This window comes from Pipistrellus kuhlii, unplaced genomic scaffold (assembly GCF_014108245.1).
Source record: "Pipistrellus kuhlii isolate mPipKuh1 unplaced genomic scaffold, mPipKuh1.p scaffold_m20_p_16, whole genome shotgun sequence".
NCBI lineage: Eukaryota > Metazoa > Chordata > Mammalia > Chiroptera > Vespertilionidae > Pipistrellus > Pipistrellus kuhlii.
The window spans coordinates 3,805,617-3,949,795 of NW_023425471.1; the positions used below are offsets into that span (position 1 = coordinate 3,805,617).

General features: G+C 42.2%; 3 protein-coding genes, 1 long non-coding RNA gene and 1 pseudogene across 14 annotated transcripts; 3 read left to right on the plus strand and 2 right to left on the minus strand.

Moving 5' to 3' along the window:
• Positions 1-1,500: 1,500 nt before the first annotated feature.
• On the plus strand, positions 1,501-28,061 carry SYAP1 (synapse associated protein 1). The gene is made up of 9 exons (XM_036439672.2): positions 1,501-1,801; positions 10,430-10,548; positions 11,628-11,694; positions 15,664-15,737; positions 17,113-17,252; positions 22,013-22,158; positions 24,773-24,831; positions 25,268-25,415; positions 27,793-28,061. The coding sequence occupies exons 1-9, from the start codon at positions 1,624-1,626 to the stop codon at positions 27,918-27,920; spliced, it is 1,059 nt and encodes a 352-aa protein (XP_036295565.1). The 5' UTR covers positions 1,501-1,623; the 3' UTR covers positions 27,921-28,061.
• Positions 28,062-30,489: 2,428 nt separating this feature from the next.
• LOC123652429 lies at positions 30,490-32,509 on the plus strand. Its single transcript, XR_006741777.1, has 2 exons — positions 30,490-31,530; positions 31,719-32,509. It is a non-coding gene; the product is annotated as an uncharacterized LOC123652429 (long non-coding RNA).
• A 7,197-nt stretch (positions 32,510-39,706) lies between these two features.
• On the plus strand, positions 39,707-89,094 carry TXLNG (taxilin gamma). Of its 10 annotated transcripts, none has more exons than XM_036439570.1 (11): positions 39,729-39,859; positions 41,097-41,251; positions 61,962-62,259; positions 64,198-64,289; positions 67,620-67,790; positions 69,819-70,013; positions 72,888-73,007; positions 74,486-74,560; positions 82,739-82,831; positions 84,827-84,946; positions 86,256-89,094. In XM_036439570.1, the coding sequence occupies exons 2-11, from the start codon at positions 41,192-41,194 to the stop codon at positions 86,586-86,588; spliced, it is 1,557 nt and encodes a 518-aa protein (XP_036295463.1). In that variant the 5' UTR covers positions 39,729-39,859; positions 41,097-41,191; the 3' UTR covers positions 86,589-89,094. The 10 variants fall into 10 exon arrangements, with proteins under 10 accessions (XP_036295460.1, XP_036295461.1, XP_036295466.1 ...); XM_036439569.2 differs by having other exon boundaries at positions 39,742-39,859; positions 40,953-41,251; XM_036439571.2 differs by having other exon boundaries at positions 39,744-39,859; positions 41,130-41,251.
• Positions 89,095-90,055: 961 nt separating this feature from the next.
• On the minus strand, positions 90,056-108,455 carry RBBP7 (RB binding protein 7, chromatin remodeling factor). Of its 2 annotated transcripts, none has more exons than XM_036439579.2 (12): positions 108,142-108,455; positions 107,151-107,295; positions 103,616-103,761; positions 100,116-100,262; positions 99,008-99,123; positions 95,205-95,365; positions 94,469-94,595; positions 94,283-94,360; positions 93,597-93,673; positions 92,027-92,084; positions 91,340-91,450; positions 90,056-90,368 (listed from the first exon to the last, which is right to left on the minus strand). In XM_036439579.2, exons 1-12 carry the CDS (start codon positions 108,155-108,157, stop codon positions 90,300-90,302), a joined length of 1,251 nt encoding a protein of 416 aa, XP_036295472.1. In that variant the 5' UTR covers positions 108,158-108,455; the 3' UTR covers positions 90,056-90,299. The 2 variants fall into 2 exon arrangements, with proteins under 2 accessions (XP_036295472.1, XP_036295471.1); XM_036439578.2 differs by having other exon boundaries at positions 100,116-100,289.
• Positions 108,456-142,394: 33,939 nt separating this feature from the next.
• LOC118720068 overlaps positions 142,395-144,179 on the minus strand; it is a 2,480-nt pseudogene continuing 695 nt past the window's right edge.

Consider the following 144,179-nt stretch of genomic DNA (forward strand, 5'->3'; position numbering starts at 1 on the left):
AGGTAGCCTTTCATAAGGCAGAATTTTAAAGAAATTCTGACATATTCTACAAAATGAATGAACCCGAGGACATTTGCTTAGTGAAATAAGCCAGTCACAGAAAGACAAATATGGTGTGATTCTATTATATGAGGTTCCTGAAGTAATCAAACTCAGAAAGAGTTTGGTTGCCAAGGGCTGGGGGGAGGGGAGAACGGAGAGTTAATGGACACAGAATTTGTTTTGCAATACGAAGAGTTCTGGAGATCAGTTGCACAACACCGTGAATGCACTTAACACTTCTGAACTGTACACTTCAAAGTTAAGATGGTCAAGTTTGTGTATTCTACCACAAAGACAAGTTTTTAAATTTCACAGTCCCATCATTCTATGGTCTATATCCAATGACCACATTTCCAGTTCTTATGAAGTCAAACTTTTCCAGCCCAATGGGGTTATTTGAATTAGGACCCAAATAAAAACCACAAGTTGCAATGCATTGTCTCTTAAATCGCTTTTATTTTTTTAAAATATATTTTATTGATTTTCACAGACACGAAGAGAGGAGGATAGAAAGTTAGGAACATTAATCAGCTGCCGCCTGCACACCCCCTACTGGGCATGTGCCCGCAACCAAGGTACATGCCCTTGACGGGAATGGAACCGAGACCCTTCAGTCCGCAGGCGGACGCTCTATCCACTGAGCCAAACCAGCTAGAGCTTAAATCGCTTTTAATCTATAATTCCCCCTTCTCCCCTTCATTGCAATTTATGCGAATAAACAACGTCTTTGGTCCTGTGGTTTCTCCCAGCCTAGATTCTATGTTGCCTGCATCCCGTGGTATCCTTTAACACTCCCCTCCAGCCTCTGTATTCCCAGTAAATTGGTATTTGGACCTAGAGGCTCTGGGCTAGGTTTTTTTTTGTGTGTGTGTGTGTATGTGTGTGTGTGTTTTTTTTGTGTTTTTTTTTTTGGGGGGGGGGGGGTGAAAAGGCTAGTTTTGATTCAATCTCAGAAGGAAGCTAAATATATCCAAGTCGCTGAAACCGGTTTTGCTCAGTGGATAAAGCGTAAGCTTGTGGACTGAGGGGTCCTGGGTTCGATTCCGGCCAAGGGCATGTACCTTCGTTGTGGGCACATCCCCAAGGGGGGTGGGGGTGTGCAGGAGGCAACTGATGGATGTTTCTAACTCTCTATCCCTCTCCCTTCCTCTCTGTAAAAAATCAATAACATATTATTTAAAAAAAAGAGAGAGAGAGAATCCAACTCCACGGTCCGGTCCAGCAGGACCTGAAAAGGCAAAGCTAAGCCACCCCAGGCGCTCAGAGCGCCGAAGCCACCGGTGGCACGGCCGGGTCGGCCCTGCCAGGCGGAGACGCGGGCCAGGGGGCGCGGCCAGCGCCGTGGGAAAAGCCCTTTGTCCGCCTTCTACGCGCGCGCCAGCTCACGACACGCAGAGCCGGGGGCGGGGCCTCGGCCGGAAGTGACACGCGCGCGCCGGCGTCCGAGCTGTCATAGAGGCGGAGGGGCGGCTAGACGGGCCGCGGGGTCCCACTTCCGGCCGTGTCCCCGGGAGACGGCTTTGTGCGCTCGGGGCTGGGCGCAGCCCTGGTGTCCGGCGGCCGGCCCGGGCCCGCGGCGGGATGTTCCGCGGCCTGAGCAGCTGGCTGGGCCTGCAGCAGCCGGTGGCGGACGGCCGCCCGGTCGAAGGGGACGGGCCGCCGGCGGGAGGAGCCCCCCCGGAGCCGCACTCCGAGGCTGCGGCGGAGCCGGCGGAGCCGGCGGAGAGCGAGCTGCTCCACCAGGCCAAGGACCTCGGCGGTGAGTCGCCCGCGTCGGGGTGGAAGGTGTCGGGGTGGGAGGAAGGGGTGTCTGTCGATCGATCCCCTTGGGAGAGCTTGGTGGGGACCCGGGCAGAGCCGGGGCTCCATCCGGCAGTCAGATCCCGAACCCCAAGTTCCTCGTGACATCGTGACACATGTCCCCGTACAAAGTGGAAGACATCGGGGGCAGAGCCGCAGAAAGGGCTTTCGGGGGGACAAGGGATCTTTTTTGTCCAGCTCCCCAACTTCCACAGCCCCCCCCCCTCCCCTCTTGTGGGGTGTGCAGGAGGCAGCTGATCGCTGTTTCTCTCCCATCGATGTTTCTCTCTATCCCTCTCCCTTCCTCTCTGTAAAATATCAATAAGATATAGTTAAGAAAAAAAAAAAAGATATCCAACTCCACGGGCCGGACTTGAAAAGGCGAAGCTAAGCCACCACCCAAGGCGCTTGGGTGGGTTGGAAAGAGTGACTTTGTGTCCTCAGGGCAGAACGTGTTTTCGGAAGTTAATTGAGGAAGAGGTACTGGCCTCCGTGAGGCTGGTCTCCTTTTTAGGTGCCATGGGACCTTTTCCCTTAAGGCAGGAGAGGAGCTGCCAAGTTTTGTCCGTGGCGTTCCAGTTTCAGTACTGGATGTTTTATGAACCTTATCTTTTTTCATCTGTTAAAAAGCCCCGTGACCTGGGAGACAAGCCTAGAGTTCTCACCCTCAGTTATTGTCATAGTAAGTGGAGTTTGGACCTAGATCTAATTTCAAAGCCCGTGCTCTCTGCGAGTTTACTGTCTAGTAGGGAGGAGGGTAAAAGTAGGCTTGAAAGATAAACACATGCTCCAGTAGTTCTGATTTTAGAGAGACTTTAGCGGACTTAATCAAAGAAAACGTCTTTGAGAAGGAAGACCCTAAAGCAGACAGCACTAGGGGAGAACTGCAGCAAAGGTAGCTATTAAATTTATTTTAAAATAGTTTATTGATTTTCCACAGAGAGGAAGGGAGAGGGAAAGAGAAGAAACATCGATGGGAGAGAAACATGGATCAGTTGCCTCCTGCACACTCCTACTGGGGATGTGCCCGCAACCAAGGTACATGCCCTTGACTGGAATCCAACCTGGGACCCTTGAGTCTGCAGGCTGACGCTCCGTCCACTGAGCCAAACGGGCAGGTAGGTATTAAATTTAGCAAGCATTTAAAAAGAATCTGCCTTTCTGGTGTGGCTCAGTGGATGGAGCGTCAGCCTGCGGACTGAAGGGTCCTGGGTTCGATTCCTATCAAGGGCATGTACCTCGGTTGTGGGCACATCCCCAGTGCGGGGGGGGGGGGGGGGGTGGTGGTGGTGGTGGTGCAGGAGGCAGCTGGTCGATGGTCCTCTCTCATCAATGTTTCTAGCTCTCTATCTCTCTCCCTTCCTCTCTGTAGAAAATCAATAAAATGTATTTTAAAAAATAATAAAATAAAATAAATAAAAAGAATCTAAATGACAAGAGCGCTAGGGGAGGCAGGAGCCTGAGAGTGGAGAAACACATATTTGAATAGGAAAGGCTCTATACATTCAAAAATGTTACTTCAAAGGGGAGGGCCGGGGAAAACAGACAACCTGAAATCATGGCGGTACATAATCTGTCTCAGGGCCCAAACAGTGCATAGAGTTATAAAACTAAGTCCTGTGTATAGAATCACTAAGAGGGAGTGAATTTTTCCTGTGTAGAAAACTAGGAAGAGCTTAGAGTATTGGAGAGGTGTGAGAAGATGAATTTGACCAGAGCAGAAAGGTTATGTTAGGCAGTTGGCACAGATAAAAGTTAGCAAAAGTAGGGTATGGGGATTTACCTGCTTTCCTATAGCACAGAGAACCATTTTCATTTTTATTATTTATTATTTTATTTATTTTTTTAATATATTTTATTGATTTTGTACAGAGAGGAAGGGAGAGAGATAGAGAGCTAGAAACATCGATGAGAGAGAGTCATCGATCAGCTGCCTCTTGCACACCCCCCACCGGGGATATGCCTGCAACCAAGGTACATGCCCTTGACGGGAATTGAACCCAGGTCCCTTCAGTCCCCAAGCCGACGCTCTATCCATTGAGCCAAACCGGTTTCGGCCCATTTTCATTTTTTAAAAATGTTTTTTTTTTTTTTTTTTCAGAGATGAAGGAAGAGAGAGAGAGAGAAACATCAATGATGAGAGAGAATCATTGTGACCTCCTGGTTCATAGGTCAACACTTAACCAGTGAACCACACTGGCTGGGCCATTTTCATTTATCTTAAAGGAAGGTATCAAAAGTGGCTTCTGCTGCTAGTTGGTTTGGTTCAGAGGATAGAGCATCAGCCTTCAGTCTAAAGGGTCCCAGGTTTGAAACCAGTCAAGGACACATGCTCAGGTTGCATATTGGATCCCCAGTGCTGGAGCAAACAGGAAGCAGCTGATCAATGATACTCTCATTGATATTTCTATTTCTCCCTCTCCCTTCCTCTCTGAAATCAATAAAAAATATATATATTTTAAAAAGTGGCTTCTGAAAACTTTGTGAGGGCTTTTAATTTTTTACATAGCGAGGGAGAGGGATAGAGAGTTAGAAATATCGATGAGAGAGAAATATCCATCAGCTGCCTCCTGCACACTCCCCACTGAGTATATGCCCCAAACCAAGGTACATGCCCTTGGACCAGAATCAACCCTGGGACTCTTGAGTCTGCAGGCCAACGCTTTACCCACTGAGCCAAACCGGTTAGGGCGATGTGAGGGCTTTATTAAAAACTTGATGTTTGTATTTAGTACTAAAGACCTCTGAATACTTTTTTTTCTTTTCCTTTTGAATACTTTTTAAATAAATGTGTGTTCAATATGGATGTCTACTTTGAAGTATAATGCTGTGATCTCTTTTCTCACCAGACTCTCCTGATCTTTGGGGAAGCTAAGGTTAGATAGTAATATTCCCCCCCTTTCCATGTCCCCACGCATTGTGAATTTAAAGTTTCCATATAAATGCAAGTTCCTTTAGCTCTAATATTTATGTAACTGTTAAAAAGATGTACAGGTTCTATTTTATACTCAAACCTTCAGAAAGCCAAGAGAGTTTACCAGATGTTTGTTATTTCTATATATTGATCATAAGAGGTATATTATCTTTATTTTTGTTTTGTTGTTTTGTTTTTAATCCTCACCCGAGGATATTTTTTTTCCTTGTTTTTTCTTTTAGAGAGAGTAGAAGGGAGGAAGGGAAGGGGAGAGAGAGAAACAATGATGTGAGAGAGACATATTGATAGGTTGCCTCCCACGGGCACCCCAACAAGGGTCGGGATCAAACCTGCAACCCAGGTACATGCCCTTGACCAGGCATCGAATCCGTGGCCCTTGGGTGCCTGGGCTGGCACTCTAACCACTAGGAAACACTGGCCAGGGCAAGGTATATTATCTTTAAAAAGACCTATCTATGTTTTTTGTATTGTGTTATTTTTTAAATATGTCTATTGATTTCAGGGAAGAAGGGAGAGGGTGCGAGAGAGAGAAACATTGGTGAGAGAGATTCATTGATCCATTGCCTCTTGTACACACCACTACCAGAGATTGAGTCTGTAGTCCAGCATGTGCCCTGACCAGGAATCGAACCGTGACCTCCTGGTTCAAGGGTCGATGCTCAATCACTGAGCTACACCAGCCGGGCCCATCCTTGTTTTGAAAACTGAAATTAAATATCTCACTTGGCTGACGTGGCTCAGTGGTTAAGCGTTGACCTAAGGACCAGGAGGTCATCATGGTTTGATTCCCAGTCAGTGCGCATGCCCAGGTTGGGGCTCGATCCCTGGTGGGGGAGCATGCAGGACGCAGCCCATCGATGATTCTCATCATTGATGTTTCCATCTCTCTCTCCCTCTCCCTTCCTCTCTGAAATCAGTACAAATATTTAAAAAAAAAAAAAAAAAAAAAAAAAAAAAAAAAAAGAAAGAAAGAAAGAAAAAAATTGGACTCTAAATATTTCTAGTTCATGATGACCTATTTATAAATTTAGGCACCTCACGGGTTAACAGTGGATACCCAGGCCTACATTCCATTTTCTTGCCCAAAAACAGATCTTCCCATCCTGTCCCTCCCTCCAGATAAACTTAGGACCGCCTATGGCACCTATTCCAGAGGAGGACACTTTATAAGGAAACTAACTGAAGAACTTCTCTCTGCCTTCCTGAAGGCCCATGCCCCAAAGTAACTTACAAAGTGGTTGTGTGGTTTTGTTAAAGTCAACCAAATTAGAGCTTTATCTGTACTCTTTCTTTAATTGAAAAGAAAATTGGTACCTAGCCAGTGTGCTTAGAGCTTCGGCCCACACACTGAACGGTCTTGGGTTCATTTCTGTTCAAGGGCAAGTACCTCGGTTACAGGCTCGATCCCAGGCCCTGGGTTGGGACATGTGCGGGAGGCAACCAATCTGTGTCTCTCTCATATCGATGTTTCTCTCTCTGTCTCTTTCCCTCCCACTCTCTCAAAAAAAAAAAAAAAAAAAAAAATCAATGGGAAAAATTATCCTCAAGAGGATTAACAAGAAAAAAGAAAAATGGTACCTCTGAGAGTATCGAATATCTGAGTTATTCACACAGTTTAAATAAGTGGGAGGTGGCCAAAGATGAGCGTCGGCTTTTTCAAAACCTTCCCTAAGACCAGTCAATGCCCATGAAGGAAAAGCCAGTTCTTGTACCTTCCCATTGGAAAAGTAGTATTAGGTCTAGTAATAATTAATGTCGTTTTCTAATACTTTTTTAAATCGAATTTATTTAAACAATACAACAAAATTTAATCAACAATATAGTTGCCCTTGTTTTCTACTACTTGTGCCCAATGCTCAGGAAGCATTTTAATCCTTCTGTTGTAAAATTCTTGTGATTTTGATGCAAAAAGTTCGGTCAATGCATTTTTGAGGCATTCTTCATTATTAAATTTTTTTCCAAGAAGAAAGTTTTGCAAAGAACGAAACAAATGGTAATCGGAAGGGGCAATATCAGGAGAATATGCAGGTTGAGGGAGAACTTCCCATTCCAACTGGCGCAGTTTTTCAGCAGTGATTCTTGCAGTATGCGGTCGTGCGTTATCGTGGTGAAGAATTACGCCCTTCCGATTAATCAGCGCGGGTTCTTTTTCTCTTAAAGCTTGGGCTAACCTTTCCAATTGGGCAGTATACACTGCACTTGTAATGGTTTGGTTAGATGGTAAAAGTTCATAATGAAGAATTCCTTTAAAATTCCACCAAACACACAACATCACTTTTTTCGCATGCAAGTCAGGTTTTGGCGTGGGCTGCGGAGCCTCATTTTTGTCCAACCATTGAGGCCGCCTTTTCAAATTAACATACAGCACCCATTCTTCATCTCTGGTAACAATTTGCTCTAAAAACGGCAAACGGTTTTGACGAGAGAGGAGCGAACTGCAAATTGTGACTCTTTGATTACGGTTGTTGTCGGTCAACTCATGAGGAACCCATTTTCCAAACTTTTGGACTTTGCCAAGTGCACGCAATTGATTGGAAATTGTTTTTTGTGAACAATTTAAAGTTGTCGCAAGCTCTTGTTGGGTAATTTGAGGATTTTGCACCAAAAGAGCTTTAAGAGCTTCTTGATCAAAATTGGACACACGGCCTCGACCACTCTTGTCATCTAACCAAAAATTTCCCTCGCGAAATTTCTCAAACCAACGCTGGCATTTTCTGGCGCTAACTGCATCTTGACCAAAAGCACTACAGATGTTTTTTGCAGCCTCACTTGCTTTTCTTCCTAATTGGAACTCGTAAAGCATGCAGTGCCGAATATGCTCTTCATCCGCCATCTTCTTAGCCCTAGTTTTGCAACAAAAACCAAACCAAACACAAACTTTTTCAAGCAAAACTTGTTAATTGCACTTCACACGTTCTGTAGATACCACGTGTTTGAAGGTTATGTCAATACAAGTCAACGCCAAGCAAGATTTTAAACGAATGTTAAAAATGACATTAATTATTACTAGACCCGATATTTGTAGTGGAACTGTGTTAATTAGGCCACCCTCCTTTTTTCCTGAATGGAAAGTGCAGCTAAGAAGACTCCAAAAGTTAGTGTGTACATAGGAAAATACATGTCTACTTTGAAAAGAAGTAAAATCCCTAATTCAGTTCTAATGACAAAGATTTACTACAAGGAGGGCAGTACAAATGGTCAAAAGCTTGGATCCCATCCTATACTATATAATAAAAGGCTAGTATGCAAATTGACCGAACAGCGGGATGACTAGTCACTATGACACACACTGACCACCAGGGGCAGATGCTCAATGCAGGAGCTGCCCCCTGGTGGTCAGTGAGCTACCATAAGGGGAGCATGGCTCAGCCAGAAGCCCTGAGCAGGACTCATGGCTGGTGAGTGCAGTGGTGGTGACAGGAGCCTCTCCCTCCTCCGTGGCATCACTAAGGATGTCCACCTGCTGGCCGTCAGACATCCTCTCGCAGTCCAGGGCTCTCGAAGTCTGGGACCCTTCACTCTTTACCACCCGCCTGCAGCAGTGGTGGGCGCCACCACCGCTGTGATCACCAGCTGTGAGCCCGGCTTCTGGCTGAGTGGCACTCCCCCTGTGGGAGCGCAGTGACCACCAGGGGGCAGCTCCTGCATTGAGCGTCTGCCCCTTGGTGGTCAGTGCACCTCATAGCGACCAGCTGTTCTGCCATTTGGTCAATTTGCATATTAGGCTTTTAGTATATAGGATCGTTTGCAAATTGCAGAAAATCCAGCTCCAAATGATAGAAAGTCCCACAAACAGGCTTAATGAGAAGACCTTGATTGCTTGTGTCCAGGGTCCCCAAAACCACCCCCAGGTTTTAAGAGCACTCATCAAATTGGGGTTTCTTTGGCAAGGTGGAAGGTGATAGGCTATTGGCTAGGCAGTCAGTGGGTAGATCTGCCTCTGTCACAATGGACAAATCATTTCTCCTTTGTGAGCCTTGGCTTCCCTATCTGTAAACTGGACAGATTATATCTACTGTCCAGGATGGTTGTGAGACTAAAAATGACAATGAAAATGAAGATAAAATGACTACGATCAATGTTCCCGTTCTTCTCACATCTTCCATAAGGTTTTGGAGGCGTGCTCACTCACAGATGTTTTACTTCCTTTTCTTCCTTGGCTCAGACCCTCTCTTGTGCCTAAGTTCCCGAAGTGGACACTGTACTCCTGTTACTTCTTGTTAACTTTATATATATACTAGAGGCCTGTTGCACGAAGATTCATGCAATAGGCCTTTCTTCACCTGGCTGCCGGCATTGGTTTTCCTCTGGCACCTGGGACCCAGGCCATCGCTCTGGCCACTGCCTTCTGCCTTGGCTCCAGTAGGAGTCTGCAAGCTTCTTGTTGACTCTGGCTAGAGTCTTCGCTCCGCACTGGCTCCCTCCACCCCCTACCCTCCCCCTCGTAGCAGGTGTCCTGCCCCATCCTGCTCCACTCAGCCGCTCCATGGCTGGGGGGGGTTAGGGGTCAGGGCTGCTGCCATCTTTGTCCTACTAGTTTGCATATTCCCTCTTGATTGGCTGGTGGGTGTCAGTGCAGCATGGTCAATTTACTTGTTTTTACTTTATCAGTGTAGGTGTGTGTGTGTGTGTGTGTGTGTGTGTGTGTTTTATTTCAGAGAGGAGGGAGGGGGAGAGAGAAACATTAATGATGATGATGATGATGATGAGAGAATCATTCATCTGCTGTCTCCTGCACTCCTCACAGTGTGGGGATCAAGCCTGCAATCTGGGCATATGCACTGACTGGGAACCAAACAGTGACCTACTGGTTCATAGATCAACACTCAACCACTGAGCCACTAGCTGAGCACATCCTGTTAACTCCTTACTTTAGTCTCAATTTTTTACTAACTAGTTAATAAAAACTGTCTTTAACGTGGTGTCAGATTATCTCTTTGCAAATTAATAAGCCACTTCTTGTCTTTATGAGCTTCTTACCTGAAAATCTCTTGCCATACTCTCCCACTTCCTTCTCCCTCTGACTTCAGAATCCAGTCCAATCTCTACTTCCTCCCTTCTCTGAGTGCCTCTGTTTAATGGATGCTAGTAATTGTGCTCCTGTGGTTGTCTATAAGTTTTTTGTTCGTTTAGAAATGGCCATTCCTTGGGGGCAATAACTGCTTTCTCTGTGTTTAGTGTATATCATGTACAATACTTCACCCATGGAGCTATTAAAATCTGAGAATTAAGATTATTATGCTAAAATAAATGTTTTTAAAAATATTTTTTTTATTGATTTCATCAAGGAAGGGAGAGGGAGAATTAGAAACATCACCGTTGCAAGAGAATCATTAATCAGCTGCCTCCTGCACGCCCCCTACTGGGGATCAAACCTGCAACCTGAGCATGTGCCCTGACAGTAATTGAACCCTTAGTTCCTGGTTCATAGGTCGATGCTCAACTGCTGAGCCACACCAGGTGGGTAACAAGACAATTTGAAACAGTTGCTGGGGGAGAACCTTTGCTAAGAGTCTTTGAAAGAGATTCTAATTAACAAGGAACATGCCCTATGGCTTAAGATTCTTGAAAGAACTCTTTAAGGGAGAAATTATAAATACAGTAACCATTGTACTAGAATGGAGCATAAACTCTTCTTTTTATTCTTTATAGGCTATTTATTTAACTTCGCAACTGCTGCTACAAAAAAGATAACTGAATCAGTTGCTGAGACAGCACACTCAATAAAGAAATCAGTAGAAGAAGGAAAAATAGATGACATCATCGATAAGGTACATTTAAATATCTTTGATAGTAGAAATTTATGAAATTCATTAGCTAATATCCTTTTTTTTCTTATGAATTTTATTAATTCAAATAGGAAAGCATATTCTTTTAAAAAATATGTATGTTTTTGTTGATTTTAGAGTTAGAGAACATCGATGGGAGAGAAATACCTGCAAGCTGCCTTCTGCATGCCCCCTATTGGGGATCCAGCCAATAACTTGGGTAGCAAACTAGTGATCTCTCAGTGCATGGGTCAGTACTCAACCACTGAGCCACACCGTCCAGGCTAGGATATCTTATTCTGATAAAAATATTAATAGTTGAGATTCTTGGAATTTTTCTCTTTTTGTGTAAAAATAGCTTTGATATGAATGATCTGATTTAAGTAACCTTGGTTTTTATGTAGTCTAGGTATGTTGATACTTTTTGAGTAATATTAAACTTTTCATATTGTGAGTTTAATTTTCAACTGTTACACTTCAGAATATATTTATGCTTTTTATCATTTGGTTAATTAATTATTTATTTATTTTTAATATTTTATTTTATTTTAATAAATTTTTTATTAAATTATTATCTGTGTACATATTTTAACATTGCCCCCCCCCCCCCGTTAATTTTTTAAAGTCTTAGCCCATTAGTAACAATCCTTTTAAAACTCTAATGGGTTGACTTTGTTCATTTTTTTACAGTGGTGAATTTTATGTATGTTGGTAATTATTTGAATTAAGGAGGTCATCAGTTAAACTTTAGCTTGTCATTTAGATACTTTTCTTGTATGTACTATTTGTTAGAATGAGATTTAACCTATTTTATTTTTTTGAATAACACAAAAGTTCAGTTTTTAACTCATTTTACTTTTGCATTTGAAAAGATAATTTATCATAAAAGGAGATTGTATTCTTGAAATTAAAAAATGTTGACAATGCCCTCTTCTAGATAGGGTGAACTATCACCTTTTTAGCATTTTTATTTGAAGAAAATCAATAAAATATCTCAAATAGACTTCACAAATCTTGAATGTAGTTCTTTCCTAATAATAACATTTTCAAGGTAATTTGACACTTTATGTATTTTTTAACAGACCATTATAGGAGATTTTCAGAAGGAACAGAAAAAATTTGTTGAGGAGCAACATACCAAGAAATCAGGTATAGTATAGGTTTGCTGTACACGACTTACTTACCTGCCGAATTTTATTGAGCACTTATTACCAGACACCATGATAAGGCCCTGAGAATGCAGAAATGTGTAAGTAATGGCTTCCATTCTTTGGGTAGCACAAACCCATAAACCTTTAGGATTTAAAGGAAGAAAGGCATCATTCCCCACGGCTGGGATGGTGGGGAAGGTCAGCCAGTGATGGCGCCTCTGAGGAGCAGTACATTTATTTACTGACAAATGCTTATTAAATGTTGGCAGTTAACAAAAATCTCAAAATATCTACTTTTGCCGAAACCAGTTTGGCTCAGTGGTAGAGCGTCGGTCTGCAGACTGAAAGGTCCCAGGTTCGATTCCGGTCAAGGGCATGTACCTTGGGCTGCAGGCACATCCCCGGTAGGGGGTGTGCAAGAGGCAGCTGGTCAATGTTTCTCTCTCATCGACGTTTCTAGGTCTCTATCTCTCCCTTCCTCTCTGTAAAAAATTAATAAAATATATTTTTAAAAAATATCTACTTTTGCCTTTTGATGGTGTTCAAACACAAAACTGGCCTCATGTCATTGAATTTGGCAAAAGTAGGGTCAAATAATTCATTCCATTTGGGCAGTGCTACAGATTCAAAACAGAACCAGTTAGTCCCGTGGCCAATGCCCTTTAGGCATTGTTATGCTTTAGTAAACTCAAAAGTATGAAGCAGCTCTTTGGGACAAATAAACTATGCAAATTAGCTCAACAGCGATTCACGGGAGGGATTAAATTGACCTAGGTACGAAATCAGGGAAGGGAATGCAGGGAGCATCTCAGGGAATTTCATTCCTTGGTCACAGTACCCACATGGGACTAGTGGCTTCCATATTGGACAATGCAGATCTAGAACATCTCCATCATTGCAGAAAGTTCTGTTATATTAACTGAACAGGATCCAATAACAGTTTGTTTGAAGCGTGAAGGATTCCATCTACAGATACAGGTTATTAGTCAGGTTGTGGAAAAACCATAAGAATAGGTGACCTTCTCAATGAAAAGTGTGTCAGAACATGAAGAGAGGTGATCAGAAGTCTGCACTGTTTAAGGGGGATGAGGAACACAAGGGATTGACAGTTTTGTTTTTGTTAATATATTTATTGATTTTTTTACAGAGAGGAAGGGAGAGGGATAGAGAGTTAGAAACATCGATGGGAGAGAAACATCGATCAGCTGCCTCTTGCACACCCCCCACTGGGGATGTGCCCGCAACCAATGTACATGCCCTTGACTAGAATCAAACCTGGGACCCCTCAGTCCACAGGTTGACACTCTATCCACTGAGCCAAACAAGCCAGGGTAACAGTTTTTGGGTTTGTTTTTAAAATATATTTCTTTATTGATTTCGGAGAGGAAGGGAGAGGGAGAGAGAGACAGAAACATCAATGATGAGAGAGAATCATTGATCGGCTGCCTCCTGCACGCCCCCTACTGGGGATCTAACCTACAACCCAGGCATGTGCCCTTTGCCAGGAATGAAACCTGGGACCCTTCAGTCCACAGGCTGACGGTCTATCCACTGAGCCATACTGGCTGGGACGGGATTGACATTTTCTAAGTGGCTGCTAGTCTAAGATGGGCTCCTAAGTCACCCCAGAAACTCTGTGGGACTCACCTCTCCAGGTGGTTGCCATTTGTCATCTGGTATTAAAAGTGTGCTAAGTTGTAATCATTTTCTTGTGAGCCCCAGAGACACAGGCAGGGTGGAAGGCATCGTTGTATTCCAGCACTTCGCTTCTAACGGCTCAGAGGATTTGATCCCAGCCCCATTGTCCATTGCCTCTGATTTTGCCCATTTCTTTCATTTGCTTTCACTCCTGTCAACCCTTTTCTCCATTTTTTTTTCCAAATAGTTTATTTTATTTTTAATATAGTTTAATGATTTTTTTACAGAGAGGAAAGGAGAGAGATAGAGAGCTAGAAACATAGATGAGAAAGAAACATCGATCAGCTGCCTCCTGCACACCTGATACTGGGGATGTGCCTGCAACCAATGTACATGCCCTTGACCGGAATCGAACTTGGGACCTTTCAGTCCACAGGCTGACGCTCTATCCACTGAGCCAAACCAGTTTCAGCTCAGTTTTTTTTTTTTTTTTTTTTTTTTAAATATATTTCATTGAGTTTATACAGAGAGGAAGAGACAGGGATAGTTAGAAACACTGATGAGAGAGAGACATCGATCAGCTGCCTCTTGCATACCCCCCACTGGGGACGTGCCCGCAACCAAGGCACATGCTCCTGACTGGAATCGAACCTAGGACCCTTCAGTCCGCAGACCAACGCTCTATCCACTGAGCCAAACCGGTTTTCGGCTCGTCTCGGTTCTTAACTTCTTATCTTGCAGCCTCCTTATCAAACTTTTTTTCATGAGACAAGTACATTAACTTTTTATAAAAACTATTATTTTTTGGGCCCAGACGACACTGCTCAGTGGTTGAGTATTGACCTATGAACCAGGAGGTCACGGTTCGATTCCTGGTCAGGATACATGCCCATGTTCCTGGTTCCATCCCCAGTGGGGGGCATGTAGGTGGCAGCCGATCCATGATTCTCATCATTGATGTTTCTCTCTCTCTCTCTCTCTCTCTCTCTCTCTCTCTCTCTCTCTCTCTCTCTCTCTCTTTCCCCCCCCCCTTTCCCTTCCTCTTTGAAATCAATAAACATATATTTTTAAATCTCTTTAAAAAGAAACACTTTTATTTGGAAATGATCTCAATATATAAAAAAGTTGCAACAATAAAACTAATACAGAAAATACCCGTATACCTTCTACCCAGATTGTTAGTTTTCCAGCTTTAGGAAATTTAACATTTATATAATACTCACATTCAAATTTTGTCATTGACCCAATAAAATCCTTTATATATTTCCCCCCTGAACATAGCATCCAGTCCAGGGTACAAGATTGCATTTCTTGTCACATATCTTAGTCTCCTTTAATCTGGAGCATTTCCACAGCCTTTCTTTGTCTTTTATGACATTAGTGGTTTTGAAGAATACCCCTCCTTTTTTATTATTTAATAGACCATTTCTCATTTGAGTTTTGTATGATACTTCCTTGTGATTAGATTATAATTAGATGCAGATTATGCATTTTTGGCCAGAATACTGCTTAGATAATGTGTCTTTCTCAAGGTATCACATTTGGAGGCCCACAATGGCCATGTCTCTCTCTATGGTGATATTGATTTTGGTCAAGGTGTTGCACAATTTCTTCACTGTATAATTCAAGTGATTTTTTATTTTATTTTTTTTTTACCAAATGCATACATGCTTAAGACTTATGCATTAAGTCTGGGAATAATCCCCTAGGCAGTTTTCTTTTTTTTTTTTTAATATATTTTATTGATTTTGTACAGAGAGGAAGGGTGAGAGATAGTTAGAAACATCGATGAGAGAGAGTCATCGATCAGCTGCCTCTTACACACCCCCTATTGGGGATATGCCCGCAACCAAGGTACATGCCCTTGACCGGAATCGAACCCGGGTCCCTTCAGTCCCCAAGCCGACGCTCTATCCATTGAGCCAAACCGGTTTCGGCCCTAGCCGGTTTCCTCAGTGGTTAGAGCATCGGCCTTCGGACTGGAAGGGTCCCAGGTTTGATTCCAGTCAAGAGCACATACCTCACTTCAGCTTCCCCAGCCCTCGTCGGGGTACGTGCAGGAGGCAACCAATAGATGTGTTTCTCTCACATCTCTCTGTCTCTCCCACTCCCTTTCACTCTCTCTGAAAATCAATGGAAACATATCCTCAGATGAGGATTAACAACAAATAAAAGTCTGGAAATTATGATGAATGGTCATTTGGAACTCATTAGTAATTTGCTAAAATGGTTGTATGGAAACTTGCTCATTTTTTCAAACCCCAATTGCAGAGTAACCCTTGTAACTTGTTTGTTTGTTTGTTTTCTTTTTGACTGTTAAACCTTTCAGAAGCAGCAGTGCCCCCGTGGGTTGACAGTAACGATGAAGAAACAATTCAACAACAGATTTTGGCCTTATCAGCTGTAAGTATCTTGTGGTATTCTGTGTTTTATTCGTATCACAATTTTATTTTTAGCAGATGTTTTTCTTCTGTACAACTTTTCAAATCTTTTAAGTTGTTAGGAATATATGTATCAACTTCCACTATTTTTTTCACTAACTTTTTTTTATTATATAACTTTTTTTATAACTTTTTTTTTTTAATAAATCTTTATTGTTCATATTATTACAAATGTTCCTCATTTCCGCCCCCCCTCCACCAGGTTTTTTTTATAACTTTTATAGATTTATTTTAGCGAGGAAGGGAAAGGGGGTAGAAAGAGAGAGATTTGTTGTCTCATTTATGCATTCATTGGTTGGTTCTTATATGTGTGCCCTGACCAGGGATCGAACCTACAGATTTGGAGTTTCAGATGATTCTCTAACCAACTGAGCTACCCTGCCTGGCTTTTTTCACTAACTTTTCATTTGTTTCTCCATGAGTTATTTTTTCTTCATGGAATAGAAAACCCTATGCAAAAACATTTTTTTTCATCCTTAAAAGAATGCTTTTGTTATTAAGATGAATAATCTTTTAATATATGCTATCATACAGAGTTTCTAGACAGCATTCTAATTCTTCTGAATGAAGAGATTAATTATATTTTAAGTTTCTTCTTAACTGCTGTATGTATTTGAAACTGAAATTCAAAGAAATAAAATTCTATATGCTAGCCCACAAAATTGGGACTTTAGAATCAAACCGTAACCTCCTGGTTCATAGGTCGACACTCAACCACTGAGCCACGCCGGCCAGGCTTGCTTTTCTGATATGACCACCGTGGTTAGCTGACTTCAGTTTTGAGTTAGAACGTGTCTAACATCATCTACACTAGTTTTCACATACCTATCAGTGCCCATTAAAACAAACGTGTTCGTATGACTTCGAACTGTATCATTTCAACTAATCGCAGGATTGAATTTCCTTAAGGCTCTCCAGTTGAGACTTAAAAATATGTGAAAAGATCGGCCTTTCTCTGCTCTCTCTTGTAAATTTTTTTTAAAAATATATTTTATTGATTTTACATAGAGAGGAATTGAGAGGGACAGAGAGTTAGAAATGCCGATGAGAGAGAAACACCGACCAGCCGCCTCTTGCACACCCCCCACCGGGGATGTGCCAGCAACCAAGGTACATGCCCTTGACCGGAGTCGAACCCGGGACCCTTCAGTCCGCAGGCCAACGCTCTATCCACTGAGTCAAACCGGTCCCGGCTCTCTGCTCTCTCTTAAGTGGACAGGTTAACAAGCTCATTGGACTCTGCAGTGAAGTCTTTAGGAGAATTCAATATTCATCAAATCAGTGATGCATCGGTACATATTAATTGTGTTCTGTGGTTTTTCCCCTTTGCATCAAAGGACAAGAGGAACTTCCTCCGTGACCCTCCCATCGGCGTGCAGTTTCATTTCGACTTTGATCAGATGTATCCCGTGGCCCTGGTCATGCTCCAGGAGGATGAACTGCTGAGCAGGATGCGATTCGCCCTTGTTCCTAAACTGTAAGCACTGGATTCGCGAGCCTGAGGGGCGCTGCTCATGAAACGTGTATTCGCATTTTCTTGCTTTTTAAAAACTATTTTTATTGGTTTTAAAGAGGAAGGGGGGGGGGGAGAGAGAGAGAGAGAGAGAGAGAGAGAGAGAGAGAGAGAGAGAGAGATTGAAACATGAATGATGAGAGAGAATCCTTGGTCGGCTACCTCCTATATGTCCCCTACTGGGGATTGAGCCCACTGCCCTGACCAGGAATCAAACCGTGACCTCCTGGTTCATAGGTCGATGCTCAGCCACTGAGCCATACTGACTGGGCTGTATGTGGATTTTCTAATGGTCTTGGTAGTGTGCACAGTATGAGGGGAGAATTATGGAACAGGAGCCAGGAAAGTCTCAGACTCTCTTCATAAAAATGGGCTCTGTGGCCCTTCAGGACCATTCTCTCCCTCTCTCTCTCTCTCTCTCTCTCTCTCTCTTTCTCTCTCTCTCTCTCTCTCTGTGGCCCTTCAGCATCATTCTCTTTCTCTCTCTCTCTCTCTCTCTCACACACACACACACACACACTCACACACACACGGTGCCATAGAGTCAGAATGAAGAGTGGACTTTTGGGAAATGTGGGCTGAAGCTGAGATGTGAGATGTGCTCTTTCATCTCTGTTTAGAATAGGGGTGTCGAACTCAATCAGAGAAGGGGCCAAAATCTAAAATCCAGCCTAAATCGCGGGCCGAATGGTTTACTGAACAGTCATAAACTGTCATTGTGATAGAAACGCAGCGGAGTGCAGTGATGACAACACGGTGCGGGCCACATTGCAAGGCCTGGCGGGACGGATTTGGCCCGTGGGCCTTGTGTTTGACACATGTGGTTTAGAAGGTAGAGAGCATTTAAGTTAACGTGAGGCCCGTCAGGACCGGCTGCTGCCTTCCCTGCTCTGCTCTGCTCCCCAGCAGCACTGTCCTTGTCCTCTTTCCCACCTGAGGCTTCTCCTCTGCCCAGAGGCACTGTCCCCTCCCCAGGTCCCTGCCTGCCCCTAAAGTTCCAGCACAAGCATAACGTCTGCTGTGCTGGCCGTCAGCCCTCTTCTCCTCCCCTCTGCCACCACAGGCTCTTCCTCCCTTTTCTAATTCCAGTCCCAGGTTTTGAGGGTCACATTTCCAGAGTCAGCAATATGAGTGTTCCATTTTCTAGCGCTATGTTCTTACTGTATGGGTGCAGTGTATTGCTGTTCTCTGAGGACATGAAGAGCAGTTCTTTTTTTTTAAAAAAAAATATGGTGGTTTTTAAAAAAATATATATTTTTATTGAAGGGAGAGGGGAGAGAGAGATAGAAACATCTATGATGGAAGGGAATCATTGATTGGCTGCCTTCTGCACGCCTCCTATTAGGGATCGAGCTGGCAACCCCAGGCATGCTGGAATCGAACCTGGGACCCTGCAGTCCACAGGCGACACTCTATCCACTAAGCCAAACCAGCTCGGGCATGGTGGGTTTTTAACTGATTTCAGAGAGAGGGAGGGAGAAGGTGAGAGAGACAAACATCGGTGAGAGAGAAACATCAATTGACTGTCTCCTGCACACCCCCTACTGGGGATCAAGCCCGAAAACCTGGGCACGTGCCCTTACCGGGAATCTAATCTCTTGGTGCGTGGTATGACACTCAGTCCACTGAAGTGTAGTTTTTTGTGTGTTTTTTTTTAATATATTTTATTGATTTTTTACAGAGAGGAAGAGAGAGGGATAGAGAGTTAGAAACATCCATGAGAGAGAATCATCAATCAGCTGCCTCTTGCACACCCCCCACTGGGGACGTGCCCGCAACCAAGGTACATGCCCTTGACCGGCATCGAACCTGGCACCTTTTAGTGCCCAGGCCAACGCTCTATCCACTGAGCCAAACCCTTCTCGGCAATGGCTTTTCCCTGTTTTTTAAAATATATTTTATTGATTTTATACAGAGAGGAAGAGAGGGACAGAGAGTTAGAAACATCAATGAGAGAGAATCATTGATCAGCTGCCTTCTTCACATCCCCCACTGGGAACATGCCCGAAACCAAGGTACATGCCCTTGACAGGAATCAAACCTGGGACCTTTCAGTCCGCAGGCCAACGCTCTATCCACTGAGCCAAACTGGTTTTGGCTACACTGTTTATTTTGGACATTTCCTAGAGTTCAGAAGTAAAAGCGACCTTGAGCACTAGCCGGGTGGTTCAGTGGTAGAGCGTCGGCCTGCTGACTGAAAGGTCCCAGGTTTGATTCCTGTCAAGGGCATGTACCTTGGTTGCGGGCACATCCCCGGTAGGGGGTGTGCAAGAGGCAGCTGGTCGATGTTTCTCTCTCATCGACGTTTCTAGCTCTCTATCTCTCTTCCTTTCTCTCTGTTAAAAAAATCAATAAAATATATTTAAAAAGAAAGAGGAAATATTCAGGCTGCTCACTACCTCATGGGAAAGTTAACCTCACTTTTGTATGACTGTGGTATTATGGTGTAAGGCCCCTGAATTTACCCCGGTAACTGCCCTAGGTCCTGCATTTGTTCCCCGGGTGTCTAAGTCTGTGTACCCCTCATCTTCCCGTGATTACCTTGTGAAAGGAAGTTTTCCGAAGTGGGTATGGAGTGTGGTCTGATTGCAGAAGAGAGCACTGTAGGGAATCTGTGTGCAGCCTAAGACTTCCTTAGCTCTTCCAGCAGCGGTAGCATACTGATATTTCTACGCTAAACTTGTAGTCGGCTAGAAGTCCTTACTAACTGCTATTACACCAAGTCTCCCTCCTGCCAGACTACTTCCCACAGGTGCTATAAGAAAAAGAGACTTCGCTGAAACCGGTTTGGCTCAGTGGATAGAGCGTCAGCCTGCGGACTGAAGGGTCCCAGGTTCGATTCCGGTCAAGGGCACATGCCTGCGTTGTGGGCTTGGTCCCCAGTCGGGGGGCGTGCAGGAGGCAGCCAATCAATGGTTCTCTTTCATCGTTGATGTTTCTATCTCTCCCTCTCCTTTCCTCTCTGAAATCAATAAAAATAAAATAAAAAATGAAAGCCCCCCCCAAAAGGAGGGGTCTATTAAAAAAAAGAGAGAGAGAGAGACTTCTAAGGCCACATGAGTTTGGGAAATGCTTCTTGGCACGTGGTCAGAACTGAGCAAGTAAGAGGTCCTTATAGCCGTGAGCATCTGTGTTGACAACTTGTCTTATCCATCCCTAACCCGCCCCCCAGCACCTAGCATGGGGCCTGGTGCAGGTGCGCTCCGTAAATGTTGGCGGGATTAGCTGAAACCGGTGTGGCTCAGTGGATAGAGTGTCGGCATGCAGACTGAAAGGTCCTAGGTTCAATTCCGGTCAAGAGCATGTACCTTGGTTGCAGGCACATCCCCAGTAGGGGGTGTGCAGGAGGCAGCTGGTCGATGTTTCTAGCTCTCTATCCCTCTCCCTTCCTCTCTGTAAAAAATCAATACAATATATATATTTTTTAAAATGTTGGCGGGATTAATGAAAGAGAAGATGGCTGTATCTAGCATCATGTCAGCTTGTTACCTGGCCTGGTTTGGGGAAATAATCTTGCATTTTGCCTGTGGCACTTCAAAAGCTAGCTTCCTGGCCCAGTTTAGCTATTTACCGATGTGACCACCCTGCGTTCTGATATCCTGTCCTCATTCACAAGCCCGGTCCTCAGTGTTTTCTTAGTTCTCACTGGTTTTCTTCTACTCCTTCCAAGTTTTCCTGTCAGACTTTCTTCCTTGATATTCCCCCATTCTCAGAACCTTCTAATAAAGCAGGAGGTAAAGAGACATTCTCGTATACTCTTGTCATTTTTACTAGCAAAGCATTTTTAGAATTAAAACAACTCCTCCAGGCAAAACAAACAAACAAACAAACAAACAAGAACAAAAAACACCACACACATCCCACAAGTCTCCAAAGCTGTTCCTTGGCTGACCTTGGTTTGGGGGATGATTCTATAAATCAGCAAATTTATAGAAAGGTGAGAAGCACAGTCTAAAGAACTTTTTTCTGAGTCATTCTGACGCTCCATCATTCATGATTACTTTAGTGTGCATTTTCTACAAACAGGATTTTTCTGCATAACTTCTATGTAACCACCCAAATCAGGAAATGTCACTTTTGGCTTTTTACTCTCTTAATTCTCAGACGCTATTCTGGTTTTACCACATGTCCCAGTAATGCCTTTTTTAGCGAAAGGATCCAGTTCAGACTCACATGTTGCAACATCAACCATCTCCCACCTCGGTGCTAACTCCTACAGATTGCTAATTATTTGCAAGCTACCAGACACTACCTCTCATAAGGAACAACACCCACAATCCTTTCTTTTCACTGCTTGCACGCTCTTAATTCTTCAGCGAACAGCAAATAATGGGTGGGTCCTGGCGCTGTTTCCAGTTTCCCAGATGGTCGTGCTCAATGGTTGAGCATCAACCTATGAACCAGGAGGTCATGGTTCGATTCCTGGTTGTGGCAAATGCCCAGGTTTCGGGTTCAGTCCCCAGTAGGGGGCAGGTAGGAGGCAGCCAATCAATAATTCTCATCATTCATGTTTCTCTCTCCCTCCCTCTCCCTTCCTCTCTGAAATCAATAAAAATATATTAGCAAACAAAAACAGTAAGCAAATAAGAACTTTTTGGAGCCCCCCCCCCTTAGATTTGCTAATGCCCCTAAAAATCATCTGTTCCAATCTCCATTCAAGAAATAAGCCCTGCATGCATCTGTGTGCCTGCATGCTCAAACGTGTTGTTGTTTGTCTTTAAAAGCGTGAAGGAAGAAGTATTTTGGAGGAACTACTTTTACCGCGTGTCCCTGATTAAGCAGTCAGCCCAGCTCACCGCCCTGGCCGCCCAGCAGCAGGCTGCCGGAAAAGAAAAGAGCCTTGGCAGAGACGATGTGTTGCCACTGACAGGTATCTTCAGAGAACTTGCTGTGAAAAGCAGAGTTACTTTTAAAATATTCTTAATGTAGACACCCTCATGAGCTTGTCATCTTGTATGTGCCAGAAATGTCATCATCATCTAAAGGAAAACTCTTCTCTCCAGAAGATAACGCTCTCTCTGACCTAACTGACAAGTCTTCACCAAACTTTACTTTGCTATCTTTTTCTTATTCCTCAGGTTTTGTTTTGAAATATGTTTGTATTTCAAAGAGAGGAAGGAAGAGGGAGAGAGAGATGGAAACATCAATGATGAGAGATAATCATTGATTGGCTGCCTCCTGCACACCCTGTACTGGGGTCAAGAACCAAACCCAGGCATGTGCCCTGACCTGGAATCAAACTATAATCTCCTTGTTTATGGTTCCACACTCAACCACGGAGTATTCCATTCAACCCAGTGTTTCCCAGTGCTGTACTCTGTAGAGCAGAACTAAGCTCCATTCCACTCCAAGTTACAAATACCCAGCTCAAAGCCAGGCGCCATTAAATTACACATTTGACTCTTATTGTGACAGTTTACCTCTGGTTGTTCGGGAATGATTTAATATCAGCAATGACGTCTTAATGTCTGTAAGAATAATTAAAGTAAGTACATCTTTTTAATATGTTTTTATTTATTTTTTAAAGAGAGAGGGATAGATAGAAACATTGATGAGAACCATTGGTTGGCTGCTTTCTGCATGCTCCTTACTGGGGATGGAGCCTGAAACCCAGGCATGGGCCCTGACCAGGAATTGAACCAGTGATTTCTTGGTTCATGGGTCAATGCTCAACCACTGACCCACACCAGCTAGGCAACTTTGTTTTATTTTTAACATTTTATGACTATCTGCTTTGTATAGGTACTATTTACAACTGGAGACACTTCCATTCATGGAATTTTATTTTATTTTTTTATAATCTTTATTGTTCAGATTATTATAGGTGTTCCTTCCCCCCCCCCCTCTCCCCCATAGCTCTCCTCCACCTGATTCCCAACTTCACCCCATGCCCTTACCTGTCTTCATCCATAGGTGTAAGAAATTCATGGAATTTAAAATAATTATGCATAGTGGTGTGTCCTAAGGATTGGGTAGTTCAGACCACTTATGTAATGAAATTGCTCTGCACAGCTGAAACCGGTTTGGCTCAGTGGATAGAGCATTGGCTTGCGGATTCAAGGGTCCCGGGTTCGATTCCGGTCAAGGGCATGTACCTTGGTTATGGGCACATCCCCAGTAGGGGGTGTGCAAGAGGCAGCTGATCAATGATTCTCTCTCATCGATGTTTCTATTATAACTCTCCCTCTCTCTTCCTCTCTGTAAGAAACCAATAAAATATATTTAAAAAAAAAAGTTAAGAAATTGCTCTGCACAGTGAAAGTTGGCATTTTACATATAGATGTTTATATGAATCCAAGTGTCTGTCATTCTTTTGTATTTCCTTTTATTAATTTTATTGGAAAATACAATTTTACCAAATACTGCCTATGTAACAAAAGGGGCATAAGACAGGGCTCATTAAAGACTGTATATCTAGTAAGTTTTATAAGTTGGCAAAAAGTAACCATGAGAAAAGGAGAAGCTGTGATTGAGCATTGCACTTTACTTTGAACTTTCCAGCATTTGTGACAAGAGGAAAACTTGGTAAATTACTTAATTCTCATTATCCTAAAAGAAAGAGCAGAACTACCCTTCAAATGGATTTTGCTAACACTGAAGTAAAAAACAAAAAATTATTTCCTGCTGTCAAGCTTGTATAATGGGCATCGAATATGATGACATGTTTAAAATATCCCCAAAAGAAAGAGGTTGGGATGGTTTCACCAGGCTGTTGTATCTAATAAAAGGGTAATAAGCAAATTAACCATCACTCCATCACAAAGATAGCAGTGCCCATAGCCACAAGATGGCGGCGCCCAGTCCTCTCACTCCTGTTGAAGTCCCTCAGTCCCAGAGGGCCAGCCACTGAGAGTGGGCAGTGTGAGCAGCCTGGCAGAATGTTTGCTTTGTCACCGCGGTGACAAAGGCAAGCATTCCACCCTGGTCCCAGAGGGCCTCTGGGCAGCAGGCGTGGGGCGGGGGAGGGGGAGTTATGCTTGCGTTGTCACCCTGACAACAAGGCAAGCGTTCTGCACCTGGCCATGGGTGGGCCTCTGGGCAGAGGGCACCAAGTGGCCAGGCCCCGCAGAGAGCTACTGGCGCACTAATTCGGTTTTATTTTATTTTATTTTTTAATATATTTTATTGACTTTTTACAGAGAGGAAGAGAGAGGGATAGAGAGTTAGAAACGTCGATGAGAGAGAAACATCGACCAGCTGCCTCTTGCATACCTCCCACCGGGGATGTGCCCGCCACCAACATACATGCCCCTGACCGGACTCGAACCCGGGACCTTTCAGTCCGCAGACCGACGGTCTACCACTGAGCCAAACCGGTTTTGGCTAGTTTCTTATAATAATGTAAAAAGTGAAAACATAACATCAAAAGTTCATTCCTGTAAGTTATCTAGTATCATTAAACTTGTTGACTTTTTAGTTGTTACTATTTTGTGTATTCAGAATTGAATCAAGCAATTATTGTCTCTCTTATTCTTACTTCTTAGAGGCAGTACGGCCCAAAACGCCACCTGTCGTAATCAAATCTCAGCTTAAAACTCAAGAGGTAATACAGTTTTACATTGTACCTAGTAGTTGATGTCTGGAAATAAGTCATTGTGTTAACTGTCTGAGATGCTATTTCAAATAAATACAGGTCTTCTCCGAAGAAGAGGGGTCGGGTACTTGTATAGTTAAGAACCTACAGCTTAGACTTGAGGCAATTCCCTGGCACAAATCATTCTAGGTGTGCTCACTGGGGATTGGACAGAATGATTGGAGTGATCCTTACTGTGATTGAACCCAGTAGATTCAGGCTGTAACTTGTTTCGTCACCAATCAACTGTGCAGGTGAGAAGGTTGGAGAGCAGTGATTATTGGGTCAGCAGAGGGAGGAAACGAAAATTATGCTGTATTAAGCTGAGGGGTGACCATGAACAAGAGGTCTAGGCTATAAATGTCTCTTAGAAAGCTGTTGCCAGAGCTGCTTTGTTGCATTTCAGGATGAAGAGGAGATTTCTACCAGCCCCGGCGTTTCTGAGTTTGTCAGTGATGCCTTTGATGCCTGTAACATAGACCAGGAGGATCTGAGGAAGGAAATGGAGCAGCTTGTACTTGACAAAAAGCAGGAGGAGACACCCGTACTAGAAGGTACAAAACAAAATAGCTGCTCTGTTCCCCATTCTCATGTTTATTGTCGGTCGTTATTATGACACAGGTGTACAAAAATATGCTGTAAGCCGAAACCGGTTTGGCTCAGTGGATAGAGCGTCGGCCTGCGGACTGAAAGGTCCCGGGTTCAATTCCGGTCAAGGGCATGTACCTTGGTAGCGGGCACATCCCAAGTAGGGGGTGTGCAAGAGGCAGCTGATCAATGATTCTCTCTCTCATCGATGTTTCTAACTCTCTATCCCTCTCTCTTCGTCTCTGTAAAAAGCCAATAAAATATATATATTTTAAAAATGCTATAACTTTTGCATTGGAATTGTTTCTCTGTTCACTAGAGGAAGGATTCTAGCACACACGACCAGATCTCACACCCCTCTCCCCTAATCACGCACAGAAGCTCAGAGAGGAGAAACAGGCCCGGTGATGCATCCCAGGCCTCTCAGCCCGAGGATTGGAGGAGAAACAAGTACACCTGTCACATGGAGATGTTGCCCTCTGGCGCTCTGCTTTAAAAGCAGGCATCCTCCTTAGGTTTATGCTTCTCTCTAGAAGCTTCTTTTACTAGCTGCAGTGTGCCACAAAAGCATCGCTTCTGGGAAGAAGCAGGCTGCCTCTAAAATACTAAAGTAGTTTTTAAAAAAAAAGGTGTGGGTCAGTGGTTGAGTGTCGACCCATGCACCAAGGGGTTGCCAGTTCGATTCCCGGTCAGGGCACATGCCTGGGTGGTGAGCGAGATCCCCAGTATGGGGTGTACAGGAGGCAGCCGATCGATGTCTTCCTTCTCATCGATGTTTACCTATCTCTCCCTCTCCTTTCCTCTCTCTGTAAAAATCAACTAAAAATATTTCATTAAAAAAAAAAAAAAAAAAAAAGGCAAAGGCCTGGGCCCATCATTAGATGAAAACTGTTCCTTGAAGCCTTCTGAGACTTAAAATTCAGGGAATCGGCTGTTCCTATAGGCTGTGCAGAGAGCACCGGCCAAAAAATTGGCCCGTCTCTCAAAGGCTGGCTCCTGGCTGTTCCAGAGAGCTGTTCTTTCTCTGAATCCCTGCCCTACTTGTAATTTGGGCCACTTAATATTCCTCTCTACAGTAGTCTTGGCTCCCAGCACAATTGTAAGTTCCTCAAGGACAGTTACACCCTGTTTTATAACACTGCACTGCAGATGCTTTGTTCTTTGCATACATATGCACATAGGTACACGCATACACACAAGTATATTGAATGTTCAAGTGGAAAGTTGCAGCTCTACATCTCAACATGGAAAACAATTGTGAGAGCTCAGATGGAGCCTACACAAGGGGCCAGGCTTCAGCAAGAGATCGCCTGGCTTCCTGTCACTCTCAGGCCATTTGGATATTTATAACATCATTCACTTAAAATAATTCACTAAATTTATGTTGCTATGAGAAAAGCTCCTAGATTTATTGAATTTCCAGTCCTACCTGCGGTTGCCTTGGCAGGGCCAGATCAAATGATTTTGCGGGCCTTATTATACGGCCCGCGGGCCAGACGTCCCCCACCCCTGCTGCAGGGAGACTGCTGCTAAAGTGGTGAAGCACATGCTGTGGAACCCGCACATCTGGTACCATACGTGCATCTTGCTGTCAAGCTGTGTGATCTTGGGCAAATCCCTTCACCTCTCATCTCCATTTCCCCATCTGTAAAATGTACCTAACAGTGCTATCTAATCCATGGATTATTCTAAGGAAGAAAAAAAGAGTGATATGTAGAGAATGGTTAGTGCAGTGCCTAACTTAGCAAGTGCTCAGGAAATGTTCGCTGTCTTTGCTATCATTATCATTGTTAATGGTAGAAATTAATTAGCAACCAAATATTATCAATTATCCAGTTAAATTGAAGGAAAAGCAGAGGTCTAGGTAAAGTGAAATAATACCCCCAATCTACTGAGAACATCCGATACCTTTGGTTCTACAGTTAACAAATTTTTTTTTTAAATATATATTTTATTGATTTTTTTTTTTTTTTTTTTTTTTTTTTACGGAGAGCAAGAGAGAGAGATAGAGAGTTAGAAACATCGATGAGAGAGAATCATCGATCAGCTGCCTTTGCACACCCCCTACTGGAGATGTGCCTGTAACCAAGGTACATGCCCTTGACCGGAATCGAACCTTGGACCTTTCAGTTCGCAGACTGACGCTCTACCCACTGAGCCAAACCGGTCTCGGCAATAAGATTATCTTTTGATAATTTCTCTTTACTATGAAGGAAGCCTGAGATAACCAAAATGATCATGGCTAGAACTTCCACAGGTAATGTAATTATAGCTGACTGAATTGTTAAAGCCAACATGATAAATTCAGAGAGAATCTTCTTCCTTCTCATCTGTTTCTTTTAGAGGATTCTACAGATTGGGAAAAAGAACTACAGCAGGAACTTCAAGAATATGAAGTGGTGGCAGAATCAGAGAAACGAGATGAAAACTGGGATAAAGAAATAGAGAAATTGCTGCAGGAAGATAATTAACTGTTTACTTAAGTAAGAATCCTTAACATTCTGTAACTGACATTAAATTCTAGCTGGTAACCCTCGCTGAATCAAAAGGCACAAAAGAGTATAACTATCAAGCTCAAAATTATTCTTTTTTCACATTGAAACTTGCCTCTTCTTTAAGAGATATATAGAACAATTATCCTAAGTATTAAAAAGGGATGTTTTATGTAATATTTCTTTAATATAAATTTAGAGATGATGTTCTTAGGGTCAATATTGATATCTTAGCTACAGAAACACAAGTAAAATTTTAGAATTCTGTTTCCTTGAGATCAAAATCTTCAATTGTGATTTTCTAAACATTTGTACTTCTTGTTGCACTTTTGTTGATAACTCTTATGTTAAAGTATTTAATGGATTGATAACTCAAAATTATCAAATAGTACCAAAGAACTTAAGAGGAAGCACTTTTGGAACTGTTTTCTTGTTAAGTATTTTCTACAATCCCATCTGGAGGCTAAAAGATAAAATATTCATGTTGATTTTAAAGGCATAAACATCAAGAAATTTGCCCTGGATAGTGTGGTTCAGCTGGTTGCCCATCGTCCAGTTAAACCGAAAGGTTGTCACTTAGATTCCTGGTCAGGGCACATGCCTGGATTTCTCAGGCTCCATCCCCAATAGGGGGCGTGCAAGAAGCAGCTGATCAATGTTTCTCTTTCACATTTGTGTTTCTCTCTCTCTCTCTCTCTCTCTCTCTCTCTCTCTCTCTCTCTCTCTCTCTCTCTCTCTCCCCCCCCCCCATCCCCTACCTCCTCTCTCTCTTCCTCTTCCGTTTCCTTCCTCTGTCTCTAAAAGTCAATAAAAATTTTTTTTTTTAAATCACACAATTTGACAAGAAGCACTGTGCAAAATATTTTTTTCTCTGGGGCCTTTTCCTTCTCATTTTTTTGTAACTATACCACATGTAATAATACTGCTTTCCTAAATTTTACATCATGGCTTTTATAAAAAGCAGGGCCTCTCATCCTTTTTGTATTAATGACCATCAAAAGCCTGATCTCCTGCCGAAACCGGTTTGGCTCAGTGGTAGAGCATCAGCCTGTGGACTGAAAGGTCCCAGGTTCGATTCCGGTTAAGGGCATGTACCTTGGTTGTGGGCACATCCCCCATGGGGGGTGTGCAGGAGGCAGCTAATCGATGTTTTTTTCTCTCTCTTTCTCCCTTCCTTTCTGTAAAAAAATCAATAAAATATATATTTAAAAAAAAAAAAAAGTAAATGAAAAAAAATCTAAAAAAAAAAAAAAAAAGCCTTATCTCCTTAAAGTCTCTCGTTCTTATTTAAATTGTCCCCACATAGAAATAGCTTTGTTTGTTTTAATTAAACTGTCAGTCCTTATAAAATACTTCATTGATCAGTCCTACTTGCATTCTGCTAAACTAGAAGATGGTCACTTTAAAAGAACATGGCGGCTGAACCCCCAAGGCATTTGCTTCCCGAACCCTTCATATTTTTCAAGGAGCCTTTATTTCATAAAGGGGAATAGAATTAAGACAATTCTTTTTTTTTTTTTTTTAATATTTTATTGATTTTGTACAGAGAGGAAGGGAGAGAGATAGAGAGTTAGAAACATCGATGAGAGAGTCATCGATCAGCTGCCTCTTGCACACACCCTACTGGGGATATGCCTGCAACCAAGGTACATGCCCTTGACCGGAATCGAACCCGGGACCCTTCAGTCCCCAAGCCGACGCTCTATCCATTGAGCCAAACCAGTCTCGGCAAGACAATTCTTTATAAGAAAAAGATGCATATTTTTATTCTTGGCCCCATAAAAATTAGTCTGTTGTCTTCTGACAAATGTATAGTCAATGAGAGCACTGAGTGTGGGTCCAAGTGCTCATTACCCTTATGTTTGTAGTTTGGGATACACATGTGTGAACGAGCCAGACTGTCCTCAGCTAGGATGACTTCAGTTGTAGCAATAAACTCACATACTCACTCTAGCCGGTTTGGCTCAGTGGATAGAGTGTTGGCCCTTGTTACGCCCAGACTTCGTGATCCCCAAGGACCACCAGGGAGCCGAGTCCGATGCAATAAACAAGAGCCTTTTCCATGCTAGCATGGGCTCTGTCCCACCCACGCCGGCAGCATGGCGGAAGAGCGCGAATTTCGCCCAGTCCAGGGGTTTTACTCAGGTCGGTGGTGATGTCACTGCCTCGGCTAACCCTGATTGGTTGGGTGAGGGATAGGGATAACTCTGCCCTGCCCTCTCACCCTCAGACCGAGGGGTCCTGGGTTCGATTCCAGTCAAGGGCATGTACCTCAGTTGCAGGCTGGATCCCCTACCTGGGAGGCAACCAAGACACATCGATGCTTCTCTCTGTCTCTCCCTCCTTTCTACTCTAAAAATCAATGGAAAAATGTCTCCTCAGGTGAGGATTGAAAAATAAACTCACAGACTCATTATCAAGAGATTTCCACTGGTGCCACAGTCGGTGATTATGAGTTTGGGTTCACAGATGATAATTGGCAATTTCTGAAATAATCCTATTAAAGGAAACGGTTTATTTGTTTAAACAGAGTTTACTGGAGGGAAAGACACTTGCTAAATGTTTTTAAATTGCTTAAAATCCTAGATGTCAGCAGATCAGGATATGGTAGTGCTTGGCTCTTAGTATATGCTCTGAAATTCTTATTGATGAATGTTGAATAAATAGCGAAAAAGGTTTCAGAGAAACTTAAAAACCTAAAATGATAATAGAATGTTACTGTTGTTACTGTCAATTTTATGTGATACTCATTTCATTTAAAAACAACCTGATTGTACATTGCCCTGTGAAAAATAAAAGGATAAATTAAGACTTTATACACAGCATAAAAATAAGCTATATTTTTATGGATTCCTCAAAGAGTAAAATGTTCTTTTGTAAATTATACAGGTAACTGAGGTGTTACTCTTTTAAAGGACAAAATAATTTGTAACCATGTTCAGTGGAAAATTTTCTGAGTATTACATGCCTAGGGCTTAGCCAACAAAGTACACTGAGCGTAATAAACACAGAAACTTCACAGAATGTTCAAATGTGCACATACTTCATCACACTAAGGGGATTGTACTACTCAGTACTGGCTCAGCATGAGCTGCCTGTCCTGAGAGCTGGTTAGAAATGCAGGGTCTTAGGCCCCACACCTGCTGGAGGTTACCGTGGTCTGTAGGGGTGAACAGCGCTGGACTCATGCGCTGATGCAGCTGAGGATTCTGGTGCTTCTTACTTTTGCCCAGCCTCTGTCATGCTTGGCTGACAGTATCTTTCTAGTTACAAGTGCCTCCTCTGCTGACCAGTCGGTACTCACTGCCCACCTCCCTTTCCACACTGCCGAAGGAAGAGGAACACAGAGAATCCTGTGACATCAGAGGCTTCTCATCTGCACATTTCTAAGGAAAACGGTGACACTACGAAGCACAGAAACGAGGCTCTCAGAAACAATGTACGTGTTTGAGACGTTTCTCTGAGCTGCTGGGTGGCATCCCAGGGCTGCCCACTCTGAGGGCTCTAAAGGATACATGGCCTGTGTGGCATGTTTATACACATGAAATCAAATCAGAGATGGTTGAAAGGTAGTAGAACTTCAAACTGAGTCTTTAAAGCAGGGGTCCTCAAACTTTTTAAAGTGGGGGCCAGATCACGGTCCCTCAGAGAGCTGGAGGGCCGGACTATATGAACTACTAATTCCTACTGTAACACCTCGGCTGCGCTCACTGCCCAAAAACCCTGGCAGGCCGGATCAGACTCCTCTGCGGGCCGCATGTGGCCCGCGGGCCGTAGTTTGAAGACACCTGCTTTAAAGCCTGTGTTAGGTGCATGGAGCAATATGATACAAGAAATAACATCCATTTTGTTGCGGTTCTGGCAGTTAGTGGCAAGCGTGTCAAATCCTCAGCTGAGTTGGCCAGTCTTAGCAGGAGGTTGTGCCCAGCTATGGCAGACTCGGGTACAATCTCACAATTTCCGTATATACTCAAAAGGGGGAAATCTCAATTTGTAATTTGTGAAATGTTAGGCTAGAGAAGCTTTTAGGAAATAAAGCAGTAGTTATACTTGTGCTCACAGTGCTTTCAGATGCGCTATACCCAAGATGGTTTTCCACGATCAGAATAGTGTTACAAAGAGGATTTTAGAACATGTTCAAGGTTTACCAATAGAAAACGAATGATTACATTCTCCTTGCAATATTATATTTGCTTCCTTGACTGCCTTGCTGTAAAAGCTAGGATTCTGAATGTGCTTTCTATAATGTAAATAATTTGATAGGGTTGCTCTTTCTGGTACTAGATTTTTTTCTCTCCTTTTTTAAGTAAACATTTTTCAACTATAAAATAGTTGAGTTTAATTTTAGCAAGTTTTGTTTTCGGCTTTTAAAATTATAAGTGGTAGAAATTTTTATATAATCAAAAGTTTATATAATCAGTTTTATTTAGAAGAAAACAGGCCATTTTAATAAGTGGTTCTATACATCGATAAGAAAAAATTTAAGAATGCATGTTACAATACCCAAAAATTATGACAAATATACAGGGTGTCCATACACACACACACATACACACACACTTTTAAAAGGCGAAAGATTTATGCGATCTGAAGAGAAACCAGAGTATAACACACACACTTTTAACAGCTGATAGCTCAATTGGTGTTTCTTTTCAGATTTAACTCATTGGAATGAATAATTATTCAAAGTGTGTATATATTTTTTGGATAACCTTTATATTAATCAAGCTTTGATCACATGCAGTTATATATTTCTTACAAATCATCAAATTATCTGGTCTTCACACTATGGGATTTGTTTAGATAAAGGCATTTATGATTTCAGTTGTTAAACTTGTTTTTTTTACAGCACTTATTTAGTGTATCCTGATTTATTTCCAATATGGAAAACTATGTTATATTTATTCTGAAGAAATAAACCTTACTTTTAGTGGTAAGATATGTTATAATGATTTTTCCTGAATAACTAAAAATTCTATTCTGGTAAAGAGGGCCTGCAAATATTTCAGTTTCTGGTATGTAGGCTCCTATTGTTAGAATTAAAACTGCCTTGAAATAATGTTAAATCTTAACACATTTTACTTTCATTGTAGACTTCTACTCAAATGCAGTAGGTTGTCCATAATAAAGATCATTCTAATCCACAATTAGTAGGACTGTTCTGACTCAGATTTATCATGGGATTGTTCCCTCCTCCAGTAGTGTTGATATACAGGGGTGGGCAAAAATAGGTTTGCAGTTATAATACAAACAAGAGGCCTGGTGCACTAAATTCATGCAGCGGGGGAGGGGGATGTCCCTCAGCCCAGTCTGCACCCTCTCCAATCTGGGACCCCTTGAGGGATGTCCGACTGCCAGTTTAGGGAATAATACAATAATATGAATAACTAGAGGCCCAGTGCATGAATTTGTGTACAGGTGGAGCCCCTCGGCCTGGCTGGCAATCGTCTTACCTAGTCCCAATTGGGTCCAGCTGGCCAGAGGGCGGGACCATGGGAGGTTGCTGTGGAAGCGCACTGACCATCAGGGGCAGCTCCTGGTGGTCAATGTGCGCCATAAGTACTATCTGGTTGTAATTGTTGCTTAGGCTTTTATATATATATATAGACTAGAGGCCTGGTGCTTGACATTCGTGCACTGGGGCAGGGGGGTCGGTCCTTCAGCCCAGCCTGCGCCCTCACAGTCTGGGACCCCTAGGCGGACATCCCTCTCGCAGTCTGAGGCTCTTGCAGTTCAGGACCCCTCACTCCTTACTGCCCGCCTGCAGCAGAGGCAGGAGAGGCTCCCGCCACTGCCACTGCACTCACCAGCCATGAGCCTGGCTTCTGGCTGAGCAGCACTCCCCCTGTGGGAGTGCACTGACCACCAAGGGGTAGCTCCTGTGTTGAGCCTCTGCCCCCTGGTGGTCAGCGTGCATCATAACGACCGGTCATACTGCCATTCGGTCGATTTGCATATTAGTGTTTTATTATATAGGATAATACAAGAATAAGCTGTTTCATGTACTCACAACTGTAAACCTACTTTTGACCACCTGATTTATTGATCTACCTTGTTCTTTCCTAATAACAATGATGAGCACTTTCTGCTGGCTAGAGCTAACACTCAACAAGGTTAACCAGGTCCTGTAAGAATTAAGCCTGTTCTCAATAAAGCTGCAAAATTAAACCTGTGAACTAATAAGTAGAGATGGTAGTTCAATTCATAATGGAGAATTTTGGTTACTGCTAAAGTATCCACATTATAATCATAATAGCCATTAAGTGCCCAGTATTCTCTGCTATCGCTGCACTTATCAATAGACACTAATCCAGATAGAACAAAATGGCTATATCACGTGACAATTTTAACTCTTTAATGGAGATTGCAGGGCATAAATGTGATCTGAGAACTGAGCGAGATTGTATGCCCCTATCAAATGAGTGTGGCACATAAATACAATAGTGTAAAGTGTTCTTTGTTAATTGACTTAACAGTGCATGCTTGTGAAATTAAGGCATGAAAATAGGTAACACTCAATCTCACAAATACGTCGAGCAAGAAAGGCAAGACCCAAAAGAACAGGATGACTTACCTATATAAGCTTCAAAAAGAAAAATGAGCCGAGGCTGGTTTGGCTTAGTGGATAGAGTGTTGGTCTGCGGACTGAGGGGTCCTGGGTTCGATTCCTGTCAAGGGCATGTACATTGGTGTGGGCACATCCCCAGGAGGAGGTGTGCAGGAGGCAGCTGATCGATGTCTCTCTCTCATCGATGTTTCTAACTCTCCCTCTCCCTTCCTCTCTTTAAGAAAACAATAAAATATATATATATTTTTTTAAAAAAAGAAGTAAAATGAAACTATGAAAAGAAATGAAAAGACATAGCTACCACTTAAGTCATATAATACAGAGCTAGAATCAGAGAACTTGGCTTTCCTTCAGGGGAACAGAACAATAGATGCCAGAAAAAGAAGTAGCATGTTATTACATGCAAATACTAACCTTGCAGCAACAGAACTGAAAATATCTAGTCAAAACACCAGTGTGCTCTTCACAGGAGTATCTAATAAAAAGCAAAAGACTGTTTTAAGAAGGAATGAAGACAATACGGATGCTGGAGAGACAATTGCTAAGGAAACGCCACTCCTGGTGCACCACTGGAGAAGATGAGGCGAGGCTAGCTTAGGAGCTTGAGGCAGTTCTTTTCATCAACTGGGTAAAGGAAAGTCTCATTCTTTGAAATAATAGGCCTAAAAGAAACCTCCGGCTTTTCAGTTAAAAATGTATTGTGTGCAGTGCCACTCTGGCTATGCAAATGAGAGCTGAGTCATTGCTGTGGGGATTGATGCTGCAGCTGAAGCCCACTAGGCTGGGAAAGGCCAGGTCTCCCGGGATCCAGACTCATTCTTCTTGTTCACTGAGGCTCTGATGTGATTTCTTTGGGCGAAAGGATTTTGTTAAGAAAGTGATGTGGGCCCTAACCACCGGGTTGGCTCAGTGGATAGAGCGTAGGCCTGCGGACTGAAAGGTTCCAGGTTTGATTCCGGTCAAGGGCATGTACCTTGGTTGAGGGCACATCCCCGGTAGGGGGTGTGCAAGAGGCAGCTGGTCGATGTTTCTCTCTCGTCGGCGTTTCTAGCTCTCTATCCTTCTCTCCTCCTCTCTGTAAAAAATCAATAAAATATATATATTTTAAAAACCAATTAAAAATATATATATAGTACATTACTTCTTTGATTTATCAATGAATACCTGTGATCATATTATAGAGTATGACAAGGTCTGGTCAGCAGTTAGTGTAGTAGCGTGTGTGTGTGTGTGTGTGTGTGTGTGTGTGTGTGTGTTAAGGGCTGGCAATGACCCTGCTCAGGACTTCACAGGCCAGGGGTGATCAGCTATAATCAGAGTCCATATTCCAACTATTATAGATGCTTCTGTTAGCCATAGCTCAATCAACACCAGACACTTAGTAAAGCAGCAAAATGAAGTTTAGAAATGAGTTTTCAGTGGTGAAATGAGGAGCTTGTTAGAAATGGGCTCATATTGGTGAAGTCGGTGATATTTAAAATCTGTGAGACTCTCCTCACTCTTGTCCTGACAGGGTATAAGAACCTAAAAACCAAACCAAACCAGAACAAAACAGAAGACCCTAGCGGGTCTGAAGACTTCCTTGAGGAATAACATTATAGGCTAAACTTCTAAATGGTCCCGTTTCCAGCTATGAACTCTGAGGTTCCAAGTTTCCTGATAAGAGCTACAAGGCCAACAGAATCTTGCTTCTGTAATAGTGGCCAGTCCACCTGCCAAAATGATCAAATTGGGGACATCACTGAGTTTACTGCTCAGAACTGTTTTGTGCCTCAGGCTCATGGCTGCTTAATAAACATCTGCATACACGGGCCCGTATTCAGGTTCTATTCCTAGCCCTCCAGGAGCCTGGGGAGAATATTTCTTACCGCAAGTGGAGCTGCTTTCTCCAGACCTTCACTTTCTTTCAGGCACAGCTGTTAACGGAGCCAGTAATTCCTGGAGCAAAAGTGAGAATAATTAATGCAAAGAGAATGTGTCTTCTTAAAAGACTTGAAAGCCCTTGAAAACCTCAAATATTACCCTGACAATGAATTCCAGCAGAGATAAGCAAAGTGCTTTAGGTGTGGGTTGGAGGGGGGAGGGGGGGGAGGGAAGGGCGGAGGAGATAATGGGCAAAGCCTTGACAGTAACCTCTTTGAGGTCCTTAAAATCTAAACAAAGAATGGGTTTATCAAAAATCAGGTTAGTCTGACCCAAGGAAGAAGAGAGTAACCCGAGACCCAGAGGGCCAGGCAGAATCTATTCTTTCTCTTAACAGTGTTGGAAGCTACTCAGCGCTTGTGCTATGTGTTCCTCAGCAGCCAATCGCTAAGCCCGGCCCACCCACATTCAAGACGGGAGGAGTCAGGCTCCAGCTTTTGGAGGGAGGTGCATTGAAGAACTTGCAGGCAGAGTTTAAAAGCACCATCCTCTGTGTTGAAGATTTTATAAGAAACAAATCTCTAAAATTCGTATTTCTCGCAGGAGCAGTAACAGCTATGTTTCTCTTGTGCAACCAGACCAGTTTTTTATTTTATTTTATTTTTTAAATATTTTTATTGATTTTTTACAGAGAGGAAGAGAGAGGGATAGAGAGCTAGAAACATTGATAAGAGAGAAACATCGACCAGCTGCCTCTTGCGCACCCCCTACTGGGGATGTGCCCACAACCAAGGTACATGCCCTTGACCGGAATCGAATCTGGGACCCTTGAGTCCGCAGGCGGGACGCTCTATCCTAGGGGTGTCAAACTCAATCAGAGAAGGGGCCAAAATCTAAAATCCAGCCTAAATCGCGGGCCGAATGGTTTACTGAACAGTCATAAACTGTCACTGTGATGGAAACGCAGCAGAGTGCAGTGATGACAGCGTGGTGCGGGCCACATTGCAAGGCCTGGCTGGACGGATTTGGCCCGCGGGCCTTGTGTTTGACACATGTGCTCTATCCACTGAGCCAAACCGGTTTTGGCCAGTTTGTTTTTATTTTGTGATGTTGTGAATCATCTGGAAAATAGTGTTTTCCTCTTTTCTCAGCTGTCGAGAAGCTCAAAATAAAAATTGGGTTTACCTCCAGCTGTGTACAAGACCTCAAGGCATGTGCTTTATACATTCGATTCACCCATGACTTCATCTTATTTTCCCTATCCTACTTTCACTTCCACTTTCTTTTCTCTCTCTCTCCCCCCCCAGCCCCCACTGAATGAATGACATGCTCTTATATATCTATATATGTACACACCACACACATAAGTAATGGCATGTTGTGTATATATTTAAAAGCCACTCAAACCCCTTTTGAAATAGAAATGTGTATAAATATAATTAAATATTTTTCATTTATCATAAGACTTGAGGTCACTTGCAGAGTTCTTTTGTTTTCTTAATAAAGATAACTATTTTTTTGTTGTTCCATACATAGTTATACTCAAACAATAGAGAAAATCATGAAGTAAAAATACTCCCAAATTTCACCACCCAGGGGGAAACACTGTTAACATTTTGGTCAATATACTTCTAAAACATCTCTTTATACCCACACAGGCAACTCCATATAAATGGGATTTTTAAAAGCTCATTATGCTATACATATTTTCTAGGTCAATTTAAAATGTATTTATCATTTTTAGGAACTGTATAGTGTTCTATTGTAGCACAATTTAACTACAGTGCATTTTGACACTCAATTCCCTGGACACGTTAGAAGCTAGAAGCTGCATTGCTGATACTAGATTCTGCATCTTGCTGGGACTTTGCCTTTAAGATGAAGCATGGTATCTGAGGCCATCAGCTTTATATAGAGCCTGGGTATGGGTTCATTATCTATTGCTTTAGTCTTCTTCTTCTTTAAAAAAAAATTCTATTGATTTTTTACAGAGAGGAAGAGAGAGGGATAGATAGAAACATCGACTAGAGATAAACATTTATCAGCTGCCTCCTGCACACCACCTACTGGGGATGTGCCTACAACCAAGGTACATGCCCTTGACTGGAATCAAACCTGGGACCTTTCAGTCCGCAGGCTGACGCTCTATCCACTGCGCCAAACCGGTTTCGGCTATTGCTTTAGGCTTGACATCCAAACTGGATTGAGGTATTCTGCCCTTTAAATAAAATAATGCTACTCCCTCAGATTAACAGAAATAATTAAAATTAATAGCTGGAGTTTCCCCAATATTGAAATTAATTCTAATGCATGTCATTAAATTTTTGGCGTCTGCTACCACTGTTTTGCATTCTACTCTAATAACAAATGGCATGGTATTTACACAAATTTTAATGAATTCTTTGAGACTGCCAGGATTTTATGACGGTCTGTGACTTTCAGAAGCTCCGTTATTGGAGATCTGGTTCCATCAGATGGAAATACGTAGTATTCCTGAAGAAACTCCACTCCGCCCCAATCATATATATAAATCATATATATAAATATATGTATAAATAGATTCAGCAATCCGAGTTTATTTTAAAAATCCAGTAACAGAAGAAGAATACATTCAACATGTACTCAATGCCAACTAAGTGCAGAGAACAAAACTGAAAGCCAGGGCTGGTTAGCCAAGGTGACTAGGACGCAGTCCCCACCCGGCAGCAGCTCAGGACAGGTACTCGGTTCTGAGAGCTCTGGTGGAGCAGCCAGGCTCGGGCAGGTGTCCTAGCCACAACCTCAAATTCTGAAAGCCATTATGTCTCTCCTGCCTTGAAAGTCACGAAGTATTTCCCCTTAACCTAACATCAGTCAGGCTTACTTCCGAAGAAGAGCAACAAAAACAAAAACACAACATTGTGTCCCCGCTCCCGCTCCCTCCCAAACCCAAGGATATTTCTAAACTTTTCCTGCAGGATAATAAAGAGAACTTTCCGGTACCGGTACATCGCCCCCCAGAAAACTACAATTCCCAGCAGGCTGCACGCGCAGCACGGTGGCTACTTCCTCGTTTTGGGACGCTGCATGACGACCCAATCCCGATCGGAGCTTGCGAGCAGTAGCCGCGTAGCCTGCTGGGTCTTGTAGTCCGCATCAGAGTCCTATTCTCCATCCGCGCAGACTCACTAGGCCTGCGTTCGCCCTTCGGCCCTGCAGAAGCCCAGCCCCTGCCTCCACGCTCCCCACCCCCATTCCGCTCCGTCCCCTCGGGGGCCAACCCCCTCCGGTCACGTGGGGCACACGGCGCACGGCGATTGGCCTGGAGGTCCAGGGGCGGAGCGCGAGGCCCTACGAGGTTCCGTGTCCCTTGTCGAGCCGCTAGTTTCGCTGCTGCCGTCACCTCATGGCGACGCGGGTAGAAGAGGCAGCGCGGGGAAGAGGCGGCGGCGCTGAGGAGGCGACTGAGGCCGGTCGGGGCGGACGGCGACGCAGCCCGAGGCAGAAGGTCAGTCCGGGGTCAGCCGCGTTGTTCTGAGCCGGGGGCAGTGCTCGGGCTCGCTTTTTCGGGGTCCACCTCTTCACGCTCCCCCGGTTACGGTTAGCCCCGGGACGGACATCCGGCTCTCTCCTCCCGGGGGTGACGACTGTGGGAGCAGGTGTCGGGGTGGGGGAAGAGGATGTTACCGAGACGGGTGGGACGGGAGGGGGCGGAGGTTGAGATTGGGGGCGCACGGCGGAGGTGACGGGGGAGGGCCGGGGTGCAGCCGGTGGAAGGGGCCGGGCCGGAGGCGGGGGCGCCAGGTGTGACAGCCACGTGCGGCCGGCGCCTCGGGGCCGCGGCGCCAGGTGCGCTCCCCCGCGGGCCCTCCGCGGGTCCCCCTCGCTCCCCGCGCGGGGTGCCGCCCTCGGGGGGGGCGCTGCCCGGGGCCACAGCTCGCCCCCCTCTGGCGGGGCAAGTGCGGGGCGCGTCCGGGAGGCGCGGACGAGGCTGTTGCGCAGCAGGATAACCGCGCGGGAGCCGGGTCCACGGGCGCCCCCGTTCCCCGCCCCCCTGCGCCCCCCAACCCTCCGCGGGCGGCGGCAGTGGTCTTGGGACTCGGGCTCCGGGGTCGCCCCTGGGCCCCGCGGGCATGGGCACACGTGGGCCCGGCGATCGGGAGGCGATGCCGGGGGCACCCGGGTCCCGCAGACTTGGGAGCAGCGTTGCGTGATAACTGGTCTTCCTGATCTCCCCCCCCCCCCCTTTGCTATATTTTTTTCTTTCGCCTTCTTTCCTTTATTTCTAAAGTGTATTTCCTTTTTGGGGAACGTGAACTTGAGTGCCTTCTGGCACCCGTCCGTGGGTCTCTGGATCTGGGGAACAGGCCGGCCCGTTCTTCTCGCCTGCCTTAACTCACGTCAAGGAGTTTTCAATGTCTCCCTGGCTACGGGAGAACGGAGACCTTCGGAGTGGGAGAATTCCACTTGTTCTCGAGTCAGTGGGTGGAGTTCCAAAAACGATTGCACAACGGGTGGCAAACAGCGTTCAGGGCGCAGGAAGGGAGAACTGCAGGGAGAGGGGCTGGCAAGGTGGAAACCCCCTCTGTCTTTTCTTGCAGTTAGAAACATCTCGAAAAACATTGGAAGTCCGGCTTGGTCACTCAGGACTATCTAATGCCACAGTCGAACCTTAAGCATTGTGGGGGTGGGGCTAGGGGCACCTTCCCCCGCGTAACGTGTGACCCCAACACTTAACCGCACAGCTGTCCCTCGGTATCGAGGGGGCTTGATTCCAGGACTCCGCAGATCCCCAAACCCTGCGGATGCTCACGTCCCCTAGATAAAATGGCGAAGATCCATGCATACAGTCGGCCCTCTGCATCCATGGACTCCCAACCCGGCATGGAAAGCAGTGCAGGTATTTATTGAAAAAGAAAAGAAAAAAATCCTCGTATAAGTGGACCTGCACAGTTCAAAGCCGTGTGGTTGGAGAGTTAGCCGTGCTTAATGATACATTTGAGTGTTCTTCAAAACCCCTCCTGTGTGAAATTGTGAAACAATGTTTTTCAAGTGTGATTCATGAACTTGAGGGAGAAAGAAGGTGTGGTGTGGCAAGAAGGAGCTTTCGGAGACCTTTTTCTCAAGTCGGGTGTTTTCACATCTCTGGATGGGGGTTTTACTACTTCTCAATTACCTCTCTTTGTCTCCCTCTCTTTGTACTCTCAAAGAAAGATCCAGTACTTGCAGGACTGAACAAGAAGCTGCGAACCGAGTGTACTCCAGGGATTGAACGCTGTCACTTTGGACACTTCACTTTCTCCCTGAGGGTGGAGAGCCAATCTCAGTGTTTGATTTCATAGGTGTCCCAGGGGAGGACACTGATAAAAAGCCACTGCAATTGAGGACATAAGTTCCCTTTTGTGCCACTGGGGTAAGGACAGAAAGTCTGGCTTAGGAACTGAGGCTTAATCAGCTAGCATTTTAAGCCACCAGGTTAAACCTGGGACAGCCCTCAGGTTCACAGCTGGATATGAGTAGTCATTTGTGTCTGCACTGCCTCATTTTCGTTTATTTCATGTACCTTTCTTCTTTGATCATGCTTTTTTTCTTTTTTTCTTTTTTAAACATATACTTTTTTGATTTCAGAGAGGAAGAGAGAAAATCACTGATCAGCTGCCTCCTGTAAGCCTCCTAACTGGGGATCGAGCCTGCAACCCAGGCCTGTGCCCTTGATCGGAATTGAACCTGGGACCCTTCAGTCCGCAGGTAATCCACTGAGCCAAAGCAGCTAGGGCTACTCATGCTTTTCTGGGCATCTTTTTTCCTTTTTATTTCTTATTTGACTATGAAATGAAATTGAAATACATGGTTAAATATTAGTTTTTGAATTTTATTTTATTTTACAGTTTTTGAATTTTAATTAAAAAAATTAGTAACTATCATGTCTTCAAAAGTCACTCTTTTTTAAAAAAATATATTTTATTAATTTTTTACAGAGAGGAAGAGAGAGGGATAGAAAGTTAGAAACGGCGATGAGAGAGAAACATCGACCAGCTGCCTCCTGCACACCTCCTATTGGGGATGTGCCCACAACCAAGGTACATGCCCTTGACCGGAATTGAACCTGGGACTTTCTGATCCGCAGGCCGACGCTCTATCCACTGAGCCAAACCGGTTTCGGCCAAAAGTCACTCTTAAGTTAATTCCTTATGACCCTTTATTTTCTCAGGTTACTGACTTAAAAAATATTTGTAATTCTAACTTGACCTCTGCCCTGTTTTTCAAGAAACAGAAGTGACATTTAACTAATTGGGTTATTTTGAAAATATTGAAGGAATTAAAAGAAAAGTGACCCATATATACCATTTTAATTTTTTTGGCCATTATCCTATATCCCTTCTCTTATTGCTGCCAAAACCACATAGGCTAGGGGCCAGGGCTGGATGGAAGCTATCTCCCCCTACTCATACCCCTCCTGTGTATGGTTGGGGGGAAAAATTTTTTTTTCTGAATAAAAAAATATATTTTATTAACCAAAAAAGAAAGGTGACCTGCTTTGGTTACATTATGGGACTTAAAGTGAGAAAGAATTGGAGATGGGCTTTATTGGTTCCTGGTGTTGTAACCATCTATGTAGTAACTCTTGATCTGCTAGGACAGTGGTCGGCAAACTGCGGCTCTCGAGCCGAGGTTTGCCGCTCTGTTGACGAGTTTGCCGACCACTGTGCAAGGATAATTGTGGCGTTTCAAAACTACATCCATTTGATGAATGGTCTCTTGCAGTAACTATTTTCTTCTAAAGTTAATATTAATAGTACATTTCCAGTTCTTTTGGACAACATTGGTCTGAAAAGATGGGATGTACATTGTCAAGTATTACAGGCATGTTTTAGAACACCAGGCTCATTCATATTACTTCCTAAATCCTTAGGTAGAATTTTTTGGTATGTTTTTATTAATTTCAGAGAGGAAGGGGGAGAAGGAGAGAGATAGAAACATTAATGATGAGAGGGAATCATCAGCTGCTTCCAGCACACCACCCACTGGAGATCGTGCCCACAACTTGGGCATGTGCCCTTGACCGGAATAAAACCTGTGACCCCCTAGTCCGAAGGCTAAAGCTCTGTCCACTGAACCAAACCGGTTTTGGCTAGACTCAATTTTTTTTTTTTTAGCAGTTTTAGGTTTACAGAAAAATTGAGCACTAGCTGGTGGTGTACATTCTGAGTTTTGACACATTATTCCACCATTACAGTATCATACAGAGTAGTTTCATTGTCCTCTGTGTGTCCCCTCCCTTCTCCCGTAACTGGCAACCACTAATATTTCTACTGTCTCTATAGTTTGGCCTTTCCAGAATATCTAAGGTTGATTTTTTTTTTTTTACTAGATTTTTGCTTGGTATGTTAAAAATGATTTAACTATTGTTAAACTTACTTTTCAGTCAGTAAACCACTTGGAAGGATAAAGATAATATGGAACCGAGGCTCAAATTAACAAAATCTTTTACATAGTGCCCTATAGTTTTTACGGCATATTTGCACACTCATTAACTCTTTCAGCATCGCTTTGATGCCTTAGAGAAAGCTGGGCATCTGTCTTTGTTCTCATTTGCAGATGACAAACTGCTCAGCAAGGTTAAGTGATTTGCCTGAGGGGTGAAGCTGAGTCTGGAACCCAATAAATACCCTTTCATCTATACTACAGTAATAAGTAGTGTAGTGGTGGGTAAATAGTATGGATTTTGGAATCAGGACTCTTGGCTCTCTGCCACTTACTAGCTGTGTAACCTTGGACAAGTTTCTCAATCTTTCCAAGCCTTAGTTGCATCATCTGTGAAGGGGGTGGGGGTGGGGGCGGTGGTGACGCCAATACCTACCACATAGGATCGTTGGTAGAATAAGAGTTGATGTGGTGCATTCAGCACAGAGCCAGACAGGTAGAGTTTTACTTGGTTTGAAAGGGAGAACATATGAAAGATTCATTTCTCTTGCTGCTATTCATTTCTCATCTTCCAACCTTTGTATTCTTCCTTCCCAGTCTGATAGATTCGAGGAGAAATCAGTTCGGGGTGGGGCAAGAGTATGGGTGGGGTGGGAAGCAACCATTTTATTATCATGTTTTTCTTCCCAATTGTGGCCTTGATGAATTTCCACTCTTTTGGCAGGAGAGGAAATAATAAGATTCAAAGTGTTCTTTTATTTACAACATTGCGGTCTAATTCTGTCATCCAGCTGTGGTAAATCTCATTTTCCCGTGAATCTAATAGGTAACGCAGTAATGAGAACAGACCAGCTACAGCGCACTCCTGTATTACCATGGTTTTAGACAAGAATATGCCACATTTACTTATCATGTGACTTGAAGGTGTTTTATATGTTATTCTGGGTGTCATTTATATTGATTTTGTCTGGGGAAATCTCATTTAGGGATGCATAAATCAAACCCAGATGCCATAACACAGGGTGCGTGTGATTGTTCAAGGAAGGATCTATTATAATACATTTCTTTTCAATAGATATGCTGTTCAGATTTTACACTTTCAGAGATTTGTGTTTCAAAGGGAAGAAATTCGAGACCTCACTGTTTTCCTGCACCTTGCTAAGCATTTTAAAAGTGTGAAAGTGTGTGTAGCTGGGACCGGTGTGGCTCAGTGGATAGAGCGTCGGCCTGCGGACTGAAAGGTCCCGGGTTTGATTCTGGTCAAGGGCATGTACTTTGGTTGCGGGCACATCCCCAGTGGGGGGTGTGCAAGAGGCAGCTGGTCGATGTTTCTCATCGATGTTTCTAACTCTCTGTCCCTCTCAATTCCTCTCTGTGTAAAATCAATAAAATATATATATTTTTTAAAAAAGTGTGTGTATTCTAATATCTCCTCACTTCTGCAGAGTAGGTGTTTTCCCCCAGGTATTGAGATAAGCTCGGAGGTGGGGGACCCACAAAAATTTTGCTTAAATAACATAGCTCAGAGTTGGTGATACTGGCCTAGAGGTGGTATGTGTGATGTCATTGATAGTGTGACTGATGCATTGTACTGCATGGACAGTTGCTGCTTTCCTAGTAAGTTTTCTTTCTTTTGTTTTTTCAAAATCTTTTTATTGATTTCAGAGAGGGAGAGAGAGGGAAACATCATTGATGAGAGAGAATCATGGATCAGCTGCCTCCTACATGTCCCCTAGTGGGGTCTGAACCTGCGACCCAGGCATGTACCCTTGACCGGAATCAAACCCGGGACCCTTCAGTCTGCAGGCCGACTATCCACTGAGCCAAACTGGCCAGGGCTTTCCTAGTAAGTTTTAACCTCATATTCCAAAGAAATCCTTTTGTCTCTTCCTGCTCCACCTCCCCCCCTCCCCTAATTTCTTCTTATTTGTTTCTAATCTGATTATTAGTAACTTCGTAGCATATGACAGTACTTAAAATGTGTAAAGTAGTATATGAATTTAATATAGTATTCATCAGCATTGAGAATTAGCGATGTTTACTTTTTCCCCCAAGCATTTTCAGAGAAACATAAAAATAGGTCAGGTGATCCTTTAAGGGTTTGAACCCTGAGAGAGAGAGAATTTTTTGTTTAAATCTCTATTGTTGAAAGTATTACGTACGTTCCCCCCCTCCCCCATTGACCTCTTTTAGTCTCCTGCACGCCCTACACTGCCCCAGGCCTTCACTCTATTGAGAGTATATTTTTATGATTGAGTTTATTTCTTAGTTGAAATTCTCTTGGTACTATAACTGCTTACATTTATTACTTGAGTGAAAAAGATATATAAAATGATGAGTGTCCTCCTCCTGTGTTATCATTAGCATTTATTGCTTGGGGTGTTGATTTGCATTCTATGTTACATTTGTAAAGTCCCCAGAATGACCCCATTATCTCCCACTTTCCACTGTGTAGTCTGCCATGAGTAATCATCATCATATATAATAATCATATATAATAAAAAGCTAATATGTAAATTGACTGAACGGTGGAATGACCAGTCACTATGACGCTCACTGACCACTGGGGAGCAGATGATCAGTGCAGGAGCTGCCCCCTGGTGATCACTCCCACAGGGGGAGTGCCGCCTGCAGCTGGTGAGCTCAGCTGGGTTGGTGGGAGCCTTTCCCACCTTCGTGGCAGCGATAAGAATGTCTGACTGCCATGTGGAGTGGGCCTAAACCATCAGTTGGACATTGCCCAATGGTCCTGGACTGGGAGAGGGCACAGACTGGATTGAGGGGACCTCCCCCCCCCCCCCCCAGTGCAGGAATTTTGTACATCGTGCCTAGTATATATACACTTAAGTGGCCAGATGATGATGATCTCTGAACGCATTATAATCTGGCCACTCAGTGTATATCCTCCTATATAATAAAAGGCTAATATGCAAATTGTCCCCTTGACCAGGAGTTCGACCTGCGGCAGGCCAGCCAACCACCCATGTCCCCTCCCGCTGGCCGGACCCCACCCATATATGAATTCATGTACGGGGCCTAATATATTACATACACACACACACACACACACACACACACACTGAGCAGCCAAATTATTATGTGTTCAGAGATCATAATAATCTGGCCACTTAGTGTATATATACACACATATATTTTTTTTTATTGATTTCCGAGAGGAAGGGAGAGGGAGAGAGAGAAACATCAATGATGAGAGAAGCATTGATCTGTTGACTTCTGCACGCCCCCTACTAGGGATGGAGTTCACAACCCAGGCATGTGCCCTTGACTGGAATTGACCGGTACACTTCAGTCCAAAGGCTGATGATCTGTCCACTGAACCAAACCAGCTAGGGCCATGAGTAATATATATATATTTTTAATATATTTTATTGATTTTGTACAGAGAGGAACGGAGATAGAGAGTTAGAAACATCGATGAGAGAGAGTCATCGATCAGCTGCCTCTTGCACACTCCCTACTGGGGATGTGCCCGCAACCAAGGTACATGCCTTTGACCGGAATCGAACCCAGGACCCTTCAGTCCCCAAGCCGATGCTCTATCCATTGAGCCAAACCGGTTTCGGCCATGAGTAATATTTTTAAAACACCACCTTTTTTCTTTTTCTTTTCTTAAATATATTTTTATTAATTTCATAGAGGAAGGGAGAGGAACAGAGAGATAGAAACACTAATGAAGAGAATCATTGATGGGCTACTTCCTAACTGGGGAACGAGCCTCCAACCCAGGCATGTGCCCTTGACCGGAATCGAACTTGGGACCCTTCAGCCCGCAGGCTCAAGCTCTATCTGCTGAGCCAAACCAGCTAGGGCTATTTTTTTTTCTTCTTTTCCTACTCTCAGAAAGGTCAAAGTAGAATGGTTTGGCAAGAAGATGTGTCTATCTTAGAAGCACTTTTTTGAAGAATTTTTTGGATTGACATATTCGCCATAATAAAAGCGAGAAGGTAGGCATTTTGCATAGTACCATCTTATTCAGATGTTACTGTAATAGTTCTGCTGCACTCTAGCAATTTATATTAATTATACCTAATCTTACAACTCTAGAAAGTAGATACTGTATACCCCTAGTTTAGAGATAAGGAAATTGAGAGGTTGATCTCTCTGTGGCCACACAGGAGGTAGTGAGTGATATATTCAGTGGCAGCTTTTACCGATATTGCATGTGGCCTGTGCTCTCGTAACACATTTCTTTTTTAAAAAACAGATTCCTGCCCTGGCCGGCTTGGCTCAGTGGTTAGAACGTTGGCCTGTGGATTGAGGGTCCCAGGTTCGATTCCGGCCAGGGCACATACCAAGTTGAGGGCTTGATCCCCAGTAAGGGGTATGCATGATTCTGTCTCATTGATGTTTCTATCTCTGCTTTTCCCTTTCTCTCTGAAGTTAATAAAGAAATATATAAAAACAAAATAAAAACAGATTCCTATATATGATTATGATTTTTTATTTTTTTTAGAGTGAGTGGAAAGGAGAGGGAGAGAGAAACAGTAATGAGAACCATTCATCAGCTGCCTCCTGCACTCCCCCTACTGGGGATGAAGGCCGCAACCTGGCTATGTGTCCTGGGTATGGACTCCGCAACCTCTCTGCACTGGACGATGCCCAGCCAACAGCCACCCCAGCCAGGTTTAACACATTTTGAGGAGAGCAAATAAAAATGTGTTTCTGAGGAGTGGGAGCAAAAATTGATGGCAGGTAAAAGGAGTACTAATTTTTGCTAAATGAAAACAAATTATTGATGTATACCAATTCTCCCTCACTACCCAAGGTGAGTTATACTGGTTGGTACACTAATCAGTTAACTAAAAGGGGGAAAGATGCCAAATTGTTAGGTATAGTTGAGCAAGGAGGAAATGGCACTCAAAAAATTTAAAAAAATATATATTTCTGCCGAAACTGATTTGGCTCAGTGGATTTTTTTGTAAAAAATCAATAAAATATATTTTAAAAAAATATATATTTCTATTGATTTCAGAGAGGGGAAGGGAGAGAGAGATAGAAACATCAAGTGATGAGATCGAGCCTGCAACTTAGGTATGTGCCCTTGGCTGGAGTCAAATCTGGGACCCTCTGTCAGCAGGCTGACACTATCCACCGAGCCAAACAGGTTAGGGCAAATTCTTCTTTAAAAGCCAGTTATGCCCTGGATGATTTGGCTCAGTGGATAGAGCGTCAGCCTGTGGACTGAAAGGTCCCAGGTTCGATTCTGGTCAGGGGCATGTACCTTGGTTGCGGGCACATCCCCAGTAAGGAGTGTGCAGGAGGCAGCTGATCGACGTTTCACTCTCATCGATGTTTTTAAATCTCTATCTCTCTCCCTTCCTTTCCGTAAAAAAATCAATAAAGTATATTAGAAAATAAAATAAAGCCAGTTACTAGGTCCAGCCCACAGGCAAGGGAGGGGATTATGCAAGGCTGTGAACCCCAGGAGGATCAGTATCCTTTAGGGCTAGATCAGAGCTGCCTTCCACATATTAGCATAAGAGATGGCTTTTTAAGATGGAAGGTAACTGATTCTCTGAAATGAAAGTTGGTGAGAAGAGTGGCATTGTTTTAAGTTTTTACAGATTTCTTTAATGAATGATTTAATAGGAGACAGCTGAATTATCAGATCTACTTCTGCATTCAATTTATGGCAATATGTCATTCTAGTTGAAGCACATGAAGACAGTCTGGTCACACACATATGTAGTTTGAATAGGGAAGAATATTTTTAATAGTCTTTTTAGGTAATTGTGGAAATTCTTTGATAGTACCCTGTAACTCAGCAAGTAGTAGTTTTTTCTATTCTTTTTCGAAGTAGTCGTTCTTGAAGGTTAGTTGCTAATGTTGGATCTGAAACCATATGGAACTTTTTGTACTGTTATATTGAAATCTATTGGTCTGTTTTGCATTTTGATTGGGTGTTTTTTCTCATGCATCATTTTGTAACATCATCCTGTAGTCATTTGGGAAATAGTGGTTTATGGAATTGTGTTGATCTTCCAAATGTTGGCACACTTTGTGCTACACAACAAATCACATTAGTTATTATCACCACTGATCTCATCAGAAAAGTGTTTTGAAGTATTGGGAAGGGTGTTGGCAGATAGTTTCTTTTTAAATATATTTTTATTGTTTTCAGAGATGAAGGAAGAGGGAGAAAGAGAAACGTCAGTGATGAGAGCGAACCATGGATCAGCTGCCTCCTGCACGCCCCCCCCCCCCCCCCCCCCCCACTGGGGATGGAATCTGAAACCTGGGCATTTGCCCTTGGCTGGAATCAAACCGGGGATCCTTTAGTCCACAGGCTGATGCTCTATCCACTGAGCCAAACCAGCTAGGGCATGGCAGATAGTTTTTAAACATTTTAAATTTTGTTTGAAAACTCAATTTTTATTATTAATTTTTTGAAAACTCTATTTTTACATTGACAATATCAGTCAGTTGCCTTGAACTAATAGGCTCACTTCATATAGTTGGGAGGAAATTAGGGCCAAATGGGAAAGTATGAATAAACAACCACAGTTTGTCAAAAAAGAAGAAAAAAAAAAAAGACAAAAAAGACACAGAAAGTAATCTGTGCAAAAAGCTGCCAGTTGGGCTCATCATTCAGAAGCTGCATTAGTGCTTTTCCTTGAGATTGCCTCATTCTTTTTTTTTATATATATTATATATATTTTATTGATTTTTTTTACAGAGAGGAAGAGAGAGGGATAGAGAGTGAGAAACATCAATGAGAGAGAATCATCAATCAGCTGCCTCTTGCACACCCCCCACTGGGGCTGTGCCCGCAACCAAGGTATATGCCCTTGACCGAATCGAACTCAGGACCCTTCAGTCCACAGGCTGACGCTCTATCCACTGAGCCAAACCGGTTTCGGCAAGATTGCCTCATTCTTTGTTGTGTGGTACAAGTGCCTTATGTGCACTTTCTGTATCTTGACACATAATTAGAAAGATGGGTACGCAAGGGCTGAGATTTAACACAAACTAATCATTATTGTTGCTTCCTCAATGGCATTTTAGATTAAAACTTGCTTTTTCCACATGACTTTTAGTATAGATTGGTGCCACTGCTTTGATTTGTGCCAAGGAGCCAACCATGTTACTTCTGGTTTTGCATCACCAGCGCAGTTATCAACACCAAAAAGAGAGATAACATCTCAGTACTGTTATGCACATAATTTTTGAGCTTGCAGACCACCTGAAAGGGTCCACGGACCATAGCTTGAGAATTGGTGCCTCCAGGTTTTATCAGAAGCGGGGTTTGCTTTTCCTTGTTTCATCTTTCCCAAGACCATGCTGTCAGAAGAGAATAGCTTATTTTTTCCTGTTCCTAAGACTTGTTCTTAGCAATGTGGCATCCCAATTATTATTGACTCAACTGCTTTATCTTGCTCATGGAATAATTCAGTAATCCTAGCAAACAGAATATTTTCGTTGCTCAGGGTCTGCTGGTCAGCCCTGGCAGATGACCAGAATAAAGGTAGGCTTTATTTGCTAAAGGGATGAAGAACATTCTAAACCAAAATATATTCATCATTATTCTTTTATTATGTGGCAAAATACACATACCATAAAATTTATAATTTTTTCTCTACTCTAGGTATTTCACTACTCTAGGTATTTCATGGAACTGGAATCATACAATGTTGGTCCTTTTTTTGTATCTGGCTTTTTTCACTTAACATCATGGTTTCCAGGTTAATATATGTTGTAGCATGTGACAGTATTTTTTCTGTTTAAGGCTGAATAATCTAATGTATGTATATGCCACATTTTGTTTATCCATACATCCGTTCATAGATATTTTGGCATTGATCATGATTCTTTTTAACTTTTTTTTTTAAATACATTTTTATTATTGATTTCAGAGAGGAAGGGAGAGGGAAAGAGATAGAAACATAAATGATGAGTGAGAGTCATTGATTGGCTGCCTCCTGCACGCCCCCCCACTGGAGATTGAGCCCACAACCTGGACATGTGCCCTGATTAGGAATCGAACCAATGACTTCTTGGTGCACGGGGCAGTGCTCAACCAACTGAGCCACACCAGCTAGGGCATGAATGAATTTAAAAAAACTCATAGTGGTTTGGCAGATGTTCTAGCCATAATTATAAATTGAGGCCAGTTTAAATAAGATATTTCAGTTTTCAGAATTTTTCTAAGGAAATAAATGAGAAGTGCTACAGAACTTCACTGTGAGTAGGTCCCACTTCAGTAATCCAGTAGAATGTAAAGATTTGGGGGGTGCCCTAGCCGGTTTGGCTCAGTGGACTAAAAGGTCCCAGGTTAGATTCTGGCCCAGAGGCACATGCCTGGGTTGCGGGCTTGTTTCCCCCTTCCCCCAGTAGGGGGCGCACAGGAGGCAGCCAGTTGATAATTCTCTCTTATCATTGATGTTTCTATCCCTCTTCCTTCCTCTCTGAAATCAGTTATAAAAAAAAAAAAAGAAAAGATTTTGGGTGGGAGAAGACTCAGAGGTCTGTAGAGCAGGGTGAACGGAAAAGATGACATGAAATGAGACAAACTCCTGCAGTCTTCTGATTGAACTTGGGGTAGTGGTGGGGAAAGGAACAAGTTAACACTGTGATATCAACCCTAAATTAACTTCATTAAAATTTAACCAACATGTAAAAGTTTTTTTTTTTTTTAAATATATTTTATTGATTTTGTACAGAGAGGAAGGGAGAGAGATAGAGAGTTAGAAACATCGATGAGAGAGAGTCATCTATCAGTTGCCTCTTGCACACCCCCTACTGGGGATATGCCCGCAACCAAGGTACATGCCCTTGACCGGAATCGAACCCGGGTCCCTTCAGTCCCCAAGCCGACGCTCTATCCACTGAGCTAAACCGGTCCCGGCAAAAGTTTTTTTTTAATAAATGAAAATCATACATTCACATGACCAAAAAGTAAAAAATGAAAAAAATAAGTCTTCATTTCTTCAGATGTAATCATGGTGAGCAGTTTTGGGGATATCCTTATAGAAAAGTTTTATCCATGTATTGGCTTACATATGAATACATTTATTTTTTAAAATATATATTTTTTTATTTCAGAGGGGAAGGGGGAGAGAGAAACATTAATGATGAGAGAAAATTATTGATCGGCTACCTCCTGAACTCACCACACTGGGGGTCGAGCGTGCAACCCAGGCATGTGACCTCCTGATTCATGAGCTGACACCCAACCATTGGGCCGCACTGGCTGGACGACACCATTTTAAATATTGTAAATTCCCATATATGGCTCTGTGTGGTCTTTTTTGTTTTTTGTTTTTTAAAAAATATATTTTATTGATTTTTTTACAGAGAGGAAGAGAGAGGGATAGAGAGAAACATCAATGAGAGAGAAACATCGATCAGCTGCCTCCTGCACACCCCCTGCTGGGGATGTGCCCGCAACCAGGATACATGCCCTTGATCGGAATCAAACCCGGGACCCTTCAGTCCGCAGGCTGACGCTCTATCCACTGAGCCAAACTGGTTTCGATTGTGTGGTCTGTTTTTGAAGGTAGTTCTATAAAATTAGGAAGTTTCAAAAAATATTTCATGTCTAAAATAAAAATAAGATCTCACCTTTGGGGCTTTATGTTTTGAGATGTTAAGAATTTAATGTCTTAAAAAGCACAGGCATATTGTAGAGACATGTACACCAGAATATAATTACATGCTAGTACACAGTAATATATCATTTTATGTGTTAAAAATAAAAACCCTTTAATTCCTTTGTTCTAACACAGTAAAACAGGCTACTATTGCCCTAGCAGGTTTGTCTCAGTGGATAGAGCATGGGCCTGTGGACTGAAGGGTCCTGCATTTGATCCCGGTCAAGGGTACATGCCTGGGTTGCAGGCTTGAACACTAGGGGGCATGCAGGAGGCAGCTTATCAATGATTCTCATCATTGATGTTTCTATCTCCTCCCTCTCCCTCTCTAAAATCAATAAAGATAGATTTGAAAACAACAACAAAAAGCCAGGCTACTATTTAAAGAGGCATTGAGTTATATATTATAATACATATTTTAACGACTTTGGTCCAAAATGGCTAAAACAGAATTTTGAAATGAATGATTGATAAAGTGTTAGCTGTGTGGAAAACTTTGCTATCCAGACTAATTCTTTAGCATATAATCTCTTTTAGATGACTCATAAAACTAAAGTCACTTTTCTAATTTAAAAAGCACACGAACCCAACTCCATCCACCTATTTAAAAAATAAAAAAGCCCATGGAAATGTAATTTTTATAACAGGTTTGTTTGTAAAATTTATATTTGGAAATGTAAAAGCCCCTTAAAATACTGGAAATGTTTAAGAGGGAGGTTCATATTTATAAAACTAAGGCCAATAGCTGGTGTGCTAAAGAGATTTTGTGTATCTTTGGTATCATCAGTATTTCCCTGTGCCTTCTGCCCACATTGGGCCAGCAAGCATGCATGCACTCTTATCCTCACATTCCTTTTTGGCAGTTGACAACACATAGGGTAAATTATTAGAAACATAGGTTTGAAGAGATTTTTAGAGATGTTTTTTTCTTTTTAAAAAAACACACACACCACCTCAGTTCCTTAAATGATCAGTTAAATTTATTTAAGGTATCTGTATCCCTGAATCAATTCTGCCCCACCTAACTTCTAAATCTCCGAGCTAATCACTGCTAAAAATTATAGAGCTTTTTCCCATTGTTTTCCTAAGTTCGTACTGGTATATCTAGCATGCAATGTATTTTTAGATGTTCTGTAACTGCATGAGAGAGCTTTTTGACTTTGACCTTTCATTTTCCAAGGCTGTTGTATGAAGTGAGGAGAGCGATGCAATGGAGAGAACATAGGCTCCTGATTTTGACAGCCCTGGCTTTGAATTTTATTGGCTCCTTTTACTGACTTTAATATGATCTTGGGCAAGTTACTTCACCTTACTCAGTCTCATTTTCCTTATCTGGAAACAATAAGATCTCCCTCTCAGCAGGCTGGGAAAGGTTAAGTGGGGTAACAGGGCCCTAGCCAGTTTGGCTCTGTAGATAGAGCATCGGCCTACAGACGGAAGGGTTTCAGGTTCAATTCCGATCAAGGGCACAGGCTGGATCCCTGGGTCTGGTCTGGGCATGTGCAGAGGCAACCAATTGATGTCTCTCTCACACTGATGTTTCTCTCACACTGATGTTTCTCTCACTCTGTCTCTCCCCCTCCCACTCTCTAAAAATCAATGAAAAAATATCTTCAGGTGAGGATTAATAACAACAACAAAAAAATGGGGTAAGAGGGCTTGCAAGTTCTGAAGGTTCTGGGAAGCTTAGCTACTTGATAGGTTTCTTTGGGAACCCAAGGCAAACTAAGGATCTCTCGCCAGGAAAATGCATAAATGTACACAAGCTTCCCACCAGCTCCCTCCGAAGATCCATCCCAGCCCTGGGCAGCAAGGACTGAGTGATTTCTGCTGTCACTGTGCCTGGCACTGGTTGAAGGCATTCTACCTCATTTAAGCAGATGGTAGTTGAAATAATTAGGAAGTGAATGTGGGTGTTAGCTTTTGTTTTTTATTTACACAAGTCTTAGAAAAGAACAATCATTACTAATATTTAAGCTCTTTAAGCAAAATTAGCCAAAGAAATATGAATCTTTAGCTTTAACACTTATTTGAAAGAGCATAACTGAAAGTTGTTTTAAAAAAATATATTTTATTGATTTTTTACAGAGAGGAAGAGAGAGGGATAGAGAGAAATATCTATGAGAGAACATCTATCAGCTACCTCCTGCATACCCCCTACTGGGGTTATGTCTGAAACCATGGTAAATGCTTTTGATCGGAATCGAACCTGGGACCCTTCAGTCCACAGGCCAATGCTCTATCCAATGAGCCAAACCTGGTAGGACATAACTAAAAGTAATTTTAAACTTTAGAATTATTCATCTTTCTCTTTATTCACAGAGTAGAGAGGAAAGAAACTTAAATTTTTTTTGTTTAAGCTTTTAAATCCCATGCAGGCTCAGTTTCAAACATGTTGATCCAAAAAGCTATTACAGGTAGTAGATGAATACAGAATATTCATGTTCATTTGTGTGTTCTTTTGTGTTTTTTTTTATTTTTTATTTTATTGATTTTTTACAGAGAGGAAGAGAGAGGGATAGAGAGTTAGAAACATCGATAAGAGAGAAACATCGATCAGCTGCCTCTTGCACACTCCTTACTGGGGATGTGCCCACAACCAAGGTACATGCCCTTGGACCGGAATCGAACCTGGGACCTTTCAGTCTGCAGGATGACGCTCTATCCACTGAGCCAAACCGGTTTCGGCTTCATGTTCATTTGTTAAAAATTCTGTAATACTTATTCTTTGCTTCTACAGTTAATTGTAGATAAACTGGTACTGTCCATTTTGAAAGAATCTCTTCAGTTAAGGAGACATCTTAGGCCCAGCCTGTGTGGCTCAGTTGTTGAGCATCGACCTATGAACCAGGATGCCACAGTTCGATTCTCGGTCAGGGCATATGCCCAGGTTGTGGGCTGGATCCCCAGTAGGGAGTATGTAGGGGGCAGCTGATCGATGATTCTCTCCCATCATTGATGTTTCTATCTCTTCCTCTCCATTCCTCTCTGAAATTAAAAAAAAAAAAAATAATAATAATAATTAAAAAAAAAAAAAATATATATATATATATATATATATATATATATATATATATATTTTTTTTTTTTTTTTTAAGACATCTTAGCTCCAAGTATTGTGTCAGTGGAAGGAAAATGGAGAAATTCATCCTTTGACAGGTGGGTAGTGTCTGGGGTGGGGAGTTTGTTGGGATTTAGGGTTCTAGTAAACTTGGTTGGGGTTGAATGGTGTGCTTTCTACTATTTTTCAAGCTATAAGAGCTAAATACATTGCTTATTACTGGACTGATCAACAGTGAAAATGTTTTATACTTTTGTTTTATGATTTATGAAAAGGTTCACATAGAAATTTAATCTTGAAAGTACTTATTGTTGGTTTCATTTTTATTTTAGATTGGGAATTAAATAAAAAATTTCTCCTTGTTTTTCCTGATAATAGGTACTATATTAGAGAACTCTGTTCATCTTGGTATGGTATTTAAAAAACAAGAACAAAATGTTATGAAGGTAACTAATGGTCCCTAACTTGAAAGGTAAAAGCAGACATGCCGTGAAGCCCAGTGGCCTTCTTCTCTGGCTCCACTCACCCAGTTCCTCTACATTAATATATTTCTTTTTTAAAAAAATACATTTTTATTGATTTTTTTACAGAGAGGAAGGGAGAGAGATAGAGAGTTAGAAACATTGATGAGAGAGAAACACCGATCATTGCCTCCTCCATGCCCCCTACTGGGGACCATGCCTACAACCAAGGTACATGCCTTTGACTGGAATTGAACCTGAGACCCTCTAGTCCATGGACTGATGCTCTAGCCACTGAGCAAAACCCACTAGGGCAGGATAAGGGTTTTATAGCAGAAGTACTGAGTTTCTTTTTCTGGTGACAAAGGTGATTTAAAATCGATTGTGGTGATGGTTCACAGCTCTCAACACTAAAAGCCAGTAAATTGTTCACTTTCAATAGGGTGTACAATTATATCTCAGTAAAAGTGTTATGAAAAATCATTAAGAGAACTGAAAAACTACAAATTGCCCTAGCTGGTTTGGCCTGTGGACTGAGGGGCCCCAGCTTCGATTCCAGACAAGGGCACATGCTTGGGTTGTGGGCTCGATCCCCAGAAGGGGGTGTGCAAGAGGCAGCCGATCAGTGAGTCTTTTTCATCATTGATGTTGAGAGAATTCTGTCTCTCCTGCTTCCTTCCTCTCTCAAATCAATAAAACAAAAACTATAAATTTAACAAGTTTCATTCCTCAGGTAGTTTTCTTATTAAAATTGATCTTAGGATGGGCCTCGGGTTTCCCTTGGTGGAAATTGTTTATGCTCCTCATTTTCCACATTGCTTTCTCATTATATTTGGAAATGGCTTTACACCATGGTTTCTGGTATTATGTTGGGTTTATTATGATTATGCTTCTGAGAAAGAGTGTTAGAGTTAAAAGAATCTTCATTTTAATTATCTTTGAATAGACTTTCATCAATATTTAAAGCCAACATTGTTGTTTTGTAGCCCTATTCTTAATATTAATTGTTTTCAAGGAATAGGTTTGAAAATTATTTTTTTTAAATTGAGGAAGATGATATTAATAGTTTTCATTTTTTTCACCCTCTGTATTTTGTGTAAAGGGTCTGTGTTAATATTACGTGCCCAGCTAGTATATGACAGTTTATTATCTCATATAAAGTAGAGGTAAGAACTAGTAGTTAAATGTATAATGTAGTGTTAAAATGATCACTTAGCATTTGGTTTGAGAGTACTACTTCTGAAGTATGTTATTGGGGCATATTTTTTTTAATATACTTTTATTGATTTTTTACAGATAAGAAGAGAGAGGGATAGAGAGTTAGAAGCATCGATGAGAGAGTAACATCCATCAACTGCCTCTTGCACACCCCCTACTTGGGATGTACCCACAACCAAGGTACATGCCCTTGACCAGAATCGAACCCAGGACCTTTCAGTCCACAGGCTGACGCTCTATCAACTGAGCCAAACCGGTTTTGGCTATTGGGGCATATTAATGGTTTTAAGAAGTTTCTGCAGTAATGAAATTTAACAAAGGACATTTCTTAAAACTTGCATCATTAATTTTTAAATAAACCTTGGTTGCGGGCACATCCCCAGTGGGGGGTGTGCAAGAGGCAGCTGATCGATGTTTTTAACTCTCTATCCCTCTCTCTTCCTCTCTGTAAAAACTCAATAAAATATATATATTTAAAAATGAACATATTACATGTATAGCATTTTTAAAGAATCATGAAAAGCAACACACCTTTCATCTCTCTTCCTAGAGGAAAATATTTCTGTTTTGGTTCTTCATCAATTTTGAATAATACTAGTATATAAATCACAAATTTTAAAATAAACCTTATTGAACTAACACATACATTCAGAAAAGTATACAAAGCACAACTGCTAAGGCAATGGATTTTCACAAAGTGAGCACCCATGTTGCCCCATTTAGATCAAGACAGAATATTACCAAGCCCTGCAGAAGGCCCTGCCCTCAACAGTAATCTTTCCTGATTTCCAGCACTATCGATTAGCTTGGCCAGTTTTTGAACTTTATTAAATGGTTTCCTAGAGCAGCAGTTGCCAGCAGGTGGTTCATGAGGTCCGAAAGGTTGGCAACTGCTGTCCTAGAGTATATATTCTTTTTCTTTTTTCTTTTTTCCCCCCCTAGAGTATATATTCTTGTGACACCTTCCTTGCAACAGTCTGTCTTTGAGACTAATCTGTGTTCCTGTATCTTATAGTAGTTCATTGTTATTGCTGGATGGTCTGAACATGTTAGAATGATCCATTCTTTGGTTGGTAGAAATTTGAATTGATTTCATGTTGGGGTAATTTCAAATAGTGTTGCTCTAGACATTTCTTGGCCTTTGGCTGCACATATATACTCACTTGGGTAAAATCCTAGGACTAGATTTAACTATGTTGGCAGTTATCCATATTGCTAAAGAATTTTTCAAAGTAGCTGTACCAACTTGTTCTTTCAAAAGCACAGTATTTGATTTGGCAACATCTGTATATATATAAGGGTAATATGCTAAGTGTTTGGCCATCTGACTGGTCGCTGTGACATGCACTGACCACCAGGGGGCAGACACTCGATGCGGGAGCTGCTGAGATGCAATGACTTGGTAGTGGTGGTTCTTGGGTGACGCACTCTGAAACCAGAGAGGAGGGAGCCTGATTCCTCATGGGCTGTGCAATTCCACCTTTGGCGGTGGGTTATGTTGGTGCTGGGGCATTGTCGGTCCCGAATCTGGCATTCCACACCCTGTAGGACAGTAACTTTGCAGAGTGCCCTCTGGCACTGCGGGACCCCTCAGGGGATGTTGGAGTGCCAGTTTTAGCCGGATCCCCATAGGCCAGGCTGAGGCACCCCATTTACCGGAGGGACCCTGCTTATTCTGCAGATACCCTTTGAGCCACGGTGCCACCCCAGGTGTGGTCGGTCAGGGAGGGACCATGGGAGGTTGGCTCCAGGGTGTGTCTGGCCCAATTCACCCAGTCCTGCCCCATCAGCCACTTTCTAATTAATTTTCTTTCAATGTGCATGAGTCTGTGCACCAGGTCACTAGTCCTATATAATAAAGAGGTAATTGACCCTCATGCCCTTGCACAAAATTGCCGTACCCATGTGGTCAAAGATGGCTGCAGGGGAGGGCAGTTGTGGGTGATCAGGCCATCAGGAGAGGGCAGTTGGGGGCGACGAGGCCTGCAGGGGAGGGCATTTAGGGTCAAACAGGCTGGCAGGGGAGTGGTTAGGGGGCGATCAGGCAGAGGCAGGCGAGCGGTTGAGAGCCAGCAGACCTGGATTGTGAGAGGGATGTCCGACTGCTGGTTTAGGCCTGCAGGGATCAAGCCTAAAGAGGCAGTTGGACATCCCCGAAGAATCCCAGGTTGGAGAGGGTGCAGGCTGGCCTGAGGGGACCCCCCCGTGCACCAATGTCATGCCCCAGGCCTCTAGTTAGTCTATTTTCTCTCTTTATGAACAGGGAATATGCTAATTAGCCAGCGTCATGACAGCTCAGGAGGACCTGTGTTCACAAATGGGTGGGAGGAGGCTGGGGGCAGGCTAGAGCTGAGACTCAACATACAGGACCGCCTGCCCCCACCCCAGGGGACACGACCCGAGGTTGGTGCTTTGTGGGTCAGGCTCGGGTCCCAGCCCCCCGACTCTAGTAAAGGATAAGGATTTAGTTCCTTTAAGCTCTTTATTCCCTGCTTTGATACTTTAAATTATTTTTAGTTCTCTAGTTGGGTATTATTATAACTTGACATAATCTGTTCTAGTAACTTTGGAAAGTATTTTGTTCATTTGTGGTAAAAGAAAGATATTAGACATCCCCTGATTGTATTATTTTAAAAAACAAAAAAGCTCTCTTTCACACAGAGAGGAAATTGTACAGAATTTAAGTTTGTGCCACATCATATGAACAAGCAATGTTAATGGGAAACCCATGAATAAATGGTAAAATTACTGATTTGAGGATAAAATACTAGAATAAAGCCATCTCTCCATTGCCTGCCATCTATATTGGGGTAGGCATACCTGCTTAAAACATTCTACTCAAAATTTTGTGGTTTAACCTGGGAGAACTTTATTTTCTTGCTCCTGTAATAGTGCTTTTGGTGTGGATAATTCGTGTTTTTTTTGTCTGGCTTTTACACAGTGTAATTATTTCAAGCTTCATCCATGCAAACTGTGCTTTAATAACCGTGGTGTGGGTGTTCTTTGTAAGAAGGCTGACTTTCCTTATATGTACATGGGATTCAGGGGCCTGGGCTGGTTTCCTCCTGTGGCTCTGCCATCTCATAGGATCGTGGTGACTCTGCATCCAGGCGCAATGGGGAAGAGGTAATGGAGAAAGAACATGTGCTTCTAAGAATAAGAATATTGTCACAGAGGCACAGTCATCACTTGGGCTTGCATTCCATTGGTGGGAACTTCACATGGGAGTCCCACCCAGACGTCAGGGGCTGGGAGACGTAGTGTTTAGCTGAGCACTGGTCAGGCAGTGCCAGCTCCGCAGGGGACTGGAGGAGCATGGGACACCTCGTGAGCCATCTCTTATGTACCGTTTCCTTAAGGATAAGACCAGAATAATTTTTTTGAGGTGAAATTGGAACATAACGTAAGTTTCAGGTGTGCAACATTGAAATTTGTCATCTGTGTACACTGCAGAACAAAGTGATCCCCACCAAAAATCTACCATCAAGACCAAAATAACTTGTGTTCATTAACTTGGTATAATTTCACATTTGTTAAGGTGCTAATTAAGTAGTGGAGGCTTTATAGGAAAATAAGTTTAGGCTTACAACTAAATGGCATGTCTTGCTTTCTTTGGTACCTCTTAGGTGTGTGATTTGTTTTAACTTTATTTCCTTACACTTTACAGTTAGGTCACCTCTCAGTGAAACTTACAAACTACCTACGATATTTACATCAGTTTTACAAGCCACTAAGAAAGAAAAAAAGCTGTCGACTATGGTGTGCTATTGGTAGTAAACATTGGCTACATTTGATTTAACCCCCTTTTCATCTTTTTTCCTCCCTTCTCTCTAGTTTGTGATTGGTGCAATGGAAGAAGCTGGAATGTGCGGGTTAGGGGTGAAAGCGGATGTGTTGCGTACTTCTCAATCAAACGATATTCTTCAACATCAAGACTCACATTGTGGTGGAACAAGTAACAAGCACTCACTGGAAGAGGCTGAAGGCTTCATAACAAAACACAGGAGTTTGGTGAACCCGGCCTACTGCACACAGGAGCCAAGAGAGGAAATTCCTGGGCAGGAAGCTAGAACAGATCCCCCCGATGGTCAGCAAGATTCAGATTGCAACAGGAACAAAGAAAAAACCCTAGGTAATAATCTCTGCTTAGTGGTTGGATGTTGTCACACGCAGCTCGTTTATTTTACATTTCCTGCTACACAGGTGATTATGAACATGGCCGGTAGTGGCCAGTATTGAGGTGGCTGTTTAGCGTCTGTTGTCTTCAGTGTGGTCCGTCTGCCCGTCTGCTGCAGTTCTGTTCAGGAGGCAAAGATAGCAGAGTGGGGAATTCTCTCTAAATAATCAATAATTGGCTTTTGTGAAAAAATTTGGGGCCAACTTGAAGGAATTCATATTCGACTTGCCTTGTTTGTGTCTTTAATGTGGTCTGACCAAAATTCACCTTGAAAACTATATCTTTATTTGATCACTTTATTTAAAAACTAGTCACAACAATTTAGAGATGACATAATGTTATCTGCAGTTCTGAAAGTGGGTTAAGACTGGCTTTCAAGAGTATGTTTTCTTTCTTTTTTTTTTTTTTAATATATTTTATTGATTTTCCACAGAGAGGAAGAGAGAGGGATAGAGTTAGAAACATCGATGAGAGAGAATCATCGATCAGCTGCCTCTTGCACACCCCCTTCTGGGGATGTGCCCGCAACCAAGGTACATGCTCTTGACCGGAATCAAACCTGGGACCTTTCAGTCCGCAGGCCGACGCTCTATCCACTGAGCCAAACCGGTTTCAGCAAGAGTATGTTTTCTTTCTCCTGCTCTGTTTGAGATTTAGGACTAAGATGTGATACATTGAATCTTGTTATGATATTTGAAATCCCCTTTTATTTTAGCCTTACGGGTTGCCCCAAGTTTTTTAAACTTATTATACCTAAAATTAACAGTGTTTAATTTGAGTGGTTTTCTATATGCTAAATTAGAATTATCTTTATTAAATCCATTTTCTGGTAAATTGGAAACCTTAAAAATTTATAGAAATATAATAAAAAATAATTTTTATTCTTTGCAAACAATACAGATTTCTTCAAAAAGTCAGCAGCCCCAATTACATGTGTAACAGCAGATGTAGTCTTGAAAGTTACACCTAACATTACCATGTGATTATTCATAATAGCCCAAAAGAAACACTTGTTACCCATCAGCTCATACAATGAAATATTATTCAGCAATAAAAAGGAATGGCCCAGCTGGCATGGCTCAGTAGTTGAGCATCTATCTATGAACCAGGAGGTCAGCGTTCAATTCCTGGTCAGGGCACATGCCTGGATTGTGGGCTTGATCCCCAGTATGGGGCGTGCAAGAGGCAGCTGATCAGTGATGCTCTCATCATTGATGTTTCTATCTCTCTGAAATCAATAAAAAATATATTTAAAACAAAACAAAACATTATCACTTATTTGTTAATTCCACTTGTCCCCTTGTATCTAAGCCACCTGCTTCACCCTGCCAAAGTCTTTAAATAGTATGGAGCTCTTTTTCCCAAGGGAAAAGCTATCTTGACATCTTTTTATCTACGTTGAACTTGGTTAACCCACAAAATATGCTTCCTAAATCATTCAGAAATTATTTAAATTGTGCATAGGAAAAGATGTGTCACAAATGTGTACCTTAGGCAGAGAGTTCCAACTGAAATTCCCTTTGAACTTGCTTCTATATTTGTATTTGGTAAGGAGAAAGTTTTAAAAATATTCTGCCCTTTGTAACTTGCTCTTTGTCTTAAGTTGGACATCAGTGGGTAAGCAGGGGAATTCTTAAACCTTCAGCAAGAGTTCTTACAAATAGCTGTGTTAAAGAGTGAAGAAATTAGGGGTAGGGGAGTGGAAGAAATGCCTGTCAATCTCGAATTTAAAATAGCTTTCTTAATTTGGTTGGTAAATCTCTTATTTCTAGTTATAGGCATAAATTATTTTATTCTGGGTGTCAGAACATAGGAAGTACTGTGTAGAATTTGCAGGTTAGATTAGATCTCATTCTTCTTCCAGGACTTATTTCTTATCTTGTTAATCATCAGGTAAAGAAGTTTTATTATTGATGCAAGCCCTAAACACCCTTTCAACTCCAGAAGAGAAGCTGGCAGCTCTCTGTAAGAAATATGCTGATCTTGTGAGTATTAAATGAAAGGGTTGAGGGCCATATAAAATATAGCAAAATGGATATGTGTTGATAAGTTTTTAAAAAATATATTTTTACTGATTTCAGAGAGGAAGGGAGAGGGAGATAGAGATAGAAACATCAATGATGAGAGAGAATCATTGATCAGCTTGCCTCCTGCACGCTCCACAGTGGGATCTAGCCTGTAACCCCAGCAAATGCCCTGACCAGGAATTGAACCGTCACCTTCTGGTTCATTGGTCAACCACTGAGCCATGCCGGCTGGGCTGATAAGTTTTTTTAAATGTGGTTTTGGTGTAGCTTTAAATGTTAAATTATGTTTTATTCTAAAATTGAAGAGGAGAATCTGATTTCTTGGTTTATTTGTTTTTTGTTGTTGCTTGTATGACAGTTTTATAATGTGATACATATAGTACATTAGTATGCTAAGATATGGTATACATTTTGTAAAACTCAGTTTGGAGTATGTCTAAGTATTTTCATTTCTGTGTCATGCTTTTAGTCATTTGGGGTATATGGTTCTATATTTAATATAATCGTTCCTACATTTAACTTTTTCCAAGGGAAATTTAGAGTTAAAGGTTTTAGCCTTTGTGATGGAGATTGTGAGTTGGATGAAGTAGTCTACTAAAATAATACTGTAGGACACTCCAGTAATAATACTGTAGGACAAAAGTCTTACACCTATGGATGAAGACAGTAGTGGAGGGTTAGGGAATGGGGTGGGGAATCGGGTGGTGGAGGGGAGCTATGGGGTGGGGGGAGAGGAACATCTGTAATAATCTGAACAATAAAGATTTATTTAAAAAAATAAAAAAATAAAACAATACTGTATCTCGGGAATTTTGTATTTACATATACTGTGTTCCAGGCATTCCTTTTTCCCAGTTTCCTCCAAAGAAATTGACCTTATTTATTCTGGGCCTTTGTTATTTCAAGTAGCATTAATTCTCTTTTTAAAATTAAGAAAGCAGTCTCAATATGGAAATACTGCCATTCTTTTTGAACTAAAGCATGTAAAAGTCATGGAACCCTTTGAAGTAAGGATTTTGGAAGGCTTTTAGAATTCTAATATAAATGTTAAAATTAGCGCCTTTAGTGAAATACTTAACATGACTCGTCATTGACAATTTATATGTATTGTCATCTGTTGGTTTTTAAAACAATAAGTTTTTATATTGATTTTTAGAGAAAGAGGAAAGTAGAAGGTTAGAGAGAGAGAAACATCAATGAGAGAGGAACATCATTCATTGGCTGCCTCCTATACACAACCTCGGCAAATGCCCTGACCGGGAATTGAACTGCCGACCTCTTGGTTCCTAGATCAACGCTCTACTGCTGAGCCACGCGGTGGGGCTTCATCTATTGTTAAAGCAGTTATTCTATATCATAAATACTACTTTTTGTCAATGACCAGATCATACTAAGTTTTGGAGAGGATGTGCATCTACTTGATCTCCTATAAATTATTGATGGGCAAAGAAATTTGCTAGCCACTCTGGCAAACAGTTTGGCATAGTAATGTGAAATAGAACATTAGAAATCTGTCTAGCAACCCCACTTCTAGGTTTGCACCCAAGAGAAATTGTTGCATGTGTGTATGAGGAAGCACGTCAGAATGTTCACATCATTGTGAGTAATAAAACCTGGAAGCAACCCAAATGCTCGGTGATAAATGAATGGGTCAATACAATGTGTTGTGTGTTTTGTATTTTTTAAAAAGTGTAATATTACTCAACCTGTTGGCTAAATCTGGTGAGGCCTGTTTTTGTACTAAAGCTGAGAATGGTTTTTAGTACATTTTTAAAGTGCTGTTTAGAAAAAGCGGATGACACAACAGATATCCCGTGTGACCTGCAAAGCCTAAAATATTTACCTTCTGGATAAAGTTTGCTGTTCCCTGATCTATAGCTACATGTGAATAATCTGGATGACTCCTAGCAATATAATCTATGGTTGTGCTGTCCAAAACAACCAGTAGTCACATGTGGTTATTTAAGCTTATATTAATTTAAATGAAAGAGAATAAAAAATGTTGTTCCTCAGTTGCAGGAGCCACAATAAAGTCAAAACAACTAAAACCAAAATGATTTCTTTTAGGACCACACACAGATGACATAAAAGAGAGAGAAGAGCAAAGAAGTAGTGAACCCAAGATTAAGAATTATGGTTACCTTGAGGCTAGGAAGGCTGGGGGACTTCCAGTCCTCCCTGGAGTTACGCATGGTGTCTGCAGAAATTGCAGCCCCTTGGAACTGTGCCACAGAGAGATTACTTTACAAAAGTATTACTTTTCCAGCAGGAATTTCCATAAAGGTCTTTTTAATAGCTGTAGGCGCACATTGCCAGTAAGGGTGCTTGCTATGTTTTGATAGGCCACAAGATGTCACTCTTGTTTCTAAAATCATGACAGCATCATCTGCTTTAGTAAAAGGTGGTAAGGCTGCCATCTTATCCATTAGTGCTGATTTAACCTTGAAATAGAATTGTTTGCTCCAAATTGCAAATTGCAATGATCCCCCCTAACTCACCAAGAAGCCTGAGCACAGCTTATTAAGTTCTAATTCAGAGAGCCGTTTCATTAAAGTAGCCTGCGTGTGCTTTCAGAAAAGTAAAATTCAATGGTACTGATTCTTCTTCTTCTTTTTTTTTTCATAATCAACATTTATTTTTTATTTTTTTATTTTTTAAATAAATATTTTTTGTTCATATTATTACAAATGTTCCTCTTTCCCCCCCCCTCCATTGTTCCCCTCCACCAGGTTCCCACCCACCCTCTGCCCTTTCCCCACCCCCCATTGTCCTCATCCATACATGCACAGTTTATGTTCAGTCTCTTCCCGCACCCTCCACTCCCCTTTTCCCCGAGAATCATCAGTTCACTCCCCTTCCATACCTCTGATTCTATATTATATTCAACAGTTAATATTGTTCATCTGATTTTTTTAATTCCCTTGGTTTTTAGATTCACTTGTTGATAGTTACGTATTTGTTGTTCATAATTTTTATCTTTATTTTCTTCCTCTTCCTTAAGAACCCCACTGGTACTGATTCTTGAAAAGTTTTCCCCAAACATCATATTTTTGTTTTTAGTAAGAAAAAAGAGGTTAAGATTTTTTCCCTGCCCTAGATTGTTTGCTTACTTTCCTGTCACAACTGGAAAAGAGAAGGTTGGCAGAGTAGAGTGGCATGAACTAATTGAAAATGAAACATTCCATTACAATATTTGGTTATTAAGTTATAGCTCTTACTGTAATTCTCTCATCCATAACTCAAAGGTCTTCAGTGTACTTCCTAAATGTGCAGTGCTTATTATTTTAGCTGGAGGAGAGCAGGAATGTTCAGAAGCAAATGAAGATTCTGCAGAAGAAGCAAGCCCAGATCGTGAAAGAGAAAGTTCACTTGCAGAGTGAGCACAGTAAGGCGATCTTGGCAAGAAGCAAACTAGAGTCTCTCTGCAGGGAACTTCAGCGTCACAATAAGACGCTAAAGGTTAGTTGGTTCTTTGTTCTGTTTTCCAGGTGGGACTGACTCAGTTTTTTTATAATCATCATGTTCCTATCCTATATAACAAAAGGGTACGGCAACTGCAGAACTACCTCAATACAGGAGCTGCCCCCTGGTGGTCGGTGCCCTCCCACAGTGGGAGAGTCTCTTAGCCACAAGCCAGGCTGATTGCTGGTGAGTGCAGCTGCCTGCCTCCAAGGCAGGGCTAAGGATGTCCGACTGGGCCTAAGCCGTCAGGTGGACATCCCTCAAGGGCTACTGGTTTGGGAAAGGGTGCAGACTGGGCTGAGGGGACCCGCCCCCGCCCCCAGTGCACAAATGTTGTGCACTGGGCCTCTAGTTTAAAATAAGTCCTTGTGTCTACTTGGAGACAGAGCTACCATCTTGCTTTCTATTTTGCTTGATCTGATGCTTAGGGTCCCTCATAGGTGCTCATGGGGTTCTAGATGAGACTGGTATTTACAGCAAGCTCTCCTGCTTCGAGCTATGGCTTAGGAAGCGCAAAGTTGCCAGTTTCCTGCTGAGCACTGATGTAGTTTATTACCACGAATGAGAATCTGACATGCGATGAGAAGTAAGTGGGAACAGACTAGAGGCAGAATGAGCCTGGGAAGGGAAAGCACGTGCTTAGGGTCTCTCCCTTCCCCCCACCCCCCAGGGCTGTTACTCAGCTACTTTGCCAAGCTGCCCTTGCCAGCTACCCAGTTCCTGAGTACTTTTAGAAGAGCACTTGGCTTATTATAAAGGAAGAGGGAGCAGGCACCTGAAGATTAATTGGCACCAACAGTGGAAGACGGAAGAAGACAGGGCGGGCACTCCTCTTCCATAGTTTCATTTGATTTTCACTGAGCAGGATGTCCTCAGACTTCCCTACCACAGCACCCCCCAAGGCCTAGAATACAGGAGCGCTCAGGATGGATCTGCACCTGATGTGGGAGCCTATGTTTTCTTCTTTGCTTTTGAACCTTTGGATTTATTTATTTGTTTATTTATTTACTTAAAAATATATTTTATTGATTTTACACAGAAAGGAATTGAGAGGGACAGAGAGTTAGAAATGTTGATGAGAGAGAAACATCGACCAGCTGCCTCTTGCACACCTCCCACTGGGGATGTGCCCACAACCAAGGTACATGCCCCTGACCGGAATCGAACCCGGGACCTTCCAGTCCGCAGGCCGACGCTCTATCCACTGAGCCAAACCGGTCCCGGCTGAACCTTTGGATTTAGATGTTAATTAAAATAGGTGGTATTCCCCCCCCCCCCCCCCCTGCCAAATAGCAAATCAATATTTTGTTTGGACTGTTGTTTAGTCATGTAAAAGCCTTTTAATACGTGTATTTTAGCAAGAGTTGGAAATAGGCTTTTTAAAATATATTTCTTTATTGATTTCAGAGAGGAAGGGAGAGGGCTAGAGAGATAGAAACATCAATGATGAGAGAGAACCACTGATCGGCTACTTCCTGCAGGCCTCCTATTGGGGATTAAGCCCACAATCTGAGCATGTGCCCTTGGCCGGAATCAAACCTGGGACCCTTCAGTCTGCAGGCCAACGCTCTATCCACTGAGCCAAACCGGCTAGGGCGGAAGTAGGCTTTTTCAAATACAGATTCCATTTGTCCTCTTGCCCCTGGGAAGTACAAGGTATGTCCTAAGAAGGGATCTGTCTTGAGGCTGCTTTGAGATGCTGCCTTGTGGAACCAGTGAGGAGGGTACTTGGGAACATAGACGGAGGGAGCTGGCTGGGTGGACAGGCTCCTTGCTTATCTAGCAGTATAGTGAATTTCACATGGTCACATGCTTCTTCCTTACAGCAGGGCAGTTTGTAAAATCTCTCCCATTGTTCCATCTACTCAGGAAAAGCTTCTTGCTCTTAAATGATAGCCTTTAGTTCCTAAATGAAGGAATTAGAATTCAGAAGCATCCCTTCAGAGCAGCAGTAAATGAACCCACGCGGCAGCAGCCTTTGTGAGCACGTTCTCCATGGGTCTATAAATTATTTTCCATCATCAGGAAGAAAATGTGCAGCAGGCCCGCGAGGAGGAAGAGAGACGGAAAGAGGCAACCGCACACTTCCAAATTACTCTGAATGAGATCCAGGCCCAGCTGGAGCAGCACGACATCCACAACGCCAGGCTCCGCCGGGAGAACATCGAGCTGGGGGAGAAGCTGAAGAAGCTCATCGAACAGTACTCCATGAGGGAGGAGGTAAAGGCGTTCGTTTGTTTCAGCAGCTCCTCATTAGCAATCCCTTTTCACCATTCACTGCTGAGCATGTGAAACTTGTCACGTGGTGCGGTAAACTTTTGTGTGTGCATAGTAGAAGGCGGGCCGCTTTTTTAAAAATTTATTTTTATTGATTTCAGAGAGGAAAGGGGAGTGATAGAAACATCGATGAGAGAGAAACAGCAATTGGCTGTCTCCTACACGCCACCCTACTGGGGATCAGCAGAGCCCGCAACTTGGGCATGTGCCCTGACTGGGAGTCAGATCATGACCTCTTGCCTAGGGTTGACGCTCAACTACTGAGCCACATCGGCTGGGCGTATTTTATTATTTTTTAAAATTTTTTAATTTTTTAAATTTTTTTTGTGTGTGTTTTGTTTCTTTTAATATATTTTTATTGATTTCGGAGAAAGGAAGGGAGAGAGGGATAGAAGCATCAATGATGAGAGAGAATCATTGATTGGCTGCTTCTTGCACGCCCATCCTGGAGATCAAGCCCACAACCCTGGCATGTGCCCTGACTGGGAATCAAGCTGGCAACTTCTTGATGCATGGGTCAACCACTGAGGCACACAGGCTTGGCAGATTTTATTTATGTTTAAAATATATTTTTATTGCTTTCAGAGAGGAAGGAAAAAGGATAGAAACAATGATGAGAGAGAATCATTGATCGGCTGCCTCCTGCATGCATCCCTACTTCTACTGGTGATCAGAGCCCTCAACCTGGGCCTGTGCCCTGACCGGGAATCGAACCATGACCTCCTGGTTCTTGGATTGACGCTCAACCACTGAGCCACATCAGCCAGGCCATTGGTTGATTCTTGCATGTGCCCTGGCTGAGGATTGAACCCACAACCTTAGTGTATTGGGACAACCCTCTAATCAACTGAGCTACTAGGCCAGGACCTCCCCTGCCTTGTAAGTTAATAAAATGTTATGCTTTTATCTGTGTTGTATTCCTTACACAAAAAGATTTAAATGGTTGATTAAAATTTAAAAAAAGATTGTGGCATCTGCTCTGGGTTACTTTATCCAGTTTTCAAGACAAACCTTAAGTTATATTAATTTAGAATTTTATATATAGTCCTTTAAAATTTTAGTTTTTAAAATGATTTTATTTTAATCACTCATCATTTTTTACATTTTATTATGGACAATTGAAAACTTAAAAGTAGTGAGAAAATATGTCACCTGGATTCAGTAGATGAAACCATAGTTTCAGCTATATTCCTATCACCTTCCCCTGGGTTATTTTGTTTTATGTTTGTTTACTTTTTTTTGTCCCCTCGGTTATTTTGAAGAAGGTGCCATATTATTCCATTCATATATATTTGAAAAGATGTTTAAAAAAATATAAGGATTCTTTTTTAAGCTTATCCACAATACCATTTTCACACCTAAATATTAACAATAATTACTTAATATTAAATGTCTAGTCATTGTCCAAATTTTTCCGATTCCCCTTCTATAAATTTTTTGCTTCTTAGTAATTTGAACATTATCAGATATTCTTTCCTTGGTCAGGAAGAGCTACTCTTTCTGCAACTGAGAAGGGATAATCTGACTTTTATTATACATAAATAACCACATCACAGTTTTCCTTGGAAATAACAGCCTTTTACCAAAGGGCTACTATGGTCCAGGCCCCATACACCTTACAAAAAGTAACTATTGGATTGGCTTGTATAACTCTGCAGTGTGGGCATGGCTGTCTCCACATAGGTAGGGGACTGGGATTCAGCAGGGATGAGGGGCATCTGCTTGAGGCCATGCCTGCCTTCATAGCATGCTTCTTTAAACTAAGAAATTGGAAAATTTAACAGGAAGAAAAAGTCTCCAGCCGAAACCAGTTTGGCTCAGTGGATAGAGCGTCGGTCTGCAGACTTAAAGGTCCCAGGTTCAATTCCGGTCAAGGGCGCATCCCCATGTGGGGTGTGCAGGAGGCAGCTGGTCGATGTTTCTCTCTCATCGATGTTTCTAGCTCTCTCTCTCCCTTCCTCTCTGTAAGAAATCAATAAAATATATTTAAAAAAAGAAAAAGAAAAAGTCTCCAGAAATTCTGTATATGATCCATGGGTTAACAGTTTGAACTGCTTATCCATTCACTGAGCCACACTGGCCGGGCTGTACCTCCTATTTCTGATCTACTTACTCTGATGATGAGGCTTAGACTATATCAAGTAAAAGATGGCCCAGCCAGTGTGAACCAGGAGGTCACGGTAAAATTCCCTGTCGGGCCATCCCCAGGTTGCGGGCTCGATCCCCTCTAGAGGGTTTGCAGAAGTCAGCCGATAGATGATTGTCTCTATCACTAATGTTTCTATCTCTCCCTCTCCTCTCTAAAATTACTATATATATATATATATATATATATATATATATATATATATAATTTATTTATTTATTTAATATATTTTATTGATTTTTTACAGAGAGGAGAGAGGGATAGAGAGCTAGAAATGTCGATGAGAGAGAAACATTGACCAGCTGCCGGGGATGTGCCCGCAACCAATGTACATGCCCTTGACCGGAATCAAACCTGGGACCTTTCAGTCCGCAGACCGACGCTCTACCACTGAGCCAAACCGGCACTAGAAATATTTTTAAAACAATTTTAGAAATCGGAAGTACTGGCATGTGGCTGCCAAAGTGCTTGATTGCCTACCTCCGAAAGAGAGGATATGGGTGTTCGTAGAGGGCCCATTTTTGAGGTGCCAGTCAGAAAGACACAGTTATTAGCTCTGGTGGCATTAGCAGGGAAAGCAGAGTAAGAAACAAGGCATTGTAGCTCGTGTTATGTTTCCCTCTTGTGTTCCATTTTCATTAAGTGATGGGAGAATTTGACTTTCCCTGCAGCACATTGATAAAGTGTTCAAACATAAGGAAGTACAACAACAGCTTGTGGATGTCAAGCTTCACCAGACCTCACAGCTGATAAAGGAAGCTGATGAAAAACATCAGAGAGAGAGAGAGTTTGTAAGTTCTGTTTCTTAAAAAGAAATTATTGCCTAATTGTAACCAAAGCCATTTAAAATATGTTCATTTATTCTACATATATTGTGGCACCTGGGTCATGCTAATTGCTTGTTGTTGTTTTTTTTGTTTTAGATTGAGAAGGGTATGTTTGTGTTAGAAAGCATTTGGCTTTTTATTTCTATTAATTTATTGTACAGAAGATTTACTACAGAGATTAGACCACATTACTGGAAAGACCTGCACTTGTTTGACTTTTCTGTGCTTAGAATGTTTATTTCACTTTGAGGTAATAGTCACTAAGTTCAAGAATAATACCAGTATTTAGTACATTAAATTTGGCAATTCAGTTTAATATCAAGCTTATGAAACATGGGTCTCATATAATACTGTTACATTTTTTTTCAATAAAGTACCTTGAAACTAGGGAAACTATTTGTTTACTTGTATAATTTTAACAAAATTCTCTATGCCCTGATCCTCAGCGTTGTTCTCAGAGTATATGCTTAGATTATATTGCATTCTATAATATAATTGTGAATACAGTGGAATTTCATTGGATGGGTATGTATAATTAATAACTGGCAATTGAACTATATGTGCTTAACCAAAAAAAAAAAAAAAAAAAAAAAAAAAGAGAAATGGTTATGATAATGAAGACTGTTCCATCCAGCTTTCCCTCAAGTTAGCCTGGCATGAAGACTCGTTCCTCAGTGGCCCTCATGTGAACAGGTCACGCTGAGCGTGCATGTAGGGTTAAGAGAGACGCATTGTTCACACAACGTGATCCTGCGCCTGAACTGACAGTGCTATCCCAGGTGTAACTGAAAACGTGGGCGTTATTTCTAGAGTTGGAATGTAATTTCATTTATGCGCCCACACGCACATTACACATATATGTTTTCTGGTTGGTTTAAGGATTTTTTGAGGCTTATATTGGCCTATGTATGACATTTTACTTCAGGGACTGAATTTCATAGATGCCTACTATGCAACTTCATTATATAATTTTTTTGAAGCCCAAGTAAATTACCCCCCCGCCCCCCAGCCCTGCTTTTTAAAAAGTGATCAGAAACCAGGTCTCTGGTTTCATTGCTTAGCTCCATACCCATTCATCTCTGTGGAGTACAGGGGCTTTCTAATGTACCCATATGTCAAGATTCCTAGCCATGTTTTCTGCTAATACTAGACTAATTATTTTTACGTAAAACACAATAATTTAATCCTGACTTTTATAAACCTATTAGTCCTCCACAGTACATTTTCTAAGCAGTAAGATTATTCCTACATCCCTATGTGTTAATAAGTGTTACAGATCAAAGATATAAGTAACTGGCACTTGGTGTAACAACATTTCACCTACAGACTTGGGGTTCTTAATAAAATAATGTTTGGGAGGATTACGTGTATCAGGTCATTTCATATTGTAGTCATATTTGTAATTACGATTAGTATTTTGCCAGAATGTTTCTGTTTTCTAGTTGTTAAAGGAAGCAACAGAATCGAGACACAAATATGAACAAATGAGACAGCAAGAAGTACAACTAAAACAGCAGGTAACTTGACAGCAGGGGATAGTAGAATTCGTAAGAAAAATCTTTGGTTCATTTGATATATACCTTGAATCTCTTAAGATGCTTCTGCTTGTTCCTAGCCAGAACTGAGAGTAGATCACATGTCCCTCCTAGAATTTTCCTCTTCCTTTAGGGTGATCAACTCGTCCCCATTTGCCCATGACTCCTTTCCTGGTTTTATTACTGGAAGTGCTGCATCCTAGCAAACACTTAGGTCTCAGGCAGACTGGGATGATTGGTCACACCATCTGCAGTGTCCCCTTTGCAGTATCCCAGGTACTTCCTCCCTTGGTCAGTCTGTTCCCACGTGTGTCAGCTAATTTCCAATGAAAGAAAAACGGGTAAATCTTCAGATTTTAGTTCGTTTGTATTAAGTAGAACTGCATGAAACTTGACTTCTCTGACCTACAAAATGTCAATCTCCTAGTAGAATCTAAAATCTTAGAAAGTTTGTGCTCTGAGAACATAACCTATTTTAAAAACTTCCCATTGGGACCATTCAGTGCCGCTCCCAGGGAGAGTTGTGGGTAGTGTTTTTAATGGGGCCCTCCCTCCTTTTCCCATTCTCTTTCTTTTTGTTTATGTACGGTATTGCTGACTGTGGTCACCACGCTGTATATTAGATCCCTGGGACTTACTCGTCTTATAACAAAGTTTGTACCCTTTGACACCGTGTCCTCGATTTCCCCACCCCTCCTCTCTGGCAAGTAGCATTTCACTCTGTTTCTATGAGTTTATCTTTTTAGATTGCACATACATATAAGTGAGATGATACAGTATTTGTCTTGCTCTGTGTGAATTATATCACTTAGCATATGCCCTAAAGGTACATCCATGTTATCACAAATGGCAAGATTTCCTTTTTTTATGGCTGAATAATATTCCATTGTGTGTATACACCACATATTCTTCATTCATCTGCTGATGGACACTTAGAATGTTTCCATATCTTTGCTGTTGTGAATAATGCTGCAGTGCACATGTGAGTGCAGATACCTCTTTGAGATAGTGATTTCATCTCTTGGATATATGCCCAGAAATGAGATTGCTGGATTATATGGTAACACTATTTAAAAAATTTTTTTTTTTAGAAACTTCCATACTGTACTGGTTTACATTCCCACCAACACTCCACAGGGTTATCTTTTCTTCACATTCTTATCAACATTTGTTCTTTTTCCATCCTATCTAATAATGAGGGAATATGCTAATTGACTGTCACACCCTCAAAGATGGCGTCACCCACAGCTACAAGATCATGGCACCCAGTCCCTTCAGTCCCCCAGCCGCCTAGGGCCTCCAGAGGCTTGTGCTGCTGGCAGTGGCATGGTTTTGGTTTGCATTACCCTGATGCAGTCATTTTCAACCTTTTTCATCACATGGCATACATAAACTAATTAGGAAAATTCTCCTGCATCCCCAAAAATATACTTTTTGCTGATCTGACCAAAAAGAAAAGGTATAATTTTGACTCATTCACACCAGGCTGCTATTGTTATGTCGGCTGTTATCATTTTTTAAAAAAATATATATTTTTATTGATTTTGTACAGAGAGGAAAGGAGAGAGATAGAGAGTTAGAAACATCAATGAGAGAGAGTCATCGATCAGCTGCCTCTTGCACACCCCCTACTGGGGATATGCCCACAACCAAGGAACATGCCCTTGACCGGAATCAAACCCGGGACCCTTCAGTCCCCAAGCCGACGCTCTATCCATTGAGCCAAACCGGTCTCGGTGGCTATTATCATTTTTATTTGATATTCTAAGGGAAGAGAGGTCAGTGCCCGTGACTAAATAGGTATTGCATGTTTTAAAAATTCTTGTAAGCACACCCACTGAAAAATCACTGCCCTGATAAATACCTTTTCATGTACTACCTCTTGGCCATTTAGATGTTTTGGAAAAACGTCTATTCACGACTTCTGCCCATTTTTAAATTGGATTGTTTGTTTAATTGCTATTGAGTTGTATGAATTCCTTATATATGTGGTTTGCAGATTTTTCTCCCATTCCATAGGTTCCTTTCATTTTGTTGTTCCTTCTGCTGTGCAGAAGCTTCTTTTTTGATGGTTAGGTTTTAGCTAAATGTTTTTTAATTAAGGCATATACATTTTTAAAGTAAGTTTTTATTGATTAAAATATTTTTTTAATTAAAAATATTTTTTTTATTGATTTCAGAGAGGAAGGGAGAGGGAGAGAAAGAAACATCAATGATGAGAGAGAATCATTGGTTGGCTGCCTCCTGCACGTTCCACACGGGATGGAGCCCACTACCCAGGCATGTGTCCTGACCGGGGAATAGAACCAGGGTTCATAGATCAACACTCAACCACTGAGCCAAACTGGCCAGGCTGTACATAATTTTATTAGACTTGATGTATTGCACACTTAATAGACTACAGTATAGCGTAACCATAATGTGATATGCACTAAGAAATCAAAATGTTTGTGACTGTTTATTGCAATATTCACTTTATTGCAGTGGTCTGGAACTGAACCCACAATATCTCTGAGTAGAACAATATGGCCATAGTACTCATTGCAAGTTTGTACCATTCAACAATATCTGTTCTATTTCCCCTCCTGTCATCCTCTGGTACCCACCGTTTTACTCTGTTTTTAAGAGCTTTTTTAAATATCCACATTTAAGTGATATATCATACAGTACTTACCTTTCTCTGCCTGACTTTCCTCAGCCTAATGTTCTCAGGGTGATCCATATTATCATATAATTAAGTTTTAGAAATCCTGATTTCTTACTGTACACTTATTGCTGCATTAGAATCTTGGAACACACTTTTTGCAGTTTCTAAGTACGTGGCTCTCAGCAGAGAAAGCACCCATCTTCGTTAGTAGGCAGAGGAGAGGAAACTGGGCCGTGCAGAAGCTTTTCCATGTACAATAGTTGTGGGTTTTTTGCTTTTGTTGTTTGTGCTTTTTGTGTCATATGCGAAAAAAATTATTGCCAAGACCACTATCAGGAGCTTTTTACCTGTTTTCTTCTAGGAGTTTTATGGTTTCAGGTCTTAATGTTTATGCTCTTAATCCATTTCAAGTTAATTTTTGTGAGTGGTATTTAAGATAGCAGTCTGATTTCATTCTTTCACATGTGGATATCCAGTTTTCCCAGCACTGTTTATTGAAGAGACAGTCCTTTCCCCATTGAGTACGTATTCTTGGCCTCCCTGTCACATATTAGTTGACCATATTTGTGTAGGTTTATTTCTTGGATCTCAGTTCTGTTCCATTGGTCAATGTCTCTGTTTTTATGCCAGTCCCATACTGTTTTATTACTTTAGCTTTGTAGTATAGTTTAAAGTCAGGAAGCATAGCGCTTCCAGTTTTGTTCTTTCTACAGATTTCTTTGTTCAGGTTCTTTGTGGTTCCATACAAATATTAAGATTGCTTTTTTCTGTTTCCGTGGGGAAAAAATGCCATGGGAATTTTGATAGGGATTGCATTGACTATATTAATGGCTTTATGTAGTATGGACACTTTAATAGCACTAATTATTCTTCTGATACATGAATATATCTTTCCACTTATTTCTGTCTTCCTCAGTTTCATCAGTGTCTTATAATTTTCAGTGTATAGATCTTTCTTTTTTTCTTCAAACTTATTCCTAAATATTTTATCGTTTTTTATGCTATTGTAAACAGGATTGTGTTCTTTATGTTTTTCAAATATTTTGTTGTTAGTGTGTAGAAACGGAACTGATTTCTATATGTTGATTTTTGTATCTTTACTGAATTTGTTCTAACAGTGTTTTGGCAGTTTTTGGATTTTCCATATATTAAATCAGATCATCAGCAATACAGAGATAATTTCACTTGTTCCTTTCTGATTTGGATAGCTTCTATTTCTTGCCCAATGGATCCAGCTAGGCATTCCAGTAGTGTTGAGTAGAGGTAGTACGAGTGGGCACCGTTGTCTTGTTCTTGTCCTTAAAGGGAAAGCTTTCAGCCTTTTACTGTCAAGTATGATGTTAGCTGTGGGTCTTTCATATATGGCCTTTATTATGTTGAAGTATGTTCCTTCTTTGTCACATTTGTTGAGCATTTATATCATGAATGATTGTTGAATTTTGTCAAATGCCTTTTCTGTATCGAGGCAATCGTGATTTTAATCTTTGGTGTATGACATTTATTGATTTACATATATTGAACCATTCTTACATCCTGGGGTAAATCCCATTTGATCATTGACGATTGAATTCAGTTTGCTTGGCCCTGGCCAGGTAGCTCAGTTGGTTAGAGCATCATCCCACTACTCCCAGGTTGTGGGTTCCATCCCTGGTCAGGGCACATACAAGAAGCAGCCAATGAATGCATAAAGAAGTGGAACAGCAAATCGATGTTTCTATCTCCCCACCCCCTTCCTTTTTCTAAAAATCAATAAAATAAAAATTAAATTCAGTTTGGTCGTATTTTGTTAAGAATTTTTGTAGCTATGTTAATTAGGGGTGTTGGTCTGTAGTTTTCTTTTCTTGTAGTATCCTTATCTGGCTTTGGTATCAGGGTAATTCTGGCTTTGTAAAATTAAGTTTGGGAGTGTCCTCTCCTGTTTAATTTTTTGCAAGAGTTTGAGAATAATCAGTATTTTCATTTAAATGTTTTGTAGTATTCACCTATGAAGCCATCTGGGCCTGGGCTTTTCTTTGTTGCCTCCCTATTTTTCAATCCAGACTCCTTAGGTTTTTCCTAATACAATCTTCCTTTATGGCTGCCTTTTGTGGAGTAAGGGAGAGAGATATAGAAGTAGAAACATCAATGATGAGAGAGAATCATTGATTGGCTGCCTCCTACATGGCCTACATTGGGAATAGAGCCTGTACCTCAGTCATGAGCCCTGACCAGGAATTGAACCATGACTTCCAGGTTCATAGGTCAATGTTCAACCACTGAACTATGCTGGCAGGGCTATGGTTGTTGTTGTTTTATATATATATTTAAATTCTTTATTGTCATTTTCCCCCATTGACCTCTCCCCAACCGTCCCCATCCCCCAGCACATGCCCTAACCCTAGCCCGCCATGAACAATATATTTTTATTGATTTCAGAGAGGAAAGGATAGGGAGAGAGAAGCATCAATGATGAGAATCATTGGTCGGCTACCTCCTGCATGCCCCCTACTGGCAATTAAGCCCGGGCATGTGTCCTGACCAGGAATCAAACCATGACCTCCTGGTTCATAGGTCAACACTCAACCACTGAGCCGTGCTGGCTGGCTCAATGCAACTTTTGTCTGATCTGTGTCACCTTGTGTCATGTTATCTGAGCATTCGTTTGTTTCCTTTGCTGTCACCTCTTCCTTTTCCTGCACCCCAAATGTGACTGTCCTTCCCTAAAGTCTGTCTCATTCTGTGCTCTTACCATTCCAGTTTCCAGAACTTGTTGATGATCTCATAGACTTGAGGTATCTTGACCTACTGTTTTGTAAATCCAGCCACATAAGTCCAGATGTCATGGTAGTTCCCACTGGCTGACTACCAGAGTGGGCCAGCATTGACCTCTCAGACGGGGCAGTCTACCTGGGTGTGCCATCTTCAATAAAAATGGAGCATGCTAAAACTACCGTAACTTCTTATCTCCCCGAAATGCCAGAACTCCCTATTCTGCCTGGGCACTGCTGCCTCCAGGTCAGCAGCCTCAGAGGCACTGTCATTGTGTCCCCTTTACAGACTGCTCCCAAACCCTCTGCACGCTTCCACAGTATTCCCTTAAATGTTTCCTCCTTGCCCTGGCCCTCACCTTTCTGCAAGCATGCTTTGGCTATCTAGCCTGTCACTAGTACCACTGCTTTTAGTCTGCTTCTCCCTCCCACATAGAGCAGAGCTTGCTTCTGAGTGTTCTCTCTGTGCCGATCCCACCTGATCACTGGTGGGCTGCTGGCATTTTCACATCCTACTCCCTCCCCGACCTGTTCACGTGGTGGTTTAATTTTCCTCATGCAGCACTGCTAAAAGTGAAAAGGCATCACTTATATTGTTTTTTTGGCCTCTGATGATATATTTTTTTTTCTTAAAATATATTTTATTGATTTTTTACAGAGAGGAAGGGAGAGGGATAGAGCGTTAGAAACATCGATGAGAGAGAAACATAGATCAGCTGCCTCCTGCACACCTCCCACTGGGGATGTGCCCGCAACCAAGGAACATGCCCCTGACAGGAATTGAACCTGGGACCCCTCAGTCCACAGGCCGACGCTCTATCCACTGAGCCAAACCGGTTTCGGCCTGATGATCTTTTTGTTTTGTTAATACTCTCACGAGGTCATTTTTCCATTGATTTTTAGAGTGATGGGGAAGGGGAAAGACAGAGAAACATCGATGTGAGAGACATCAATTGGTTGCTTCTCCCACATGTCCGCGCAGCGCCCCGAGGGATCGAGCCTACAATAGAGCTACATGCCCTTGACTGGAATTGAACTCCCTATTCCTGAGACCCTTCAGTTTGAGGGTCAATGCTCCACTGAGCCAAACCAGCTAGGACTCTAATGATCTGTTCTTCTCTGCTTTGCTTACATGTATTGTGATCTTGAGCAAAACATTGTATTCCTTTGGGCCTGTTATCTCACCCTGAAAATAATCATATTAGATGGACTGTAAAAGTTCCCTTCTGGTTTCAAATAATTCAGCCTACCCTTGAGGCCTAGGTCAGGCCTCACCCATCTGAAACTTTCCCTAATTATTCTGTTCTGACCACTATTGTGTGCCCCCTTCTCTGAATTCTTGTTCTAGGAGGAGAGGAAGGTGGCTCCATGCTCTGTATTCTGCTTGGCCTCTTGGTTAGCATTATTTTATGAGTCAGGATAAAAATTCTTTGAGAGCGTGTTAAAAGAAAAACCAGTATTTCTGCCTTTTAGCTTTTTTCTTTTTAACTGTACTCCCACTGAATTCTTTTCCCCCCAACCAAACCAGTTCTTTGGCTTTTATTTCATTTTCCTACCTACGTCAAGGAAAAAGATCTCTTTGATGTCAAGCTAAGAATTGTGCAGGTAGTATTATAAAAGAATGTGCCTTTTCCTAGTACAGTTTTTTTCCTTTTAAAAATACATTCCTATTGATTTCAGAGGGTAAGGGGGAGGGGGAGAGAGAAACACCAATGATGAGAAAGAATCATTGATCTGCCACCTGCATGTCTGTCACTGGGGATCAAGTCCATCACCCGGGCACGTGCCCTGAACGGGAATGAAACCATGACCTCCTGGTTCATGGGTTGATGCTCAACCACTGAGTCACAAGGACAGTTTTTTCTTTTTTTTTCCTTTTTCTTTTTTAAAAAAAAAATATATCTTATTGAATTTTTACAGAGAGGAAGGGAGAGAGATAGAGAGCTAGAAACGTCAATGAGAGAGAAACATCGACCAGCTGCCTCTTGCACACTCCCTACCGGGGATGTGCCCGCAACCGATGTACATGCCCTTGACCGGAATCGAACTTGAGACCTTTCAGTCCTCAGACCGACGCTCTACCACTGAGGCAAACCGGTTTCGGCTCAAGGACAGTTTTTTCAAATGGAAGGAGCAGGGGCTAGTTGTTCATAAAGGATCAGTTGCATGAAATTTGTAACTATACAACATCCTTCAGTTATTTTATTTTTAAAATATATTTTTAGAAAATACTGTTTTTATTGATTTCAGAGAGAGGGAGTGAGAGAAACATCAATGATGAGAGAATTATTGATCGGCTGCCTCCTGTACAGCCCCCATTGGGGAGCGAGCCCACAACCTGGGCGTGTGCTCTGACCGGGAGTCAAACTGACCACCTGGTTCATGGGTTGACGTTCAACCACTGAGCCACGCTGCCTGGGCAGTTCTTCAATTTTTAATACAATTAGCAGAATGAAGTTAGGAAATATTTTTACAATTTTAACATTATATCTGAAAAGATGGTTAAATCAACAGATTTCCTAAGTTTTGGTGCATTTCTGTTGATTATTAGGACTTCAGCCATCTATGCCTAGTGTGTAAGGATTGGATGCACATTTGTTCTTGTTTGTTTAAAATAGTTTATTCACATCTATTTTTGGCATTTGTTCTTATTCCTGTCAGTTGTGTAACAATTAACATTTAACCATAATGTGTTCATTATGAAAGTCATTGGGATTTTAAATTACTTACCTGGAACTCAGAATATCTTATACTTTTTTCCTGTAGCTTTCTCTTTATATGGATAAGTTTGAAGAATTCCAGACTACCATGGCAAAAAGCAACGAACTGTTTACAACCTTCCGGCAGGAAATGGAAAAGGTACTTGCATATTTTTAGTAGCGTATTACTTAAAAGGGAATTTGAATAATAAGCATGATCACTACTTGGATGAGTTTGTTATGGTACTGTCTTCCATCTTTTCTGATTGTCCAGTGACATCATATTTAATCATTTTACCCTCAGTGTACCATACAAAGCTGGTGATCTCTATGTTCTTAAATTATCTTTTTAAAGCAAATTCCTCTTATTAAATACCATTTGTTAGAAATAAAGTGGTTTCTTTTTTGTGTGTGTGTGTGTCATGTTTTATTCATTTCAGGTGATTCCTCTCCACCACTCCCCCTTCACATAGTTCTGTGTCTTTGGAGATTAAATTACTTAGACATACAAGCCCGAAACAGCAATTACCTATTTTGGTTAGTTGATATGTATATGTCGGTGTTCCTACCTTTTTAGCTTTTCTTTTGTGTTAACTATACTCCCATTGAATTTTTCCCCCCTCAACCAAACCAGTTGTTCGGCTTTTGTTTCATTTTCCTGCCTACATTAAGGAAAGATTTCCTTGACATCAACTAAGAATCAAAATACATCCTTATCCATCTATCCATCCATCCTTAGTTTATTTGGCATGTTCCCCTTAAAATGGGGGCTTTTTAAAAATGGTGGTGGGTTGGGGAGCAGTACAGCAGTGTCTTGCACTTTGTAACATTTTGTAGACGTTAGCCACGGTTATTACTAGATCTTAGGCTTGGTTCTGGGTTAATGTTCCTACTGCATCATATAATGTGTGACCATATACAAGTTATTTAACCTTTCTGTGCCTTTCTATTCCTTCCTTGTTAAAAATAACAAAAATACCTTCCCTTCATAAAGTAGAGTATTTTAAACAGTGCTTAGCCATGTTAAGTGCTCAAATTACTACCTTCAGATATTTTTAGACCAAGTAATCTGTAGAATTCGTGAGCTGCAGATTAGTTCTGCCTGCCAGTTCCTTCAGCTGAGGCTCTAGTTGAGTGAGAACTCCTACACACGGCGAACACTAGCTGTGGCCTCCATCCGAGTGGGCACTGTTGGAGTGAAAGAGTTTAAGATGGGGGCTCCCCAATTCAGGATCCTTTTGGAGAATCCTCTGGACTGGAACACATTTCCTCTGCTAGTGGCTAAAGATCAGTGTTGGTTAGCACTCAACCCAGATCTCTCATCCTATCTGCCTCAGCCTCTGTCCCACTCGGCCTTGTGGTTTCACAGGTGATAACCATGCACTGAGCAGTGCTGGCTCTTGATCCTTGTTCCCAGCACCTGGCTCCGTGTCTGCACTGGGATCAGAGCTGGGGCCAATCGATGCTTCATTAAGGAATCCTGGGTATGGGGCTCATGATGGGCATAGATGTCTCATTCTGATCTGAAAACGGGGGTCATGTAGCATAGGTTTAAAAACATTTTTATTCCAGACTACCATGGCAATACCCGTTTTATTATTAGCAAAACCTGAAGTTGAGGTTGATCAAAACTAAGGATTAATTACTTTTTTCCTTGGTTGTTGGGGTCATCACTAAATTATGCTGCCTCTAGTTCTGAAACTGATGTAGTTTCGGAAGTTGTGGTAGAGCACTCAAGTTTTAATCTTTTGGGAGTCCTTCCTTCCAAGGATCAGATGAATTACCCAATTCAGACAGAAAATTCACAAACATGGCCATTTTTTTGTTACAATTCGGGGGGAAAGGGATTCTTGCCTCTTGCTACCCCCAGCAGGAATGAAAGACGCACTCCAACTTACCTGAGCTCATTGGGTGTGACATCTTCTTCCATGTGCTGCTGCCTCAAGAAATTGAGATTAGATGTTTTTTTCTCTATGAAACCTAGAAGCTTCTGAGATAAGCTCTGCTACCAGCATTCAGGCATAGCCGTCAGCTGGGCCAGGCATGTGCAGTGATGGGGGTGGGGAGGAATATTCAAGTTTTTGTTGTGGGACAGGAACTTTGAGCTAAGACATGGCACTTTTGAATTTAAATTTGCAATTGTGTTGATTCACAGATGACAAAGAAAATAAAAAAACTGGAAAAAGAGACACTATTATGGCGAACCAAATGGGAAAACAATAACAAAGCGCTTCTGCAGATGGCTGAAGAGGTGAGGTGGTTTCCCGTGACTAAGGTGTGTTCTTAGTCATGGGGACTCATACGAATTCAGGCATATGTTAGGGCAGGGGGTGTGTGGTGACCCAAGTGCTATAGTTCAGGGCTCTGGCCAGAGCCAGGTGGATTGCTGAGTGGAACCGGTCTGTGCTGGCTTTCCTGGCAGAAAGCTCACTTGTAGGTGTAGGGCCCGGCCCGCATGAAGCAATTTCCCTACTCCACAGTGCATTGTCGGAGAAGCTGGAAAGCATCTAGGTTTTGGTTTCGTGTAGAGTTTCTCAAACTTGAGCTTGCATCGACTCTAGTTTAGACAGACCCAGACTGCTAGGCTCCTGCTGAGTTTGATTCACTATGCCTGCTGTAGGTACAGGGCCCCCACTTCAAGCAGCACTGGTCAGCTTTCCCACCTGTTTTTTTTACTTTTAAAAAATATATATTTTATTGAATTTAGAGAGTAAGGGAGAGGGAGATAGAAACATCAGTGAGAGAGAATCAGATCCGCTGCCTCTTGCACACCCCCCACTGGGGATCGAGCCCGCACGCCAGGCATGTGCCCTTGGCTGGAACCTTGAACCTGGGACCCTTCAGTCCTCAGGCTGATGCTCTATCCTTTGAGCCAAACCAGCTAGGGCCAGTTCCTTTCTGTTTTAAACTTGGTCTTTTCAGAAAGGCTGTCTTCTAAAGCTGAAATATATTGTTTACGCACACTTGATTTCAAACCTCTCACCTAAAAATTGGTAGAAAGGCAATCTATGCAAAAATGAGTCCTTTTCTGTTTTCAATCAGGCCCTTAATATTCATTTACTAGTTTGTGATGAATTTCCTGAAATGTCATCAATACAAATGGTTTTCTTTAATGATTTTTTAAATTTTTTTATTTATTTCAGAGAAGATGTAGGGAGGGAGGGAAAGATCAATGATGAGAATCATTATCGCCACGCCCTTTACTGGGGATCAAGCCCACAACCCCGGCATATGGCCTGACTGGGAATTGAACTGTGACCTTAGTTCATAAGTCAATGCTCAACCATGCCAGCCAGGCCTACAAAATGTTAGTGTTATTTTGGTTTTAAGAAACATGACAAAGGGAGTTGAATTTTGTCACCTTAAAACAATATTGTATTACACATAGCCTGTGGTATTCATAGATTTATCTGCAGTGAAGCTAGCTAGAATGTTAGGTGCTCGAAGAATTGAACATGTTCATGAGGTGATTAAACAAATACTTTCCAATGTGGCTCAGATTACTTAATTTCTGTGGTATCCAGTAACCCAATTCGTCTTCAGCGAGGTTATATATATCTTGTCTTTTTTCCCCCCCCCTACAGAAAACTGTCCGCGATAAAGAGTACAAGGCCTTTCAAATAAAACTGGAACGGTTAGAGAAGCTGTGCAGGGCTCTTCAGACGGAGAGGAATGAGCTCAACGAGAAGGTGGAAGTCCTAAAGGAGCAGGTCTCGGGGAAAGTGGCAGGTGCAAAACTAGCACCACGCGTGACACAGCCCTGTGCAGCCCTGGCTTCTCCTAAGGAGCTGAACACTGCCTGGCACAGCGGTGCTCGAGTCCCCATGGTGGCCGTGCCCAAGGCAGCCAAGGAGAAGCCAGCCGCACACAAGGCCGCGTCGCTAGGCACTGGGCCAACCATCGAGTCCGTAGACTGAGATGAAGTACGATCACTGTCTTGAGAGCTCTATTTTGTGTATAACTTTCTCTGTTAGTAGTAACTATTGGTTTTGTGGTGAAAATTTTCTTACTTTTTCTACCATATCTGTATTTTCTTAGAACTACTGGACTTAGGTGGTACAGGAGGCTGCTTAGCGGTTTGAATAGTTTTCCTCAGCTGTGTGGCACATCTGCTTCGTCTGCCCTCATTGGGATGCATGTGGTCATTCGCCTTGTCCTTTCTTCACTGCTCTTCGCACAAAATCATACTCATTAAAATTTCACTCAAGACAGGACCGGCCATTCAGTACAAGAGAACTTTGTTCTGAAAATGGTTCCTTGATGTGAAAACAATAATTCATTTAAACATCCTGGGCCCCATCAATATTAAAAAAAAAAAAAAAAAATCCAAGATGATTAGTTTTAATAACCCATTTAAATGCCAAGTAAAAAACCCCTCTAGGGTTGGGACAGAAACAAACAGTGTATTTAATTCAAAATAGTTTTTTTGCTAATATATCACTCGGCAAATGGAGGTGGCCGTAGCCTCAAATTCCTCCAAGTTTTGGCAGACTATTGTCATGTAAACAATGCAGTATATGCAGGCAAATAATTGGACAAACACGCTTACTGTATGTCACAGTCCTTCTGCTTCCATTTCAAGTTAGTTAGAACCAGTGGTGAATTGGGACCACCCAGAAGCTTATTATGGGATAGGTGGTTTGTTTTCCATTTGGGTATACATCCTCCACTTCCCACAGAAAGCAGCTACTGATAGCCCTTTAAGACAACTTTCACCAAGCAGAAGTCCCTCCACTACCTTCTGGCTATTTGAAATTGGTGTTCAACTTTTAAAACAGTCCTATCAGCCAAATTCTCCATTCAACTGAAACATTTCATTTCCAAAACAGAGAGACTGGAACTAACATTTTGAACTTTGGGAAAACTTAGCACAGTCAAGTCAGGATGTTGTAGGAATGCTTTCCATTTGTTTCTCACCCTTTTCTTACTGTTTTATTTTAAAAGAAAAACAGTATTATCAATGTCTCTACACTTGGGATGGGGGACTTTTGAAATTAAGCACATCATCATTGTTCTTTACAGAGTCAAATGTAGTAAATGGTTACTAAGCTGCAGTTATTAAAGTTTTGATTTCCCTAGTATAATTTGCATTGAAACATTTGATGATAAAAAAGACTCCAATAGAACTAATGTTAGCAAATCCCACTGAACAAAGCTACCAAACTGACACTTAAAATTGCTTACTGGACTGGATAAACTCTTCGTTAACATTTTATTTGTAAAATCCTGTCACAGTCATGGTCTAAACTGTATTAAAAGAATGAAAATTGTCCAGTAGGTAGAAAACAGCACCTGGAGTGGAGGATTAGATCTAAGCTTCCACCATCGGGCGTATTAATCAAGGGACCAGATGGTGGAGGAAAAGAAATCCACAAAGTAGGTTATCTAATCACTCTGTCAAAATGAGTTGGAAACAGAAACAATCATCCCCTCCCTCAAATAGCCTCTTATAAATACCCCTGCCCGCCCTCTGCTTCTAATGAAATATTGGACTCATTTCCCAGGGAGGAAATGAAGCTATGTATATCAGAAATATCTACTTTAAAATTAGTACTAATCACATTTCACAAAAATTCTGCTGGATGTACAGTTCTTAATGTCTTAAGCCATTTGTGTAGCCCACCACGTCCCATTGTGTTTTGTGTGGAAGACTGTAAACCTTTGATCTGTTGCCTATTTTCAAGGGCTTTATAAAGCAATGTGATTAACAGTACCTGGCCTGCTGCTTCTGGCTTACTATGTATTTCTAGCTAGATGCTACCATGGTGTTTAAAGGACATTGATTCTGTCTTGGGTGTATTTGATGTCCTTTCAGAATCTGTCCTCCCATTATCCTGTGAATAAAAACACGGGACCCTGCGAAGGACACTCTCTTAAAGCAGTCACCTCACCAGCCCAGTGTTGTGGCTTTGTAGCACGCTGTTGTACCTAATATATTCTAGAACACTGTACTGCTACTAGCTGGCCCAGAAAAGGGCTAAATAATGTCAAACTCACTTCAATTGCATTTGTTGCACTACCATGGAATCTAGTGTAGTTATAGTGGCAGTAGAGAAAACGGGCCATTTCATCCTGACGTGTAGGAGTATATTTCTTGGTCTTAAGACCAGTATTTTTAGTTATGTATGCAACTGCCTTTCTTATCAACACCTGGTTATCACACTTCAATTCTCAGGTGTTGCAGAAAAATCTACCTCTTTCAGACTGTAGATGGAAATAACTGTGAAAAATGCAGATATCTTCTAGTTTGTGCTAAACACACTGCTTTATTTTTACAGCCCACGTCTTTCATGAGGATACGAATTGTTGAGGCAGTCTTGTTTTGCTTTTCAAAGACATTTTGTAGAGATTTTTTCACTAATGTGAATCTGATTTTATCTACTCAATTCTGTATAGATTAAGTAAATATGTATGATAATTTAACAGCTTCTGTGTATTCTTTTGTTATCCATACAGTCTTAATTTTATATAACAGCAAAGTCCAAAGAAAGTTATAGGTAGTTGATTTCTTGGGCTTTAGAAGTACTTTATTGCACAATTTAAGCAAGGGATGGGGCACCGTTTATCCATTTCATGTAGCCAATCACTGTTTGTACCTTTTCAGTCTTGGCTACTTTTAGCACATTCTAGGGTGTACCTATTTAAATAACGGGACTAAATACATATATGTATTTGTTATACACAGAGAGATACACAGGAAAGATCTTATAATGAGCTAAAAGTAGCATTAAATTTTCTCTTAAGCCACAGGTATAGCATTTCGGGCATAGTGGGCCACAAGGTTTTTGTCACATATTTTTGTTTCTATTTTTGTCTAAACATTTAAAAGAATAAACGTGAAAATCATTCCTAGCTGGCAGGCCTTACAACAAAGGTTGAGGGGCCAACTTGTAAGCTGGTTTTGTCCCCTCTGTAGATCCCTGACATGTAAGCAAACAAGCTTCCTTTCATTCTTTTGGGGGGGAAATCTATAGTGTTTAAAACTGCCAAAGTCAGAGCACAAACAGGATGCAGGTCAGATGACAGCTTAGGCAGTTCTCTAGGTTTACAAATCTACCAACCACAAAATAGCTTCTCCCACCTTTGGATTTAGGATACTATCTGTCATGCACTGTAGGAAGAAATTCGGGGAAAGCTCACAAGAAAGGGACACACACACACACACACTCTTCTCAATAAAGGGGACAGACAGACACACATCCCTACCCAGGTTCTAAAAGAATAAAACAAACTTTATTTTCAAACTTTATTTTCTGCAAAGCCAATCAACAAGTGTTGGAGGGGAAAAGTGTAAAAGTTATTCTTGCATATTTGGGAACAGCAAGCACTTAGTTTCAGAAAACAAGAACTTAAAATATTTGAATCAAAGGCAGTACCCTGCTACTTGTATTTTAAAAGTGTCATGTTCTTAGCAACATTTCTTTCTTCCCTAAAAGCTACGATATGATACAGAACGCAATAGCTCACTTGAAAGTGCTAGAATCAGAAGGTAAAGAACGCCATATGCCATATGCCATCCCACTTAACATTTCCTACTATACAATGCTTTTTTTTTTTTTTTTTTTGCGCTTGATAAACCAAGCATTCATGTTAGCTTTACATTCAACAGAAACACTTCTCATACGAGTTTAAGATCCTTGCCCCTCCAGTTCCGAGGTTGTGACATCTGACTCTTCATCATTGTAAATATTTTCAGCCTGGAGATAACAACCAAATAAATTCATAGGTATAACTCCCCATGGTTTTTACAAGACTATCTAAAAATAGCATTTAATTATTCCAGATTTTTGGATTCATGGGGCAGTGTTTTTAGTGTTGGAAGTGGACACATCTTTAGAGTAGTTTAGTGGTTTTCCTTGTGTGTTCCCCACTCCTCCCCCCAACCCTCAACATTTAAATTTAACGAGGAAAGGCAGGCCAGTGTATAATTCCACATATACCCCTAGATGCCCAAGCACCATTTATTTAAATTATTGTTCATAAAAGGTGTTTCACAAAAGCATTGCAAGCATCATTTAGAGGGAGTGATATCCGAGGTTTATGAGGGTTGGTTAACACCTCACTGCCTCAGAGATGTCGGTCATATACTTAGTGCTAACCTTCAGAGTGCTCAGTACACTCGACATTTTCCTCCTTTATTCTTTTTTTAAATGTTATTTTTATTGATTTCAAAGAGGAAGGGAGGGAGAGAGAGAGAAAACATCAATGATGAGAGGGAATCACTGATTGGCTGCCTCCTGAACACCCCCCCACTGGGGATCGAGCCCGCAACCCGCGCATGTGCCCTTGGCTGGAATCGAACCTGGGACCCTTCAGTCCACAGGCCGTCGCAAACTGGTTGGGGCTCCTTTATTCTCCATGTGTATGACAACAGACACTGGGCATAGAGCAGTGACGTCAAGAGCCCAGTTGAAAAAGTAATGAAAATCACAGCACATGCTGTGACTACATCTGTTTATATACAGATACGTACAGAGATTTCTCCTAACTGGACAGATGAATATGTAACTAAAAATTGTCATTAAAATGGAGAAGGATTTTTAAAAATTAGTCCCTTTTTATAAATATCTGGTACAATATACATCTAGATTTTTGAAATATTTCTATTTTATCAGTAAATCTCTCCTTTACAAGATAGCCATTTAAGAGAAAAAATGCTTTAGCTCACCATTTGCCAGATCTGCATGATGTTATCCTCAGACACCGAGCAAATGACCCATGGCTCATTGGGGTTCCAGCTGAAGTCTGATATCTTGGCGGTGTGTCCTCCATGAATAAACTGTCAATAGGAACAACAAAAAAAGCCTTGGTTTCTTATCTTTAGCTAGAGCATCAGTCTTGCACCAGCAGGAGTGGGTGTCACTGTCCTGCAGTTTGGAGGGCGGGCACAGGCTTAGCACACCACCACATAAACCTCAACCTTCAAGGAGCTGCCAAGATAATTTGATCAGGAACAGGAGGGAGATGGGCACTATTGGCATCAAGGTTAGTTTCTAGGCAGGGAACTTAAAAATCCAGTCATTAACCATTTTCCCCACTGTTAGTGTTAAGGGTTTCTAATTGAATATCTGCTACCCCCAATAATCCCTCAAATATTACAATTGAAATCAATAAGGAGTTACTGTATACTGTTTCCCAGGAGCTTGAATTATTCTTAATGAAACATTGGCCAGAACCTACTGGGCTCTATTTCCTATTTTCAATAAATGTCAAACCCCAATTACAACAACCTCCAAGACCTCCAATTGGAAACTAAGAACTAGAAGTTTTGACTCAGATTCTATATACATGGGATCAATGATAGAATCCAATCTGCATGTGACATTTCATCTTGCATAAGAAAGCCAACATATACCAGGAGTTCAGGAGGCCCATCTTCCGCATCTTCTGCTGATTGTTCTTCTCCAATTTTGCTATTAAGAAAGAGCATAATGCTTTTGTTATTGAAATTCTTGCAGCATGAATGTTTGCAAAACCAGTGTCAGCCCAGAAAGCGCATCTTAAAGCACACAGTGGAAAAACATTTATATGCTGCTATCAATTAGTTTTTATAGTATTTGGTGGGAAAGTGGATTGTTTTTCTGGAAATGGGTAAGAGCTATTCATAATTGAAGCTGCAGAATATAATTTGTTAATATTAAAATTCATAATTTTCATTGTAGTGTTTACTACATTAGAATTAAAAGGAGAAAAGCATATAAGAAGCTACTCTTCACTCTTAAAGCCTTTTTCATTCCAGAAGTGAGAAATAATGACACATCAGTACCACATATCTGAAGAAATGACAACAAAGCAACTTTATGGAATGAATAAGCCAAGGGAAGGTTAAGTTCCCCCTCCCTCTCTCAAAACTTTCAATTTGTAGAAAATGCCAACAGCCCCAATAATGAAATCACTCTTAAGTGACAGACCACTTATCTAGCCCAAAGGTAGACTTTGTTAATAGAAACTGCTGGGGAAAAACACACAACCTTCTAAGTGATATTTTTTTCCTTCCCATAAAACCAAGCAAACTAACCAAACATGTGGGCCTGCTAGACAATTGTTTCTCCTCTCCCTATCAAGAGTATAACTGCTAAAACTGACCACTTTAATCTGTAATTTTATCTAATGTAATGTTAACAGTAAGCAGTCATACATGAATTTTAGGGATAATCCAGGTGCCAGGGTAGCAGACTTCTAAACCTTGCTGTAGCACCTCATACAGTCAGTATATATTTTTGTTTTATGTTTCTAATTTTACTACTAAAATTGTTTTCAAACGTACTCAAATAACAATGACAGCATTTTATGCTGCACTATCTATTCTGTACACTGAAGGATGGGGCTACTGTCTCGTATTAAGGCAGGTTTGGTTTTAATACACTAAAAACTCAGTCCACTTTAACACATTTACTACAGGCAGGAATAAAACTATTCTTTGGTCATTGAATGGCCACTCTGAGGTCAAGAACTGTAAAAAATGAAAACTATACAGTGCTCTGTGCTCTAAGAACATGAACTCTCTTGACAGCATGAGCTATGCTTATCCTGTCACTAAGTATATCCCCAGCAGTTACACAACCCACAGAAGCTCATCTGCCCGTTGAATCGACGAAAGCAGAGAAGAGCAAATGGCAGAGTCTCTGAGAAAGACTAGTCCTGCAGACGTGAGATCCCATGAGATGTTACAACACAAAAATGCACACCTCCCTCAACTTTAATCCTGAATATCAATAGAAAAATAAAACACTGCCTAAATTTATTTTACAACTCATTTGCTGATTTGCTTATGTCTTATAGAACAAAGATTCTTCAGGAAGGTACTTAAAATTTAACATTAGACTCATTAAACTGGGGTTAGCAAATTGCTCTACATTTATAAATTACATAATCTTAGATTAGCATATTTATATGCAGTTTCTCATCATCAGGTTCTGAGTTACCTTAAATCCCACACATTCAGGCGGCGATCAGTACCACTTGAAGCCAGAATAGTTTCGTTATGTGGAGACCAGTGGACCTAGCAATACATATTTGGAAATGTAGAAAGTCATCCATTCTAAGGTTTGTGGACACTGTCCTAATCCTCACCATTTTCCCATGATGTGTTCTGTATCCTCTCCTTGGCCTACAGCCCTCACCCTTCTTGTCCAATCCTGCCAAGTGCTCTTACATGGCCCATATCCCTGGCCTGCCTCCAGGAAGGATGCGCTCTTCAATCAGGGGAATTCAGCTAGGAGCCCAGTAATCTTACTCAGCCCCATAATTATCCCAAACTTTTAAATTTTTCAGTGAAGTGTATTTTGACCTATACAAATCTCTATTTGAAACATCATACAAGAAACTGTTTCACTGGAGGAGCCACCATGCTGACATACCTTAGCTAAAGAATCCTTGGATTTCACTAGCTTATCTGTTTTGCAAAACTTTTTCTTCTACTTATGAACTAACAGTCTTTCAAAAAGCTCCAAGTTATTTCCCACTAGTTAACTTACACAGAAGAGGAACTTTTTTTAAAAAAAGCAACATTCCATACCCATGATATAAAAGAAGAAAAAATTTTAATCCCCACCCCCTGCCAAAAAGTTACTAAAACCTGACATAAAGACACCAGAAGACTGTAACGTACCTGGAAAATTTCATCTTTATGAGATTCAAAGGTATGGAGCTTTAGTTTCAAATTACGCAGATCCCATAAAGCTACAGTCTGAAGAAAAACAAGTGAAAAGGAATTCATTTTTGCATTTTCCGTAAGAATTTTAAAATGTCTGATTACCGTACAAAACAACTGGGTTATATGGAAAAACATAAAAACCTTATCCGCAGAGCCAGTTGCGAGAATGAACTCGCTGTAGGGATTGAATGACAGGCAATTGACTTCAGCAGTGTGTGCATCCACCAGGTGGCTTGGCTTGGAGGTGGTATTGGATCTGGTGTCCCATCTAAAACACAAAGTTACGAGGCTCACAGGGAGGCCACTCGACTCTCCCCAACTTCTCCCTCAAGCTCATTTCCTCATCAACTCCACATCACCTCTACACTTGCCCCTTCAGACACCAACCACACCTAGAATTGGCAATTTAGACTTCCAACCGCTAAATGATATGTTCTAACCCTATGGAGAATAAACTAGGGCCGTTATTTTTGGTTTCTCATTTATTATAATACATTTCTGTCTTAATTTACCAAGCATACACAAAATATTGACAAAGCAGATAACAATTTGATACCTAAAACCCAGACTTGTCTAATTTCAGTATTTTGCCTTATTTACCTCCTGCAATGGTTCCTTTGAGATAAAAAGCATTCTAGATTGTTGAATGCAGCCCTGTGGCCATGCCCTGATATAATCATTCTCCTCCCTCATCTTCAAAAGTCACCCTGATCTCAATTTTGATATTTATCTCCATACCAAGCATGTTTGAGCTGTTTCTTTCTTTCTTAAAAGCCAGTTCATATTTTTTTTTTAAAAAAGGAATTAAACCACAGGCCACCACAATCACTGATGGTCATTCACCCTACACCACCACCCACTGAACTTTCAACCTTACATCATAAGCTTCTGATCATCAGCAACAGATCCAAACAGTGACTCGTGCAGCAGGTGCCAGGCCACATCCTCAACAACAGCCGAGTGGCCAGTAAAGATGGCTTTAGCATCCACAATTTTGCCTTCCTTTGGTCCAGCATTTATATCCCACAGACAGACAGTCTAAAGAAGGGGAGGGGGGAGAGGAATACACATAGAAGCCATAAAAGATTGAATTTAAATGCTAATATCTTATTTAAAATAACTTCATTAGAACAAAACTATCTATATATAAAAGTCTAAGTGACTGTTAGGACCGAACAACCAGAATGACTAGTCAACCAGTCACTATGATGCGCACTGACCACCAGGGGGCAGACATTCAATGCAGGACCTGCCCCCTGGTGGTCAGTGTGCTCCCAGAGCCAGCCAATCTCCCTTGGTCCCTCCCCACGGCCCGCAAACCTCTCAAGGCCCCTCCCCACCGCTGGCAGGCCCCGCCTGGCAGTCGGCCAGCTCCACCTGACAGCCAGCAGGCCCCAGCTGGCCCGGCCCCTATCGCCAGCCAGGCCTAGGGACCCCACCCATGCACGGATTTTGAGCACTAGATCTCTAGATTAACTCTATGAACGTTAGAAACAAACACGAGGGAGTGCACTATAAACCAAAGTGAAGTTTCATGAACAATAGTGTGTATCTATTAAGTGTAGATTCTATGATCCGAGAAGCAAAGGGCAAATAAAATACACTGTAATAGAGACATGCATGGGGAGACCAGCACATTGGCAGGCCAGAAACACTTGGATTAGAATTTCTACCAATATATAGTCAAGCATCTTAAATTCATCTAGGCTAGATTACAGAACACTGAGAACGCAGCATTTGGTATCCACTGAACTAGGGGTGTCGAACTCAATCAGAGAAGGGGCCAAAATCTAAAATCCAGCCTAAATCGCGGGCCGAATGGTTTACTGAACAGTCATAAACTGTCATTGTGATGGAAACGCAGCGGAGTGCAGTGATGACAGCGCGGTGCGGGCCACATTGCAAGGCCTGGCGGGACGGATTTGGCCCGCGGGCCTTGTGTTTGACACATGTGCACTGAACAGATGTGCATGTCCTAAATGTTCACACTAAGTTGGGAGACTGGTAATTGAAACGAAAACATGCCTAAATAAAAGGCAAAAGTCTTTGAACAAGCCCCTCATGGGAGGAACCACTGCAGACATCGGAAGTACGACAAGTGAATGACCCAGTAAGCCCTACTAGGCTATGAGAGGCCAGAGCTTGGGGCCTGCAGACAGACCCCTTGGCATGCTCTGCAAGCCCAAGGAGAGGCCATGGGGCCAGTAGGCTCTTGAAGATAGTCTTCTTTTGATATACCAACACACAAAAAATTAACAGGAAAGTCTTAAGCTTTATGAAAAACAAACACACACACAAAAAAAAACAAAAAACAAAAAAACTACAAGCTATAGGACACTGATTCTCATCCAACTGTGTAAAATATGAGGTAATTCCATTAAGGTATGTTCAAACTAGTTACACTGACACTGGTAATGGTTTAATTTGTTTTTAAATCACTTTCTTATCTGAAAGGGTTTCTGTAATTAAGCTATTTCCCAGAAGTAACAGCTATTTTCCAAGTAACAAAAAATTAGTACACGGGCCCTTAGTTTGTTGATATACACTGGGCCAATTAACTACTTTCAGTATTTTATTTTTATTTTTAAAAAAATATATATTTTGATATTTTACAGAGAGGAAAAGAGAGGGATAGAGAGTTAGAAACATCGATGAGAGAGAATTATCGATCAGCCGCCTCTTGCACACCCCCTGCTGGGGCTGTGCCCGCAACCAAAGTACATGCCCTTAACCGGAATCGAACCCGGGACCTTTCAGTCCGCAGGCTGACGCTCTATCCACTGAACCAAACTGGTTTCGGCTATTTTCAGTATTTTAAAAAGCCTAACAGAAACTACAATCAACAGAAATATAAAAATCTGTGATGTGACAGATCCTGTTCTAGGCATTGGGATATACTAAGGAAGACAAGAAATGTACTCTCAAAAAGCTGACAAAGTGCGGCCAAATTACATGAGCTCCAGAAGTCTACCCTTGGTTGGAGTCATTCCAAACACTTTCTGCTTATAATATGGAATCCATAAAGCTATGGGGCCGTTAAGTGGCATGAATGCTACAAACATGGATCTATAATACAATGAGATCTCTTTGCAGTTGTATGGTACTTTTAATTGTTAAAACAATTTATAATAAGAATGTTGAAGTAACTCAACAGGGAAAGATTTGTCTTTTCAACAAATGGTGGTGGGAAAACTGGATATCCATATGCAGAGAATGAAGTTGGACTCCTACCTCACACTATATATAAAAATTAACTCAAAATGGATCAAAGAACTAAATGTAAGAGTTAAAGTAAGTCTTAGAAAACATTGGTATAAATTTTTTTGATGCTGGGTTATATATGGTTTCTTAAGATACAATGCCAAGAGCATAAATGACAAAATAAAATACATAAACTGGGCTAAAAATTAAATACTTCTGTGTTTCAAAGAACATCATCAAAAAAGTGAAAAGAGCCGGAACCAGTTTGGCTCAATGGATAGAGCGTCGGCTTGGGGACTGAAGGGCCCCGGGTTTGATTCCGGTCAAGGGCATGTACCTTGGTTGTGGGCATATCCCCAGTAGGGGGTGTGCAAGAGGCAGCTGATCTATGACTCTCTCTCATCGATGTTTCTAACTCTTTCTCTCTCCCCCTTCCTCTCTGTACAAAAGTCAATAAAATATATTAAAAAAAAAAGTGAAAAGACAAGCCACAGAATAGGAGAACATTTTCTGAAATCATATATCTGATAAATCATGTATCTATTTAGAATATACAAAGAACCCTTACAATTCAACAATTAAAACTTCCCACAAAATTTAGCAATGGACAAAGGACTTAAATACTCATTTTCCCCAAGATATACAAGTGGCCCATAAGCACATGAAAAGATATTCATCATTAGTTGTCAGGGAAATGTAAATCAAAACCGCAACGAGGTACCACTTCACACCCACTAGGATGGCTATAATAAAAAAGACAGACAATAACAAGTGTTGGTGAGGGCACGGAGAAACTAGAACCCTGGTACATTGCTGGTGGGAATGTGAAGTGGTGCAGCTGCTTTGGAAAACAATTTGGCAGTTCTTCAATAAGTTAAACATAGAGTTACCATATGATCCAGTAATTCCACTCTTAGGTAATTAGCCAAGAGAAATTAAAACACATGTCCACACAAAACTTGTACAGAAATGTTCACAGCAACAGGATTCAAAATAGCTCCAAAGTGGAAGAAAGCCAAATGTCTAACTGATAAGTGAATAAAACTATAGTATATCATTATGATGAAATATTACTCAGCTATAAAAATGGGGTACTGACATATGCTTCAACACAGATGACATTATGCTAAGTGAAGGAAGCCAAACATAAATCGCCACATAAATTATGATTGCATTTGTATGAAATATTAAGGAGAGACAAATCTACAGAGATAGAAAATAAATTAATAGTTTCCAGGAGCTGTGAGAAGGATGGACTGAGGAAAGACTGCTAATGGGTATGAAGTTTCTTTTTGTGACATTTTATGAAGATATTTTTGAATTATATAGTGATGATTTCACAGATTTGTAAATACACTAAATCCCACAGAACTGTACACAAACAGAAAACAAAATAAAATGTTATTTATATTACTCAGGCCTCACAAATACTTCATAGTTTCTATTACACGAGTAGAGTAGAAAGAATAGGTTTCTTACATGGTCGTCAGATGCACTTAGCAGATGTCCACTCAAATTAGAATTCCAGGAAAGACCGTAGCCTTCCTTCTGATGGCCTCTCAGCCTAAGATCAGGATTACACTCTCCACTTGGGTCTAAAGAAAAGAAGAAACACATTAACTACCAGTTACTGGTTTACTGGAATCGGTAAGAGCAAAGCCTGACCTGAGTGAGCCATAACATTTATTTATGCTTGGAATAGCACTGCATACACACAAGGACTTGGTCTGACCCAAAGTTGCCTTGGAAAGCTGTTCTGTGTGCTTCATTCCAAATTTTCAACACAAACCAGGTCTCACACTCATAAAACAACCGGTTCCTTTGCAAAGCCTAGTACTAGTTCTAACACAAAATACTGAAAACTATAGCTATTCTACAAATTTGTGCAATGACAAACCGCCTCACCTCTGGGTCAGTTTTTAAAAAAAATTTTTATAAGGAAAGAGATAACATAGCAGGTCTGGTTGCTCAGTCCTTGCAAATATCTGGGATAGCCTGTAACCATGACTGACCCTTAGCCAGCTCCTGGGAATGTGACCCTCACAAAATTATTCATGTCACTAAGAACGAAGTTTTATAAGCCCAGAGCAGTAGGGCATGCAGTGGCAGCGTGTTAAGACTTGTAGGATTGTTTAGCAAGATTCATGATTATTACCACTGCTGGGGTCCTGACTTTCCCGTACCGTGACTGGTCATAAAGCGAGATGTGCCTATGTAACCAGATCTCCATAAAAACTCCAGATCCTGAGATTCAAAGGGGCTTCCCTGGGCAGAGACATTAGCACGTGCCCCTGTCGTTTGCTGCTACAGAGAATGTGTGCTCTCTGTGGCCACAGCAGGGAAGGATTCAGGAGCCTATATGCCTGACCTGTATCTATTTCCTTCTGCTTTTGCTCTATAGAGTTTGCTGCCAGGAGTCAAATCTGCTGCGAGGTCCTTCTGTTAAATCACTGAAATCAAGCGTGGTTATTGGACCTACAAAACCGTTTTTAAACCTTGAAAAATTGTAGTGTAGACTAGTTTGAATGACTTCAAAGCAGTTATTTGGAATCAAGCAAGAATGGTCAAGCAACGGCTTGGCTTTTACCTGGTTTAGCAGGGTGCTTTGTATAGTCAAAAACCAGCACGTCAGAAGATGGTGTCTTTGTAGCGATGATGTGAGGATTCTGCGGCATGTAACGAGCACGGTTTACTTCGCCTTCGTGATTGATTTTAATTTCACATTCAATTTTTCCTGTTACAGAACCAAAGCCACCAAATTCTAATGTGAGAAGAAAGAAATAAACACATACACTCACAGTTAAAGTCCACCAATCGATTTAATCAACCCAGTAGATTTTAATTTGACAGACTACAACACAAATTGGTGCGAGCGAACACCAAAGTATTGGTTCACTTGCCACTTGGAATTAATTTCTTCTCAAAGTCCATTTGTGTTAGAAAATATTGAGAGCTGTTTTATGCAAGTTAATTCAGCTCCATCTTGGATCCAAAACAATTAAAAATTGCCCTCTTTCACGTCTGAAGATGATGTACTCATTCACTAAAATGTAAATAACCACATAATAAACACACTTCAGCTTTTTAGTGCAAGTACAACTAACTCAGAAGTGCTGCAGTGAATGAGCATTCTAGGTTTCAAGACAGGGAAGGTTTCACCCACAGGAGTATAAACACTCCTGAGTCTAAAGTAAAAAAAATATCCTCAAATAGGATATCCATGCCTACTAGTTGTCACCCAAATCTAAGGAACACATACATGCTAGTTCCACCAGCATACTTGGTTCAACTGCTAGCAGAATGCCGACACTAAAACGAGGGAGCTTAACCTTTCTATCTGATGTGGGGATAAGACCATAGTGTGAAATGGTTATATAAAGGCCCTAGAGAAATAACAAAGCCACATAAGAACTAATGTAATGTCTGGGAAACAGCAAGATGATAGCAGAAAGAATAAAAGTAGAGAACATGTAAGCAGATGATAGCAAACAAGAACATTTTCTTTTTTTTGTATTCATAGATAAAAACTTGAATTAGTTGCCGACACCAGAAGTTCGGGGAGGCTTCACATTATAATTGTTATTTTTCCCTGACATATCTTGCTGCTTCTGTGCACATTCCTTTTCAGCTCACCGTGTCTCTGGTCAAGAGAATACTCACTCAAATGCCCAATGGAGCCAGGCAGGTAACAAGTCAAACAGCCTGGGTGGGACCGGGTGAAAACACGCTGAGAGCAGTAACCCATTTCTCAGTTTCAGCCAGCTTTTTCGATGTGGGAATGTTTCAGGAACATCAGCTCCCATGGCTCATACCAGAATTTAGCCACTCTTCTCCACGGCAAATGTTAGCTTCCTATTTCTGTGTAGCTGAAAATCATCTCCCATCCCACAACTCCTCCTCTCACACAACCACGAGATCCCCTCTTTCACTCTCCGCATTTCCCTGCCCATCGTGTCAATGGAAGAAATGTGCCAAAGAACTCTTACCATTTGCACAGCATGGATGGACCTGGAGAGGCTTATGCTAAGCAAAATAAACCAGTCAAAGAAAGATCGCACAATCTCATTCATAGGTGGAATCGAATGAACAACATAAATTTATGAACATATTATAGAGATCTAGAAGCATCGAACAGACTGTCAAACCTCAGAGGGAAGGCAGGGGAGGGTGGGTGGAAAGAGATCAACCAATGAACTTTAATGCATATATGCTTAACCCATGGGCACAGACAGTAATGTGGTGAAGGCCTGGGGCAGGCTAGGAGAGGTCAACGGAGAAAAAAGGGGACATATGTAATAACTTTCAACAATAAAGATTTAAAAAAAGGGAAAAGTGCCTCCCCTTTCCTAAGACTATCCCTCCAGATTACTTTATCTCTTATCTCCCGAGAGCCTGTTCAAAACCTGCCCCTTCCCCCATGGACTCCAAGGGTTCCTTCTAACCTTTCTCCCATCAAGATATTCAAGTTTGCCAGCTCCTTTAGATATACTCCAACTGCCTCTAAGAAGAATGAATAAACTAATGTTTAATCACAACGGAATACTATGCAGCAATTAAAATAATAAGATAGATATCTACATGATATACATTAAAAAATAATATTGAATGGCCTGGCCGGATGGCTCAATTGGTTGGAGCATTGTCCAGTACATAAAAAAGGTTGTGGGTTTGATCACCAGTCGGGACACACACTGGAGGCAACCGATTGGTATTTCTCTCTCCCCCTGTTCCTCTCTAAGTAAATTTAATAAACATATCTTCAGGTGAGAATTAAAAAATATCTATTCTTAAAAATAATATTAAATGAAAAAAAGCAAGCTGCAAAAGAAGATTATGCGTATTTACTATCGCATAAGTAATAAAAATATCAACAGTTGAAGATGGCACACTAATTTCAGGACAGCGAATTCTGGAGAGGGAGGAATGGAGTACGGGTGATGGGACTTGAGCTGTAATGCGCTATTTTCACTAAGACAAGAACCTAAAGCAAGAACTAGGAAATGGTAAAAACTATTAAATCATTTGAGGCTGTGCAGTAAGCAACAGGTCTGGTTGCTTAACCCTCAGAGCTGTGAGGGACACTGGGACCATGACTGACCCTTCGCCGAGTCCTGGGAACATGGATTAAGAATGTTCTCGGTGTCACTGATGGGTTGATGATTTTTGTGGTGTACATCTGGTTCAATGGACTGTGCCGTACCAGTCTGTCAGGGCTGCTGCGCACAAATATCAACATTGACGATACGCTCCTGGTTTCATGACTGGGGTCCCGAGTTTCAGTGTCATGGCTGGCTGCCTGAAGGACAGGATGTGCCTATGAAACCAGCCCCCCATGAGAGCCTCAGACCTTGTCATTAGAATGGGTTTTCCTGGGCAGACACTGCTCGTTTCCCTGTCGTTTGCTGCCAGAGAGAAAGCACATCCTGTGCAGCCCTAAAGGAGACTTGTAACAGACCTCCCTGGACTCCCTGATGCATATCTTGTTCCCGTCCTGCTGCTTCTGTTCTGTACTGTTTATTGTAACAAACTTTAGCCACGAGTATAATTTGTTCTCAAGTCTTGTGAATCTTCCCAGCAAAAGCACCAGAACTTGGTTGGAACTTGGGTGGTCAGGGGGATATCAAAGCAGGGGAATGTACGTATGTACGTTCGGAGGGAAAAAATCACCAATGAAGTCAATAGTTTCCATAAGAACCCTCACTATGAACTGATTTAACTGGTATGTATGCCTCCTGCCTTTTTCTATGCACCCAGTCACCCGGTTTATCTTGGACACTTTTCCATACCGGTGCTGACAGATTTATCTCATTTTTAGAATTACTGCACAATATTTCAAACATGCACCCTACTGTGTTTAATTTCCTATGAACTACTGTCTGGGTTGTTTTGCTCGGGTGATCCTAATATTTCTGTCAACCCTACAAATAATGCTACTGTGGAATCTTTGTGCGCCTGTGGCAAGAAGTTCCGTAGAATAGAGTCCTAGGAGTTAAACTGCTGGACCAAAAGAGATTAGTACAAAGTTTTACTAGCATGTAATTGGAAAAAGGCTTAAGACAGCAATACTGGAATGTATGGTATACCTACCACCCTTTTCGCTGTCACAGTGGGAAGCATCAAACTGTGCATCATCATTCGGAATATGGACTCGAGCAACCACGAGATGATTCTGCTCATCAGACGTGTGAGTCCCCAGCACTAGCCAGTGAAGGGCATAATCCTTTCCTTCTGGTCTGTTTGGAGAAGAAAATAAGTCACACTAATCCTTCCTATAAGAAATCAGTTGTCTCAACAATAAAGATAAAATTGAAAACATAATTTAATTCAGTTAATCACTGATCCCTGTACTACTAAATAATGAGTTCTCACCTAAAAAATACCTTCAACTTTAACACACTACATGTTTCTGATTTCCCAATAAGAGGCAACAAGGTAAGAATGGAAAGAATAAGGTGTTGGGTCAGAAAAACTGGGTTTAAGTCCTGGCTCAAACTAAAATTAGCTACACGCAGTTTCTTAAATCACAACTTCCCCGTGGACCTCAGTTTCTTCACTTAAACAGATTATAAGTGCAAATGGCATGATGTGAAAACCCCCTATTTACATTTATGGTGCTAAAGCTTATGAAATGGGCCTTCTCAATTTTACAGGATGTGTGTGTGTGTGTGTGTCTTTATTGCCTACTTCTATGGAAACCGATTTGAGGCTAAAGAACTCTTGGCACTTTGGTCCAAACAGTGATTTTTGCATCTGCATCTATTAACAATGGCTTTCCCCTTTGTATATCTGAATAGCAATTTCACCAGTATCCCTTGGTTCCACTTCAGTGGAGGGCCGAGAAGTAGGGCTCTGGGCCCCAACACTAGACATGTTAAGCTATTTATCTGTTTCTCAACTTCAGTTGTACAAAGGATTCAGTTTATATTTTAAAAAAGGTTTGCCCGGCCCGCATGGCTCAGTGGTTGCCTGTTGACCTATGAACCAGGAGGTCACAGTTCGAGTCCCAGTGTGGAGGCATGCGAAGGCAACCCACAGATGATTCTCTTATCATTAATGTTTCTCTCTTTCTCTCCCTTCCTCTCTGAAAAAAATAAAAATATATTTTAAAAAAGAATTGAGAGTTACTTTTAGGCATGGAACTTAGTAATAATTAAAAAATACAAAATGAAATTTTACCAAAATATGTGTTAAAGTTAAAAAAAACACACCACACAATAAATATGCACCCAACTCCAAGAACAGAATAAGGTGGCCACAGCCAAGTAATAGCAGCTTGCTGGAAAAAAGACATGAATCTTAGTTGATGTATGCTTAGTGGCCAAATATATGAAGCAGTCATCAAGAGGGAAAAATGGGGGAGTGGTGGGCGTTTGTACTACTCTCAACAATAAAAATTTAAAAAAGGGAAATTAATTCCACTTTAGAGGAACTTATATGGGGAGGGGGGAGGCAATGCGCATGACCATTCACCCACTTATTTTTTTGCTGGAAAAACCACACTTGGAAAATTAGGCTCTAGGCAATGTACTTTAGGAGAACTTAGATAAAATGAAGCCTTTCCAGGGAAGAGTGGCTCAACATGAAAAGCAAATTAAACATATCTCACCAGAACCACTTGAAAATAAATAGGAATGCTTGAAAGGAGGCACCAAAGAGCAATGTTAACGCTGACATTAAAAAAAAAAAAAAAGGGAAGTGATTTGTTTTTTTTATGGGGTTAAGCAGAAAAACGAAGAACAACAGGTAAAAGTTCCATCACAGGACCTTTCTAAGGAGCACAGCTCCAGGATGGCATGGAGGACCTGAAAAGGTTCTCTGGAATCTAAAGCTCAACGATTCTGGTTTCCCAACTCAATCATAATACTGGGATTTTTCTTTTTACTGCAAATCTTCTCATCTCCCATTCTTAAAACACAAGCCTATTTTCCCCAGCCAGTTATTACTATGCTATATCCCTCCAATACTGGATACACCGAAGGCTGCAGAAGACTAATGAGTAGCCAACATTTCTACTGCTTTGTATAGGGACAAAATACAATCACAGCCCCTTCATACACCAAACAGAACCCTGCAGAGCACACACACAGCCATGCTTGCAGGCTGGCTGGCATTTTCCTGCATTCCCAAAGCTACTGCAGGCCCCACAGCCAGATTCTACTTCTTCGTATGCAAAGACCACTAGGGAACATAGTCTTTTCCTGCTAAGTTCTTACTTCCATAAAATCAGTATCTGGGATAAAAACATATGCATCTATTATCTTTACAAAATATTTACACAGAACACATTATAGGTAACATTTTAAAAAGACTTCAGTAAGCAGATTTCACTGAAATCCAAATGGAGAAACAATCATTCTATCCTAACAAATTATTTCTGAATAGGAAGGGGTGGGAGAACCAGCATCAGTCACCACTTACTGGGTACCTCACTCTGCACCAGCACTTTAACATGCACAATTTTATTGAATTCTCTCCAAAGCAGGCAGTCAGCATGATCAACACCTCCATTACCAGACCAGACAACGGGAACAGAAACTGATCAACTTACACTAATTCCCAAATTCTTAGTAAAGAAGCAGGGGGCAGTATTCAAACTTAGGTTTGAGTCATCAAAACCCCAGCTTTTCTAGAGCTTGATTAATCCTCATTAAAGTATATGCTCATAATACCAAAGTTTAATGCACTTCTAAGTACATGTCCAAGTTCCTACTAGAAAAAAAGTCCAAATAAGTGAGAAAGGTAGTCTAGTGCAGGGATTGCCTCAACTCTGGGGCTATATGTTTTGGTTTTAAAAGTGTGCTTCACCACTAGCCACCTGTGTGATCTCGGGCATGCTATTTCATATATTAGCCTACAATTCCACATCCGTAAAATAATGTAAGAAGTACTAATCCAAAGTATTGTTTTTTTGCTTGAAATTGGTTGTTTTTAAAATTTTTTTTGTTTAAAGTATTACATATAGCAGTACATATATCTCCTTTTACTTGTTTTTAATAGTAAGCCAAAAAATAAGACATAAAACTCTATAGATGGGTCAGGCTCTGCTCTAAGAGCTTAGTAAATGTCAGCAATTACTACCAGAGAAATTTTAGAAATGGCTGGAAAGAACGCTCTCATGAAGACCAACAGTGACCTCAAAGTGTGTTTCATACTATAAGCCAATACCACTTTTTCAGCGAACTGCTGCTGAATTCTTTTTCCTTTTGCCAATTCAAATATATTCATTTGGGGGGCTGGTTGCTTTGTAAAAAATTCATCAAGCCATATGCTTATGATTTGTGCATTTCTCTGTACATATGATATTTTTCAATAAAGTTGCAAAGAAACCCATCCCTCTGGGCTCAGAAATGCTGTTCTATATTTAAGCCCAAGAAATGTCAAGTGTATCTGCTGCTTCCTACAAACGTGAGTCTCACGACGGATTCTCCTATTTGAATATCATACTTACCCCTCAGGAATCATCCCATAAAATCACTTAAGTTAGTGTTGACAATAAGTCACCTGTCCCCTCACCCCAGGGCTAAACTGATTACCCGCTTACGTTCTACGTATACCATTCCCAAAGAAGGAGATTCAGGACAACAGTTCAATTTGTGCAAAATAAGTTGCCAGGAACCCTTACTTAGTCACTTCAGGAAGCCACTGAACCGTAAGACTGGGCCACTGAAGAGCATGGGTCATAACCAGGTCATACAGAAACGGCGTGTTCTTCTTCCAGATCTTATATTCTTCGTTGATGACACGCTCCTCCACAGTATCTTCGAACACTGGAATTTGGAGAAATGAAGTGGCTAAGAGGGATCGAAGTCAGAAGCTGCGCACGGACCCTGGAGGTCACCTCGAGATGGCCACACCTCGCCTATACTTTCTCGTTGCGTCTCATTTGAACGCGGACAACTAACCGCCCCTGCAGAGCGTGCGGAGGATCGGAACACCAGGAAGCGGATTTTTTTGCACTTTGCGATCAATGCCGCCTGCGCACTCAGACCTGGGGAGGGAATCGCACGCACACCCAAAGTGCTGTGCTGGTTGCAGCTATTCGCACCTGTTCTGAGATGACGACCCCTAAGTAGAGGGGCTCTGCGACCCACCCGGGGAGCCAAATCCACGTGCGGCGGAAAGCCAGCGACCCGCTCCCCCCCTCCCCCACCGAGCGAGGCCTCCGCTGCCACGAAGCCGCCGCGGGCAGCCATAGGCCGGCGGCTTCCAGAATCCCCCGGACGGACGGGGGCCGCGACCCCGAGGCGCTTGGCGCGCGCGCGCGCGCGTGAAAGCGCCGCTGTGCTCGCTTTCGGGCTGCGAAGGCCGCCTCCGCTGGGGGGGGGGGGAGGGGGAGAGGGCGCCGGAGGGAGCGCCGCAGCCGGAGGGGGGTGGGGGGTGGGGGAGGGAAGGGGCTCAACTCGCGGCCCCGCACGGGGCTCCGGAAGTGCTTGGAGCCCGGAGCGCTCACGGCCGCGTCCCGCGGAGGCCCCCGAGGGCGCGCGCCCAGCCCGGCGCCGGCCCCGCCCCCTGCCCCGCACGCCAGTTCGCGCCTTTCTCCGGCGCGTGCCGCGGCCTCGCGCGCCCGCCGCCCCCCGCCGCCCCGGCGCGCGCCGCCCCGCGGGGCCTCTTACTCTCTTTACTCGCCATCTTGCGTCGGGTCGTTCGCCCCTGGCCGCCGCCTCAGACTCCCCTCTCCGGTACAGAGCAGCCCAACCGCAGGCGCTCCTGCCTCTCCCGGGCGCGCCGCACGCTCGTCGCTTTCGAAGCCCGAGCTGTGCTTCGAGGCCTGGGGGCTCCCCAGACGCCGCGTCCTTCTCTGCCGCCTCCTCCCCGCTCGCGGGTACCGAGGACTGAGGCGCTCTCCTCTCTCTCCAAACTTGGAACGAGACTTTTCAACCCGCGCCTTCCAGCCCGCCCAGGCAGCTGAGCGCAGGCGCATCCGCTCTGGGAAAAGTAAGAGGCGGCGGGGGGGCGGGCCTGGGAGCCGACGGCCTGTGCGTCTCCGCCAATGGCGTGCGGCGGGCAGGCTTCACGCGGCGTTCGGAGGCGGCTTCTGGCGGGTGGGCGGGGCGTCGCGCGGCAGGAAGTCGGCGGGGCGCAGGCGCGAGGACTCGCCCGACGCTCCCAGGGCTGGGCGCGGGGGCGGAAGGGGGTGCGCGGGGGTGGGGCGAGTGGTGGCTCAGCTTGCAAGTTGCGCGGGGGCTGGGAGCCCCCGGAGGCGAGCCCTGGAGCCGCGGGGCGTGGCTGTTCGCCGCCGCAGCTTGAGCGGGGGAGGGTGGGGGTGGGGGTGGGGGCAGGGAGGCTGCCGCCACTTACTTAGCTAAGCAAAATCTCGAAGAGGAGAAAATGGTTTCTAGTCTCGAGAGATGAGTGTGCCCTCAAAGTCTACACGATAGTCACGGGCGTGCAGTTCGGTGCACCCCGAAAAGTTTCCCTCCCGCCGATTCGCCTCTCCTGGGACCCAGTTGAACCGAGGTGGGCTTTAGCAGAGGCAGAGGGGACCTTTTGCAGAGGCCCCCGGACGTTCTCAGGCTGCAGAGGACGCTGGGCCTCCCTGTTAGGCTAAACCCCGCGGCCTGCGCTAGTGCAGGCCGCCAGCTGGCCCGAAGCGGACTTGAGTTACATTTTTGTTTGTTCACACATTTGTTCAGATCCTTCAGACCACGGTTTGTGGCGTCTTTCTGGTCTTCAGGAGATTTTGGTCTCTAAACCCTGGCTTGCTTATCTCAATCCCAGCCCAGGCCCCGGCCCCTGCTGAGTCATTCTTATGACCTGCGGGGGGTGGGGAGTGGGGGTCAGGGCGAACCCACCCCAAGTTGTCCAAGCTGGTAGAGCTGCTCTAAGCTACCCCGGGCTGGCCTGAGCCCCGCTTTGCCCGGGAACTTGGTAGCCCCCGAGGAGCGCATTGGGGCGAGGAGAAAGCGGGCTGCGAGGCCAAAAGGGCCAGGAGCAGAGGGGGCACGGGGTCGAGGGACACGGTTGGTCGAGGGGCTCTGTGCAAAGGGGACCTCAGTTTCCATCTAGACACTCGGACAGAGGCTCTCCCTGCAAAAGCACCTCCCAGAAAAGTTGCTGCGTTAGTATTTTCCAAGTGTCTTCATGCAAGTGACCGTGGTGCTTCTCGAACGAAATCGTGCGGTTGCCGCTGCGATGTCCACTTTTCTAATCGGGACACAAACCCAGATGTCATCAGAGCCACTCACGTTACTTTATGTAGAAATTTACCATACGGTGTCTCCGTTTTTGTACGCCATACCATTCGTGTTAAAGCTCTCTTTGCCTTCCCTTAGGGCCCTGGAATGTTAGAGACCAAGCTGGGGAGGGGAGGAGCTGGAGAGGGAAGCAAGTTGGAAGGGTGTTTAAACAAGACAGCCCACACTGGTTAACAACGTTTTTCTAAAAGGAGCCAGATCGGAAACATTTCAGACTTTGGGGGCAGCTGCTCAGAGAGAGCAGCCCCAGAAAATATGGGTGAGCCTGCCTACGTCCCAGTAAAACTTTATAGACACTGAAAGTTGAACTTCGTATAGCTTAAACGTGTCACCAAACATTCTTTTGAATTTTTTCCACCACTTGAAAGTGGGAAAAAAATCATTCTTGGCTCATGGGTCATACAAAAGCAGGTAGAGGGGTAGATTTCGCTGGAGAACTGTAGTTTGCCCACCTTGTTCCGGACTAATGGGAACCTCCTCACGTGCGCAGCAATAGAAGGTTTGGCAGACTCTATCCAGTCTTGCTTGAATATGTTTTACTTATTTCCGATAGGTAGGTATGATTTCCAAAATCTGTGAAATGTTGAAAGGATAGAAAGAAATCTTCCCAGACGAAATGGCTTTAAAAAATCTTTGTCCGCCTCACTGAGGGTAAGAGAAGGGAGGATGGAGCAGAGATTTGGGAGTTTCTGAAAATACTCAGGCACTATCATATAGTTAATCTGAAAGTATCATACATAGCATATTTTATTAGCTTTGGGATTTTTGTTTTCGTTGTTGCTAAATTTAATCTGTAAATTCTTTCTTTTTTTGGTCTCTTTTGGGTCATTTTTTTCAATATAAAAAAAAGTAATACCAATGTTCTCTTTTGAATTGCTTAACTTCAGTTTTGTTTTTGCCTTTCGCTCCTACTTCTTAGCTCAGATCTTCAGCTTTTCTCGTTTTTCCCTGTTTTTTTTTTTTTTGGTCTCCTTTGTACTCAGCTCATTCTACTAGTCAAATAAGGCATCAACATAGTCACACACAGGGTGTGGGCTTTCAACTGAGAGAAACCCTGTTTAGACATCTTTCCCTGCTTACCTCACGTTGCTATCATATTAACCGCCATTTTCTCCATACTGATATTTTACAGACTAGCACAGTACACTTTTATGTAAACCAAAACAAGTCACGACAAAACAGTGCTGACCTTTAATATGCACTCTGATATTTTCTTTTTTTCAACATTCAGATTAACCTCTACATTGATTTTGTGATCACACTTAGTCACAACTCGAAGTTTGAAAAACAAGGGTACACTAGGATATTTTTGAAACCTCTAACCAGCCCCTGCCAACCCTTTATAAAATAGCAATCCAGGTAATCACTTTCTGCCTATATTTTCTTTTTCCTCAAAGCACTTCTCACCACCCGACACGTTTATTCGTAGGCTTTTCCCTCTATGAACTGATATCAGGATCTTTTGTTGTATCTTCAGCGCTTGGGCCAGTATTTACCAGATGAGGAAATTCAGGCAAAGAGTAGTGAAGTTTCTTGCCCCCATCAGATAACTAGTGTGTTGGAGTTGGAATTTTAAATCAGTTGGTCTTCTATGAAGACAGCAAAAGTGATTCTGTGTGATAGAAAGAACTTTACCAAAAGAATAAGAGATGGAACGAATCCCGGAAGTGGCTGCCTGGTGATTCTGTGTTCCATTAGCAACGCTGTCTCACTAGTTTTTGGTAAAAGTCTTAGCCATTCCACAAAAGTTTTGGAGCTCTAGACGGTTTGACTCAGTGGATAGAGCTTCAGCCCATGGACTGAGGAGTCCCAAGTTCAATTCCTGTCACGGGTACCTTGGATGCAGGCTCAATCCCTGGCCTTGCCCTGGTAACCAAGGCAACAGATCAATGTGAGAGACACATCCATGTTTCTCTCTGTGTCTTCCCTTCCCTTCCACTCTTTCTAAAAATCAATGAGAAGATATTCTCAGATGAGGATTAACAACAACAACAAAATGTTTTTGAACACCTACTGTGTGCCAAGCTGTGTTCTGGGAACTGGAAATACCTGGAACGAACAAAACATAGAGAATGCCTGCTCTTCAATACATCCCTTTCTTGTTTGTTTCTCTTATTACAAAGCAAAGCTCATTACAGAAAATCTGAAATTTATACAAGCGAAAAAGGAGCATAAAGAATAACAATTTTGCCCTAGCCAGTTTGGCTCAGTGGATAGAGCATGGGCCTGCAGACCCAAGGGTTTTGGGTTTGATTCTGATCAAGGGCACATATCTCAGTTGCAGGCTCTTCCCTAGCCTGGGACCTGGTCAGGGCGCCTGCAGGAGATAACCAATCGATGTGTTTCTCTCATATCAATGTTTCTGTCTCTTCCTCACTCTTTCACTTTCTCTAAGATCAATGCAAAAATATCCTCGGGTGAGGATGAAAAAGAATACCAATTTTGCCTGACTGATGTGGCTCAACCTATGAACCAGGAGATCACTATTGGATTCCTGCTGCATGACTCCCAGGCATGCAGGAGGCAGCCGATCGGTGGCTCTCAGCATTGATGTTTCTGTCTGTCTCTCTCTCCCTCTTCCTTCCTCTCTCTGAAATCAATAAGAACACATTAAAAATACCAATTTTGCCCTAACCGGTTTGGCCTGCAGACTCAAGGGGTCCCAGGTTCGATTCTGGTCAAGGGCATGTACCTTGGTTGCGGGCACATCCCCAGTAGGAGGTGTGCAGGAGGCAGCTGATGGATGTTTCTCTCTCATCGATGTTTCTAAATATCTCTTTCCATCTCTGTAAAAAAATCAATAAGTATATATGTATATATATTTAAAAATACAAATTTTTTTCTTCTATATTATTTTCATCCAAAACATTAGGAGCGGAAGAAAATACACAAAAATATTAGTAGCCACTGTATCTTGGTTGCTGGTATTATGGATGATGGTTTTTTATTCTTCATATATTGCTCTATTTAAAAATTTTCTCCAGTGGGCAGGCATTACTCATAAACAGGTAAAAAAAAAAAGCCCCACACATTTTAGAAAAATATAGAGAGAGCAATGGTAGAAGAGTAGTGCAGACAAATGAAAAGTTACCTTAGTGTGATAGGATTCTAAGTAATTTCTTTAAAAATATTGTTTAATGCAATTATAGAAGAGTGAGCTGAAGGGAAATTATTATAAAATAGGTAACACTGTGCTTGTTTGAACTTGTACTTTGTTTTCATTTACTATTGTGATATTTTATTAGGTAAAGTGAAGTAATTGTTTTATACTTAATAAATGTATTAATTTTTAAACCTTTGTGGGGTGTCCCTCTGGATTTCTGAAAGGCCAACGTACCCCATTGTGCTAGCTATTAATGTTAATCAACTTCAGCTACTCGTTGGTGACAGTGAATAAAGGAAATGACCTAGACCAGAATCTCTGGGGCTTAGACTTAGAGCCACTGGGGCGTAGTAAATAAATATTTGTCAAATGAAAAGTATTGAATAGGAAACTCCTCCTGACCTCCTCTCAATCCGTAAGCAGTGATGAGAAGGCTTCAAATGTAGAACTTTCTTCTAGAAAAATTGCTCTGAGCTTTCCACCTCAACCTCATTGTTCTTTTGTTGGTTTTGTGATTAAAGTTATCTTTTAATATGGATACAGTAGGAATATAATGGAAAATAATCTAGTTCATGGACACTTCGCTGAAAGTCCCTGGCTCCCAACTTAGTTAGAAAGATTCTAGCTTTAATATTATTTATATTTATTCGAACACATATTTTGATCTAAATATAACTTTGAAAAAGAAATGCATTCCTCTTAGCATTTATCACAATAGCCACAGGCTCAAGCAGGATACTAAATTCCCTAGAAGTCAGTTAAGAAGCCACTTAAAGAATAGCTATGGCTCTAGCAGGTTGGCTCAGTGGATGGGGTGTCGGCCTGTGGACCAAAGGCCCAAGGTTCAATTCTGGTCAAGGGCACCTCGATTGTAGGGTGATTGCAGGACCTTGGTTGGGGCTAATGCAGGAGGCAACCAATCAATGTGTTTCTCTCACATCAATGTTTCTCTCTGTCTTTCCCTCTCTCTTCCAGTCTTTCTAAAAGATTGATGGAAAAATATCCTCGGGTGAGGATTAAAAAAAAAAAAAAAAAAAAAAAAAAGCTATGGTGTACTCAGTACAGCTGAAAAAGAAAAGAAAAGAAAAGAAAGAAATGGAGCCAAACCGGTTTGGCTCAGTGGATAGAGCATGGGCCTGTGGACTGAAAGGTCCCAGTTTCAATTCCAGTCAAGGGCATGTACCTTGGTCGTGGGCACATCCCCAGTAGGGGGTATGCAAGAGGCAGCTGATCGATGTTTCTCTCTTATCAATGTTTCTAACTCTCTATCCCTCTCTCTTCCTCTCTGTAAAAAAAAAAAAAATCAATAAAATATATTAAAAAAAGAGTGGACACCTAAGACATAGTTATATTATTTTTATTAAACGAGAATATTTTGGAAAACAATTTTTTAAATTTAAATTCTTTATTGTTTAAAGTATTACACACACATTGTTCTTTTAGTCCAAGTTTTAGTATGCAATGCATTGTGATTTACAACTGAAGTGATGACCTCTTCCGTAGTTCACTGCAGTGAAAATTTGTTGTAATTGCTGGCCTTCATCCATTCTTTCTTCTCTGCGAAATAGCACGCTAAATTTCTTCCGGGTGAGCTCATTCTTCCTTCTCCAAACTTCTTACAGTTTGGTAGGTCTGTCCATCAGGATACCCCCCTCCCCTTACCACTGGCCAAAGGTTAGGCACCTAACCCCAGTGGGCCATTTAGTCATGCCCTTTGTGGAATGTGGATTCCATAGATTCCTGCTGGTAAAGCACCACGAGGTACCTCCATTGGTTCCTACTTCCTTGAACTCTGGAATGGCTTTGATTTCTGCCCTTTCCAAATCTGCTCCTTTGATATCGTGAGCAGATCATATCTTTCCATATATTCCGTTTGCTTCTGTTAGCCTGGGTCCATTTGTTATTTATTACCAAAGAATGCCTGATGCCCACCTAACCCTTCTCCTTCCCCCTGGAAGTCCCAAATTTAACCACAGAGTCTCCTTTAAGAACCATGACCTAGAAGTTGGAGAGGAAATAGATAAGATACTAAAAAAGTTGCAAATTTTTGTTTGCAACTGAATAAAAGCTACAGGAAAGCAGAAAAGCACGCCAAGTAGTTCCAGTACAGCGTATTCACTAGATAAAGTTGGGTACATGGAGGCTAGAAGGCTAAAAGGGAGGACAACGAAGTAACCCGGATGTTTGTCACTGCTTCCTGTGCCCCGAGTGCCCATATTAGTAACTGTGAGAAGCAGCTACATATGTTAGGGCTGGGGGAACAAAAGGAAAGAAGTGAGATTACCAGAACCTGGGAGCTCAGAGGAGAGTTCCTATGCTGGTTGGTACATGGACCTCTGGTGGGGGTACTCCACACAGCCCCTGCTCTGACCACCGAGGAAGGCGTGGCTGGTGGGAAGTGGTTCCTCTGAGGGGACCTGGTGTAGTGATGTTAGTGAGCCTGAAAGAAGCTGGAGGCCGAAGTTATTGGGTGGGGGTGAAGGTGGGGCGGGTAAGGCTGTTGATGACAGCCAGAGGTTCCTTCTCCAACCTAATCTCCCTTTAGAACCTCCCCTTGGCAGACCCTACGAGGCAGGCAATTGATTTGGTAGTTTGGAAAAAGCAGTTTGCAGAATCACAGCCCTGGCATGACAGAACAGAGCAAACAAGGGTTACCTTAGAGCTAAGAGATGGCAGGTAAATAACCACGACAGAAGCATGCTTTGCTTTGAAAAGGATCAGTAATGGGTTTTGAAAATAGAATTTCCTGGCAAATTGGAAAATTTCAATATAACTGGGGCTGAATGTAAATTACATCATTATTGTACTTTATGCTGAAAGACTCGCGGGCATAGACTTCAAACCTGTAACATGTTCTCTGGCCCTTAGTGATGGCATATGGATGTACCAATTGGAAATTTTGTCTTCTAATACATATTTATGAGGTGTAGGAGGCATAGCAAGATTGTTTTGGTTGATTATAACCAAGAGGAAACCAGCATTGATGTAAAAACTATCTTAGTCATCAGAAGGTCTGTAATTGTAAGGTCATTTACAATTTCCTGTTGAAAATCGTTTTCAATATGTTAGAAGAACAGCCAGAGAAATTAATTATATTATTAAAGAAATACTTTATAACTCACTTAAGGGAGGTTACACATGCTTCAAATGTATAGATTTATTTGTAAAGTTTGCAGAATTACCAATCTTCTAAGATTAGTGGATAATGGTAAAATTATTATACCAATAGCAAAACAAAATAGATGAAAAATGCATCTATGAATTTGTAATAGCCAAAAATGGAATCAGTGCAGATGTCTTTCAACTGGTGAATAATTAAACTATGCTACAGCCATACCAAGGAATACTACTCAACAATAAACAGGAAGAAAGTATTTATACACAGAACTTGGATGAATCTGTAGGGAATTATGTTGAGGGGGGAAAAGGCCAATTCCAAAAGCCTACATACTTTGATTCCATTCATATAGCATTTTGAAATGACAAAATTTTAGAAATCAAGGCAAGTTCCGTAGTTTCCAGTAGATAGGGATTAGGGGGTGAGGGCAAGGAGAAAATGTGAGTGTGGTTATAAAGGGGCAAAATGAGGAATCTTTGTGCTTGTGACCTTGGAATTTAGTATCTTGACTGGTGGTGGATACATGAACCTACACAGGCAATAAAACTGTACAGCACTTCACACACACACACACACACACACACACACACACACACACACATGAGTGCAAGTAAAACTAGAGAAATCTGAATGAGATCAGTGGATTGTATCAATATCAGTATCCTGGTTGTGCTATTATACTATAGTTTTGCAATATGGAGAAAGTGGGCAAAGTCTACACAGGATGTCTCTATGGTATTTCTTATAGCTGCATGTGAATCTACAATGATCTCAAAATGTTTAACTAAAAATAAAAATGGTGTTCAGGAACAATGAGAAAACCTTAGTGATGCTTTTAGTATTGTTACATTTATTAACTGAAGTAAAGACAGTTCCTGCAAGTGTGGATTAAAAAAAAACACACGTTTAAATTATGACAATTATCAAACATACACTGAAGAGACTAGTGCAGTGGTCACCAACTCAGTAGTCAACAGAGCCAAATATCAACAGTACAACAATTGAAATTTCTTTGAGAGCCAATTTTAAAAAACTTAAAGTTCTTTTAATGCCACTTCTTCAAAATAGACTCGCCCAGGCCGGGGTATTTTGTGGAAGAGCCACACTCAAGTGGCCAAAGAGCCGCATGTGGCTTGCGAGCTATGGTTTGCTGACCACTGGACTAGTGGAACAAACACCCATGTACACACCACCTGGCTTCAATCATTATTAACTCATGGTAAAATGTGTTTCATTTATCCACCCATCCACTCCTGCCATCCCTTGTTATTTTTTAAAATATATTTTTATTGATTTCAGAGAGGAAGAGAGGAAACATCAATGATGAGAAAGAATCATTGATAGGCTGCCTCCTGAACAGGAGGAGGAGGAGGAGGAGGAGGAGGAGGAGGAGGAGGAGGAGGAGGGGAAAGAGGAGGGGGAGGGGTTAAAAAAATCTCATCCTCTCCAAGTCTCAGAAGGGAGGAGTTGGACTAGATCTCAGAATGAAATTCTGTCCTTCAAGTGGAGATGAACCCCCACCCCCTTCTTACATTTCCCAAAATGTTTACTTTACGATTTCAATCTATCCCCAGCAGGTGACTTTCATTGATCGCATTGATAGATCAACCAAGCTGGCATCACTTGGCTCTGGGTGTTCTGGCAAAGAATAGACTCATACGGAAAAGTCAAAAGTTTTCTTTATCAAGACTCTTTGGTGAATTTTTAATTCTCACCTGAGGATATTTTTCCATTGCTTTTTAGAGAGAGTGGAAGAGAGAGGAAAGACAGAAATATCGATGTGAGAGAAACACATCAATTGGTTGCCTACTGCATGCTCCCCTATCAGGGCCTGGGCCAGGGAGGAACCTGCAACTGAGGTATGTGTCCTTGGCCAGAATTGAACCCGGGACCCTTTGGTCCACAGGCTGACGATCTATCCACTGAGCCACATTGGCTAAGGCTTGGTGAATTTAAAAAAAAAATCTTTATTGATTTCAGAGATGAAGGGAGAAGGAGAGAAACATCAATGATGAAAGAGAATCACTGATTGGCTGCCTTCTGCACACTCCCTACTGAGGATCGAGCCCGAAACCTGGGCATATGCCTTGGATCAGACTTGAACCTGAGACCCTTCAGTCTGCAAGCTGAGGCTCTATCCACTGAGCCAGATCAGGGCTTGTGAACTTATAAATAAAACTTTAGGGCAAAACTTTTCCTTGTCTATCAAATGTTTCCTGTCCATGTTAGTTTGAAAGCCATGTGTGTTTATCTACAAGTTTGGCTCCAATGACTTTGAAAATATGATGGTCATTTCAAGTTAGAGTAAATATTCTGATTTTTGGGAGAAATCTTAGATTATATGATAATTTCAGTGAAATTCTTCATTAACCATGCCTTATAACTAAATATCACAAGAGTTTAGTCTTAAGTGAGCATAAAGAGTTATCTAATAACTAGTGGCCTGGTGTACAGATTTGTGCACATTGAAAGGAAATTCATTAGAAAAAGATTCATGTGATAATTACGTTACTGCAAAAAATTACATGTCAAAATAGTATATATAATATAATATTATAAAATTAAAACACATGTTTTAAAATTAAAACACACTGGTGCCAGTGAGAGCTTTACATGTATTGAGCATGCATGAGTCAACGTTTATTTTTAAATTGCCAATGTACATCATATTACTGGCTGGTTGGTCGAACGGGTGGACGGTCAGTCACTTAGCCTTTTATAAATAGAGTTGTAAAGTTGACAGGTCACAAACCTTATTGTGTCATCCTTGTGTGAAATAAAGCCAATCTGACTTCTAGCACTTGAGGGGAGGTACATTTTTAAAAAATTCTTTTAAAAATATTTTTATTGATTTCAGAGAGGAAGGGAGAGGGAGAGATAGAAACATCAATGGTGAGAGAGAATCATTGATTGACTGTCTCCTGAATGCCCCCTACTGGGCGTAGAGCCCACAACCCAGGCATGTGCCCTTGACTGGAATCAACTTGGGACCCTTTAGTCCACAGGTTGACGGTCTATCCACTGAGCAAAACCAACAAGGGCGGTGAGGTACATTTATATAAGCCTGTGTGCCATGTTCCCTATGGGTATTTAATGTTTAATAATAATGTTTAATGAACCAAACTGAGTGAAGAAAGACATACAATAGGTCATATATATATATGACCTAAATACCACAAGGTTATTGTGTGTGTGTGTGTGTGTGTGTGTATATATATATATGTGTGTGTGTGTGTATATATATATATATATATATATATATATATATATAGCTATTTTTCTTTTTTTTAAAACATATTTTTATGGATTTCAGAGAGGAAAGGAGAGGGGGAGAGAGAGATAGAAACATCCATGATGAGAGGCCCTAGTCTTAAATAAAGTTGGAGGATTCACACTGTAGGACTCTCTGAATAAAGTACAGAAATAAATCTTCATAACCTTGGGTTAGGCAATGATTTCTTAGATATGATACCAAAAACACAAGTGTCAAAGGAAGATAAACTGAACTTCATAAAAATAAAAAACTTCTGTGCTGCTAATAATACCATCAAGAAAATGAAATAACAACCCACGGAAGAGGAGAAACATTTTGGAAATTGTATGTTTTATAAGAGACTTGTATTTAGAATATATAAAGAAATCTTATAACAATAATAAATGACAAATGACCCAATTTGAAAATGGGCAAAAGATCTGAATAGAAATTTCTTCAATGAAAATGTAAAAATGACCAGTGTAGAGGAGGGGGGAAAAAATTCCCTATGCCCTTTTAAATTCCTGGGTGAGGGCCCTGTAACAAAAGACAAATTAACAAGAGGAAAGCATACAAATTTATTTAATATAAGTTTTGCATTACACAGGAGCTTTTATAAGGAAATGAAGACCTGAAGAAGCAGTTAAACCTGAGTGCATTCATGCTAGGTTTGATGAAGAGTAGAGTCATGGAAAAATGTGATAAGACAAAAAGGGTATGAGCTAAGAATAGTAAACTGGGGTAGTGTGTCCTGAACCTTGTCACCAACCAGCACATGAAGAGGGAAGTGCAAATAAAAAACACAAGATGATACTTCATACCCACAATATGGGCTAAAATAAAAAAGGACAAAAACAGGGCAGGACGAGATTAAGCAAATAACTTATTTTTTAAAAATATGTTTTTATTGACTTTTTGAGAGAGAGAGAGAGAGAGAGAGAGAGAGAGAGAGAGGAACATTGATGAGAGAGCAACGTCATCAATTGGCTTCCTCCTGCACGCCTCCCACAGAAGATTGAGCCCACAACCCAGGCATGTGCCCTGACCTGACCAGGAATCGAACCAGTGGCCTCTTGGTTCCTGGGTCAATGCTCAATTGCTAAGCTACACTGGCAGGCTGGGTAAACAAATAATATATATATATATATATATATATATATATATATACACACACACACACACACACACACACACACACAACAAATTATATATATATATATATATATATATATATATATAACAAATAATATATATATAAAACAAATTATATATATATATATATATATATATATATATATATACACACACACACACACACACACACACACACACACACACTCTATTCTTGGTGCACAAATTTGTGCACCAGTGGGGACCCTCAGCCTGGCCTGTAGAATCTGGCCGAAACCGAGAGGTCCTGGATTGTGAGAGGGCGCAGGCCAGGCCAAGGGACCCCTCCTGTGCACGATTAGGGCTGGGGAGGGATGTGGGAGGTTGGTCAGCTGGGGAGGGACCGCAGAATGGCTCCAGGGTGTGTCTGGCTTATCTCGCTCAGTTCCAATGTGCCAGATCCCAGAAGCAAGTTAACCTACCAGTTGGAGCATCTGACCCTGGTGGTCAGTGCACATGATAGTGAGCAGTTGAGCGCCCTTAGCATATCATTAGCATATTATACTTTGGTTGAACGGCTTACCAGTCTACCTGACACTTAGCATATTAGGCTTTTATTATATAGGATATGCATAACTCATGGACACAGACAATAGTGTGGTGAATGCCTGACGAAGGGGTTGGAGTGAGGGGGGGGCAATGGGGAAAAAGGAGAACATCTGTAATGCTTTAAAAAATAAAGATAGGCCGAAACCAGTTTGGCTCAGTGGATAGAGCATCGGTCCACTGGGTTCGAAAGGTCCCGGGTTCGATTCTGGACAGGGGCATGTACATTGATTGCGGGCACATCCCCGGTAGGGGTGTGCAGAAGGCAGTTGGTCGATGTTTCTCTCTCACCGACGTTTCTGGTTCTCTATCCCTCCCCCTTCCTCTCTGTGGAAAATCAATAAAATATATATTAAAAAAAGATTTTTAAAAAGACAAAAACAGTAAAAAGTGTTGGCAAGGACATGGAGAAACTTGTCACCTTAAACATTGCTTGTAGGTATGTATAATGGTGCAGCCACTTTGGAAAAACAGTTTGACAGTTCCTCAGAAAACTTAAGCACAGAATTATCTACTCCTAGGAATGTACACGAGAGATGAAAACATTCATTCAGAAAGGTGTACAAGAATGGTATAGCACCCTAACCGGTTTGGCTCAGTGGATAGAACATCGGCCTGTGGACTGAAGGGTCCCAGGTTCGATTCCGGTCAAGGGCATGAACCTTGGTTGCGGGCACATCCCCAGTAGGGGGTGTGCAAGAGGCAGCTGGCCAATGATTCTCTCTCATCAATGTTTCTAACTCTCTATCCCTCTCCCTTCCTGTCTGTAATAAATCAATAAAATATATTAAAAACAAAGAATAGTCATAGCAACATTATTCATAAAGCCAAAAAGCGGAAATGGCCAAGGGTTCACCAAGTGATGAATGGATAAGTAAATTGTGGTCTATGCTACAGTGGAATATTATTTGGCACTAAAAAGAAATGAAGTGTGATTCACCCTCCAACAGGGATGAACCTTAAAAACATTATGGTAAGTGAAAGAAGCCAAAGATAAAAAAACACATGGTATGATTTGATTTGTTTATGTGAAATGTCCAGAACAGGAAAATCCATTAGGGATACAAAGTAGGTTAGTGATTGCTGGGAGGTTTGGGAGGAAACGGGGAGTGACTGCTAATGGGACCAGGTTTCTTTTAGGGAGACTGAAATGTTGTACAATTTGATTGCGGTGATAGTTGCACAAGCCTGTGGATATGCTAGAGCCCAGTCAATAGTCTATTTCAAATGGACAAATTGTGCAGCGTGTGAATTGTATTGTATCTCAAAGCTATTTTGAAAAAGCAACACTAAGCGTGTTTGCTCCCTAGGATGCGGCAAGCTAAGATAAGTGTGGACTGTTTGCAGCACAGCGTGTACCTGGGTTTCAAAAACATTCTTTGTGAACCCCCTGATTGATGAGTTGCAGCTGCAGCAGGGGGGTGTGACTTGGCACTTACTCCCAGAGACAATGCATGGAGCAAAGTTGCATGGAGGTGCTGAGTCCCAGGGGGTGGTCGCCCCAGCTAAAGTGCTCTCTGCAGGAGGTTCAACCCAACCCTTGCAACTGAGTTTGCTTCCTGTGGTGGAGGGCCGCTGAAGCTCTCTTGACCTCCTGGCCAGACCCCAGGAGGCAGCTGCTTTTTGGCCACAGGGATTGCTTAGTGCATATTTTTTTGAACTTAAGTAAATGATTGTGTGTGTGGGGGGGGGAGGAAGGGAATACTACACTGTGTAGTGGGACCTTATGTTTGGCTGTATTCGTAAGTGATTCTCTTTAGGTGATGGGATTCGGAATGATCTTTTCTTCCTTTTTTAAATTAAATTTTTCCCCCAATTACAGTCGACATTCAATATTATCTTATATGGTTTAGGGCAGTGGTCGGCAAACTAACATTGGTCAACAGAGCCAAATATCAACAGTACAATGATTGAAATTTCTTTTGAGAGCCACATTTTTTAAACTTAAACTTTTTCTAACACCACTTCTTCACAATAGACTCGCCCAGGCCGTGGCATTTTGTGGAAGAGCCACACTCAAGGGGCCAAAGAGCCACATGTGGCTCCCGAGCCGCGGTTTGCCGACCACTGGTTTAAGGCATACAGCATAGTGGTCAGACAATTATATACTTTACAAAGTGTTCCCCCTGATATTTCTGGCACTGTACATAGTTATTACAACATTCTTTTTTAAAAATATATATATTTTATTGATTTTTTTACAGAGAGGAAGAGAGAGGGATAGAGAGTTAGAAACATCAACGAGAGAGAATCATCGATCAGCTGCCTCTTGCAGACCTCACTGGGGATGTGCCTGCAACCAAGGTACATGCCCTTGACCGGAATCGAACCCGGGACCTTTCAGTCCATAGGCCGACGCTCTATCCAAACCGGTTTCGGCTATTACAACATTTTTTACTATATTTCCTATGCGGCACTTTACATCCCCATGACTGTTTAGTAACTACCAATCTGTACTTCTCATCCCTTCACCTTTTTAACCCAGACCCCCACCCTCTCCCTTCTGGAAACCATCAGTCCGTTCTCTGTGTCTATGAGCCTGTTTCGCTTTTGTTTGTTCATTTATATTGTTCTTTAGAGTCCACATATAAGTGAAATCATATGGCATTTGTCTTTCTCTGATTTATTCCACTTAACGTAATACTCTCTAGGTGCACTGGATGATCTGTTTTAAAATACTTCTCTGTGCTTTCGGATTTTTTTAATTTATAAGATTTTCTTTCTTTTTCAAGAAAATGGTCTGAAAAACAAAACTCTTTGCATTCCTGGGCTAAATCCCACTTGGTCATGGTGAATGATTCTATTCATGCGTTGAGTTCTGTTTGCTATTATCTATTATTTTACTTATAGTTTTTCATCTAGCACCTTGGTTTTTCTGGTCTCTCTTTTCTTCCACTGTAGTCGTTAAGATTAGATTTCAGGGTTGCATTGTCCTCATAAAACGAATTCGAGAGTTTTCCATGCCTTTGTATAATTTGAAACTGCCAGCGGAGTATAGGAATAATCTGTTATAGATGCCTATTTTATTATAAAAAAAGATAAAACCCAGGAACAGTCAGATGGAAGAGATGTGTAGGGCAAGGTGTGGGGAAAGGGGCCTGGAGCTCCCATGACCCCTCCCAGCATCCCCATGTGGTCACCAACCTAGAAGCTCTGTCACTTTTTTGGGGGGTGAGGGGGTGGAACTGCAGTATTAATGCTGTCCTCAGGAAAAGTAGGTCTTTACAACGAGTCTAATTATTTTCTTTTCCACACTGCAGAAACCCTGGGAAGCTGAAACCCGTGCAGAAGAGTCCATGGCTGCGCTGGCTCCCCTGCTCTGTGCATCCAGTGGCGAGGGCGCTTGGGCAAGGCTGCTGAACTCTGGCGTCAACTGCTCCAGGGGAGGCCCCACCTGTCGCCACTGGTCTCGGGTTTTATTGTGCAAGCGTGAGAACTGCCTGGTATGCTGAGCGGAGAGATGGGGAATACGCTTTTGGGATCCGAAACCAAACAGGCTGAGCTTGGGTGCCAGCTGGGAAGGACCACATGCCTGGCACCCAGAATCCGGAGCCTCTGCAGTGGGAAGTTGAGTCTGAGTTTGGTAGGCATGCGCAACCCTCCCCCCCCATCTGCACTGGAGGAGCCATACATTCCAGCTTGTTTATTGCCAGCTGTCACTGAGAGCGCCTGGGATCATTCATCCAATAATCCTGCTTGTCTCTCCTCACTGCAACAGTTAGACAGTATGGTCCTTTGTTTAAGCAGGGAGTGTCCACAAATATGGGCAGTTCAAAAACTACTGAGATTTAGGATGATTATGCTATCAGTCCTTCTCAGAGAGATTTTCCTTAGTAGTCTCTAGAGAATTCATGATGCATATGCGTGTGTTTTATGTTACTTTCTTCTAGCCGTCAGATTGCTCAAGATTTCTGAACCATCCTGGTTATACAATGTGCCGCTTCACCACAGACACAGGAGTAGTTTTCCTCTCTAGCCACAGGAGGGCGCACAAATACATTTATCAAGTGAAGTTTTGTATAAAAGGTTTGGGATGATCCTTACTTGGGTTTGAGAAGAAAAACCATGAGCGCTATTGGGCTCTTGTTAGTGAAGAGTAGCACTGTCTGATAGAAGTTTCTGCCATCGTGGAAGTGTGTGGTATCTATATGCTATCCAAATGGATAACCACATGTGGATGTTGAACCCTTGAGATGTGGCTAATGTGATCAAGGAAATTAATTTGACATTTTAATGTGATGATACATTTCAATAGCCACACGGGCCTGGTGGCTGCTATATTGGACTGTGTAAGTCTAGAGGACGAGGATATAGGGATATTGGTTTTTCTGAATGGCTTCATGATATTGGCATTTAAACAACTTCGAATCTAACAATGACTGAAGAGGGGAAGGAAGCTAACATTGCTGTGCCTATTATTGACCAGCTACTGTGCCGGGCATACGTAGAGATCCATCTCACTTGACCCTTACTGGCACCTGAGAGATGGATATTAGTGTGTCCATTTTGTGAGTGAAGAAGCAGGTTCCAGAGTGATGAAGTAACTGGTCCAAAGTCGAGAGAGTCGTTGAGCTAGATATGCTCAGTTTCTAATATTTTTGAGAACCTACAGTGTGCCAATAAATGTACCATCTAGGCACTATTATAGACACTGGAAATCTGTAATAGGAACCGATATTTGATATGGGGACCTTTTTTTAGTAACTGTTATCATTCTGTCCAGTGTAGCATTTTCTGATTTATCTGAGCATGATTCATACATTTACTCACGTCACGTTCTCAGAGTTGCAAGGAAGCTCCAGGTTAACTCTGAGCGCTATCTCTGATGCATGACATTCTCTATCATTGTAAACTCTGATCTAGGTAGGGGGATTAACTGGGTTCCAATCCTGTCACTAACTAGGTCTATGACCTTAAGGAGATGGTTTGCTTTTCCAGAGCTAGAATTTCCTCATTTCTCAAACCATGCTTTTAGCCTAGGACCGTGGTTGGCAAACTGGGGTTCAAAAGCCACATGTGGCTCTTTGGCCCCTTGAGTGTGGCTCTTCCACAAAATACCACGGCCTGGGCAAGTCTATGTTGAAGAAGTGGCGTTAGAAGAAGCTTAGGTTTAAAAAATGTGGCTCTCCAAAGAAATTTCAATCGTTGTACTGTCGGTATTTGGCTCTGTTGACTAATGAGTTTGCTGACCACTGGCCTAGGATATCTCCAAGGGCTATTTCATATTTTACTGATTCTGAGACTCACATTTTCCACATTAAAATTTTTTTAAAAAATCCTTACCCGAGGATATGAGAAACACATGGATTGATTGCCCCCTGCATGTGCCCCACCAGGGCCTCACCGGGGAGAAGTCTGCACTGAGGTATGTGCACTTGATGGGAATCAAACCCAGGACCCTTTGGCTCCGCAGGCTGACACTCTAGCTACTGAGCTAAACATTTTTAAAAAATATATATTTTATTGATTTTTTACAGAGAGGAAGAGAGAGGGATACAGAGTTAGAAACATCGATGAGAGAATCATCGATCAGCTGCCTCCTGCACACCCCCTACCGGGGATGTGCCCGCAACCCATGTACATGCCCTTGACCGGAATCGAACCCGGGACCTTTCAGTCCCCAAGCCGACGCTCTAGCCATTGAGCCAAACCGGTCTCAGCTATTTTTCACATTTTAACATAAGGTTTCTTCTTGACAGTCAGTGACACTTCAGAGTGAAGTTGGCAGCATTTTTTCTTAGATTTTTTTTTTACTAGTATATATAAGATAATGGTGTATCTTATAATCATGCCCCCTAGACTAAATGAAATATGGCCTGTGTAATTTTTAAAAAATTTATATTATTATTATTTTTTAGAAATATATTTTATTGATTTTTATAGAGAGGAAAGAAGAGGGACAGAGAGTTAGAAACATAGATGAGAGAGAAACATTGATCAGCTGCCTCCTGCACACCCCCTACTGGGTATGTGCCTGCAACCAAGGTACATGCCCTTGACTGGAATCGAACCTGGGACCCTTCAGTCTGCATGCTGATGCGTTTAGACACTTAGCTAAACTAGTTAGGGCTAAATTTATTATTATTACTAGAGACCTGGTGCATGAAATTCATGCATTGGGGGGTGGTGTCTCTCAGCCCGGCCTGCACCCTCTGGCAATCCGGGACGGCTGGCTCCTAACCACTCGCCTGCCTGCTTGATCACCCCAACCACTCTGCCTGCCTGCCTGATTGTCCCTACCCCTCTGCCTGCCTGCCTGATCTCCTCTAACCACTCTGCCTGCCTGCCTGATTGCCCCTAGCTCCTCTGCCTGCCTGCCTGATTGTCCCTACCCCTCTGCCTGCCTGCCTGATCTCCTCTAACCACTCTGCCTGCCTGCCTGATTGCCCCTAACTGCCTCTGCCTCAGCCTCCGCTGCCACAGCTTCATCTGGAAGAACATCCAGAAGGTCGTTCAGCTGTCCGGTCTAGTTAGCATTTTGCACTTTTATTATTATAGATTATTTTTACTCAAAGTCTTTATTATAGTACATGGGTTGGGACTGATGGGATGGGGTAGATGTGGGCAACAATTGCCCTGATTAGCATCGGATGCCCATCTCGATGGCCATGAATATGCCCAAGGTGCTGCTACTTTGCATCATGGCTTTCCTACATTTCAATCCTGAAACAGGAAAATGTGCCAAAGAACACCCCGGCCACCATGCCCATGGCGCAACCCATCACCAAGCTCATCTTCACGCTGTTGAAGCAGCTTGGCTAAGACTGTCCATAGGAGCCCTATGGCCACTGGCATTTTGCTTGCAGCCTCAGTCGCTCAGCGCTACGTTTCACATGGAATGAGAGGGGAGCGTACTGGTGGTCTGTGTAATTTTAGAATATTAGTGAAAATATTTATATTAATATACACTTTGAAATCCCCCAGAGGCAAAGACAATGACCTTTAACTGTGATTCTAAATCCAGTTTAGAATATGAAATTGCATATGTCAGAATCAGTTCTGACATATGCAATGTCATGGCATGCAACACAAACTCAGGAATCTCTGCTACATCGAATTAAAATCGGCCAGATTAATCTTAGGTCAAGGTGGAGGGTGGATGCAGTTTTGTTTGTCTTGAGAGTTTCCCATCCTTTTTAAAAAATTTCTCTTCTTCAGAAATTAAAAAAATTTTTTCCCCTCAAAGCTCATCATCATTTCTCAAAGCTCATCATCATTTCCTCTGTGATGCCCTCCATCCTTTCTCCCCCCGCCCCCCACACTACCCCCTATCTCCATCAGCCACACTTGAGAGTGAATTAATTCTGGGCATATTTTCTCATGAAGATTTACGACCAAGGAAATCACTTGGTACCAGTGGTGTATTGGTTTATACTTCACAACTGGCTCTCTGGGAATGGATGGTGGAGGAAGGCCTGATTTGTAGCGGTTGTCAATTTCTGCGGTATAAATATTCCCACAGTGGCTGATTTGAAGCTACCAAGATGACATCTACCACTTTGTAAAATTCCTGAAAATTTGACAGCTCTCTCTCAAGCCAATGCAACCCTGCTCCAGAATACAGGTCTGCCACAATCCTGGGACAGTTTCTGATTGCCTCCAGGATAAAAGCCAACTTCTCTGGCTTGATAGTGAAGGGCAGGGGACAATCCAAATCTCATGGGTTCCAATCCTTATGCCGTTTGGGGGCCCTCTTTAAGAACAGTCAATGGTACAACATTGGGTACAAAAAGGAACAATTATTTGGAGTGAGGAAAGAAGGCATAACACATTGCAAATGTTAAAAAAAAGCTGACAAACACCAGAACCATCACAAAATTTGAAAAAAAATCACATAATGCATTTGAAAGAGCTTTCTGTAAACTTGCTTCAGCTCTGTAGATTTTAAACCTTGTTTCTTGTCCGCTACCCACACACTTGTGGTGCCAGGTGCCCTAAGACATGATCATATTGCCATATGCCCGCTGGCCGTGGGCCATAGGCACATTCTTGGGAGCCCTTCCTACTTGGGATGGCTGGCAGTGACCTAACCATTTGTGGAAGTGATTGCAAACCGTGTAAGGATATTTGAAACCCAGTGAAACAAATCTCCAAACTCAGCTTCCCCTTAGCTGGGCCCCCCAAATGCCTGTGGCCAATCCAGCGCCACTGAGCACGAGGGGATGTCTGTCACTCAGGGACATATCTTTGGCAGCTGTGGGAGCTGGTGGACGAGTCCGCGGGCTACTGCCAGGGTCTGTTGTTGAGCGGAAGTCATTACAGTCAGCAGTTGGGGAGGAGAGCTGAACGTGGGAGATCCGGTGGCAGCCTAGTGCCATCCAAGTGGGGGATCAGATCAGTGACACCACTGCGTGCGAGCTGCCATGGTGCCTGGCACCCTGGACTAGCTTCAGAACTTCAAAAATAGGACTGCTGGTTCGCATCTGCCTCGTACAACACATCTTCAGTGGCCAGTGCTAACCTGGAACCATACAGGGAAGATAAAAACCATAGTCCAGTTCAGCTAAGTTGATGCAGAACTAAGCTACTACAGGAAGTGTGAGGGAGGGGACACTGGAATGGAAAGAGATGGCGTTTTTCACTGATTGCAGCTTAAGCATTTTACTTTTGCAAATTTAAACACGTGGCTATGCAAACACGTTGCTAGGACCTTCCCTTAAGCTTCATTAACTTCATGATAAATCCATCCTGGTAGAGTCATCGAGTCAGTAGCATCGAGTTCCAATCCTCCTCTCATCCTTACACACACACACACACGCACACACACACACACACACACACACTGAGCTCTATATACCAGGCATGTTCTAGGCACTGGGGGTCCAGAAGTAAACAAAACTGACAACAATCCTTCCCCTGGTGGTGAGGGTGGAGTAGATGAAACAAAGAAACACGTTTGTAATGGTGATAAGTGCTCTGGAGAAAATTAAAGCAGAAAAGGGAGCTTGGGAGTGGGAGTGTGCTGGGAGGAATTTTTTTGGGTTGTCAGAGAAGACCTTACCGAGGCCGCTGAGCACAAATCTGAAGGAGGGGAGGGAAGCAGCCACAGGGCTATCTGGGACATAATGTCCCAGGCCAGGGAACTGGCCCAAAGTCCCCCAGCCAAGTGGGCTGAGCTTGCTTTGTTCTAGCGGAGCAGCTCAGTGGTCTATGGCAAATGGTGGGAGAAGAAGGCAGACGTGTGGGTGAGAGTGGTTCCTGCAGGGTCTGGTGAGCAATTAGCCTTCCATTTGGAGAACAAGAGGAGTGACGGGCTGTAGGACAGACATGGCCTTAGGGCGTCCAGTTAGGAGGCCTGCACAGTAATCCAGACCTGAACCTTCTGCTCCCAGCACCAGTGACATTTTGCCCAGCACACCATTTGCTTTGCTTTTGTTGTTATCCTCATTCACCTGGATTGTGCCTCTTGCTTCCTCTTCTCATTTAGATCAACTTTGATTTCAATTTTGTTTTTCAAATTTGATAATTTTAAATTTGCAAGATTGCCTCCTGAACCTGATAAAAGATGGCAGATGGCTCTGCCGGTGTGGTTCAGTGGTTGAACTTTGACCTATGAACTAGATCATGGTTTGATTCCCAGTCGGTCAGGGCACAACCCCAGGTTTTGGGCTCGATCCTCAGTGTTGGGGGTGCAGAAGGCAGCCATCAATGATTCTCTCTCATCCTTGATGTTTCTATTCTATCTCTCCCTTCCTCTCTGAAATCAATAAAAATATATCTTAAAAAAGATGGCAGGTGAATTGCTTATGTTGTTTTATTGTGAATCAATGAATGAGATACAAGATGCCTTAATGAGCCAATTAATTAGGAGTCGTTTATTGCGCTAGGCCCAGGGGGAGGTGTCTCTTCCAAATCTCTGAGCATCCCACATGGGAAGTCTCCCATATTTATACTTTCGAGGCTCTTTGTTTGCAGATATTACAAAGGGCTCTGTGTGAGTTATTGTTACAGACAGTTGTAACCTTGAATACATAATGAGTTTGTACTTGGCGTAAGAATATGGGAATTATTATCAGTATTAGTCTATTACATTGGATGGCTAGTTTGCAAGGTCAGACAGTTAAGTTTATCTTTTTCTATTATTTGAACTAAAAACAAACTCATTTTATAGAATAAGAGCTCGTCTTAAAGTGACAGAGTTTACAATGACAGAGTTTACAGTGACAGTTGACAGGACTAGGGACTATCTAACAATAGCAGAGTTTCAAACAGCAGTTTTTAAATACAAGATGGAGGTTACTATGCTTCACTGTGACAAGGTGTTTTCAAAAAGGAAGACTGGTATCTCACCACATTTTAGTCCTGGTCCTGCAAGCCCCCAGACTCAATCTAATCATTAGGAAACATGAGACAAAACCAGCCCGTCCAGTGTTGTGCAGTGGTTGAGCATGGGCCCACAAATCAAGAACTCATTGGTTCAATTACCCATGAGGGCACATGCCCAGGTTGTGGGCTCTACCAGGTAGGGGCATGCAGGAGGCAGTAGATCAGTGTTTCTCTCATTGGTGTTTCTATCTTTGCAAGATTGCCTAAAAATCAATAAAAACATACTTAAAACACACACACACACACACACACACACACACACACACACATATGCCCACCAGACACAGATTGAGGGACCTCCCATAACATAACTGGCTTGTACTCTTCACAGCTGTCGATGATAAGAACGGCAAAGAAGGCCGAGGAACTATTTCAGATGAAAGGAGACTGGAGAGACATGGCAACTAAATGCCTTGTGTAGTACTCTTGGTCTGGTGGACCGGAAAAACTGCTAGAAAGGACACTATTGGGACAATGGGAAAATTTGACTATGAACTGTAGATTGACTAATAGTATTATATCAACATTAAATTTCCTGATTCTTGTGATTGAACAGTGGTTATGTAAGAGAATGTTTTTATTCTTGGGAAATACACTCTGAAGTATTTAGGGGGTAGAGATGTATGATAAACTTACTCTCATAAGGATCAAAACTATATTTACCTGCATTTATCTACTTCTATCTGCCTATTGAGAGAATGATAAAGCCAATGTGAAAAAAGTTAACAATTGAATTTGGGTGAAGGGGATATGTGGAATTATACTATTTTTTACAACTTTTCTATAAATTTGAAATTGTTTTACAATAAAACATTATTTGGTATTGACATTATTTTTTAAAAGGTAGCTACAATTTCAAACTTGTAGATTAGAAGAGTGGAGACTAGAACATTATTTATAGCATCTCTTTTGCTTTCAAAATAAGCACAAGCATTATCTGCCAAAACCGGTTTGGCTCAGTGGATAGAGCGTCAGCTTGTAGACTGAAAGGTCCTGGGTTCGATTCCGGTCAAGGGCATGTACCTTGGTTGCGGGCACATCCCCAGTAGGGGGTGTACAAGAGGCAGCTGATCGATGATTCTCTCTCATCGATGTTTCTAACTCTCTACCCTCTCTCTTCCTCTCTGTAAAAAATCAATAAAATATATATATAAAAAAATAAGCACAAGCATTATCAAATAGTCATCTTTTTGCAACAACGGGGAGGGTAAATCATTAATTTCTGATAGCTTTGAACTTGCAGTTTCCATTTGCATCTTAACTCCACCAGCTCTCTGAGAGTAGGCAATAAATAAGGTACAAATATGAGTTAAAATGACCAACCTGTTTATCTTTAATTGCTTGAACAGACAGAAATGCACAAGAAAAAAAATTACTTGATGTAAGAATAGCATGCTATTAAAAAGTGAAATGCTGTGCCAGGTGGGTACTGAAAATGTTAGGGTGAACACTTTGTAGAGTATATGATTGTCTAACCACTGTGCTGTACACCTGTAACCAATACAAAACAATGTTGAAAGTAAACTGTAATTGAAAAAAGTAAAAAAAAAGACACTCACAAAAATAAATTTTTTTAAAAACAAGTGCCTCTATATACAGGCACTGTATATACCTGGTACTCCACATATAATGCTGCACAGAATTTAGCATAGGGTTTTGGATACAATAAAAGTCAATTCTCAACCTTGGTTGCACATTGGAATAAAAATTCTGGGGAAATTTTAAAATGCTGATCTCACCCCCATTTTTTTCCCCCAGGAAGGCACTTCACTTGCCAGTTTATTATAAAAGATACAAATCAATAGCCAGTTGAACAGGAACGTCTGTGTCCATGAAGCCACACTGACATATGTGTGAAAGGAACTCTCACTCACTTCTCAAACAATGGCAACCTTTGTGAACATCTTCTGCTTCACCTAATGGCTATCCGTGTTACATAACTAGACTGGGTAAATCAAAATCATGAACTAGCCGAAACCGGTTTGTCTCAGTGGATAGAGTGTCAACCTGTGGACTGAAGGGTCCCGGGGTCAAGAGCACGTACCGTGGTTGCGGGCACATCCCCAGTGGGGGGTGTGCAGGAGGCAGCTGATTGATGATTCTCTCTCATCGGTATTTCTAACTCTATCCCTCTCTCTTCCTCTTTGTAAAAAAATCAATAAAATATATATTTAAAAAAAAAGATACAGTTCCCTTAAAAAAATCATGAACTAGCAGATAAGCAGCTGTATAATGATATGAAGACACAATCAGAGCTCCATGTAAAATCCTGTGTGGTTGCATGATGTCTTCTGGAACTGGGCTAAGGTGGAAGGGTAAGAAAGTGGAGTTATCTTTTCCAATTTACCACAGGAGTCTCAGCCAGGAAGTCTCATCAGTAAGCATAGCCCTTTCACTCCACAAAATCCATCTTAGCCTGCCATTTACTGATTGATTCATTCATTCAACAATTGTCTAGTAAACACCTATTCTGCTCTGATATGAAGATAAACTAATGAACAGAACTGACCAGGCCCATGTCCTTATGGAGAATGTTAATTCTCATAAGAGATCTAGCAATCTATTATTATATAATAGTAACACTAGAGGCCCAGTGCACAACATTTGTGCCCTGCAGGGGTGGGGAGGGGGGGAGATCCCTTAGCCTGGCCTGTCCCCTCTGCAGTCCAGGACCCCTCGGGGGAGTGGGTCTAAGCCAGCAGGTGGACATCCCCTAAGGTAGGGGTGTCGAACTCAATCAGAGAAGGGGCCAAAATCTAAAATCCAGCCTAAATCGCGGGCCGAATGGTTTACTGAACAGTCATAAACTGTCATTGTGATGGAAACGCAGCGGAGTGCAGTGATGACAGCGCGGTGCGGGCCACATTGCAAGGCCTGGCGGGACGGATTTGGCCCGCGGGCCGTGTGTTTGACACATGTGCCCTAAGGGGTCCTTAGCGCTGCCTCGAGGCAGGAGAGGCTCCCATCACCGTGAGCATGGCTTCCAGCTGAGCGGCGCTCCCCCTGTGGGAGCGCACTGACCACCAGGGGGCAGCTCCTGTGTTGAGCGTCTGCCCCCTGATGGTCAGTGTGCATCATAGTGGCAGTCGTTCCACCATTCAGTCTATTTGCATATTAGGGTTTTATTATATAGGATCTTAAGAGATGCTATAGAGCAGAGGTGACTCAGCTGTGGGAGGCAGTGTCCTGGGATAGGGACATGATCATTAGAAATCATCTTTCCTTCCTCTCAACTCCCATAGAATTTTCCTTTCAAGTCACTTAATATTTTTACTTTGAATGATAGCTATTTATATTCATATTTTCTTCCCTGCTAGAATTCAGACTTCTGGAGCACAGGATTCATAGGAAAATGACTGTGTATTATTGTCAATTTGAGATAATAGGACCACTGTGCTGTGTGTGCTTTCCCTAGTGCTTACTAGCAAATGGTATTGTTTACATTTGTGTTAAAGAAATGCTAAAATATTTGGAATTTAGTACAATCTCACCCAATAAAACTATGTGTGTAGAAAAAAGTCGGGAAGGAAACAAAACAAAATGTTAACAATGGTTGCCTCTGGTGCATATGATTATAGGTGACTTTTTAAATTTTTGTCTGTATTTTACATACACAGGTATTAATTTGAAAGCTATTAAGAATAGAAACTAAACACATCAAATATTCATTAATCAATGAATTCATCATGATTACTTGAAAAAAAACATTAAAAGTTAATTGGTCACCTTTGGTGAATATTAAAAAATCAAATGACTATTTTTAAAGCTGGCAAATTAATGAAAAATAATTTATCCAGCTTTCCTCAATGAACTGTACCTCAGAATACTGCATATTGTCTATACATTCATTGGTTGGTGGATATTTGTTATTTCCAATTTTTGGCTATTATAAGTAAAGCTACTATGAACTTTTGAATACAAGTCCTAGTATAGACATGTCTTTAATTTCTCTTGCGTACACACGTAGGAGTAGAATTTCTGGGTCACATGGCAAGTTTATGTTTAACTTTTAAATAAACTGCCAAACTGTTTTCCAAAGCTGTACCATTTTACATTTCCACCAGCAATCTATGGGGGGTTCCAATTTCTCCACATTCTGGCCAAAATGATATTGTCTGTATTTTTTAAAAAATATATTTTTATTAATTTCAGAGAGGAAAGTAGAGGGAGCAAGAGAGGAACATAAATTATGAGAGAGAATCATTGATCAGCTGCTTCCTGCACACCCCCCACTGGGGATCAATCTGCAACCCGTGCCAAAACCGGTTTGGCTCAGTGGATAGAGTGTCGGCCTGCGGACTGAAAAGTCCCAGGTTCGATTCCAGTCAAGGGCATGTACAATGGTTGCGGGCACACCCCCAGTGGAGGGTGTGCAGGAGGCAGCTGGTTGATGATTCTCTCTCATCGATGTTTCTAACTCTCTATCTCTCTTCCTTCCTCTCTGTAAAAAATCAATTATATATATATATCTGCAACCCGGGTATGTGCCTCCGACTGGAATCGAATCCGGGACCCTTCAGTCTACGGTCTGGTGCTCTATGTACTGAGGCAAACTGGCTAAGACTGTCTTTTTTATTATAGCCATTCTTATGGGTGTGAAGTGGTATGTCCTTGTGGTTTTAGTTTGCATTTCCTTAATGATGCTGAGCATCTTTTCATGTACTTATTGGCCATTCATTTATCTCCTTTGGTGAAATGTCTGTTCAGATCTCCTGCCCATTTTTAAATTGGGTTATTTGACTAATTATTGAGCTGTAAGAATTATTTATATACTGGTGGCCCAGTGCACGAATTTGTGCACCTTGAAAGGAACTGATGGCACAGAGTGATTGGGGCTGTCGCTAACAGCGGGTGTGAGGGGCAGCTGCTGCCTCGCTTGCCTCTCAGGAGCAGAGGGAGGTGGAGAAGCTCTGAGAGGTGATCGGGGCCCGCAGCCACCGCTCACACCCACTAATGGGGCTGACAGTTTGGTGCCAGCAATGGGTGTGAGTGGCGGCTTTGGCACTGGCAGCAAGTGTGAGCAGGGCTGGTGCATGGGAGCAAAGAATTTTCAGTAACCACCAGAGGCTCACCCTATGACAGCGACTGGCACCCCGCTTTGGTATGGCACCTCTGCTTACCTTCTCCACCATCCCGCTGTGGCCCACACCCACCATGTTCCACACACGCCTCCTGGTGGTCAGGGCATGTCATATCAATTGGTTGTTTGGTTGTTCCACTGTTTGGTCTATTTGCATATTAGCCTTTTATTATATAGGATTCTAGATACAGAATTATTTATCTGATACATTATTTACTAACATTTTCTCCCAATCTTGTAGCCTCTTCCTGATTGTGTCTTGAATATAGGCAGTGCTCCATAAGAATATATTAAATGAATAGTTTAGCTAATAATTCTTACAGCTTAATAATTAGTCAAAAAATTAGGCCATTTCATGGCCTCAGACTGTACCTTAGCTGTTTTGCTTCTGACTTTACTAAAATTTTATTCAGGATTTAGCATGTGTGACTAACTGGCATTGGCTGGTAATTTTCATTTTTCAGGCATGTATCAACCAGGGTTAGTTAGGAGACAGAAACCATATCAGATATTTAGGCAAAAGACAAATACTGCATGATCTCACTTGTGGAATCTAAAATAGCCAAACACATAGGAGCAGAGAATAGAATGGTGGTTGCCAGGGGCTAAGAGGAGCGGGACACGGGGAAGTGCTGGTCAAAGGGTACTAAGTTTCACTTATGCAAAATAAGTTCTGGAGGAAAAGGAAGATCACCTGGAAGAGGGCTCTCTTTATGTATAGAATCCAAATTGAGTTGTATTGTATAATCTGGGCAAAATAAAGTTTGTATACAATAAATTTCTTGAGAATTTGCAATAACCCCTTTAGTTTTAAGATAATCCGGGGAAATCACTGTTAAAGGGACATCTTATAACTCTGAGTTATAAAGTAAATAATAGATTGTAAGATAAAAATAATTTCATTTAGAAAATAATTAACCAGGAAAGGATAAAAAGGACTCTAAGACGTCATGGTTGAGTGAACAAAAGGAAGAGGTTGGAATTATTAAAACTTAGAAACTTAGATGAAGGGACTGGGACGCAGACCTCAGGGGAGTGGTGCGGCCCCCCGGGGCGGCTTTCTCTGGGGTTGAGGTGCAGTGACAATGAAGTGAGCTCAGAAAGTGCTGAAAAAGCTGCTATATGGATTCAGATGCTGCTGTGGGGAGGAACTGCTGCTGTCAAGGTGTAGGGATCCAACAGAGTGTAGCAAGCAAGTCTCTTCTTCCATTTCCGGCCTTTCAGTCTCTCGCTCTAGCTCCCCCTACTGTCAGAGATGTGGTTTGCAGATTTCAAGATCTGGAATATAAGACTGATTTTAGAGCTGGAGACAAAAACTGCTGACATAGGTCATAGAGAAATGAGGCAATCGTTTGCTACATTTACCAGAAGTTATTATCATTTATATAATCCTAACTCCTCCCCTTATTTTCTGAGTAGTTGGATGAGTTTTTAAAGCTTATATTCCCTTCTTTTACTCACCTATAAGAGAGTAGTAATCCTGTACCTACTTCATAATGGTGTTGTTATTTACAAGTTTGAAATAAATTCTCTAAGAAACACAAAGTTCTGGGTACTTTTATTTTTTGAAAGTCTTACAACAATTTCCATATTTTTTGTTATTAGTTCTTAATTTGTTGTGTAATTTTAGGTCACATTTATTTTCATCAAGAGCCATCTTGTATGAAATTTTACCTCTTGTGATAGCACAGATAGACTTAGACAGAGAAAGACAAATACCATCTGATTTTAGTTATATGTAGAATCTAAAGAACAAACAAACAATAGAAACAGAGAACGTATTTTTTTCAAAGGGGAGGGAGGTTAGGGGACAGTGTGAAAAAGATGAAGGGATTAAGTACAGATTGGCAGTTAAAAATAGTCACGGGGATGTAGATTAAATCATAGGGAATATAGTCAATAATATCATAATAACTATGTATGGGGCCAGGTAGGTACTTGAAAAATTGGGAGATAACTCTGTAAAGTACATGATTTTCTAACCTGTATGCTGTATACCTAAAACTAATACAGAATAATTGTATTTGAAAAATAAAATAAAGGAAATTAAAATTCAAAAGAAAGCAGACTAAGCCCATCTCAAACGTAACCTGTCCAGAACTTTATTTATTTATTTATCCTTGCTTGATGATGTTTTCCCATTGATTATTAAAGAGAGGGGAAGGAAGGGAGAGAGATAAAAACACTGATGTGAGAGAGAGACACATGGATTAATTGCCTCCCGCACCTGTCCTGACCAGGCAGGGATTGAACCTGCAACTGAGGTACCTGCCCTTGACCGAATTCGAACCTGGAACCCTTAAGTCAGTGGGCCGATACTCTTTCCACTGAGCAAAACCTGCTAGGGCCTGAACTTTTAAAAAGATTTTTATTGTTTTCAGAGAGGAAGGAAGAGGTAGACAGAGATGGGAACATCAATGATGAGAGAGAATCATTGATTGGTTGCCTCTGGCACGCCCCCTACCAGGGATCAAGCCCCCTGAGCCAGGCATGTGCCCTGATTGGGAATTGAACCTTGACCTCCTAGCTCATCCTAGTTCATAGGCCGAAACTCAACCATGGAGCCACACTGGCTGAGTCACACTGGCTGGGCTCCAGAACTTATATTTTATTTTATTTTTTATTTTATTTATAAACAGTAACTCTGACAAAGGTTTAATTTCTAAAATATATTAAAAAAAAATTTGTAAAACTCAATACCAAACAACAATACAATAAAAAAGTAGGCAGGGGACCTGAAAATACACCTCTTCCAAGAAGATATACAAAGAGCCAAGAAATATAGAAAATATGTTCAACCTCACCAGAAATAAGGTAAATACAAATCAAAACTACAATGCCCTTGCCGAAACCGGTTTGGCTCAATGGTTAGAGCATCGGCTGGGGGACTGAAAGGTCCCAGGTTCGATTCCGGTCAAGGGCATGTACTTTGGTTGCGGGCATATCCCCAGTAGGGGGTGTGCAAGAGGCAGCTGATTGATAACTTTTTCTCATCGATGTTTCTAACTCTCTATCTCTCTCTCTTCCTCTCTGTAAAAATCAATAAAATATATTAAAAAAAGGATGATATTAGTAATGATACTAGTTTTAAAAACAACAACAACAACAAAAACAAAAAAACAAAAAAACTACAATGCCCTTGACTGGAATCTAACCTGGGACCCTTCGGTCGGTGGCCAATGTTCTATCCATTCAGCCAAACCGGCTTAAAAATATTTTAAATGAGCAAACATTTTGTGAGTTATCAATCATCCAATGATATGTGCCTGAATATAACTTCCTCTAATTTTAAGTGAATTAGAATGATGTTTCCCCAAATCTGATGGCATTTATACAACAGTTCATATAGAGGTGGTTTTTTTTATAGCCTACTTTATTTCTTTTTAAAAAATCCTCACCCTAGGATAAGGGGAGGGAGTTGAACCCATGACTCTTTGGTCCATGGGCCAGTGCTGAGCAAAACTGGCTATGGACATATAGAGTTTTAATGCCACATTTCATCTAACTCCTTCAGAATAATTTTTTTAAAAAATTAAACATTACCATAAATTCTTTTAAAAAATATATTTTATTGATTTTTTACAGAGAGGAAGGGAGAGGGATAAAGAGTTAGAAACATCGATGAGAGAGAAACATCAATTCAGCTGCCTCCTGCACCCACCTCACTGGGGATATGCCCACAACCAAGGTACATGCTCTTGACTGGGATCAAATCTGGGACCCTTCAGTCCGCAGGCTGGCGCTCTATCCACTGAGCCAAACCGGTTAGGGCCAGAATAATTTCTTTATATCTAAGTCACAAATGACAATGTAATTTAACTCTTCTTTCTTGAATACTCTACATTTTTTGCCATCCTATATAATAAAAGCCTAATATGTAAATTGTCCCCTTGACCAGGAGCTCGACCACTTGCTATGAGGTGTGCTGACCACCAGGGGGTGGCACAGAACATGGTAGGCATTGGTGATGCAGTGCTGGCAGTGGGCGGCAGTGGAGGTGCTGCTGGCCCTGGTGGGCCCTGATGAGAGCAGGACCATGGCGAGATGGTGGAGCAGGTGAGCTGGCGGCTCCAGGCCATGGCCAGTGGGAGTGGGGGCTCGATCGCCCCGTAGATGGTGACCAGCATCAGCAGTGGGGGGTGGGGTGGGATGGATGGGGGGGGTTGGGGTTGCTGCCTGTCTCCCAGGCACTAAGGGAGCCGGGCATGGGGCCTGGCCCAATTTATCACCCTGCAGGTAGGATGGTGGGGCAGGTGAGGGGGCGGCACCAGGTCAAGGTGGGGTGCTCAGGACTGCGGGGCTATGAGGCTGGGGGTGCCAGCTGGGGTCTGATGTCCACAGGCCATCCTGAGGGACTGCACCAGTAAGTGAATTCGTGCACTGGGCCTCTAGTATTGATATAGGGATATTTCATGTTTTTTATTACTGATGGAACAAATGAGTTTATTACTATTTTGTGAGAGTGGATTTAAAAAATGTTTTATTGTTTAAAGTATTACACATAGTACATATATCTCCATCCCCCCCAATTGACATTCCCCCAGCCTCTCCTAGCCCCTGTTGCACGCCCTCATCTCCCCCCGCCCCCCAGTGTCTTTCGTCAATTGGTGTGCTTATATGCATGCATACATACAAGTCCTTTGGTTGATATCTTCCCCCCATCCCCCGGATTTTTAAAAAGCAGTTCCTGCCAAAACCAGTTTGGCTCAGTGGATAGAGCGTGGACTAAAAGGTCTCAGGTTCGATTCCAGTCAGGGGCATGTACCTTGGCTGCGGGCACATCCCCAGTAGGGGGTGAGCAGGAGGCAGCTGGTCGATGTTTCTCTCATCAGTGTTTCTAGCTCTCTATCCCTCTCCCTTCCTCTCTGTAAAAAAATCAATAAAAATATATTTAAAAAATAAAAAAATAAAAAGCAGTTCCTACTGGGCCAGTGTGGCCCAGTGGTTGAGCATCAACCTATGAACCAGGAGGTCATGTTTGATTCCTGGTCAGGGCACATGCCCAGGTTGCAGGCTTGATCCCCAGTGTGGGACATGCATGAGGCAGCCGATCCATGATTCTCTCTCATCACTGATGTTTCTCTCTCTCCCTCTCCTTTCCTCTCTGAAATAAAGAAAAATAAAAAATAAAAAAACCCAGTTTTCTTTGATTCTAACTCCAAAACACATCTTTAGATCCCTCCAGTTCTTTCCATATTCTTGGCCACCAGTCCAGTTCCAACTTCCGCCTAACCAGAACCAGTCTCCTACCTGGTCTTCCCACTGTCACCCTTCACCATCCCAATCCATTTCCAACAAACCATCAAGAGACATTGGACTGTTTCTCTTTCCTAATTAACTCCTCAGTGCCTTCCCCTTGTAGGTGGAATAAAATCCAAAATTCTTATTGCAGCCTCTAAGGTCATGCGTAATTGGACTCCTGATTACCGCTCAGGCAAATTTTACGCTTGCTGTGCACCCAGAACATTCTGGTTTTCTTTCAGTTCGCTGATCTTGCCAACTTTTGTTCCACCTCATGGCTTTTGAACTTCGTCCCTTTCTGCCTCTCCACACCCCAACCCCAGCCCTCCTTTCCTTTCTTAGAGTCTTAGTTTAAATGTCATTTTCCCAGGAAGACTTTTGCAAGCCACCTAGGTCAGTCCCGCCTCTATTGTTTTCTAACAGAATATATTATAACATGCTGCTTTCTCCCTGGTGTTTATCTCACTGTGTGAACTTTCTCTTTATGTACTTGGTGTTTCGGTGTCCTTTGCTAGACTGTAAGCTCCAAAAATCTAGGACCATTTGTGTCTTTTATTTATTTTTAATTTTTTTTTTTTTTTTTTTTTTTTTTTTTTTTTTTTTTTTTTTTTTTACAGAGAGGAAGGGAGAGGGATAGAGTTAGAAACACCGATGAGAGAGAAACATGGATCAGCTGCCTCCTGCACATCCCCCACCGGGGATGTGCCTGCAACCAAGGTACATGCCCCCAACCGGAATCGAACCTGGGACCCTTCAGTCCGCAGGTCGATGCTCTGTCCACTGAGCCACACCGGTTTCAGCTGTGTCTTTTTTTTTTTTTTTTTTTTTTTTAACCTTAAACCCCACGACCATTGTTTATTATAAAGGTGAACCCAGATGAGCTCATGGGTAAGATTTCTGGTAGCGAGCACGAGCACCAGAACCACCAAACATTTGGATTCACCGCGACGGGAGTCAGCTACCAGCAGGGTCCGGTCATACTGGATGAGGATGTCTTTGATCTCCTTCTTGGAAGCTTCAGACACATGTTTCTGGTAGTGGGCCACCAGGGCTGTGGAGATGGACTGACGGATGGCATAAATCTGGGCCCCGTGACCACCACCCTGTACACGGACTCGGATGTCCACGCCAGCAAATCGCTCCTTCCCAAGAAGCAGAACAGGTTCCAGCAGCTTGTGTTGAAGCGGCGCGGCTCGATCATCCCAGGAACTGTCCGTTGTTTTTTTTTTTAAAAGCCAAACCAAGCCAATTATTTGCTCTTGCCATTTTCTATTTATTTATTTATTACTAATATTTATTTTTTATTTTCTTTTTAAATATATTTTATTGCCGAAACCGGTTTGGCTCAGTGGATAGAGCATTGGCCTGTAGACTGAAGAGTCCCAGGTTCGATTCCAGTCAGGGGCATGTACCTTGGTTGTGGGGACATCCCCAGTAGGGGGTGTGCAGGATGCAGCTGGTCGATGTTTCTCTCTCATCGAGGTTTCTAGCTCTCTATCCCTCTTCCTCTCTGTGGAAAATCAATAAAATATATTGTTATAAAAATATATTTTATTGATTTCAGAGAGGAAGGAAGAGGGAGAGAGATATCGATAGAAACATCAATGATGAGAGAGAATCATTGATGGGTTGCCTTTTGCATGCTCCCCACTGGGGAGCGAGCCCGCAACCCAGGCATGTGCCCTTGGTCGGAGAACCGGGACCCTTCAGTCTGCAGAGCGGCGCTCTAACCATTGAACAACACCGGCTAGGGCCGACTGTTCTAACCATTGAGCCCAACCGGCTAGGGCCGACCGTTCTAACCACTGAGCCACATCCGCCAAGGGCCGACCGTTCTAAACATTGAGCACCACCGGCTAGGACCGACCGTTCTAACCATTGAGCAACACCGGCTAGAGCCGACCGTTCTAACCATTGAGCAACACCAGCTAGGGCCGACCGTTCTAACCACTGAGCCCCACCGGCTAGGGCCGACCGTTCTAACCACTGAGCCACATCCGCCAAGGGCCGACCGTTCTAAACATTGAGCACCACCGGCTAGGACCGACCGTTCTAACCATTGAGCAACACCGGCTAGAGCCGACCGTTCTAACCATTGAGCAACACCAGCTAGGGCCGACCGTTCTAACCACTGAGCCCCACCGGCTAGGGCCGACCGTTCTAACCATTGAGCCACATCCGCCAAGGGCCGACCGTTCTAACCATTGAGCCCCACCGGCTAGGGCCGACGCTCTAACCATTGAGCCACATCCGCCAAGGGCCGACCGTTCTAACCACTGAGCCCCACCGGCTAGGGCCGACCGTTCTAACCATTGAGCCACATCCGCCAAGGGCCGACCGTTCTAACCATTGAGCCCCACCGGCTAGGGCCGACGCTCTAACCATTGAGCCACATCCGCCAAGGGCCGACCGTTCTAACCATTGAGCCCCACCGGCTAGGGCCGACGCTCTAACCATTGAGCCCCACCGGCTAGGGCCGACGTTCTAATCTAACCATTGAGCCTCACCGACTAGGGCCGGCCGTTCTAACCATTGAGCCACATCCGCCAAGGGCCGACCGTTCTAACCATTGAGCCACATCCGCCAAGGGCCGACCGTTCTAACCATTGAGCCCCACCGG

Bases quoted from the DNA above. Each gene is read 5' to 3' on its own strand.
- RBBP7 (XM_036439578.2), bottom strand. The intron at 103,762-107,150 runs GTAAGGGTTCCT...TTCTCCAAACAG, and splicing joins TGGCTTCCTGAAGTGACTAA to ACCAGAAGGAAAGGATTATG. The intron at 99,124-100,115 runs GTAAAAGCCAAG...TCTTTTCTTTAG, and splicing joins AAAGCACCCTGCTAAACCAG to ACCCAAGTGGAGAGTGTAAT.
- TXLNG (XM_036439567.2), top strand. From the start codon at position 39,758: ATGGCGACGCGGGTAGAAGAGGCAGCGCGGGGAAGAGGCGGCGGCGCT. The intron at 67,791-69,818 runs GTTAGTTGGTTC...TTCCATCATCAG, and splicing joins GTCACAATAAGACGCTAAAG to GAAGAAAATGTGCAGCAGGC. The intron at 70,014-72,887 runs GTAAAGGCGTTC...CTTTCCCTGCAG, and splicing joins AGTACTCCATGAGGGAGGAG to CACATTGATAAAGTGTTCAA.
- SYAP1 (XM_036439672.2), top strand. From the start codon at position 1,624: ATGTTCCGCGGCCTGAGCAGCTGGCTGGGCCTGCAGCAGCCGGTGGCG. The intron at 15,738-17,112 runs GTAAGTATCTTG...TTTGCATCAAAG, and splicing joins AGATTTTGGCCTTATCAGCT to GACAAGAGGAACTTCCTCCG. The intron at 17,253-22,012 runs GTAAGCACTGGA...TGTCTTTAAAAG, and splicing joins TTCGCCCTTGTTCCTAAACT to CGTGAAGGAAGAAGTATTTT.